At 42.6% G+C, this 122074-nt stretch overlaps 1 non-coding gene and 3 pseudogenes across 1 annotated transcript; 1 reads left to right on the top strand and 3 right to left on the bottom strand.

Annotated features, from left to right (window-relative positions):
- Positions 1 to 2404: 2404 nt before the first annotated feature.
- On the top strand, positions 2405 to 63871 carry LOC130018851 (RNA-binding motif protein, X-linked 2-like; annotated as a pseudogene).
- Positions 49883 to 49989, bottom strand: LOC130018853 (U6 spliceosomal RNA). The gene has a single exon (XR_008791655.1). It is a non-coding gene; the product is annotated as a U6 spliceosomal RNA (small nuclear RNA).
- A 1482-nt stretch (positions 63872 to 65353) lies between the features above and the next one.
- On the bottom strand, positions 65354 to 66024 carry LOC130018846 (elongation factor 1-beta-like; annotated as a pseudogene).
- Positions 66025 to 82430: 16406 nt separating this feature from the next.
- LOC130018850 (glucose-dependent insulinotropic receptor-like) lies at positions 82431 to 83416 on the bottom strand (annotated as a pseudogene).
- Between the last annotated feature and the right edge of the window lie 38658 nt (positions 83417 to 122074).

Genomic DNA, 122074 nt, shown 5'->3' with positions numbered 1-122074 from the left:
CCAGTTTGCCCCAAGGAAGGAAAGCATCTAATTTAATGTACTATTGCTCCAGCCATATAAATTTTTAAGTGTAAGTGACTAACCTCAAAAATCTGGTGGATCTAACCCAATAGATCAAACTCACAAGATGAAGCTAACTTCTTTTCTTACGAGTTGTTTTCTTGCTAGAATCTGACAGAAAAAAATATCGGGAAAATTGTATGTCCCAGGCAAAAAAATATTAGGAAAATGCAAGTTAAAACCACAAGAGTCTTATCCCTTGGTATACGCCAGTAAGGTATTAACAAAATACCAAACACTTATCACTGGGTACCTGTCAGCAAAATACCAAACATCAAATGCTGGGACAGAATACTGCGATGCCAGGGATCAAACAGATTGGCTGCATGCAAGGCAAGCAAGCATGTGGGAAATCTTTCCCACTGAAATCGTATAGAAGTCAACAATATCGAAGTCACTCCAACGAATAACCTTATAAATGTAAAGCAGGTACTAAGACTTTGGTATAAAAGTCATGTAGAATTCGGCAATATCAAATGCATATCAAATATAGTAAGAAATCCTAGGGGTGTAAAGCATGTCGGAAATCTTTTCCACTAGAATCATACGGAGTTCAACAATATGGGAGTCACCTTATAAATGTAAAGCAGGTAGGAAAACTTGCTCATGAAATTCCTGTAGAATTCATAAATATCAAATTCATAGAATAATAAATCCGAGGGGTTTAAAGCATGTAGTAAATCTTTCCCACTGAAATCATATCTAACTCAAGAATATCAAAATCGAACAGGTGAGAAACCTTTCTCACTTAAAGTGACATCTAAGTCAACAATATTAAATTCATACAGGTAACAGTCCCCATTAATCCTCACGGAGGAGGTAGGAAAATGTTCTTACAAAGGAATATGTAATTCCGTTAAAATACCCAAAGAGGGAGACACTGGGAATCCCCCAGTCCTTGAGGTAGTCTTGCAACCATGGAATAATCCTCCTGGTCTTCTTTCCACTGTCCTAGGGTGGTACTTTGTTTCCTTACACCTCACATAGGTGAGACTGACCGATGAGCCCTTTGTTCTTTCTGATTCTCTTCACTTATCAGAAGCCCATCCAATCCCATGCAATTTACAACATTTTCTCTTCTGGATTTGGATCAATTCCACCCCGGTCCAGCACACAATCTGCTCAGGGCTTACTCTTGGCTCTGCACTCAGGCAACTATACGGATGCCAGGGATCAAACCTGGTCGACCACATAGAAGGGAAGCATCTTACCTGATGCACAATTGCCCCAGCCCTAGAAGTACTTAAGTATAAGTTAGTAACCTCAAAATTCTAGTGGGTCTAACCAATCCTATGAAGCCTCTCCAGAAGAAGCTAACTTCTTGACTTCCGAGTTGTTTTCTTGCTAGAATCTGACACATATATATATCAGGTAAATAGTATATTCCAGGCAAGTGAAAATCAGGGTAATGCAAGTGAAAACTGCAAGAAGCTTATCAATTGGTATCTGCCACAAGGGTATTACCAAAATACCAAACACTTATCTCTTGGCATCTCTCAGCAAAATATGAAACATCAAATGCTGAGACAGAGTACTGGGATGCCAGGGATGAAACCAATTGGCTACATGCAAGGCAAGCAAACATATAGGAAATCTTTCCCACTGAAAAAAACATTTAACTCAACCATATTGAAGTCACTCTGAAGATAAACATTTCAAATGTAAAGCAGGTAGCAAAACGTTCACAAGCAAGTCATGCAGAATTCAGTAATATCAAATTCATATAGTATGAAATCCTAATGGTGTAAAGCTTTTAGGAAATCTCTCCCACTAGTATCATATCTAATTCAACAATATGGAAGTCACTCTGATGAAAAACCTTATCAATGTAAAGCAGGTAGTAAAACTCTCCCTCGAAAGTCATGTAGAATTCAATAATATAAATTTCATCACTGTCACTGTCTTCCCGTTGTTCGACTATTTGTTCGAGCAGGCCCAGTAACATTGTGAGATTGTTTACTGTGTTTGGCATATCGAATACGTCACGGGTAGCTTGCCATGCTTTGCTGTGAGGGCGAGATATTCTAGGTACCTTGCCGGGCTCTCCGAGAGGGGTTGAGCAATCGAACTCAAGTTGGCCATTTTTGCTGCGTGCAAGGCAAACGCTCGAACTGTTGTGCTATCGAAATCAGAGGGGATGTAAAGTATGTAGGAAATTTTTCCTATGAAACAAATCAAATTCAACATCATCGAAGTCACTCTGAAGACAAATCTTTCAAATATAAAGCAGGTAGCAAAACTTTCATGCAGAGTTCAGCAATATCAAATTCATACAGTATGAAATCCTAGGGATGTAATGTATGTCGGAAATCTTTCCCACTAGAATCATATCTAATTCAACAATATGGAAGTCACTCTGATGGAAAACCTTATAAATGTAATGCAGGTAGTAGAACTTTCTAACAACAGTCATGTAGAACTCAACAATATCACATTCATACGGTAAGAAATCTGAGGGGTGTATAGCATGTAGCAAATATTTCCCACTGAAATCATATCTAACTCACCAATATCGAAGTCGGACAGGTGAGAATCCATTCTCACTAAAGTCACATCTACGTCCACAATCAGGAACAAACCCCATGAATGTTCAAGGAGGAGGTAGGAAAATCCTCTCACAAAAATCATATCTAATTCAATTAAAATCAAAAACCAAAAAGGGAGACGTTGGAATCCCCCAGCCCTCAAGGCAGGCTTCCAAACATGGAACAACCCTCCTGGTCTTCTTTCTACTGTTCTTGTGTGGTACTTTGTTGCCTTACACCTCACATTGGTGAGATTGCCTAATGAACCCTTTGTTCTTTCTGTGTCTCTCGACTTGCCAGAACTCCATCCAATCACATCCAAGTTACAGCATTTTCTCTTTTGGACTTGGAGCAATCCTACCCCGGCCTAGCACCCCACAATGCTCTGGGCTTACTCTTGGCTCTGCACTCAGGCAACTATACGGAAGGCAGGGATCAAACCAGTCTGACCACATACAAGGTAAGCATCTTACCTGCTGCACAATCGTTCTAGCCCTAGAAATATTAAGTATAAGAGTCAAAAACCTGGTGGGTCTTACCGAATCAAATCAAGCCTCTCCAGATGAAGCCAACTCCTTGTCTTCTGAGTATTTTAATAGCTAGAATCTTACAGACATGTATATCCTAGGTAAGGAACCTATCGGGAAAATGCAGGTCAAAAGCGCAAGGAGCTTGGTATTTATCAGCAAGGTATCTGTTACCAAGAATATTGAAGTGACAGGGATCTAACCTGGTGGCCACATGCAAGGCAAGGAAACATCTTACACTGCTTTAATATGGTCCCAACCTTAACAGTATTTACGTTTACATTACTTACCTCAATACGTATAAGTGACTACCTCAATTATCTGTTGGGTCTTACCAAACACATCAAGCCTTTCCAGATGAAACTTACTCCAATTCTTTAGAGTTGGTTCCTTTCTAGAATCTGACAGACACATACATAGAAAAAATTGTATATCCCAGGCAAGGAAGATTCAAATGACAATTTCCTATATCAGGAAAATGCAAATCAAATAAATAATAAGTTTATCGGTAATCAACTCTATTAAGAAAATAACAAACAACAAATGCTAAATGAGATCTATTCCTGGGAGATGACTCAGAAAGCTGTAGGATGGCATCCTTTGAGGAAGGCCCATTGTCGATCTCTGGAACCATATCAACTTGTCTCGCACATATAATGCTCTGTCTGCCCTCATGAGGCCATTCTGAACGAAGTTCTATATTGATCCCCAGTCTCACTAAAATTGTATCCAAATCAACAATATGGAATCCATACAGGTTACAAACCCTATGAAGCAATGCAGGAAATCTAACTCACTAAAATGATATCAAATTCAGCAATACAGAATTCAAACAGGTGAGAAATCCTATGGATTGTAAAGAATGTAGGAGGACATTCTCAATCAAATATGTTCACACACGAAGAATTCATGCGGGAGAGAAATCTGTTGAAGGAAAAAATTCATTTGCAAAAAAGTTGTCCCGAGTCACTGTAAATCTCAAGCAGGAAATAAACCTTATAAATGTAAAGAATGGATGAAAACTTTTTACTGGAAATCTGACCTTCAAGGCTGCAGCAATACTACAGCGGGTAGGGCGTTTGCCTTGTACGCAGCTGACCCAGGTTTGATTACTAGTATCCCAATATGGTCCCCTGAGCACCGCCAGGGGCGATTCCTGAGTACAGAGCCAAGAGTAACCCCTGTGCATTGCCGGGTATGACCCAGAAAGAAAAAATAAAAGAATATAGGACAAGAGTTTCTGTGAAATTAAACTTCACTGAACATGAAGAGATCTGACAAAGGAGATAAAGCCTCTGAGCATGGAATGCACATAAAGATTCAACGTGAAATCAAATTTCACTGAACATGAAAAGGATTCACAAAGGAAAAAAATCCAATGACTTTACACAATATATATATATCGGAGGGATGGGGGCCTGCTTAGGGACTGCCCAAACCCTGCAAAACCTTCACCATGCCATTGGCAGGACCTCATTGCCTTGGTATTAAGCCTCTCCTGCAAATTAACTTACTGAATATTCAGGTATACTTGTCCTTGTGATTGAAATTCCAAGGATTTCTCAGAGTCAGTATGGGCTACCTGTGCTCTCCTTCCTGTACTTCTAGAAGCCCAGGTACTCAGGCCTATGATCCACCTCTGCCACATGGAAGCTCATCTACTTAGAGTACTCTACTTTATGAACCCTTGAAACAGACTCATAAATAGAACTCAAAAGAGGACAACCAGCCGCCAATAATCCTGCGGACACCCAAGCATGCCTGAGACATCAGGGTCACCTGAAGGATGGGGGGCCAGCTCGGGGAACTCCCAAACACAACCCCAGTAGCGCCTTGTTCCCATTCTGGGAGAACATCAAATAGCATTTGCAAGATCTTAAAGGGAACTTCAACACCCAGAACCTCCAGAAAAAAGAATTTTCCAGGGGAAAAAATGACCAGAGACAAGACTGCTCTGTGAGAGTTTCAATTACTGAGCCCCCTTTGCGGTGCCCACACAGACCCTGAGAGCTTCCTTCTTAAGAGGCCTCCCAGGACCGTCTGACCCTGATGGATGTTTGTCCGGTGACCATGAACAGGCAGGCAGATACTTGCGCAAAACTGGACTCATCTATAGATATCCCCAGGTTGCAGCTGCTGCCATAAGACCCTTTAATGTACAGATGTTTACCTTGAATGCTATGTAAAGTTCTTGTTGCTGACCTTACCATGTATGATTATATTGCTTTTGCTTGTGACTGGGCCGCTCCGGATCCTATATAACAGCCTGTAGCACTCAATAAAGTCTTTCCCTTTTCTTCTCTGTTTCTACACTGCACTCTGTCTCGTGTCTTCTGTTCATTCGGTCGGTCCCTCCTTGCACCTACGGACCATAGGGCCACATCCGCGGGCCGGAGGATTGGTCTGGAGGGGCCCCCCGCACATGTACTAATTTCCTTCTGCCCCTATATAATCACTGCTTACCATGAATAAAGTTGTATAATGACCACCAGACGTTAGTCTGTGTCTTTTGACCATCCGTTGATAGTCTAATTTGCCTACCAGCTCCATGCACCAGGTAACCATACAGCCTGACAGTTCACCTGTGTTCAACACAGGTCCGCCATGTGCAAGGCTCACACACTATCCACTTAACATTTGCTCCAAAGAAGCCTTGTTTTAATACTTATCATCATGATTTCCTAAGATATCTCCTGAAATATGCTGCAGTGCTTCCCAGTGCCAGAGATTAGTAAACACCATAGGCACACCGCCAGAGCATTTTGTGGAGCAGACGTCCCATTTATTCTCAGTATATTTTTACAAGTTTCTGGAAAACAATCTCTTGGGAATTTCCAGACTACCATTCTGGTCTTTAGTTTTTCAAACCTTAACAAATTGAACATGGACCAAAAACAGACGGCCGCTCCCCAGAGAACATGGAGTGGAGGGTGAGCAAAATAGGGTAAGGGGCTTAAGGGATGCACTTTCCTTTCAAACGACACCATTATAGAGAATCCCTATTAACCGTGCAGCTCAATTCTCCCCTGTAGGCACTATGATCCTCCACAAAGTATTCTACAGCTGTTCTGTAGTGTTCATTAAAACTCCATGATTCTTCAGAGACCCAGAACAAAGTTTAAGGACATCTGTTAAGGGACCTACAGAACAAATTCTGAATACACAGTAAGTGTTCTAAGGAAAGAGAACATGCAAGAACATGCAAGTGTCCATCTCCTGACACTGAACAGGACAAAACCCAGAGCAATTAAAAGAGTGTGGCCCTTAACTGTAAACATCTAGTCAGAAACAACCAATCTGGTGAAGATAGCTTTAAAAAAATTTTATTAGTGACAAACCATGAGGTACAGTTGTAGACAAAGATAGCTTTGACAGGGAGGAAAGGGTAACACCAGCTGGTTCTGTCAGAGCTCACAGGCAGTGGGGATGGCACAAAAGTGAATCGAAAGACTCACTCTCAACGTGCAAAACTCAAAATGGGGAAATAGATCAGATCCCTGCCACACCAAGGAAAGATGACAGCCTTAGAGATTCAACCACTAACAGCCAGGTATATAAACACGGACAAGTACTTGAGAGGAAATTCTGAAGATGTGCTTGTAAAGTGGCAGTCAAAAAACCCATGACTTTTGTATAAATAAATAATGAAATAAAAGAGGGAGAAATTGAAAAAATAATCCAAGTGCCCAGTAGCTTAACAAAAGAGGAGAAATCCCAATACAAGGAAAGCTATGAAACATTATTTAAATGAAGGATGCCAGGGTTAAGAAACACATTCCTTGCTTATAAATCAGGACGACAAATACTGTCAAAATGGAAATACTCTCCGAAGCACTATAAAATTTAATGCAATCCCAAAACATATCAGTTAAACATCCATGAAATTCATTTGGAAAACAACCCCCAAGTAGTCAAAGCAACCCTAGGGGAAAAACATGGGAAGCATCACATTCCAACTTCAAAGTCTACTACAAATCTGTAGTAATTAAAATCAAATGGGACTAGAATAAGGAAAAACTCTCAGATCAATTGAAAAGAATTGAAAATTCAGAGAGCTAAAAGAAAAAAAAGTAAGAGAGACCACAAATGTCCCAAAAACAATAGAAATGAGATCTGCCTATATGGCCCCAGGAGTAATTCCTGAGTGCATAAGCCAGGAGTAACCGCTGTGCAACGCTGGATGTGACCCAAAAAGTAAAAAATTTAAAAATTAAAAATAAAGGAAACTGTACAACATTTAAAAAAAGAGGAGGACGGGGATGGTGCGATCAGGCAGGGGGCGAGGGGGAGAGGAGGGTAAGAGGAGGGGGAGAGCAGAGCAAGGAGAGGCAGAGAGGAAGACCAGGTAAAGCCACGTGGACATTAAGAGCAGAGGGAGAAGAGGGGAGAGGAGAATGAGAAAGGAAACGGGGAGGGGCAAGAGAAAAAGGGAATGGGAGGGCGAAACGGAGGGGGAAAAAATCAAAACTGTCCACGTGAGACACGTCCCGGTTCTAGTGCGCATGCGTTGCCCGCGTTAAGGCCCGACGTGCCTAATCTCTTCCGGTTTGAACGATCTCTTCCGGGGGAGCTCCAGTCCAATGGGATTGCGCGCTGAAGCCAGGCGACCGTTAAACGGCTTTTTCCGGGGGTCGTTACATCGGCATCTTGCAGCGGGAACCGGTGGAAGATGAAGTAAGCTCCGGCTGTCCTCCGTGGAGTGTGGGAGTTCGGGGCTGGAGGATTGGGATGCGGGGCGGGAGGAGCTGAGGGAAGGGGCTGGGGGAGAAGCGTCCGAGGAGGCGGGGGTTGCGAAGTCCGGACAGCGCCGAGACTCTTCCAGGGGAGCCCTAGTTGGGCGCTCTCCGTCGCCTGGCCGTTTCTTTACTCTGCGGCAACTTCCGCAGCCCGTTGACGAAAGTGAAGTTAATCAACGAGGTCAAGGAGCGAGGGGTCCAGCTGGGGTGGCGGAGAAGGTGTCCTGGCACTCCGAGTACAAGGACAGCAGCGCCTGGATCTTCTTGGGTGAGTTCTGCCGTGGTGCGCCTCGGGTTCCCCGCCGCTGGGCTTTCCAGGGAGGGTTTCAGCCTTCCGGCTCTCTTCTCCCTGGCTCTCGCGCCGCCCCCCCCCACCCCCTCCTCGTTTAGGTGACACCCAGCGATGGTCAGGCGTCACTCCGGGCTCTGCATTCAGCAGTTCCTTCTGGCGGTGCCCACAGAACCAATGGGATGGTCCAGGGATGGTGCCAGGGATCGAACCTGGGTCAGCCTCATGCAAGACGATTGCCCTACCCGCTACACGAGCGCTCCAGTCCTGCCGGCATGTATTTCTGCTTCTTATCTTGGGGGCCACACCGGGCAGTTCTCCTGGGTTTCTCCTGGCTCAATGCACGGTGTCTGGGGAATATATGGTATGCCAGAGATGGGACCCATGATTTTGGCCACGGTCACGGCAAGCGCCATACCCACGGTACTATTTCTCCGGCACCCTTATTTCTGTTCTTTTTCCAGGTTTTCATTTTTTCCCTCCTTTTCACACCCCCCATTCCCTCTTTGTCTTCCCACTCCCCCTTTCCTTTCTCATCCCCCTCTCCTCTTTTCTCCCCTCCCCTTCATGTCCACTTCCCATTCCCCTGTCCTCCTCTCCGCCTCTCCTTGCTCTCCTCTCCCCCTCCCCGTGCTCTCCGCGTCTTCTTTCCACTCCCCCTGCTCTCCCCGTCCCCTTTCCTCCTCTTTTTTTAACGTTGTACAGTTTTCTTTATTTTTAATTTTTTAATTTTTTTTAATTTTTCGGTCACACTCGGCCTTGCACATGTGTCACTCCTGGCTTCTGCACTCAGGAATTACTCCTGGGGCCATATAAGTTCCTGGGAATCAAACCGGGTTGGCCACGTGCAAGGAGTTTGCACTACCTGTGCTATCGCTCAAGTCCCTGTCCTCCTCTTACCCTTCTCATCCTCTAATAATCCTCTCCCTTGTTCCTTTTTCCCTTCCCCTTCTCCCCATCATCCTCTTTCCCTCTCTTCCCCCTCTCTCCCCTCCTCCTCTTCCCCTTCCCTTCCCCGATTTTCTCTCTCCCACTTGCCTTTCCCATGCCTCTCTTCCCCCCACTTCTTCCCTCTCCCCTTATTCCTCCACCTTCCCCTTTTTTGCCTTCCTCCACCCCTCCCACCTCTCCCCCTTTTCTCTTCCCTATGCCCTCCCTCTTTTCTTTTTCCTTACTTTCCTCTTCCCTTTCCCCTTCCCCCCTTTGCCCTTCTCTGTTCCACCTCTTCCCCCTCTTTCCTTTCTCCTCCCCTACCCCTTACTCCTCTCTTCTCCTTCCCCCTGTTCCTCTTCAGTTTCCCCCTCCTCTCCTTGCTTTGTCTGGGACACATTCCTGGCTGCTTTGAACAATGTCATGAGTCGTACTAATAAACGCGTTTATAGAGGTTGGACATGTTTGCATGAGGATTTGCTTTGGTAAAATGCCTAAAAGTTTTATTATAATCCTTAGTCTGTGTGAGGTAGGTTTAGTATTTGCATATTCAAATTGATTTGGGGGGGCAAGGAGATAGTGGGTTAGGAGCGTAGATTATTAAACTAGGTCTGATGTCCCACAGCACTAAAAGCACTGCTCACTGCTTCAACAGGTGTAGCCTTGGTGGCTCCAGAGCACTGCCAGGTGGCACTGGAGGTTCCCCAATCTGCAGTGTCAGTGCAGCACCACATCCTTGGGCCCTTCCAGTGAGTTGTTTGACCCAATATCCACGGAATGGTCCCTGGGTTCTGTTTGTAAGGCCCCTTGCAGACATTTGATTTTGAAGGTAGCTATGGTAGATAATGAGCAGATGACTTGAACAATTTTTTTTTTGTATTTTGGGCACAGTGCTGCTCAGGCTTACTGCTGGTTCTATGCTCAGGGCTTCTTTCTAGTGGGGCTTGGGGAACCATCTGTGGTGCAGGAAATTGAACCTGAGCAAGCTGCATACAATACAAACGCTCTAATTGCTCTAGTATGCTCAGGTCAACTTTATTTATTTGTATATAAACACATACATATATATGTATGTGTACACACATATGTATACACACATATGTATGCAGATACAATCATATCTATACACACAAATTTTGGTTTTGGGGCCACACCCGCTGTGCTCAGGAGTTACGACTAGTTCTACATTCAGAGATCACTCTGGGCTTGGGGGAGTCATATTGGTTACTGAGGATCAATGTTGGGGTAAGGCTAGCATCTGCTATACTCTCCTTTACATGCTGATAATGTATTTTAAGAAATATTTGTCGTGTTGGAAACTAACTCCTTTGTCTACAAAGTTTTGCTTGTGAAGGCCAGCAAGAATATTAGGGTACAGCCTTGAAACTTGCTGACCTTAGTTGCATACCACTTTACCACTTGCCATTTATGGTCCCCTGAGTACCTCTAGGAGTGATCCTTTCGCATAGCTGGATCTCGCAACATAATTGAAACAAAACATTTTAAAACCTAAAAAAAGAAATTGGGGGTTTGAGGAAAGATTATTTTGCTCCATTACTGGTTTTCTTTTGTTGTTGTTGTTTTTGTATTTTTATTTTATTGAATCATCATGAGATAGTTACAAGCTTTCATGTTTGGGTTACAATCACACAATGATCAAACACCCATCCCTTCACCACTGCACATTACCAACCACCAATATCCCTGGTATACCCCACCTTTCCTACCCTCCCCCTGCCTCCATGACAGACAATATTCCCCATGGTCACGGTCACGGTCCTACCGTTGTTCACTGATTTGCTCGAGTGGGCCCAGTAACGTCTCCATGTGAGACTTGTTGTTACTGTGTTTGGCATATCGAATACATCACGGGTAGCTTGCCAGGCTCTGCTGTGCAGGCGAGATTCTCTCGGTAGCTTGCCGGGCTCTACGAGAGGGGCGGAGGAAATGAACTCGGGTCGGCCATGTTGGCTGCGTGCAAGGCAAACACCCTACCACTGTGCTATTGCTCCACATTACTGGTTTTCTTGACCTTTCCATGTTCAAACTTAAAACTTTTTCTATACTTCTGGTGTACTGCATTCTATCAGATGGTGAGTTCAGATCCTCTTTTTTGGTAACCTCAAGGCTAGGCCTAGATCTGGTCCATAGTGCATGCTAGGTCAATGTTTGAACTGAAGTGTGATTTTTCTCTTGTAGGAAGACTTCTTTGTGAACTGACTAAAGGGGATGTTATCTGTGTCTTCTACCAGTAAGTCCGCTTTCATTTTCTGCTTCATGGATTATAGGTATCATTTTCTTCCACGATGATAAAATTTGTTTCCTTACATATTGTAGACTGACTGGCATTTCTCCAGAGGGAGAGCTCAATTCAAGTTTTTGCTTTAGTTTTACCCAGGACATAGATCTAGAGCTCTCCCAGTGTGGAAAACCCAGCAACTCCTCTTGAGGCTTCTGCTCTGCTTCTTTTCCTTTTCTACTTCTTTTTTTGCACTGCGGGGAATCCTTCCTGACTCTGCTTAGGAATCACTCTTCTATTTTCTGTATGGCTGTTTCCTTGATCTTTCATTGAGACTTTTTAAACCTGGTCCTGCGGTAGAGCCGATTAAAAGACTCCTAGAAAGCTACAGTTCCCCTACAAAGTTACTTTTTGACCCCCTACAAACTAAGGATAACAGCCCTTCTCTGCCTGTGTGACACTTTTCACTTAGGGCAAAGTTTGCAGGATTTAGGAGAAAAAGCAAAATATTTAGGTAGCAGTTTGCTTTCTTTGTTTCCAGATAGGTGTCAGGTTACTGAGCCGACCAGATCTCCTCTGGCTGGACAGCTTAGGGGACAGTAGGTTCTGGTCAGGGGATGCGTACCATAGAGGTTAGAGGCCCATGGGAAAGAAACTTGGCAGTGTTTGTGAGAAGTGAACCATGGGTATAGGTTTTGGGCACCCCACTCAGGCTGAGAGCTCTGGCAGGAGTAGAGGTGTCTTCCTCCTAGCTTTTGGGTGTTGGGGAAATTCACAGTAGGTACAGCCCAGGATTATGTCATTTCGTCATGGTATCTGTTCCGGGTCTAGTCTCTCATCTAGGGCTTCATCCTTGCATATCACCTGCCTGCAGACTGGTCCATGGATCCATTGATCTAGATGTTTCTATCTTGTTTCTTTTGAGTGATGGTCAGCTAGTATGTGTATTCTAGTTCTTGCTCCACCGTGCTCTTAATAAAGACCTTTTGCCATTGTTAATAATGCCGTTGAAAAATATTTTTGATTTAGATCATTTGTCTAGGGTTTGGTTCGAACAGAGTGGTTGACTATGTGGAGTTACTGTGAGGGACTTTGGATGGTTATGGAACTGTCTTTGAAATTTCGGAAAAGTGTTTTATTTGGAGACTGAAAGCTAAGGACAACAAACAAACATTGGCAAATTCACTACAGAGTTTTGTTTTTTATTATCAGAGAATTACATTAGTAATTACAACTTGTGAAAAAAATGGTATTGAAAACAATATAGGAAGGAGGACCAGAGAGTACAGTGGTTAGGGAAGCAGGAAAACACAATGGTAGAATTGTCTTTTAATTGTTGACAATGTTTCCAGTAGTTTGCTGTTGTAAATTAAACCATAATATACGTTTTAGTATGCAGCTCTTCTTTGTGCAATTATTGGATTAATGTTGCCAGTTTTCTCTTTACTGATTTAAATTTTTTTTTTTAGTTTTGAGGCTGCACCAGTCTCTGTTTAAGTATCCTTTCTGAAGAGCTCAAGGGACCATATGAGGTGATCAAAGATGGATTGGTTTTGTGCAAGGTAAGCAGCCTGGCTGCTGTCCTCTCTCTCCAGTCCCTCTTTGCTAACTTTTAAATATTACTTTAAGATGTATTTATATTATTGTCAGATTGCTCACCATAAAGGTCTTCCAGATTTTGCCTCAATAGAATGTCCCTTTTTTCTTTATTCTAATCAGCAGAGATTTGTTATTTAAAAATATATTTGCCATTGACTTTCTTAAATTTATTTTATTAAAGACTTATGTTTTCCAAAGTCATTTGCAGTTGAGTTTTAGACATGTATTTCAAAACTTATCCTACTACTGGTGTTCTCTTATTCCCTCCCCAGCACAACCCCCAAACCCCCACACCATTGCCCCGCCTGTCAACTTGGCAAGAACATTACAAAGTTTCAGTGGTTACAGCTTAGATATAATGGGCTATTTTGGGGTCACACCCAGCAATGCTCAGGGGTTACTCCTGGCTTTGCACTCAGGTATTAGTCCTGGTGGTGCCCTGGGGACCATCTGGGATGTTGGGGATTGAACCCGGGTCGGCCGCGTGCAAGGCAAACGCCCCACACGCTGCGGTATTGCTCAGGCCCCTAGATCCCATTTTTTTTAAGTTTTTCTATGTACTTGCTTACTCTTTTACTTTGCTTTTAAGTTCACCATCAGTGACATTAAACATCTTTTTCATAGATCAACAGGTCTATGAAATTCCCTTTAGTATGTTATGTACTTTGCCTATTTTTTTCTAGTGGTGTGTTCCTCATTTTCATAGTGATTTTACAAGGCTCCTTGATAGACTATGCATATTAGTTTTGTTATATCATTTTATCATGACACTGTCACTGTCGCTGTCACGGTCACTGTCCTCCCCTTGTCATCGATTTGCTCGAGTCAGCCCAGGAACGTCTCCATTGGGACATTTGTTACTGTGTTTGGCATATCGAATATGTCCCTGGTAACTTGCCAGGCTTTGCCGGTTTTATCATGTATTTATTGATGTTTAAAATGTGATATATTAGGCTGGACAGAATACATAGATTAAGGTCCTTCCCTTGCATACTATTTTTAACTACAATAGTGGCTCAAATTTGGGCACTGGAGCGATAGCACAGTGGTAGGGCGTTTACCTTGCACGCAGCCAACATGGCTGACCCGAGTTCGATTCATCAGCACCTCTTGGAGAGCCCGGCAAGCTACCGAGAGTATCTCGCCCGCACGGCAGAGCCTGGCAAGCTCCCTGTGACGTATTCGATATGCCAAACACAGTAACAACAAAGTCTCCGATGGAGACGTTACTGGGCCCGCTCGAGCAATATGATTTCTTGAACACAGCTAGCAGTTGTCACTGAACTTCTCTGGGTTTCCTTCTCCAATTTGATGTGTGCTAGAACTGTGCCATCATTCTTTTTTGATGAGGAGTTTTCAATTTGAGACCTAGAAAGGCCTTTTTAACCGGTTCCTCTACTGTTTCTTTGATTTTTATCTTGAAATACCTCTTATATTCCATGTTCATGTATTTTATGCTTTTATTTCAAAACTAATACAGAAAAATTATAAAATGTAAGGAATGCCACTGTATCCCCTTAGCCAAGTCCCTGAATATTACTATTGTAACTAATTGTTATTACTATTTATACCTGTTTGACGGTTTCTGATTTTACTAAATTATCAGAGAGTCCTTTGCAAGACATGATTTGTGTGTTTGGACCATCCCTGGCGATGCTCAGGAATTACTCCTGGCTGTGCACTCAGGAATTACTCGTGGTGGTGCTTGGGGTAGCATATGGGATGCTGGGGATTGAACCTCAGTCACAAGGCAAGTGCCTTTGTACTGCTATCCAGCCCAGTACCAAAATCCTTCTGTTTGTTTTTCAAAAAAAATATGCCATCAGGAAATTAACTCTGATACAGAGCTATTATCAAACCTTTCTGTTTTATTCATTTTCACCCCGTCTCAAAAAGCCCTCTTTTTGTTTCTGGGCCATATCCAGTGGTGCTTAGGGGCTACTCCCAGTACATTACTTGGGTTCGTTCTCACTGGTGCTCAGGGGACCATGTGGTGCTGGTGATCAAACCTGGATCTCCAGCATGCAATGCAGTTGTATCAGCCCTTTGAGTCATCTCCCCAGCTTGCTGATAATCTATTATTGTAGGAGAAATTGCTTTCTGGTCCTTGATCTGTCATGTAAATTATAAAAATCTCTTAGTCTTTTTAATTTTGCAGAAAGTTTTAGGGTTAATATGCTTGTCTTGAATGTGGCTGACCCTTTTTTAATCCCCAGCACTACAGATGTTCCCCTGAGTGCCTAGATTGAGCCCTGAACATAGAAAAAGCCTAGGAGTAACCCTCCAAGCACCAGTAGGTATTTATTACAGGATACAACACATTTTAGGGAGTTCATTTTTTAAAAGTTTGTGTTGAGTATTGATAACAGGGTCTCACATGTACTGTAATGCTGAGCCACCTTCCTGGCCCCTATAAATTTTAGTGCATATAATTTTGTAATCATCACCTGAATTAGATTGAATATCAGTTCCATTACCCTCAAACTTCCTTCGTGTTGTACCTTTTGTAGTCTTTCCTTTGATTTTATTTCTCTATTTTTCTTTGAGTCTGGGCACTCCCAGCTGTGCTCAGGGTTTACTCCTGGCTCTGTACTCCATGATTACTCCTGGTAGGCTCCGGGGACCATATGTGGTTTTTGTTTTCTGGTTTTGCTTTTATTTTATTGGCCATAGCCAGTGGTGCTCTGGAGTTGATATTCTTGGCTCAGTAGTCTGAAGTCATTTCCGGTAGACTCGGAACGAACTCCACCTCCCTCCCACACCGTCGTTTGATTATTTTTCATGGGAAATTGTATCATTCATTCATGTTTCTGGATTTGGAATCAGTTATAAGTGTTTCTACTCACCCACTGGTCTGATTTTTTTTCTCATTTGTATGGCTTTAGTGCCATAAATTTAAATCCCTGATTGTTTTAGATTTATTTTTATGGATTTTTTAAAGATACAGATTCAATTTGTCTTTTCAAATGACTATTTTTTGTAGCACTGTTTGTTATTTTACCCTCACAAATTGAAACATTAACTGTACCACATTTGTATACTAATTCATATATGCTTAACTTTCTTGTTTTTTTTCTTTCATTTTATTGGTTTGTCTCTTCATGAGCACATACCAACTAGTTAATCATATGAGCTCTTCCAAGTTTTTCTCGTTCTTTTTTCTTCCTTTTTGGGTCACACCCGGCAATGCACAGGGGTTACTCCTGGATTTGCACTCAGGAATTACACCTGGCGGTGCTCAAGGGACCATGTGGATTGCTGGGAATTGAACCCGGGTTGGCCACATGCAAGGGTAATGCCCTATCTGCTGTGATATCACTCCAGCTCCATTCCTAGTTATTCTTTCTTTTCTTTTCTTTTTTTTTTTATTTAGTGAATCACTGTGGGAAAAGTTACAAAGCTTTCAGGTTTAAGTCTCAGTCATTCAATGATCAAACACATTCCCCTTGACCAGTACTTATTTTTCACCACCAAGAACACCAATATATGAGCCACAAGAATGTTGGAAATTGTTCACAAGAATTTAATACATTCATTATTCCAGCACCAATTCCACCACCATTACACCTTCTCACCCCCATTATTTTGGATTGTCCTACTGCAACTTAAGCCTGCCTTCAAACCAAGTCCTAGATAATACATTTTGTATTACTTGTTATGAATAATGCATTAAAATGATCCAAAAATGTTTTCTTATTGGTATATGTGTGAATATTTTTGTATCTCACCCTAGAGCCATTAAGCCGAACAAGGAATATTTTTATATTTATTTAAATCTCTGTTTCTTTGGGGAGATATAAAAAGTATTACTAAAAGTACAATTTATACTTTATTTTTCTTTTGGGGTCATACCTGATGGGGCTCATGGCTTATTCCTGGCTCTGTTAGAGGTGACCCCTTGTGTCAGATCTCAGGGCCCATATGTCATACCAAGGATTAGGCCAAGTCTGTCACATTTAAGGCAAGCGCTTTGACCCCTGTACTCTCTCTCCAGCCCTGATCAAGTCCATTTTCATTATTTACTTACTCTTTGTTTTGTTTTGGTCATAGTCTGCGTGCTCCGGGCTTATTGCTGGCTCTGCATTCAGGAATTAGACCTGGCAGTGCTTGGGGGACCTTATATAGGGAATAGAACCCAGGTGGGATATGTGTAAGGCATGTGCCCTATCCACTGTACTCTTTCTCCAAACCCTCAAGTTTATTTATTTCTTTATTTTTGTTTTTGGACCATACACGGCAGCAATGCTCAGGGTTTACTCCTGGCTCTGCCCTCAGAAATTTTTCCTGGCAGTGCTTAGAAGACCATTTGGGATACTGTGGATTGAATTCATGTCTGACACTTGCAAGGCAAGTACCTTCCCTACTGTACTATTGCTCTGACCCCTGAAGTTTTTTAATTTTATTTTTCTTGCTAATTATAAATGTGGCTCCTCCTCCATTATATATTTCTAACCAATCACTGTTTGAATTCAAGAAAGTGGTTTATTTGTAATTATATCCTAGTTTTAAGAAAAATTTTAATTAGGCATTGTGATTTTTAAGTAAATCTTGGACTCTTAATTAAGAGTATTTTGGGTTTTCTATAGTACAATCACATCTAATCTTCAAACAGATATGGTTTCACCTTTTATTTCTGATTTATATGTTTTCTCCTAATTGCATTGGCAGATAACAGTACACTGCAACACTGTCCTCCCCTTGTTCATCGATTTGCTCCAGTGGGCACCAGTAACATCTCCATTGTGGGACATGTTGTGACTGTTTTTGCCATATCAAATACGCCACAAGGAACTTGCCAGGCTCTGCCATTCGGATGGGGTACTCTTGGTAGCTTCCCGGGCTCTCCAGGAGGGATGGAGGAATCGAACCTGGGTCGGCTGTACACGCAAGGCAGACGCCCTACTCTCTATGCTATCACTTCAGCAATTAAGTAAGTAAAAAGTTCTTGGTATCACTTGAGCTGTTTTAGTACTTTCTGTTAAAGATTCTAGATTTTGGCAGAAATCTGTGTCTGATTATGTTTATAATGTATTCATCAATTTTTATTTGTTCTTTTTGTTATTTGGCACTATCCAGTGATGTCTGGGAACTTTTCCCAGCTTAGTGCTGGAGGATTACTTCTCGTGGTACCTGGGGGAGCATTTGGTACCAGGAATTGAGCCTAGGTGTCCTACTTGCAAAGCATATACTGAACTCACCACTGAGTTTTCTGCTTCCTGTTTTCTTTTTCTGACTCTATTAAAAATACTAGTTTTTGTTTTCCTGCCTCACCTGGCAATACTCATGGCTTTGGGCTCAGGAATCATTCTTGGTGGTGCTCGGGAGAATGAATGAGATGCCGGGGATTGAACCTGGGTTGGCCGTGTGCAAGACAAGCACCTTACTAGCTATACTGTTGTCCCAGTGACACCGAGCTCTACTCAGAAATTACTCCTGGGTCTGTGCTCTGGGATGTGTCCTGGCAGTGATGGGTATGTTAATTTCGGTGGGAGGCATGCATTTTGAATCTTAAATACTATCACTATGTTTAAACCTTTTACCTTTCTTTTTAATTGAATCACTGTGAGATAGACCCTTACAAAGCTGTTCAAGTTATAGTTTCAGTCAGTGTTCCAACACCCATCTCTCCACCAGTGTACATTTCCCAGCACCAGTGTCCCCAGTTTCCCCTCCCACCACGCTTCACCTCCCACTCTCTAGACTTCCTCTGTGGCAGGAACTTTTCTTCACTCACTTTTTAAATGGGACATTTCCTATTATATTAACTTTTTTTATCTTTTTTGGGGGTGTTACACCAGTGGTGCTCAGGGATCACTCCTGGTGGGTTCAAGGAATGATATGGGGTGCTAGGGATTGAACCTGGTTGACTGCATACAAGGCAAGAGCTCTACTCACTGTCCTGCTTTAGTTCGCTTGGTATACCTTTTTGTTGTTAACCTTCATTCATCATCTGGTTCTAGCTTTGTCTTTTATAGTCAATATTTAAGTTTTGTTTTTCATCCATTCTGAACATTTTACTTCAAATAGTGTGTTTTTTTGGTAAATAGACATGGTGAGATCGTTAACATAAATCTGGTACGGAATAAGAAGACTGGGAAATCCAAGGGATTCTGTTTACTTTGCTATGAAGACCACCGGAGGACAATTCTGGCTGTTGACAATTTTAATGGCTTCAAGGTGAGTAAAAGTATGAAGCAGAATTTGGCTGAATATTTCTGATGTAATGGTTTGGTTTGATTTTTCCCCTGATTCACACAGGCCTAGGGGCCACTAGTATGAGACAATAAAAGTTTCAGGGATGTGGGGAAATTGTTCTAGGAAGCAATAACATGGGCCTCTGCTCCAGTCAGCACTTTTTTCTTCCTCAGTATTAGCTATACCACCACCCACCCAGGGAGGCCTTTGTTTCTTACCTTTCCCACCTCACCACTGTATTTCTCCAGCCCAGGAGAGTTACTCTTAGAGAATTTGTCACTGATTGCACCAGTAATAAGTAGTTACGAGGACAGCATGGAATGGGGTTATAGGTTTTCATTTTATGGATCCTACATTCAAAGTCAGTCAAAGAAGGGATGGTTTTCAAAACATTTTTCCCTCTTTGGTCATACGTAGCGATGCTCAGGGTTACTCCTGACTCTGCACTCAGGAATTACTCCTGGCCTTGCTGAGGAAACCATATGGGATGCTGGGGATCGAACCTGTATCGGCCACATGCAAGGCAAATGCCTTACCCTCTGTGCTATAACTCTGGCCCCTCAAAACTGTCTTTATTTATTTATTTATTTTGGGTTTTTTATGACATCTGGGGATGCACAGGGACTCCAGGCTCTACATTCAGGAATTAATTCTGGCCTTACTGGGGGGAGCATACGGGATGCTGGAAATCGAACCCAGGTCGGCCACGTGCAAGGCAAACGCCCTATCCTCTGTGCTATCTCTCCAGCCACTCAAAAATGTTTTTAAGTTGGAAATTGGATAGATGATAAGAGGTAGATTAGACTTAAAGGTAAAACTAAAATCAGACCTTGTATTGGAACAATAAAAGCTAGACTTTGGGAATGTTGGGTGCCTAATGACTATAGAATTAAGTATCTATTAGAGAGTGAAGTGATCCTACAGTTGGTAGGGCTCATACCCTACTTGTGCCTTACCAGGGTTATGATCTGGACACCCTATATCATCTGAGCACATTCAGTATTGTTTCAATAACCCCCACCATCAAAAAAGAATTTTTAAGTCTATGCTTAAAAAAATGAAATGATGTTGATTAATGTGAGTGATGACTATTTTGTTGTTTGCCCAGAGTTTGTATTTAACAGCAAAAGTATCAGTGTGGGCTAGTCACAAAAATTCCTGGAGTTTTTTTTTTTTTATATCATGACATCAATACAGCACAAAAATATTTGTATGGCACACAGGGGTAAACTGACAGAAGATGCTAGTGCACTTGCCTCAGGGGCTCAGTAGCCCTAAGGCCTGCAGAGAAAATTGCTAGCTGGGAAAGAGTACTCAAACACAACAGTTGGGCAAAGAGTGTTGGAGATTTCCCCAGAGATAGAGTTAGCAGGAAGTTTTTGTGGGTCACTTCATTTGGTAGGAGGGCTGTCTTTGCTGATGCGTCGACTTTCTGTCTTAGTTCAAAGGACGAACTCCTCCAGTGGATCATGTGTCTAACTATAGGGCTCCTATGGACTCAGATGAATTGGATACTGTGTCCAGACTGCTTCAGAAGACGGGCTGTGGGGATTACACACCTACAAACAGTTCATCTAAGGACTCTGAAGATGACAAACCAACAAAAAAACACATAAAAGGTAAAATTTTATGACCAAAAATGATTCCAGGTGGTCTTAATTTTTTTGATGAATAAAGCTGTTTATTGAACGATAAAAAGGTAAGTTTATTTTCAAATAGGAAATAAATGTTCATATAACCAAAACTGTTAAGAAATAGTGACATAACCAAACCACAGAGACAGTCTACAGAATGGGAAAGGATATTCGCCAAATACACATCTGATAAGGGGTTAATGTCAGAGATATACAAAGTACTGGTTGAACTCCACAAAAAGAAAACATTCAACCCCATCAAAAAATGGGGAGATGAAATGAATAGAAACTTTCACAAAGAAGAAATCCGAATGGCTAAAAGGCACATGGGAAAATGCTCCACATCATTAATCATCAGGGAGATGCAGATCAAAACCACAATGAGATATCACTTCACACCACAGAGACTGGCCCATATCCACAAGAACAAAAGCAACCAGTGCTGGCGTGGATGTGGTGAGAAAGGGACACTCCTTCACTGTTGGGGGAATGCCGACTGGTTCAGCCCTTTTGGAAAACAGTATGGACGATTCTCAAAAACTTAGAAATTGAGCTCCCATTTGACCCAGCAATACCACTCCTGGGAATATATCCCAGAGAGGCAAAAAAGTATAGTCGAAGTGACATCTGCAATTGTCTGTTTATTGCAACACTCTTTACAATAGGCAGAATCTGGCAAAAACCTGAGTGCCCGAGAACAGATGACTGGTTAAAGAAACATTGGTACATATACACAATGGAGTACTATGTAGCTGTTAGAAAAGACGGAAGTAACGAAATTTGCATACAAGTGGTACTACATGGAAAGTATCATGTTAAGCAAAATGACTCAGAAAGAAAGGGATAGACATAGAAAGATTACATTCATCTGGGGAACATAAAGTAACAAAATAGGAGACTAACACCCAAGAATGGCCGAGATTAGTACCAGGAATTTTACTCCATGGCTTGGAGGCCAACCACACATACTAGGGGAAAAGGGAGCTCAGATAAAGAAGGGAACACCAAATAAAGGTGTCGGGATGATCCTCCCAGGGTGGGAGAAGCATGCGGAAGGTAGACTATAGACTAAACATGATTGTCACCCATTGACTCATTTGCAAACCACAACACCCAATAAGAGAGAGAACAAAAGGGAATACCCTGCCACAGAGGCAGGGTGGGAGGGCGGTATGGGGGGTGGGAGGGATACTGGGATCCGTGGGTATTTGAGCATTGTATAATTGAAACCCAAGCACAAAAATGTGTAAGTCTGCAACTGTACCTCATGATGTCTCACTATTAAAAATTTTTTTATTAAAAAAAATAGTGACTTAGTAAACTTAAGTTTATTTCAAGATACAAGTATAGAATCACAATGTTTTTCTTTTTGGTTCATACCCGGCAATACACAGGGGTTACTCCTGGCTCTGCTCTCAAGAATTACACCTGTTGGCGCTCATGTGACCATATGGGATGCTGGGAATCGAACCCAGTTCGGCAGTGTGCAAGGCAAACGCCCTACCTGCTGCGTTATTGCTCCACCCCGATACTGTTTTAATTTATCCGACTTCTCTAGAGAAACGTAAATTTAAGGAATATACTGATGGGCTTACGAACTTTCTAGAAAATCTTCTAAGACTTTTACAAAGCTCATCATTTTTAAATTGGAGGATGACGATTGGGATACTTTGACTCTTCATCTTATAAACCTTGCTGTTTTTGCTGTCTTGCCATGAATATTAATATACTATTAAAATTCAAATTATTAAACTGGATGATAATAGTACAGTGAGTGGGTTGGGTGTTTGATTTATACACAGCCAACCCAGTTTTGCACTCTTGCATACTATGTGGTCCTCCAAGCCCCACCACCCCAACTTCAAATTATTTTTGGGGGGTGGGAGTCACACCTGATGGTGCTTTGGCTTACAACTGGTTCTGCATTTGATCTAGTGTATTTAGAAAATAGGAAACTTTGGGGAGAGTTGTATGTTTTTTCATTTCCTATTTGTTCCTCCCGTCCATTTTTTTTCTCTCCAGACAAAAAGGAAAAAGAGAAAATCAAAAGCGGGAGGTACAGCCAGATCCACCAGTCTCCTCTTCATCACCCAGAAGCAAGATGCTAAAGGAAAACAATTCCCTTGACTGTAAAAAGTTCAACAGCAAGAACTCTGAAAAGGTTCAGAAGTAAGAGTCCAGGGAGGGGCTGAAGCAGTACCACAGCTCCTCTGAGGTCAGGACAGCCTACCACTCCGGAGCAGAGGCCCAAGACAGGGAGCCAAAGAAGAAGCCAGACAGGAACACAGGTCCTTATGTAGGAGAGTGGAAAGGGAAGAAAAGAATAGGCCTAGGGACAGAGATCAAAGGTCAGATACCCACTTTGGCTGGCAGGCACAAGGAGCGTTCTGAATGGCATGGTCGCAGGAGTAGGAGTAGGTGTAGGCTACGAGTAGGAGCGGTGATAACTCCCACAGGTATCAAAGATCCTGGCACTCCCAGGATTGGGGATCCCCTACTTCCAGAGACTACAGGCGTCACTGAGACTGCAGCCGATTGAGTTGCTTGGTAGAATTTGAGATGAAATGGTTTCTTATTGTGTGTGTGTGTGTGCGCGCGCGCGCACGCGTGCGCGTGCGTGTATGTATGTAGAGTCCCATCATGAGGTACTCATGACTTCTAGCTCTGGTTTAGGGGTCAATCATGGCAGGGCTCAGAACTATATGAGGTTCCGGGGACAGAACTTAGGGCAACTGCCTGGAAGAGAAACAATCTGTACACCGAACTGTCTCTCTGGCCCCAGATTTGAACTATTTTAAGAAGCAGTTCTTAAAAAGCAAAACCAATTATTTCTCACTTTTGAATATGTAAAATCTTCTGAAGATCAAATATTTTATTCCCTTGTATATCAATCCTTGAGAGAGATGTACTCTCTATAGTCGGATGTCCTTACTTCTTTTCGAGGGGGGGCAGGTAACACCTGGCGATACTTATGGATTTCTCCTGGCTCTGTACTCAGTACTATTGACAGTTCTTGGGAGACCATGTTGGATGCCACGGGAATTGAACGCAGGTTACCTATTTGCAATCGAACGCCTAACCTGCTTTTTTATCTCTCCGTTGCCTGATGTTCTCAATTTTTAAGCGCAGTTTGTTGTCCTTGGGAATATATTTGGTACTAATCAGATTACATGTGGTAAATTGGTTCATATATAGATCCAAGAACCTATAACCCCCCTAAGAAGGATGAGAAATATTTAAGAAATAGGAAAATATCAGTTCTTGAATTTTCGTCTGTGTTGGATGACTGTCCATTTGGCAGATAAAACCGATAGAGATGTGTGACTTAATTCGGTATAAGTAGCGTGATATAGATACAGTAATGAAGCTGTTAGTCTGTTCTGTTTATGTTGAGATGTGTCTTTTCCTGAACAATTTTGTTGATACATTTCCACATATGTTCCTTGCCACTTATTTTTATTGATAAATTGACACAACAAAATTTGCCTCATACAAAAATGCAGTTTTTCAAAATTGCCTTAAAATTGGTTTGAAATATTGTGAAGGTTCTGCTGTTAGCTTCAGACCTTTATATGTGTATAATTGTCACAACATCCACCACCAATCTTTGAGTGCTATCCCACCACGAAAAAGACCGTGCTGGTTCCTTCCACTACCAACTCCTTCTCTCTGAGAGTCACCATTGTGTTCCTTCAGTCTAGAAAGTTTGTTATTTTCTTTCCTTTTTACTGTTTTTGGTGAAGCAAGAGAGTTTTATTATTTTTTAAAACTCAAACTAATTGATTTTTTGGGGGGTCAGACCCGGTGAAGCTCAGGGGTTGCTGCTAGCTCTACCCTTAGTTAATTACTCCTCGCTGTACTCGGGAACCACATGGTTTTGTATTTTAGGCCATATCTTGCTCTGCTCAGGTCTTACTTCTGGCTTTGTACTCAGGAATCACTCCTGACAGGTTTGGGAGAAAATATGCTTTGCTGGGGACCAAACCCAGGTCTCCTGCATGCAAGGCACACACCTTACTTAAATACTCTGTCAATCCTTGAGAATTAACCATTTTGTCATAGACTCGCAGACTGTGATTCTCAGGGTTGATATCTCGGCTCTGAATTCAGGATTCCATGGTTCTGAAAGTTCCATCATTCCTTTAAGTTTCGAAGTTTATTTAAACACTGATTTACAAAGTAGCCTGTCCCAACACTGAGAAAGCCTGTAGATTTTAGTCACAAAGCCTGTAGATTTTGCACACCTGAACTTTCAGCAGGTCAATTTCTGGGTAAGGCTCTGTTCTGAGAGAGTGGAGTCTCTCCAGATGCATGACTGCGATTTTGCTGTTGGAGAGTGAGCAGCTTCTGGGGCTCAGTTTGAACAGGCCCTGGGCTGGCCCCTGAGGTCTCAGCCATGCATGGGTGATAGAAGGAGTTTTGGCTGCTGCTTCATCTCTTTCATGATTTTGAGTCTCTGGAGCAAGAAAAATAGATGAACCTACACGGAATGGTGGGTGATTCATGGGTTTTACTGCCAGAGCTTCTAGAAGTACCAGGGAGGTAAGGGGAGGGAGCCCATCCCAAGTCAAGATATCAGCCACAAAAACTTGCATACTTGAATTTTCAGCAAGGTAATTTCTCAATAAGGCTCAATCCTGAAACAACGGGGTCCACTCAGAGAGAAGGCAGTGTGGGCTGGCTTTCCCACCGTGTAGAAAGTTTTCTTGCATTCACAGGGTTTCTCTCCTTCATGAATCTTCTCAAGTTTAGTGAGGTTTCATTTCATGGATAATCTTTGCCTACGTTTCATGCTCTAAGGGTCTGTCTCCTTTGTAAGATATGTTGTGTATCGGGTGACCTTATTTGTTGTAAAAAGTTTTCATCCACACTTTACATTCATAGGGTTTCTCTCCTGCACGAATTATGTTGAGTGAGGTACAATTTTATCAAAAAGGTTTTCCTACATTCTTTGCAATAAACAGGGTTTTCACGTGTATGAATTCTATATTGTTTAATGAGATATGATTATAAGGAGAAAGTTTTCCTGTTTACTTTCCATTCACAGGTTTTCTCTCCATGAATTTCATTTCTATTCAGTGAGTTATAATTTTTTTTACTACTTGAGTCACACCTGGTGATGCACAGGGGTTACTCCTGGCTCCGCACTCAGGAATTACCCCTGGCGGTACTCAGGAGACCATATGGAATGCTGGGAATTGAACCTGGGTTGGCCGCGTGCAAGGCAAATGCCCTACCTGCTGTGCTATCGCTCCAGCCCAATGTGAGGTATGATTTAAAAGGAGAGTTTTCCTACATGTATAGGGTCTCCTCTCATGGTTAGTGAGGTTTGATTTCAATGAGAATGTTTCTCTACATTTACAGGGTTTCTCTCGTGTGAATCCTGTTATGTTCAGTCAGTAATGACTTAATGGAGAAAGATTTCTTCGTGCATTCACTGCATTGGTAGGGTTTATCACATGTGAATTCTTATGTTTAATCAGACATGACTTACAAGAGAAAGATCTTCAGCATTCAGCACATGAATTAGGTTTCTCTGTTGTTTGAGTTCTTATGTTGAATGAAAGAGGATTTCGCTGTGAATGTTTTCCAACATTTTTTTTTGTACATAGGGTTTCTCTTCTGTATGAAATCTTTCATGTTGAATTAGATCTGGCTTCCTTGAGAAAGTTTTTCTACATTGTTTTTATTTGTGTTTCTCTCCTGAGAGACTCTGTTTTGAGTTATCTCTCATCCATGACTCTACTCCTTGTATTATTTTTATTTTTTCATGGCTCTACTCTTTCTTGAACTTGATGATTGCTTCAGGTGTGATGACAGAGTGTCCCAATGATTCCAGGTCCTGTAGTTTTCCAGTGTCTCCTCACTGAACAGGGTCCTCTGTTCATCAGCCAGGAACTGCCATTCTTTCCACGTGAAGTTCATACGCTCCTCCTCAAACAGCACCGTCCCCAGAGGTGATTTCATTGGTATCTTTTAGAAATTCGGTGAGCTCTTGAAGTAGAGTTGAGGAAGATTGGGAAAACTGGCATGGTTGGCTCCTGTTTTTTAAGAGTCTTATATTTATGGTTTGATCAGAAGATTGCACAATTTCATGATCATGCCAAATTAGAATCTTTCCTTCCTATACCTGCTGTCTGTGCTCTTCTGCTGCCTTACAACCTGTGTTTGGTACCAAGGTCTTCCAAAATGAATTTTATTGAAGCAGCCCATCATGTGGAGCGAATTTTGCCCATGACGACTCTGGCAGCTGCAAGTTCTGGTGGAAAGCGTCATTGGAATTATGATGGGCTCTGCAGGAAATCTGTTGAAAACCAGAAGAACTGTGCCACCCCTTGAACACCAGGGTATTTTTCCGTGGTGACCTCTGACAGGGAAAGTGTATCGCTTGAGCTCTGCCCCTCATTATGCTTATCCCAAATTGATCCTCTCTGGGGAGAAGTAATCTATTCTTGGTTAATTTTAATTTTTCTGGGTGGAGGCTGGTGGAGATGGGTATACCACCAGGTCTCAGGGCTTATTCTTGATATTAAGCTCAGGAATCGATCCTGGGTGAGCTGTGTGCAGGGCAAGTTTATTAGTCCTAAGGCTATAGTGAACATCATTGAAATTGGTATGAGTATGTCAGGCAATCTGTTAAATAGTTTTTGTAGGATGGTCAGGATAATGGGGGTAATCTGCTCCCCCCCCTTGGTGAACACAAACTTTTCTTCCACTTCCTAGTTTCCTCTAATAAGGAAATTATATTTCTGGTACCCTTCACCTGTTTTGTTCCCCCCCCCCCCCAACAATTGATCCAGCCGTGCCTGTTGTACTGGCTCTCTAGCTCTCTTTTTTAAATTTTTTTTTTAAACTCAAAAATGTAAAGCACAAAACCCTGATGTGTGTATTCCTAAGAGATTGAGTTTTTCAGAATAGCAGCTCCTTCCATCGTTGAATGAGGTGTGGAAAGAGGAAGCTAGCCACAAGCCAGTTGTGTCATGGAAAGGCTCTGGGCTTCCCCTATAGCTCCAGGACTGAATTTGAGTCAGCCACGAGCAAGGCAAACTCCCTATGCTCTGTATTCTGAATCTAGCCCCTTCTGTAATATTTTGGACAACTCGCTCATTGTTTTATTTATTTAATCATGAGCTTCTGCAATCTCACTGAAAGTGGAAAGGGAATATATAATAATATGAAACTGAAAGGAAAGCACTAGCATCAGAGGACATGAGTATGTATGGGATGGAGGGCTCCTGAGGAACAGAAGGAATGGTGTGGTTTAGTTGTTTTGTTTTGTTTTGTTTTGGGACCACACCTAGCGATGCTCATTGGTTATTCCTGACTCTAAACTCAGGACTTAATCCTGGCAGAACTTGAGGAACCATATTAGATGCTGTGGATTGAAGGTGGATTCAAGAAGTAAAAGGCAAATGTCCTACTCACTATTTAGTGCTCTTGCCCAATGTTCTGGTAGTTCTAAGAAAAATCCTAAGCCAATTCTTGTCCACAGTCTGAGATCAGATTTTGGGTGCTCTTGCCATTTCAGGATGCAAAATGCTTCCTGGGTTCCAAAATATTCATTTCCTATTCGAGCATTCCAAAATCTTTGTTCCTGCCATCCAACCAGTCAGTTTGATGTTGCAGGGGCAAACCTGGGAGTCTTTTGTGTTGTGTCCTGCTTTTGCCATGGACAAGATGCCAGGATTGGTGTGCTCCTAGATGAAATTCTCCTTACTCAGCATCTCCTTAATTTTTTCCTTTTTAAAAAAACTTTTAATTGTAGCCTTTGACTATCCAGTGGTTTGTGATGTGCCCTCCTAGGGCCTCACTCCTATCCCTGCATTCATGACAGGAGAATGCAGGAGTCTGGCGACCAAGTGAGAGTTCATCATCGACAGGCACAGTTTTGGGGGGAGGGTGTGGCTTGCTCCCCATGAGGGAGACCCAGTGCTCCCAGTCTTTCTGAGGCAGTTTGGATGCTTTTTCAGTGATGTTGATGGCTTTTTAATTATTTTCACATCTGGATGGCAGTGGTAAATGATGCGTATAGTTTTGGGCCTTTACCACTGCAAAAAAAAAACCAGATAAATAATTTAATAAAAAATATATATACACCTGATGTCTTTAAGACTTGTTCTGAAAGAGACTAGGCTAGGGTTATTAAAAAGAAAGAGAGAAAAGATATTTACTGTAGGAAGTTTCTAGAACCTGCATATGCATACGCTGCATTGGTCCCATCAGAGATACTTTTTCTGAAGCATCTGAACTTTGGGACGGTGGGGCTGGAGGAACTTAGGAGGGGTCTGTAGTGTGGAGGGGGTCCTGGGTGCAGGGGCCTCGGGCTCAGGGTCCGGGTTCAGGTCAGCGGCATAGAAGATCAGATTTGCGGCATAGACGAGCAGGGGTTTCAGCAGGTGGACCTTATCCTGCAGCTGCGCTGTGAGGGGGTCTCCCAGGATCTGAACAAGGTGCCAGTCTGCTTCTTCACGTCCTGCACGATGATGTTGCCTTGCTGCGGTCTGGCCTTCACTGTCTTGATGATCAAATCTTTGCAATTGATCAGGGAGCTCCACAGGTGCTCTGCAAAAGCTGTAGTGGTAGGTCGGTTGAAATGTTCCGCATAACATAGCCTGTTCACTTTCTTTCTTCCTTTTGGGGTCACACTCCATGGTATGGAGGTTTTTCATCTGGCTCAGTCTCAGGAATTACTCCTGATGCTGTTTGGAGGACCCTGTGGGTCAGAATCTCCTATTGATGAGTACTAATCTGCTGGTGCTGTTATGGTGAAGGAAGACTCACCCCGGGATTATTTTGGGAAAGCAGGAACTTTTGTAACCAAAGCCTTTCTTACTGGTACTCAGCAAAAAAATTCTGCTGACTTTGAAAGTCTGCACTTCCCTGCACAACTATTGGATTTTTTTCTCCTATCCCATTCCAATCCATCTGTCAGGTTTCCTCCTGAAGGCAGATCTCATTTCTGTTGTTTTTGGGACATTTGTGGACTCTCTTCCTTTTTCCTTTTTTGAGCTCTCTGAATTTTCAATTCTTTTGAATTGATCTGAGAGTTTGTTCCTTATTCCAGCCCCACAAGATTTTAATTGCTCCAGATATGTAGTACACTTTGAAGATGGAAATAACAGGTTTATGGGGTGCTCTAAAGGTACTTTTGTGCCGTCCTTCATTGCACATCAGATTTCTTTTCTCCCACATTTGGAGATGTACATGAGGCATTGGTTGCAGTCCTGCCCTCACGTGCAGTTTTAGGAAATAGAGATGTCACTCTGAAGGTGATTGAAGTCCTTTAATTGACTACACAGTGTGGAATGTGTCAAGGTTCTCTGTAGTCTACCTGCTGCCTAGAGAGCAGGGTCATCTTACACCATGTTATCCCTCTGCTGAATAACAGGAGGAATAATGGTACTTGGTATCTTTAATAGTGGTGACCAAGAGAGATGGATGCCTTTAAATCTTAAGGATGTCTCTGCACAAATATTATATGAGAAGTCATTCATTACCAAAAAGGAATGACTAAAAATGATCACATCACTGAATAAACGGTGGGTATGTTATGTTAGTTACATAACTGACTGTGGCCTCAATAAGTTGACCAATTTTGAGAGATCAGGGTCCCCAAATAGGACTCTAAAATAGAGCAGATACTTTATGTATTCAGAAGAAACTTTATAAACGTTTTTTTATCTGCTTTACATTGATAAGATTTTTCGTCAGCGTGACTTCCATATTGTTGAATTACATATTCTAGTGGGAAGATTTCCGACATGCTTTACACCCCTAGGATTTCATACTGTATGAATTTGATGATGCTGAATTCTGCATGACTTTTGTGAGACTGTGTATGTTTCACATTTGAAATGTTTGTCTTCAGAGTGACTTCGATATTGTTGAATTAGATGTTTTTTCAGTGGGAAAGATTTCCTACATGTTTGCTTGCTTTGCATGCAGCCCATCAGTTTGATGCCTGGCATCCCAGTACTCTGTCTTAGCATTTGATGTTTGCTATTTTGCTGAGAGATATCAGGTGATACTGTGTTACTGTTACTGTATTTGGCATATCGAATACATCACAGGTAGCTTGCCAGGCTCTGCTGTGAGGGCAAGATACTCTCAGTAGCTTGCCGGGCTCTCCGAGAGGGGCAGAGGAATCGAACTCGGGTCGGCCATGTTGGCTGTGTGCAAGACAAACGCCCCACCGCTGTGCTATCACTCCAGCCCTCCAGGTGATAAGTGTTTGGTATTTTCTTAATATCTTACAGACAAATACCAATTGATAAGCCTCTTGAGGATTTGACTTGCATTACCCTGATCTTTCACTTGCCTGGAATATACTCATTTCCTGATATATGTATCTGTCAGATTCCAGCAAGTAAACAACTCTGAAGTCAAGAATGTAGCCTCTTCTGGACAGGCTTGATCTGATTGGTAAGGCCCACTAGAATTTTGAGGTTACTGACTTATACTTAAGTATTTCTAGAGCTGGGGAAATCCTGCATCAGGTAAGATGCTTCCCTTGTATGTGGTCGACCGGGTTTGATCCCTGGCATCCGTAGAGTTGCCTGAATGCAGAGCCAAAAGTAAGCCCTCAGGAGATTGTGCACTGGACCAGGATGGGATTGGTCCTAAATCCAGAAGAGAAAATGCTGTAACTTGCATTGGATTGGATGGACTTCTGGTAAAGTTAAGAGAATCAGAAAGAACAAAGGGTTCATCGGGTAGTCTCACCTATATGAGGTGTAAGGAAACAAGGTACCACCCAAGGATAGTGGAAGGAAGACCAGGAGGATTATTCCATGGTAGGAAGCCTGCTTGAATGACTGGTGGATTCCCAGTGTCTCCCTCTTTGGGTTTTTAATTGAATTAGATATTTTTTGTGAGAACATTTTCCTACCTCTTCCGTGAAAATTCATGTGAACTGTTACCTGTATGAATTTATTATTTTTGTCTTAGATGTTACTTTATTGAGAAAGGTTTCCCACCTGTCCAACTTTGATAGTGTTGAGTTAGGTATGATTTCAGTGGGAACGATTTCCTACATGCTTTATACCCCTCGGATTTCTTCCTGTATGAATTTGATATTGTTGGATTCTACATGACTTTCATGAGAAAGTTTTACTACTTGCTTTACATTGATAAGGTTTTTCTTCAGAGTGACTTCCATATTGTTGAATTAGATATTCTAGTGGGAAAGTTTTCCGACATGCTTTACACCCCTAGGATTTCATACTGCATGAATTTGATATTGCTGAATTCTGCATGAATTTCGTGAGAATGGTGCTGTTTCAAATTTGCAATGTTTATCTTCAGAGTGACTTCCATCTTGTTGAATTAGATGCGATTTCAGTGGGAATGATTTCCTACATGCTTGCTTGCCTTGCATGCAGCCCATCGGTTAGATCCCTGGCATCCCAGTACTCTGTCTCAGCATTTGATTTTTGGTATTTTTCTGACAGATGCCAAGTGATAAGTGTTTGGTATTTTGTTAATACCCTGGATGGCTGATACCAATTGATAAGCCTCTTGAAGATTTGACTTGCATTACCCTGATCTTTCACTTGCCTGGAATATTCTATTTTCATGATTCTAGCAAGTAAACAACTCGGAAGTCAAGAATGTAGCTTCTTTTGGAGAGGCTTGATCTGATTGGTAAGGGCCACTAGAATTTTGATTTTGCTCACTTATACTTAAGTATTTCTATAGCTGAGGCAACCCTGCATCAGGTAAGATACTTCCCTTGTATGTGGTCGACCGGGTTTGATCTCTGGCATCTGTATAGTTGCCTGAGTGCAAAGCCAAGAGTAAGCCCTGAGCAGATTGTGTGCTGGACCGGACTGGGATTGATCCAGATCCAGCAGAGAAAATGCTGTAACTTGCATGGGATTGGATGGACTTCTCGTAAGTAAAGAGAATCAGAAAGAACAAAGGGCTCATCAAGTAGTCTCAGCTCTATGAGTTGTAAGGAAAGAAGGTGCCACCCAAGGACAGTGGAAAGAAAACCAGGAGGATTATTCCATGGTTGGAAGCCTGCCTCAAAGGCTGGAGGATTCCCAAACTCTCCCTCTTTGGGTGTTTTAATTGAATTAGATACATTTTTGTGAGAACATTTTCCTGCCTCCTCCGTGAATATTAATGGGGACTGTTAGCTCTATGAATTTATTGCCTGTACGGAACTTTCGTGAGAACGTTTTACAACGTGCTTTACATTGATAAGGTTATTCATCAGAGTGATTTCCATATTGTTGAATTAGATATGATGCTAGTTGGAAAGATTTCCTACATGCTTTACACCCCTTGGATTTCATACCGTATGGATTTGATATTGCTGAATTCTGAATGACTTTCTTGGGAATGTTTTGCTACCTGCTTTAAATTTAGAAGGTTGCAGTAGCCGATCTGTTTGATCCCCAGCATCCCAGTACTCTGTCTCAGCATTTGATGTTTGGTATTTTCCTGATAGATACCAAGTGATATGTGTTTGTTACTGGGTCACTTGCAGGCAGATACCAGGTGATAAGCCTCTTGAAGTTTTGACTTGCATTGCCCTGATCTTTCACTTGCCTGGAATATACTATTTTCCCAATATATGTGTCTGCCATATTCTAGCAAGAGAACAACTCGGAAGTTAAGATGTTAGCTTCTTCTGGAGAGGCTTGATCTGCTTGGGTAAGCCCACCAGAATTTTGAGGTTACTCACTTATACAAGGGTAATTCTAGGGCTGGAGCAAATGTGCATGAGGTATGATGCTTCCCCTGTCTATGGTCAACCGGTTTTTGTCCGTGACATCCGTATAGTTGCCTGAGTGCAGAGTCAAGAGTAAGCCCCGAGCAGATGGTGCACTCGACCTGGCTGGGATTGTTCCGAAATCCAGAAGAGGAAATTCATGGGGTTTCTTACGTGTACCCATTTAGTGTTGATGACTTACACGTGACTTTCGTGAGAAAGATTTCTCACCTGTCCAAATTTGATATTATTGTGTTACATATTATTTCAGTGGGAAAGACTACATGCTTTAGACCCCTCCTATTTCTTACTGTATGAATTTGATATTGTTGAATTCTTCATGACTTTCGTGAGAAAGTTTTAGTACCTGCTTTACATTGATAAGGTTTTTCGTCAGAGTGACTTCCATATTGTTGAATTAGATATTCTAGTGGGAGGCTTTTCCTACGTGATTTACACCCAGAGAATATTGTACTACATGAATTTGATATTGCTGAATTCTGCATGACTTTCCTGGGAATGTTTTGCTACCTGTTTCACATTTTAAATGTTTATCTTCAGAGTGTCTTCGATATTGTTGAATTAGATGCGATTTCAGTGGGAAAGATTTCCTACATGCTTGCATGCTTTGCATGCAACCCATCAGTTTGATCCCTGGCATCCTTGTACTCTGTCTCAGCATTTGATGTTTGGTATTTTGCTGAGAGTTACCAGGTGATTAGTGTTTGATATTTTCTTAATATCTTGCAGACAGATACCAACTGATAATCCTTTTGCAATTTTGACTTGAATTTTCCTGATCTTTCACTTCCTTGGAATACACTATTTTCCCGATATATGTGTCTGTCAGATTCTAGCAAGAGAACAACTCGGAAGTTAAGATGTGAGATTCTTCTGGAGAGGCTTGATCTGATTAGGTAAAAGCCACTAGAATTTTGAGGATACTCACTTATGCATGAGTATTTCTAGGGCTAGAGCGATTATGCATCCGGTAAGATTCTTCCCCTTTATGTGATCAACCGGGTTTGGTCCAAGACATCCGTATAGTTGCCTGAGTGCATAGCCAAGAGTAAGCCCTGAGCACTGTGTGGGCTGGACTGGGGTGGGATTGGTCCAAATGCAGAGAGAAAATGCTGTACCTTACATGTGATTGGATGGAGTTCTGCTAAGTGAAGAGAATCATAGAAAAAGGGGTTCATCAGGGACTCTAACCTATTTGAGGTGTAAGGAAACAAGGTACCACCCAAGGACAGTGGGAAGAAGACCAGCAGGATTGGTCCATGTTTGGAAGCCTGCCAATTGTACTGGAGGATTCCATAATTTCCCTCTTTTTTATTTTTTAATTGAAATATATAGGATTTTTTGGGTACATTTTCCTGCCTACTCCTTTAAAATTCATGGAGTTTCTTACCTGTAACAATTTAATATTGTTGACTTAGTTGTGACTTTCGTGAGGTTTCTCACCTGTTTAAATTTGATATTGTTGAGTTAGATATAATTTTAATGGGAAAAATTTCCTACATACTTTTCACCCCTCAGATTTCTTACTGTATGAATTTGATATTGTTGAATTCTACATAACTCTAGTAAGAAATTTTTAGTACTTACTTTACATTGATAAGGTTTTTCGTCAGAGTGACTTCCATATTGTTGAATTAGGTATGATTACAGTGGGAATGATTTCCTACATGCTTTACACCCCTAGAATTTCATACTGTATGAATTTGATATTGCTGAATTCTGCATGACTTTCGTGGGAAAGTTTTCTACCTGCTTTGCATTTGAAAGGTTTGTCTTCAGAGTGACTTCGATCTTGTTGAAATAGATGCGATTTCAGTGGGAAATATTTCCTACATGCTTGCTTGCCTTGCATGCAGCCCATCAGTTTGATCCCTGGCATCCCAGGACTCTGTCTCAGCATTTGATGTCTGGTATTTTGCTGACAGATACCAAGTGATGAAGTCTTTGGTATTTTCTAGATACCTCCCTGGCAGATACCAAGTGATAGTTCTCTTGTGGGTTTGACTTGCAGTTTCCTGATCTTTTCCTTGCCTGGGACATACTATTTTCCCGATATGTTTTTCTGCCAGATTCTAGCAAAAAATCACCATGGAAGACAAGAAATTAGCTTCAGCTCGTGAGCTTGATCTGATTGGGTAAGATCCACCAGACTTTTGTGAGTAGTCACTTATACTTAAAAATTTATATGGCTGGAGCAATAGTACAGCAGATTAGATGCTTTCCTTCCTTGGGGCCCACGTGATTTGATCCCCTGCACAGAAGATCATTTCCTGAGTACAGAGCAGTTGGGATCAGAATAGGGACCATATTGACAATGATGGTTGGAAGGGATTTCTCTGGATGGAGATGTGTTTTGAAATTGTGTAACTGACCAAACATGATGGCCTCTCCGTATCGGTATTGGAAGCCATAAGCCCAAAAGGAGACAGAGAGACAAGATGAAATATGCCTGTCTACAGGCACACTTGGTGGCTCAGAGTGTGTGGAGCTGGTAGAAGGGAAACTCAGGACATTGGTGGTGGAAGTGTATTTGGTGAAATGATGGATGTTGGAACATCGTATGTCAAAAACCTGATCACGAAAAGTTTATAACTATCTCAAATATTCAGGTAAATTAAAATGAATTAAATAATATTGGTCACTGTCACTGTCCTCCATTGTTCATCGATTTGCTCGAGCGGCCCCAGTAACGTCTCCATTATGAGACTTTGTTGTTACTGTTTTGGCATATCGAATACCTCACAGGTAGCTTGCCAGGCTTTGCCCTGCAGGGAGATACTCTCTGCAGCTTGCCGGGCTCTCTGAGAAGGGCAGAGGTATCGAACTCGGGTTAGCCATGTTGGCTGCGTGCAAGGCAAATGCCCTACCCGCACAGCTATCGCTGTAGCCCCATAATATTGGTACTATCATAAAATATACATATATATTTTATACAAAAATTCAGTGGTGGAGGGTCTTTGGTACTTTGGTGCTTTCCAATGTACAATAACTTTGTACTTGAAAACCATAAATGTTAATACTTTCATAATGTATTACTTTCAGTGCAATAAAAATGAAAGAAAAATGTAAAACCTCCACTGGTGGAGGTGGGCACTTTTCATTGGGGTGTTTTAATATCAGTCAAGAGAAATGGAGACTATGGTGTGGATTGTGGTGTTTAAAGTTTGTTTTCTGAAATCTTATCATTGACAATATTATAAAATTGTAAATCCCACTGAAATTTAAGAAAAGCATTTTATAGAAACTGTGCTCTCCCTGATTACTTGATGTCAATAAACAGTCTGCTGTTCTGTGTATACAAAATACAAACCAAAAATCTTGAACACTGTACAGGTCAATACTTTTGTAAGCACGTTTCCTACACTATAATAAAAATTAAATTTTGTTTGTTTTGTTGCTTTTGGGGTCACACCCAGCAATGCTCAGGGGTTACTCTGAGTATAGAAAACCGTTTAAGTTTGAACATAGAAAGGGCAAGAAAACCAGTAATGTGAGGAATATTGTCTTTAATGGAGGCAGGGGGCAGGTGGGAAAGGGGAATATACCAGGGATATTGGTGGTTGGTAATGTGCAGTGGTGAAGGGATGGGTGTTTGATCATTGTGTGATTGTAACCCAAATATGAAAGCTTGGAACTTTCTCATGGTGATTCAATAAAATCAAAATACAACAACAACAAAAGAAAACCAGTAATGGACCAAACTAATCTATCCTCAAACCCCCATTTTTTTATGTTTTGAAATTTTTTGTTTCAATTATGTAGCGAGATATAGCTATGCGAAAGGATCACTCCTAGAGGTACTCAGGGGACCATAAATGGCAGGTGGTAAAGTGGTATGCAACTAAGGTTAGCCAAGTTCAAGGCCTTAACCGAATACTGTTTGGCCTTCAGAACCAAAACTTTGTAAGCAAAGAAGTTAGTTTCCAACACGACAAATATATCTTAAAATATATTATCAGCAGTTAGAGAGTATAGCAGATGTTCCCCTTACGTGTAGCCACCCCAACCTTGATCCACAGCACCCAATATGATTCCCCCAAGCCCAGAGTGATCTCTGAATGTAAAGCCAGGAGTAACTCTTGAGCACAGCAGGTGTGGCCCCAAAACCAAAATATATGTGTGTATAGATATGATTGTATATGCATATATATATATGTGTGTATACATATGTGTGTACACATACATATGTATGTATGTGTTTATATACAAATAAAGTGGACCAGAGTCATGCTAGAGCAGGTGGAGCGTTTGTATTCTATGCAGCTCGCTCAGGTTCAATTCTTTGGACCACAGATGGTCCACAAGCCGCGCCAGAAGGAACCCCTGAGCTCAGAACCAGGAGTAAGCCTGAGCACCACTGTGGCCCAAAAATACAAAAAAAAATTGTTGAAGTCATCCGTTCCTTATCCCCCATAGCTATCTTTAAAATTAAGTGTTTCTAACGGGGCCTTACAAACAGAACTCAGGGACCATCCCGTGGATATTGGGTCAGACAACTCACTGGAAGGGCCCAAGCATGTGGTGCTGCACTGACTCTGCAGATTGGGGAACCTCCAGTGCCACCTGGCAGTCTCTGGGGCCACCTTTTGATGCTGTGAACAGGGCTTTTAGTGCTGCGGGAATCAGACGTAGTTTAATAATCTACGCTCCTAAACCGCTATCCTGTTGCCCCCCAAAATCAGTTGAAATGTGCAAAGATTAACCCTACCTCACACAGACTAAGGATTATAAAGAAAACTTTTAGGTATTTAAGAAAAGTAAATCCTCGTTCAAATATATTCTACCTCTATAAATGCGTTTATTAGTATGACTCATGAGAGTGTTCAAAGCAGCAAGGAATGTGTCCCAGGCAAAACAAGGAGAGGAGGGGGAAAGTGAAGAGGGGCAGGGAGGAGAAGAGAGGAGTCAGGGATAGGGGAGGAGAAAGGAAAGAGGGGGAAGAGGTGAAAGAGAGAAGGGCAAATCAGGGAAGTGAAATCTGGAAGAGGAAGGGAAGGAAAAAGAAAAGAGGGTGGGCATGGGGAAGAGGAAACGGGGAGAGTTGGGAGGGTGGAGGAAGGCAAAAAAAGCGGAAGGGGAGGGATAAGGGGAGAGGGAAGAAGTGGGGGGAAGAGAGGCATGGGAAAGGCAAGGGGGAGAGAGAAAATCGGGAAGGGAGGGAAGAGGAGGAGGGGAGAGAAGGGGAAGAGGAGAGGGAAAGAGGATGATGGGGCAAAGGGGAAGGGAAGAAGGAACAAGGGAGAGGATTATAAGAGGATGAGAAGGGTAAGGGGAGAACAGGGACTGGAGCATAGCACAGCGGGTAGGGCGTAGGCCTTGCTCATTGCCAACCAGGTTCGATTCCCAGCATCCTATATGGGCTCAGGAGTAATTCCCGAGTGCATAAGCCAGGAATAACCCCTGTGCAAGGACTGTTGTGACCCAAAAAGTAAAAAAAAAATTAAAAATAAAAGAAAATGCACGACATTAAAAAATAGAGGACAGGGGATGGGGAGAGCACAGAGAGGGGGATGAGGAAGGAGAGTGGGAGAGAAAGCTAGGAGGAGGGCGAGAGCAGAGCAGGGAGAGGCGGAGAGGAGGACTCAGCCAAGTGGACATAAAGGGGAAGGGAGAAGAGGGGAGAGGGTAATGAGAAAGGAAATGGGGAGGGGGAAACGGAGGGGTGAAAAAGCTAAACTGTCCGCGTGAGACAAGTGCCGGTTCTAGTGCGCATGCGTTCCTCGCATTACGTCCCGACGTGCATAATCTCTTCCGGATTAAATGGTCTCTTCCGGGGGAGCTCTAGTCCAATGGGATTGCGCGCTGAAGCCGAGCGACCGACCGTTGAACGGCTTTTTCCAGAGGTCGTTACATCGGCATCTTGGAGCAGAAACCTGTGGAAGATGAAGTAAGGCTCCGGTTGTCCTACAAGGAGTGTGGGAGGTCGGGGCTGGGGGATTGGGATGCGGGGCGGGAGGAGCTGAGGGAAGAGGCGGGGGCCGAAGCGTCCGAGGGGGCGTGGATCGCGAATTCTGAACAGGGCCGTGACTCTTCCAGTGGAGACCTAGTTCGGCGTCTGGGTCGCTGGGACATTTCTTTACTCTGCGGCAACTTCCGCAGCCCATTGACGAAATTGAAGTTAATCAAGGAACTGAAGGAGCGAGGGGTCCAGCTGGCGGTGGCAGAGAAGGTGTCCTGGCACCCCGAGTACAAGGACAGCGCCTGGATCTTCTCGGGTGAGTTTTGCCGCGGTGCGCTTCGGGTTCCCCGCCTCCTGGCTTTCCAGGGAGGGTTTCAGCCTTCCGCCTCTCTTCTCCCGTTATTCCTCTCCTCTCCCTGGCTCTCGCGCCCCCCCTCCTCGTTTAGGTGACACCCAGAGGTGGTCAGGCGTCACTCCGGGCTCTCCATTCAGCAGTTCCTTCTGGCGGTGCTCACAGAACCTATGGGATGGTCCAGGGATGATGCCAGGGATCGAACCTCATGCAAGACGATTACCCTACCCGCTACACGAGCGCTCCAGCCCTGCCGGCATGTATTTCTGCTTCTTATTTTGGGGCCCACACCTGGTGGTGCTCCTGCGTTTCTCCTGGCTCAGTGCACCGGGATCACGACTGGCGGTGTCTGGAATTATATGGTATGCCAGAGATGGGACCCACGATTTTGGCCACGGGCACGGCAAGCGCCTTACCCATTGTACCATTTTTCCAGCACCCTTATTTCTGTTCTTTTTCCAGGCTTTCATTTTTCCCCTCCGTTTCTCACCCTCCCATCCCATCTTTTTTTTTTTCATTAATGAAACACCATGAAGTACAGTTGAAGACTTACAAGTTGTTGTGCTTGGGTTTTGGTTATAGAATTGATTGAGTACCAATCCCACCACCTGTGCCCATTCTCCACCCCCACCAATACTGGTATCCCACTCCAACCCCCATCCCCCATCTCACCCTGCCTCTGTGGTAGGGCAGTCCCTTTTGTTCTCGCTCTCCTTTTGGGTGCTGTGGTCTGCAGAAGAGACATTGGGTGGCAGTCATGTTCGGTCTATAGACTACTTTCAGCATGCATCTCCCATCCTGGGCAGATCTTCCCAGAACCCTTTATTTGGTGCTCCCTTCTCTATCTGAGCTGCCTTTACCCCTAGATTCTGCCTCTGAGCCATGGAGTGAACAACCTGGTATTTATCACAGCTGTTCTTCGGTGTTAGTCTCTTATTTTGTTACTCTATGTTACCCAGATGAATGCGATCTTTCTATGTCTGTCCCTCTCTTTCAGACTCATTTCACTTAGCATGATATTTTCCATGTAGTACCACTTGTATATATATTTCATGACTTCCTTTTTCTAACTGCTACATAGTACTCCATTGTGTAGATGTACTAAAGTTTCTTTAACCAGTCATCTGTTCTCGGGCACTAAGATTTTTTCCATATTCTAACTACTGTCAACAGTGCTGCAATGAACAAACAAGTGCAGATGTGACTTCGACTATACTTTTTTGCCTCTCTGGGGTATATTCCCAGGAGTGGTATTGCTGGGTCAAATGGGAGCTCAGTTTCTAATTTTTTGAGAATCGTCCATACTGTTTTCAAGAAGGGATGAACCGGTCAGCATTCCCACCAGCAGTGAAGGAGGGTCCCTTTCTCGCCACATCCGTGCCAACACAGGTTGCTTTTGTTCTTTTGAATGTGGGCCAGTCTCTGTGGTGTGAAATGATATCTCATTGTGGTTTTGATCTGCATCTCCCTGATGATTAATCATGTAGAGCATTTCTCGTGTGCCTTTTAGCCATTCGGTTTTCTTCTTCGAGAAAGTCTCTGCTCATTTCATTGCCCCACTTTTTAATGGGGTTGGGTGTTTTTTCTTGTGGAGTTCAACCAGTATTTTGTATATCCTTGATATCAACCCCTTGTCGGATGTGTATTTGGAGAATATCCTTTCCCATTCTGTAGATTGTCTTTGTATTTTGGTCAGTGTTTCTTTGGAGGTGCAGAAGCTTCTTGGTTTAAGATAGTCCCATTTGTCTATCTCTTTTCACTTGGTTGGCCAGTGGCGTGGCATCTTTGAAGATACCATTAGCTTCAATATCATGGAGGGTTTTGCCAACTTTGTTTTCAATGTACCTTATGGATTCCGGTCTGATGTTGAGGTATTTGATCTATTTTGATCTTACATTTTTTTCATGGTTTTAGGCAGAGGTCTAAGCCCAGTTTTTTGCATGTAGTCATCCAGTTTTGCCAGCACCATTTGTTAAAAAGGCTTTTCTTACTCCACTTCGCATTTCTTGTTCCTTTATCAAAGATTAGATGAGCATTTGTTTGAGGGGAGATGCCAGTATATTCAATCCTGTTCCATAGGTCTGCAGCTCTGCCTTTGTTTCAGTACCATGCTGTTTTAATTAATACTGCTTTGTAGTAGAATTTGAGGTTTGGGAGGTTAATTCCTCCCATTTTCTTTTTCCCAAGTGTTGCTTTAGCTATTTGTGGGGGCTTATTGTTCCATATAAATTTCAGGAATGTTTGCTCCATTTCTTTGAAGAATGTCATGGGTATCCTAATAGGGATCGCATTGAATTTGTACAGTGCTTTGGGAAGTATTGCCATTTTGACAATATTAATTCTCTCGATCATGAACAGGGGATATTTTTCCATTTCCTCGCGTCCTCTTTTTATTTCCAGAAGTAGCGTTTTGTAGTTTTCTTTGCACACGTCCTTTACTTCCTTCACTTCACTTAACTTAATCACTTAACTTCCCGTTAGTCGGCGATTTGCTCGAGCGGACGCCAGTAACGTCTCCATTTGTCCCTGTCGCGTGCTAGTGTAGCCCAATGGCATCTGTTCGCTCCGGGAACATGAAGGGCCTCAAACCGATCGTTCATGATCTTCACGAAGACGTCTGACCATCTGGTAGGTGGGCGGCTACGCTGTCTTTTGACATCCCGTGGAATCCAGTCGGTAACAGCTCTAGTCCAGCGGTCATCTTTAAATCTCATTACGTGACCAGCCCATCTGATTTTCGACACTTTGGCAAATGAGACAGCGTCCCTGATTCTTGATCGTCGACGGATGTCAGAACTCCGGATTCTTTCTCTCATTTGAGTGAAACGTGATATTCCAAGCATAGCTCTTTCTATTCTTCTTTAGGAGACCTGAATAGCGTTCTCATCTTGTTTGCGTAGGGCCCAGGTCTGTGAGGCATATGTTAATGTAGAAACAACAGTGGAATCAAAGAGACGTGCCCGGAGCCGGAGGTTCTTCGTCCTCTTAGCTATTTCTTCGACGTTCTTGAAGGCGTTCCAAGCCGCTCTCTTCCTCCTGGGCAGCTCGGGTGCCAGGTCATTTGTCATGTTGACCTCTCGACCTAGGTACACATAGCTGTTGCATTCGGAGATGGTCGTTCCATTGAGAGTGAATGGGGAGTCAGGAACGAGGCTGTTTCTCATAAACATTGTCTTCGTAAGATTCAGCTGTAGTCCTACCTTTCCACACTCACGGTCAAAGTCGGCCAGCATTTGTGTCGCTTGGCTGATGTTTGGTGTTATTAGAACAATGCCATCAGCAAAGCGGAGGTGGTGTAATTGCCGACCATCTATCTTCACTCCCATTCCTTCCCATTCCAGTCGTCGCATGATGTTCTCGAGGGTGGCATTGAAGAGTTTCGGTGAAATGGTATCACCCTGCTGCTCCCCTCTCTTGACATCAACGATCACTTCTTTGTAGAAGTACTTCCTTAGTTAAACTAATTCCTAGGTAGTTGATTTTGTGGCATACAATTGTGAACGGGATTGTTTTCTTCATGTCATTTTCTTCTCTCTCACTATTTGCGTATAGGAAAGCCATGGACTTTTGGGTATTGATTTTGTAGCCTGCCGCTTTATGATACAAGTCAATCATTTTTAGGAGTTTCTTTTTTTTTTATTTTTGTGTCACACCCAGCAATGCACAGGGGTTAGTCCTGGCTCTGCCCTCAGGAATTACCCCTGTCAGTGCTCAGGGTACCATGTCGGATGCGGGGACATTGAACCTGGGTTGGCAGCGTGCAAGGCAAACTCCCTACCCGTTGTGCTATTGCTCCAGCCCCTCTAGGAGTTTCTTGGTAGTGGTTTTAGGGTTCTCTAAGTATAGTATCATATCATCTGCGAATACTGAGAGCTTGATTTCTTCCTTTCCTATTTAGATGCCCTTAATCTCTTTTCCTTGCCGAATCGCTAATGCTAGTAATTCCAGTACTATGTTGAACAGTAGTGGAGACAGTGTACATCCTTGTCTCATCCCTGATCTTAGGGGAAAGGCTCTCAGTTATTCCCCATTGAGGATGATGCTTGCTGTATGCTTGTGGTTGATGGCTTTAACTATATTGAGGAAAGACCCCTCTCTCCCCAATTTGGCGTGAGTTTTCATCATAAACGGGTCCTAGATCTTGTCAAATGCTTTCTCTGCATCTATTGATATGATCATATGCTTTTTATCTTTTCTTTTTTTATATGATGGATTATGTAGATTGATTCCCGAATGTTAAACCATCCTTGCATCCACGGGATGATCCCACTTGCTCATGGTGTATGATCTTTTTGATGAGTTGTTGAAATCTATTTGCTAGTATTTTGTTGAGAATCTTTGCATCCGTGTTCATCAGGGATATTGGCCTGTAGTTTCCTTTTTTGTGGTGTCTTTGCTTCCTTTTGGTATTAGAGAGATATGGGCTTCATAGAAACTGTTTGGGAGAGTTTCTGTGTTTTCAATTTCCTGGAAATTGCTTGTTGTTCCCTATGAGATTTCTGTTGCTGATCTTCAAGCGCGCTGATCCTCTCTTCAGCTGCACTTATCCTATTGCTAAGGGTATTTACTTGCTTTTTAGTTTCACCTACTGAATCCTTTATTTGTGACGCTTCTTTGTGTAGCTATTTTATTTCTGCTCTCATTTCTTCCTGTATTTTCTCGACTATCTGTTCTATTGTTTCTTTCATTTCTCCTTTTAGTATTCTGGACATCTCTTCCATTGACTCTTTGAGTAGATCCTTGAAGACCCTCTGCATTTTGTCCCGGAACTCTTATTCAAAGAGAGCATGCATAATTGTGGACAATCTCGGTTGAGGATTCGCGATTCTTTTCTTCGTATTCTCCTTGTAGTGGAGATTTGCGTTGTTTCTTCATGTTGCTTTGGTTGCTAGAGGTAGAATGCTGAAATCACAGGCACTGTTCCGTCTTATCGTGGGAAAGGATTTTGGTTAAGATTGGTTGATGGTAGCCACCCTTCTCCCAGTCTAGAGTCCGACTTTCTATCGGTAGCTTGCCGGGCTCTCCGAGAGGGGCGGAGGAATCGAACTTGTGTCGGCCATGTTGGCTGTGTACAAGGCAAACGCCCTACCGCTGTGCTGTCGCTCCAGCCCTGACATTGAGTGAAGCTTTGGAGGAGGTGCTTTTTAGGATTGAGATTGTATAGCTTATTTCATACTGGCCTTTTGTTAGAAGTAGAGTAGGCCAGTGGGATGTTGTTATATTGTAGTAGAGGTGGTCAGAAATTTTTGGTCGGTATTAGGAGACAAAGTATGGGATGAAAGTCCTGAGTGCTCAGATTGGGAAATATAACTGTGGCCAGGAGAAGGACACACCCACTTCTGGGAGGCCACGCAGCCTATGTAGTGGCCACGCCCCTGGCCTGCCCCCCTCCCGTTGCCCTCTCCTTCACCCTCCCTGTGCTCTCCCCCTCTTATTCCCATTCTCCCTGCTCTCCTCATCCCCTGTCCTCCTCTATTATTTAATGCTGTACAGTTTCCTGTATTCTTCATTTTTAATTTTTTACTTTTTGGGTCACACCCGGCCTTGCACAGGGGTTACTCCTAGCTTACTCACTCGGGAATTACTCCTGGGGCCATATAGGATGCTGGGAATCGAAACCGGCTTGGTCACGTGCACGGCAAACGCCCTACCCACTGTGCTATCGCTCCAGTCCCTGTCCTTTCACCCTTCTCCTCCTCTTATAATCCTCTCCTTGTTTCCTTCTTCCCTTCTCCCCTTCATACTCTTTCCCTCTCCTCTTCCCCTTTTCTCCCCTCCTCCTCTTTCCCTCCCCTTCCTCAGTTTTCTCTCTGTCCCCCTGGACTTTCCCATGCCTCTCTTCCCCCCACTTCTTCCCTCTCCCCTTCTCTCTCCTCCTTCCTCTTTTTTTTGCCTTCCTCTACCCCTCCCACCTCTCCCGCTTTCCACTTCCCCATGCCCTCCCTCTTTTCTTTTTCCTTACCTTCCTCTTCCCATTTCCCTTCCCCCCTTTGCCCTACTCTCTTCTACCTCTTCCCCCTCTTTCCTTTTTCCTCCTCTACCCCACACTCCTCTCTTCTCCTTCCCCCTGCTCCTCTTCACTTTCCCCTTCCTCTCCTTGGTTTCCCTGGGGCACATTCCTGGCTGCTTTGAACAATCTCATGAGTCATACTAATAAACCCATTCATTGAGGTAGGTTATATTTTAATAAGGCATTACTTTTGTGAAATGCCTAAAAGTTTCCTTCTTAATCTTTAGTCTTTGAGAGGTAGGGTTGATATTTGCATATTTAAACTGATTTTTTGGGGGGGCAAGGAGATAGTGGGTTAGGGGCACAGTTTTTGTTTTGTTTTGTTTTTTATTTTTTTGCTTTTTGGGTCACACCCGGGGATGCACGTGGTTATTCCTGGCTCTGCACTCGGGAATTACCCTTTGCAGTGCTCAGGGGACTATAAGGGATACTGGGAATTGAACCTGGATCGGCCGCGTGCAAGGCAAACGCCGTATTCGCTATGCTATTGCTCCAGCCCCAGGGTTGCAGATTATTAAAGTAGGTCTAGTGTCCCCCAGCACTAAAATCCTGCTCACAGCATCAACCCATGCAGCCTTGGTGGCCCCAGCGCACTTCCAGGTGGCACTGGAGGTTCCCCAAGCTGTAGTGTCAGTGTATCACCACATCCTTGGGGCCTTAGAGTGAGTTGTCTGACCCAGTATCCAGGGAATGGTCCTTGGGCTCTGCTTGGAAGACCCCTTTGAAAACATTTTTTGAAGGTACCTATGGTGTATAAAGAGCGTATGACTTTAAATTTTTTTTTATTTTTGAGCCACAGGCAGTATTGCTCAGGATTACTGCTGTTTCTGAGCTCAGGGCTTCCTTCTGTTGGGGCTTGGGGACCATATCTGGTGCACAGGATTGAACCTAGGCCAGCTGCATATAAGACAAGCTCTCTACCTGCTGTAGTATGACTCTGGTCAACTTTATATATATATTTATATATATATATGTGTGTGTGTATGTATATACATACACATATACACAGATACATACATGCATATGTATTTATATGTATACACACATATATGTATATATAATCATATATCCATACACATATTTCGGTTAGGGGGCCACACCTGCTGTGCTATTGGTTTACTACTGCCTCTACATACAGAGATCATTTCTGGGCATGGGGGAATGATATTGGGTGCTGGGGTCAAAGTTGGGTTGGTACATGTAAGATGAGCATCTGCTATACTATCTCTTTAACTGCTGATAATGTATTTTAAGATACATTTGTGTTGTTGGAAACTTAACTCCTTTGTCTACAATTTTTTTGTTTTGAGGGACACCAATAGTACGTAGGTAAGGCCTTGAAATTGGCTTTCCTTAGTTGCTCACCACTTACCACATAGGGTCCCCTGGATATCTCTAGGAGTGATCTTTGAGCATAGTTGAATGTGGCAAGATCATTGAAACAAAACATTTTCAAAACAAAAACAAATTGGGGGTTTTGAGGAAAATTTATTTGGGTCCATTGGTGGTTTTCTTGACCTTTCCATGTTCAAACTTAAAAACTATTCTATACTACTGGTGTGGGCTGGAGCAGTAGCACAGCAGTAGGGCCTGTGCCTTGTGTGCAGCCGGCCCGGCCAAGCCGGTTTTGATTCCTCCGCCCCTCTCGGAAAGCCTGGCAAGCTACTGAGAGTATCTTGCCCGCAAGGCAAAGCTTGGAAAGCTACCCGTGACGTATTCGATATGCCAAACACAGTGACAACAAGTCTCACGATGGAGACGTTACTGGGCCCGCTCAAGCAATCGAAGAACAACAGGAGGACAGTGCTACTACTGGTGTAATGTATTCTATTAGATTGTGAGTTCAGATCCTCTTTTTTGATAACCTCAAGGCTAGGCCTAGGGCCTTGTAGATAGTACATGCTTGGTAAATGTTTGAACTGAAATGTGATTTTTCTCTTCTAGGTGGACTTCCTTATGAACTGACTGAAGGTGCTGTTTATCTGTGTTTTTGCCCAGTAAGTTCGCTTTAATTTTCTCCTTTCTAGATTATCTGTGTCATTTTCTTCCATGATGAAATTTGTTTCCATACAAATTGTAAGCTGGCTGGCATTTCTGCATAGGGAGAGCTCAATTCAAGATTTTGCTTTAGTTCTACCCAGGACGTAGATCTAGAGCTCTCCCAGTCTGGAAAATCCAACAATTTGTCTCTAGGCTTCGGCTCTGTTTCTATTGCTTTTGTTCTTCTTCTTTTTTTTTATTTTTCGTTGCAGAGTCCTTCAAGCAGTTACTCCTGACTGTGCTTAGGAATCACTCTTCATTTTTCTTTTTGGGTCACACCTGGCAATGTGCAAGGGTTACTCGTGGCTCAGGATTTACTTCTGGCATTGCTCAGGGGACAAATGGCCTGCTGGGAATTGAATCAGGAATCGGCCACATGCAAGGCAGGCACCCTACCAGCTGTGCTATCACTCCAGCCCCAGAACCGCCCATGGTGTGTGGTGCTGGGGATTGAACTCCTGTCAGCTGCATGCAAGTAAGGGCTGTACCCCCTGTATTTTCTCTATGGATATTTCCTTGATCTTTCATTGAGACTTTTTAAACTTGGATCTATAGTAGAGCAGATGAAAGGACTTTTAGATAGCTACAGTTCCCCTACAAGGTTTCTTTTTGACCCCCTACAGACTAGGGATAACAGCCCTTCTCTGCCCACACCTGTGTGACACTATCCATTTAGGCAAAGTATACAGGATGTAGGGGAAAAGAACTAATGGTTTTGGTTGTAGTTTGCTTTCTTTGTTTTCAGATAAGTGTGAGGTTAGTGAGCCGACCAGATCTCCTGTGGCTGGAGAGCTTAGGGGACAGTAGTTTCTGGTCAGGGGATGCGTACAACAGAGGTTAGAAGGCCGTGGGAAAGAAACTTGGCAATGCTTTTTATGAGAAGTGAGCCATAGGTATAGGTTTTGGCCATCCCACTCAAGCTGAGAGTTCTGGCAGGGGTTGAGGTGTCTTCCTCCTAGCTTCTGGGTGTTGGGGAGGTTCACAGTAGGTACAGCACATGATTTCCATTTCTTCATGGTATCTGTTCCTGTCTAGTCTCTCATCTAGGGCTGCATCCTTCAATATCACTGGCCTGCATACTGGTCCATGGACTTGTGTTTGAAGACCTATTAATCTAGATGATTTTGTCTTGTTTCTATTGAGTGATGGTCAGCTAGTATGTGTATTCTAGTTTTCGCTCCACAGTGCTCTTCATAAAGACCTTTTGGCATTGTTAATAATGACTTTGAAAACCATTTTTGATTTAGATCATTTGTCTAGGATTGGGTTCGAGCAGAGTGGTTTACTCTATGGGGGTAATATGAGAGATTTTGTAGGGTTATGGAACTGTCTTTGGAATTTTGGAAAAGTGTGTTTTCTGGAGACAAACCTAAGGACAACAAACAACCATTGGCAAATGCACTGCATAGTTTTTTTTTTAAATTCTTAATTGTCTTTTATTTGTGAGCAGTGTTTCCAGTAGTTTACTACTATAAGTTAAACCATAATATATATTTTAGCATGCTGCTCTTCTTTGTGAAATTATTGGATTAATGTGGCTAGTTTTCTCTTTACTGATTTTTAATTTTTTTTTCGTTGTGAGGCCATACTAGTCTCTGTTTAAGTATCATTTCTGAGGAGCTCTAGGGACCATATGTGGTTATCTAATATGGTTTGGTTTTGTGCAAGTCAAGCACCCTGCCTGCTGTACTGTCTCTCCAGTCCCTCTTTGCTAACTATTAAATGTTACTTTAAGATGTTTTTATATTATTTTCAGATTGCTCTCTATAAAGGTTTTCCGGCTTTCCGCTCAATAGTATGCCCCCTTTTTCTGAATTCTAATCAACAGTGATTTGTTATTTTAAAATTATTTGCCATTGACTTTCTTTCTGAAATTTATCTTATTAAAGAATTGTGGTTTCCAGAGTCATTGAAAGTTGAGTTTTAGACATTTATTTCATCATCAGCCCTACCACCAGTGTTCCGTTATTCCCTCCCACCTCAACCCCCACATCATCCTCCACCTGAAAACTTGGCAGGAGCATGACAAGTTTCCGTGGTTGCAGCGTAGATCCCATGTTTTCAGTTTTTGTATTTCCTTGCTTTCTCTTTTATTTTTAAAAATTTTTTTAAATATGGAATGCTTCACAAATTTGCATGTCATCCTTGTGCACTGGCCATGCTAATCATCTCTGTATTTTTCCAATTTTAATATATGTGCTGCCAAAGCGAGCACTTGCTTTATCTTTTCGTTTGCTTTTAAATTCATCATCACTGTATCATTGTAGCACAGTCATCCCATTGTTCATCGATTTCTTTGAGCAGGCACCAGTAAGGTCTCCTTTCGTCCTCAGCTGAGATTTTCACAAGTTCCACATTGGAGACTTTCTCAGGGTCAGAGGAATGAGAGCCATCATTGTTACTGGGTTTTGGCATATCGAATACGCCATGGGGAGCTTGCCAGACTCTGCCATGCTGTTGGGATACTGTTGGTAACCTGCTGGGCTCTCTGAGAGCGAGAACTAGACACCGAGAGGTCATGCGGCCGGAAATGTGGCTGCATGCTTTCAGGAGCTTGGTTCATCAGCAGAGACATTAAACATCTTTTTCATAGATCAACAGATCATTATTCTTTTTAGTATGCTATGTACTTTGCCTATTTTTTTCTAGTGTTGTGTTCCTCATTAGTGATTTTACAAGCCTCCTTGATAGAATATGGATATAGTTTTGTTATATCATTTTATCATGTATTAATGGGCTGGAGCGATAGCACAGCGGGTAGGGCATTTTCCTTGCATGCGGCCAACATGGCCGACCCGAGTTTGATTCCTCTGCTTCTCTCGGAGAGCCCGGCAAGCTACCGAGAGTATCTCACCTGTACGGCAAAGCCTGGCAAGCTACTCATGACGTATTCAATATGCCAAACACAGAAACAACAAAGTCTCAATATGGACACGTTACTGGGCCCGCTGGAGAAAATTGATGAACAATGAGAGGACAATGACAGTGACATGTATTAATTGATTTTTAAAAATGTGATATACTAGGATGGAGAGAATACATAGATTAAGGTCCTTGCCTTGCATACCATTTTTGGCTACAGTAGTGGTTCATTTTTGAGCACTTTATATGATTTCTTGAACACAGAGCCAGAAGTTGCCACAGAACTCTCCTGGGTGTCCTTCCCCCACCCCAATTTGATGTGTGATAGTACTGTGCCTTTATTCTTTCATGTTGAAAAGTTTTCAATTTGAGGTCTAAAGAGGCCTTTTTAACCGATTCCTCTACTGTTTCTTTGCTTTTTATTTTGAAATACTACTTATATTTCATGTTAATATATTTTATATGTTTATTTCAGACGTAATACAGAAAAACTATAAAATGCAAGGAATGCCACAGTATTCCCTTAGCCAAGTCCCTGAATATTAGCATTGTACCTAATTGCTACTACTATTTTTTATTAGAGAAACACCATGAGGTACAGTTACTGACTTACAAATTTTTGTGCTTGGGTTTTAGTTATACAGTGATCAAGTACCCATCCCTCCACCAGCACCCATCCTCCACCACCACGGGTCCCAGCATCCCTCCAACTCCCCATCCCCCCATCGCACCCTTTAATACATGCCTCTGTGGTAGGGCATTCCCTTTTGTTCTCTCTCTCTCCTTTTGGGTCCTATAGATTGCAAGAGATGCATTGAGTGGCAATCATGTTTGGTCTATAGTCTACTTTCAGCATGCTTCTCCCACCCTGGGAGGATCCTCCCAACACCCTTTATTTGGTGCTCTCTTCTCTATCTGAGCTTCCTTTTCCCCTAGCGCGTGTGGCTGGCCTCCAAGTCATGGAGCAAAACTCCTGGTACTAATCTCGGCCACTCCTGGGTGTTAGTCTCCGATTTTGTTGCTTTATGTTCCCTGGATGAATGCAAACTTTCTGTGTCTATCCCGCTTTTTCTCACTCATTTCGCTTAACATGATAGTTCCACTTGTATTACCACTTGTATGTGAATGTCATGACTTCATCTTTTCTAACAGCTACATAGTACTCCATTGTGTAAATATACCAAAGATTCTTCAACCAGTCATCTGTTCTCGGGCACTCAGGTTTTATCCAGATTGTGGCTATTCGAAAGAGTGCTGATCCCTATAAGGATACCCATGATATTCTTGAAAGAAATGGAGCAAACACTCCTGAAACTTATATGGAACAATAAGCCCCCACAAAGAGCTAAAGCAATTCTAGGGACAAAGATAATGGGTGGAATCAACCTCCCCAACTTGAAGCTCTACTACAAAGCAGTAATAGTTAAAACAGCATGGTACTGGAACAAAGGCAGAGCTGCAGACGAATTGAACCGATTTGAATATACTGACATCTCCTCCCAAGCATATGCTCATCTAATCTTCTGTAAGGGGGCAAAAAAGTGAAATGGAGCAGGGAAACCCTCTTTAATAAATTGTGCTGGCAAAAGTGGATGGCTACATGCAAAAAAGTGGGCTCAGATCTCTGCCTAACGCCATGCACAAAAGTATGATCAAAATGGATTTATGACCGCAACATCAGACCGAAATCCATAAAGTTCATTGAAGACAAAGTTGGCAAAACCCTCCATGATATTGAAGCTAATGGTATCTTCAAAGATGTCACGCCACTGGCCGAGCAAGTGAAAACAGAGATAGACAAATGGGACTATCTTAAACCAAGAAGCTTCTGCACCTCCAAAGAAATACTGACCAAAGTACAAAGACAGTCTACAGAATGGGAAAGGATATTTTCCAAATACACATCCGACAAGGGGTTGATATCAAGGATATACAACGTACTGGCGGAACTCCACAAGAAGAAAACACCCAACCCCATCAAAAATTGGGCGAGGAAATGAACAGAAACTTTCGCACAGAAGAAATCCGAATGGCTAAAAGGCACATGAGAAAATGCTCTACATCACTAATCATCAGGGACATGCAGATCAAAATAAGGAGATATCATTTCACACCACAGAGACTGGCCCACATCCAAAAGAACAAAAGCGACCGATGCTGGTGTGGATGTGGCGAGAAAGGGACCCTCCTTCACCGCTGGTGGGAATGCCGACTGGTCCAACCCTTTTGGAAAACAGTATGGACGATTCTCCAAAAATTAGAAATAGAGCTCCCATTTTTCCCAGCAATACCATCCTGGGAATATATCCCAGAGAGGCAAAAAACGTATAGTCAGAGTGACATCTGCACTTGTTATTGCTATTTTTACCTGTTTCACAGTTTCTGATTTTACTAAGTTATCAGAGAGTCCATTGCAAGACATGATTTGTGGGTTTGGACCATGCCTGGCGATGATCAGGGATTACTCCTGGCTGTGCACTCAGGAATTACTCGTGGTGGTGCTTGGGGTAGCACATGGGATGCTGGGGATTGAACCCCAGTCACAAGGCAAGTGCCTTTGTGCTGCCCTCCAGGTCAGTACCAAGATCTTTCAGTTTGTGTTTCCAAAAACTAAGGCCATCAGGAAATCAACACTGATACAGAACTATGATGAACCTTTTGGTTTTCTTCCGTTTCACCCTCTGTCTCATAAAACCCTTTTTTGTCTCTGGCCCATACCCAGTGGTTCTTAGGGGCTACTCCCAGTCCATTGCTCAGGGTCGTTCTCACTGGTGCTCAGGGGACCATGTGGTGCTGGTGATCAAATCTGGATCTCCAGCATGCAATGCAGTTGTACCAGCCCTTTGAGCCATCTCCCCAACTTGCTGATAATCTCTTTATTGTAGGAGAAAAATTGCTTTGTGGTCCTTGATCTGTCATGTGCCCCTCTCGGAGAGCCTGGCAAGCTACCGAGAGTATTCGATATGCCAGACACAGTAACAACAAAGTCTCCAATGGAGACGTTACTGGGCCCGCTCGAGCAAATCTGTCATGTAAATTATAAAAATTTTAGTCTTTTTTATTTTGCCAGAGAGAAAGTACCAGGATAAAGGTGCTTGTCTTGCATGTGGGTAACCCTGGTTTTTATTTTTTTTTGGGGGGGGTAATATAATTTTTCTTTTATTTATGGGATTGCTATTATTTTTTTTTTACATTTAAATTTTTTTTTTAGATTTTTAGTAGTGAAACACCATGAGGTACAATTGTGGATTTACAAATTTTTTTGCTTTGGATTCATTTATACAATGATTGTATACCCATCTCTCCACCAGTGGCCATTCTCCACCACCACTGATCCCAGTATCCCTCACACCCCCCGTCTCCCCCCATCACAGCCTGCTTTTGTAAATTTTATTGAATCGCCGTGAGAAAGTTATAAGCTTTTATGTTTGGGTTACAGTCACACAATGATCAAACACCCATCCCTCCACCAGTGCACATTCCCCACTACCAATATTCCCGGTATACTCCCCCCTTTTCCCACCCTCCCCCTGCCTCCATGGCAGACATGATTCCCCATATTCTCTCTCTACTTTTGGGCATTATGGTTTGCAATACAGACCCTGAGAGGTTACCATGTTTGATCCTTTATCCACTTTCTGCACACATCTCCCATCCCAACCGATTCCTCCAGCCACCTTTTTCTTAGCGATCCCTTCTATATTCCAGCTGCCTTCTCACCTTTGCTCATGAGGCAGGCTTCCAGCTATGGAGTAATCTATCTGTCCTGTGTATCTACTATCTTTAGGTGTCAGCCTCGTGTTATGTTGTTTTATACTCCACAAGGGCTGGAGTGATAGCACAGCAGTAGGGCGCTTGCCTTGCACGCAGCCAACATGGCCGACCCGAGTTCGATTCCTCAGCCCATCTCAGAGAGCCTGGCAAGCTCCCCGTGATGGATTCGATATGCCAAACATAGTAACAACAAAGTCTCCAATGAAGACGTTACTGGGCCCGCTCGAGCAAATCGATGATCAACGGGAGGGCCTTTACCTTTTACCTTTTATTTATTTTATACTCCACAAATGAGTGGAGTCCTTCTGCGTCTGTCCCTTTCTTTCTGACTCATTTCACTTAGCATGATACTTTCCATGTTTATCCATTTATAAGCAAAGTTTATGACTTCATCTCTCCTGAGAGCTGCATAGTATTCCATTGTATAGATGCCCCAAAGTTTCTAGGGCACTTGGGCACTTGGCCCAGATTTTGGCTATTGTGAACAGTGCTGCAATGAACATAGAGGTACAGATGTCATTACTACTGTGCTTTTTTGCATCCTTGGGATATAGTCCCAGAAGTGTTATTGTGGGGTCATATGGAAGCTCACTTTCTAGTTTTCGAAGAATTGTCCATATTGTTTTCCAGAAAGACTGGACTAGTGGGCATTCCCACCAACAGTGAAAGAGTGTCCCTTTACCCCCACATCCATGCCAGCACTGGTTGCTTTTGTTCTTTTGAATGTGTGCCAGTCTCTGTGGTGTGAGATGATATCTCATTGTTGTCTTGATTTGCATCTCCCTGATGGCTAGCAATGTGGAGAATTTTTTCATGTGCCTTTTGGCCATTTGTATTTCTTTTTTGAGGAAACTTCTGTTCATTTCTTCCCCCCATTTTTTTCATGGGGTTGGAGGTTTTTTTCTTGTACAATTCTACTTGTGTCTTGTATATCCTGCATATTAATCCCGTATCAGATGGGTATTTATTAGGTAAATATTCGTTCACATTCTGTGGGCTCTTTTTGTATTTTTGCCACGGTTTCTTTTGAAGTGCAGAAGCTTCTTAGTTTGATGTAGTCCCATTTGTGTATGTTTGCTTCCACTTGCATGGGGCTGACCCTGTGTTAATGTCCAGCATTGGTCCCCTGAGTGCCTAGAATGACCCCTGAGTATAGAGCTAGGATTAACCCCCGAGCACCTCTGGGTATTTATTATAGGATAAAACTCATTTTTAGGGTGTTCATTTTTTAAAAGTTTTTGTTGAGTATTGATAACAGTGTCTCACATGTGCTGTAATGCTGAGCCATCTTCCTAGCCCCTGTAAGTTTTAGTGCAATTATTTTGTAATCATCGCCTGAATCAGAATGAAGCTCAGTTTCATTACCCTCAAACTTTCTTCACGTGGTACCTTTTATAGTCTTCTCTTTGATTTTATTTCTGTATGTTTTTCCTTTGAGGTTGGGCACTCCCAGCTGTGCTCAGGGTTTACTCCTGGCTCTGTACTCCATGATTCTTATTCCTGGTAGGCTCGAGCGACCATATGTGGTTTTTGTTTTCTGGTTTTGCTTTTTTTTTGTTTTTTTGGCCACAGCCTGTGGTGCTTTGATATTCCTGGCTCAGTACTCTGAAATCATTTCTGGTGGACTCTGAACCAACTCCCCCTCCCCCGCCGCCGTTTGATAATTTTATGTGGCAAAGTGTATCATTATTTCATGTTTCTGGATTTGTAATCAATTATAGGTGTTTCTACTCACCCACTGCTCTTTTTTTTCTCATGTGTAAGATTTTAGTGCCATAAATTGAAATCCCTGATCCATTTATAGTTATTTTTATGAATATTTGTGGGACATGGATTCAGTTTGTCTTTTCAAATGGCTAATTTTTGTAAATTGAAACATTAACCGTACCATATTTGTATACTAATTCATATACGCTTGACTTTCTTGGTGTTTTTCTTCCTTTTTATTGGTTTATTTATTCATGACACATACCAAGTAGCTAATCTTATGAGCTATTCAGAGTTTTTCTAGTTCTTATTTTTTTTCCCTTTTTGGGTCACACCCGGCAATGCACAGGGGTTACTCCTGGCTTTGCATTCAGGAATTACTCCTGGCTGTGCTCGGGGCACCATGTAGAATGCTGGGAATCAGACCCGCGTCAGCCACGTGCAAGGCAAACTCCCTACCTGCTGTGCTATCATTCCAGCCCCATTCCTAGTTATTCTTATGTTCATTTTTCCACAAGAATGTTGGAAACAATTTACTCTGCTCCAGGGGAAAAAATGTGTGCACTTTAAAAGTGGAATTGCGTGAAATTTATATATTATTTTTTGAAGGACTTTTATTTTTGCTTTTTTTAAAATTTTTTATTAGTGAATCACCATGAGGTACAATTACAGACTTGCAAACTTTCATGCTTGCATTTCAGTCATACAATGATCGAGTACCCATCCCTCCACCAGTGCCCATTTTCCACCACCAATGGTCCCAGCATCCCTCCCACCACCCCGCCCCGTCCCTTCCACCCCACCCCGCCTCTGTGGCAGGGCATTCCCTGTTGGCTCTCTCTCTCTTCTTTTGGGTGTTGTGGTTTGCAGTAGAGCTATTACGTGGCCATTATGTTCAGTCTATACTCTACATTCACCCTGCATCTCCCCTCCCAATTGGGCCCTCCTAGCACCCTTCTCTATCTGAGCTGCCTTTTCCCCCAGCATGTGAGGCCGGCTTCCTAGCTGTGGAGTAATCCTCCTGGTACTTATTTCTACTAATCTTGGGTGTTGGTCTCCCATTCTGTTACTTTATATTCTAGAAATAAGTGCAACCTGAGAAGGATTTTTAGTGCCTTTGTTATGTTGGGTTATCCTAACCAACAACAAACGATATTTTCCCCTCAATTTTATTTTTATAATGTTGTTCACAAGAATTTATTACATTCAGTATCCCAACACCAATTCTACCTTCATTACACCTTCTCACCCCCATTGTTTCAGGTTGTCCGTCCACCAGTTAAGCCTGCCCCCAAAGAAAGCCATAGGTAATTTATTTTGTATTGTTTGCTATGAATAATATGTTACAAATGATTCAGAAATGTTTTCTTTGAGAAAATTGTGTGAAGATTTTTGTATCTCACCCTAGAGCCATTAAACCCAACAAGGGATATTTTTATATTTATTTAATTCTATGTTTCTTTGAGGAGTTTTAAAAGTTTTACTTAAGATACAATTTGTAGTTTATTTTTCTTTTGGGGTCATACCTGATGGTGCTCATGGCTTATTCCTGGCTCTGTTGTCAGTGACCCCTTGTTTCAGGGCTCAGGGCCCATTTGTCATACCAAAGATTAAGCCAGGTCTGCCACATTTAAGGCAAGCACTTTGACCCCTGTACTGTCTGTCCAGCCCTGTTCAAGTCTTTTCATTATTTATATGTTTACTTATTATTTTGGCCAGACTCTGCAGGGCTCAGGGTTGATTCCTGGCTCTGCATTCAGGAATTAGACCTGGTGGTGCTAGGTGGATCTTTTACTGGGAATAGAACCCAGGTTGGATATGTGTAAGGCATGTGCCCTACCCAATGTACTCTTCATCGGGTCCCTCAAGTTTATGTATTTATTTATATTTGTTTTTGGACCATACACGGCAATACTCAGGGGTTACTCCTGGCTCTGTACTCAGAAAGATTCCCTGGTGCTTCTTAGGGGATCATTTGGGATACCGTGGATCAAATCCGGGTCTGACACTTGCAAGGCAACTGCCCACACTACTGTACTTTTACTCTGACCCCTCAAGTTTATTTATTTATTTATTTATTTATTTTGGTTTTTGGGTCTCACCCAGCGATTCTCAGAGGTTATTCCTGGTTCTGCACTCAGGAATAACTCCTGGCGGTGCTTGGGGAACATATGGGATGCCGGGTATTGAACCCAGGTCACCCACGTGCAAGGCAAATGCCCTACCCAATGTGCTATTGCTCCAGCCATTAAATAGGTAAATAGTTCATGAAATCACTTTAGCTGTTTTTAGTCGTTTCTGTTATAAGATGCTAGATTTTGGCAGAAATTTTGTGTCTATGATTATGTTTATAATGTATTCATCAATTTTTTTTGTTCTTTTTGTTATTTGTCCCACTCCAGTGATGCCTGGGAACTTTCCCTAGCTCGGTGCTGGGGGATTACTTCTGGTGGTGCCTGGGGGACCATTTGATACCAGGGATTGAGCCTAGGTGGCCTACCTACAAAGCATATGCTGAAACGCACTAAGATTTCTGTTTGATATTTTCTTTTTGTGACTCTAGTAAAAATATTATTTTGTTTTTGTTTTTGTTCCTCACTTGGCAATAGTCATGGCTTTGCGCTCAGGAATCGTTCCTGGTGGTGCTCGGGAGAATGTATGGGATGCCCGGGATTGAACGTCATTCGGCCGTGTGCAGGGCAAGCACTTTACCAGATTTACTGTTGTCCTGGTGACACCATGCTCTACTCAGGAATTACTCCTGGCTCTGTGCTCTGGGATCTCTCCTGGGAATGATTGGATATATTAATTGGTGGGGGGAATTTTGAGTCTTAATTTTTATCACTATTTTTAAACTTTTTATTTCTACTTTTAATTGAGTCACTGTAAGCTAGACCCTTACAAAGCTGTTCAAGATTAGGTTTCAGTCAGTGTTCCAACACCCATCTCTCCCAAGTTTACATTTCCCAGCACCAGTGTCCCCAGTTTCCCCTCCCATCACCTTCCCCCCACCCCCCAGCCTGCCTCTATGGCAGGCACTACTCATCTCTTCATTCACTTTTTAAATGGGACATTTCCTATTATATCCTTGAGTAACTTTTTTTGTCTTGTTTAGGGGTGCCACACCAGTGGTGCTCAGGGATCACTCCTGGTCGGGCTCAAGAGACCATATGGGGTGCTAGGGATTGAACCGGGTTGACTGCATGCAAGGCAAGAGCTCTACCCACTGTCCTGCTCTAGTTCCCTCCGTATACCTTTTTATAGTTAATCTTCATTCGTCATCTGGTTCTAGCTTCGTCTTTTATACTCAGTATTTAAGTTTTGTTTGTCAAGCATTCTGAACATTTTATTTCTAATAGTGTGTCTTTTTTGTAAATAAATAGATACGGTGAGATTGTTACCATAAATCTGGTACAGGATAAGAAGCCTGGGAAATCCAAGTGATTTCTGCTTCCTTTGCTATGAAGTCCAGCAGAGCACAATACTGGAGGTTGACAATTTTAATGGCATCAAGGTGGGTATAAGTAATAAACAGGATTTCGCTGAAGGTTTCTGATGTAGTAGTTTAGTTTTATTTTTCCCCTGGTTCAGAAAGTCCCAGGGGCCACCAGGATGAGACATAAAGAGTTTCAGGGGTGTGGAAAAATGGTTCTAGGAAGCAATTACATGGGCCTCTGCCCCAGTCAGCACTTTTTTCTTCCTCAGTATTAGCTATTTCTCCACCCACCCAGGGAGGCCTTTGTTTCTTACCTTTCCCTCCTCAACACTGTAGTTCTCCAGCCCAGGAGAGTGACTCGTGGAGAATGTATCAATGATTGCACCAATAATCAGGAGTTTCAAGGATAGCATGGAATGGGGATATAGGTTTCCATTTTATGGAGCCTATATTCAAATTGCCTCAAAGAAGGAATGGTTTTCAAAACATATTTTTTCTTTTCGGGTTGTATGCAGCAATGCTCAGGGGTTACTCCTCGCTCTGCACTCAGGAATTACTTCTGGCCTTGCTGGGGATGGAATGCTGGGGATCAAACCTGGATCCGTCAGCTACAAGGCAAATGCCCTACCCTCTGTGCTATCGCTCCGGCCCCTCAAAAATATTTATTTATTTATTTATTGCTTTTTGGGTCACACCTGGCAATGCACAGGGGTTACTCCCGGCTCATGCACTCAGGAATTACTGCTGGCGGTGCTCAGGGGACCATATGGGATGCTGGGAATCGAACCCGGGTCAGCCGCGTGCAAGGCAAATGCCCTACCCGCTGTGCTATCGCATCAACCCCTCAAAAGTGTTTTAAATGGGAAATAGGATAGATGAAAAGAGGTAGATTAGACTTAAAGATAAGACTAAAATCAGACCTTGTATTGGAACAATAAAAGCTAGACTTTGGGAATGTAGAGTGCCTGATGCCTATAGAATTAAGTATGTATCGGGGACTGAAGTGATCCTACAGTGGGTAAGGCTCATACCTTACCTGTGGCTGACCAGGGTTATGATCTGGACACCCTATATGACCTTCTGAGCACATTCAGTAGTGGCTCAACTCCCCCCACCATCAAAAAAGAATTTTTAAGTCTATGCTTGAAAAATGAAATGGTTTTGTTTGATGTGAGTAATTACTATTTTGTTCCTTGCACAGAGTTTGTGTTTCACAGCAAAGTATAAGTGTGAACTAGTCACAAAATTTCCCAGAGTTTTTTTTTATGTCATGACATAAATAGAGCACAAAAATATTTGTATGGCACACAGGGGTAAACTGACCGATGATGCTAGTGCACTTGCCTCAGGGGCTCAGTAGCCCTCAGGCCCCATGTGGTTGCCCTGAGAGCAGAGAAAATTGCTAGCTGGGAAAAAGTGCTCAAACACACCAGTTGGGCAAACAGTGTTGGAGATTTTCCCAGAGATTGAAATATCAGGAAGTTGGTGTGGATCACTTAGTTTGGAAGGAGGGCTGTCTTTGATGATGCGTTGGCTTTTTGTCTTAGATCAAAGGACAAACTATTCGAGTGGATCATGTGTCTAACTATAGGGCTCCTAAGGACTCAGATGAACTGGATGATGTGACCAGACTGCTTCAGGAGAAGGGCTGTTGGGCTCACATGCCTTCAAACAGTTCAGCTGAGGACTCTGAAGATGACAAACCCACCAAAAAAAAAACACACACAAAAGAAGGTAAAATGTTATGACCAAAAAAGATTCTAGGTGGTCTTAATTGTTTTTTTTCTTATGAATAAAGCTGTTTATGTAACCATAGAAAGGTATGTTTACTTTCTAATAGGAAATGTTCATATACAAAGCTCTCTAGAAATCATGACTTAGTAAACTTGTTTATGTCAAGATACAAATGTAGATACTCAATTTTTTTTCTTTTTGGGTCGTACCCGGCAATACACAGGGGTTACTCCTAGCTTTGCACTCAGGAATTACTCCTGGTGTTGCTCGGGGTACTATATGAGATTCTGGGAATCGAACTTGGGTTGGCAGTGTGCAAGGCAAACACCCTACCTGCGATGTTATTGCTCCAGCCCTGATACTCATTTTATTTTATCTCGACTTCCCTAGAGAAAAGTAAATTTAAAGAATATACTGATGTGCATACACACTTTCTAGAAAATCATTGAAGACATTTTCACCGCTCATCATTTTTAAATTGGAGGATGATAATTTGAATCTTTTGACTCTGCATCTTATAGACTTTGCTCTTTTTTGCTGTCTTGCCATGAATATACTATTAAAATTCAAGTTATTAGACTGGATGATAATAGTACAGCGAGTGGGTAGGGCGTTTGATTTATACACAGAACCAGAGTTTGATCTCTTGCATACCATGTGGTCCTCCAAGCACCACCACCCCAACTTCAAGTTAATTTTTGGGGGGTGGGAGGTCACACCCGTTGGTGCTTTGGCTTACTCCTGGTTCTGCATTTGATGCAGTGTATTTAGAAAATAAGTACGTTGGGGGAGAGCTTTTTATTTTTTCATTTCCTTTTTGTGGCTCCCTTCCATTTTTTTTAATCTCCAGACAAAAAGGGGGAAAAAGAAAATGAAGACAGAAAAGTGGGAGGTACAGCCAGAACCAGAGGTCTCCTGTTCATCACCCAGAAGCAAGATGCTAAAGGAAAACGATTCCCCCGAATGTAAAAAGTTCATCAGCAAGAACTCTGAAAAGGTTCTGAAGTCAGAGTCCGGAGAGGGGATGAAGCAGTACCACAGCTCCCCTGAGGTCAGGACTGTTGGAGTACACGGAGCTTAGGTTTATCAGATTGTACCCATCACAGTGCTCCCGAGTCACTCCCATTACTTTGTCTGTCTGTAACCTCTTCTATGCTCTCTTCCCCAACCAATTTGTAAGGTCTCATCCTGCTTAGACACTGAAGCTGTACTGTAAGTTAATATTGTCTTTCTCCTCTCCTTATGTCTTTTGAGCAGTTAACCTTAATGCAATGTCCTTTTGTATAGATACAGGAAGACAATTAATTACTATGCTCCGTAACTTAGGAATTGATTGGCTTTGAATGTTATTCACTCCTGGGCATCTGCCTTCTCAACTTAAGCCTCAGTTGCCCTACTTCCTAGCACCCCAAGGGCAGGGTCCCGACGTGGGACTGGATGGAACCAGGGCAAGCCGGTAAGTTATGTGCTACCCTGGCATCGTGATGGGCCAGGCCAAGGTGCCACGATTCTTAACTATAAGTTAAGAGTTTGATCATAGGCAAATGATGTCATGATCCAAAAGTAACGACGAGACTAGGGCCCTGCTGCTAGGAATAGGAAAGATATCTGGCCTGAGCACTGCAGTCTGAGATCGAGATGGTCCTAGGAGAGCAATTCTATAAGCTCAAAGTATTTCTTACTGTGTCCATACAAAATGATTAATATTATGTATGCTTATATATTGGTTGGACAAGGAGAGGAGAAACACGTCCTAGAAGCAGTTTCCTGTGTGTCCTGACTAGAGTGGATGAGACTGCTTTTATGGAGATGTAGATTCCAAGCTCTAGCAGACTGGTCTTTGTTGTGCTAATCTATGTGCTTGTAGCTTGTGAAAAGGTGAGGCCAGGATTACTGGCCTGGGGATGTAAGGAAACAATGTATGTTTGCTGCCTCAATGTTCTTTCTGTAACTCCTTTTGATGACATCATTATATTGCGCCCTTCAGAGGTACTATGATCTAGATAAGGGAGATTTCAGGGCTCTCTGGGGGACACGTGCATCAGAGAACCTGGGAAGATGGGGCTGAGGACAGAAGCGGAGAGAACAAAGGCGCACGTGCTCGAGGATTCCTGAGGCCTCCATGACATACATCTCTTCCATGTAATAAACGGCTACTAAGACCAACTAGCTTGGCCTCGTTCCTTCCTTCACCTGACCATCGCCATCGACCTCCCTGGAGTGGGGAAGTGGCCAGACCGCCGGCCGTTTTATTTTTTGTGTGTTTACACAAGGACAGACTCCCACTCCAGAGCAGAGGCCATAGACAGGGAGCCAAAGAAGGAGAAGCCCAAACAGGAACACAGGTCTTTAAGTAGGAGGGAGGAAAGGGAAGAAAAGAACAGGGATAGGAACAGAAATCAAAGATCAGATATGCAAGTTCGCTGGCAGGCACAAGGAGCGTTCTGAATGGCATGGTCGAAGGAGTAGGAGTAGGAGCAGTGATAAATCCCACAGGTATCAAAGATCCTGGCACTCCCGGGATTGGCGATCCCCCACTTCCAGAGACTACAGGCATCACTGAGACTGCAGCCAATTGAGTTGCTTCGTAGAATAGGACATGGAATGGTGTGTTCTTGTGTGCGTGTGTGTGTGTGTGTGCGTGTGTGTGTGTGTGTTGGGTCCCACTAGGAGCTACTCATGACTTACTCCTAGCTCTGTGCTCAGGGGTCAATCCTGGCAGGGCTCAGGACCATATGAGGTTCTGGGGACTCAACTTAGGGCAGCTGCATGGAAGAGGAACACCCTGTCCACCGAACTGTCTCTCTGGCCCCAGATTTGAACTGTTCTAAGAAGCAGTTTTTAGAAAGCAAAACCAATTATTTCTCTCTTTTGATATGTAAAATCTTTTGAAGCTCAATTATTTTATTCGCTTGTGTATCAATCCTTGAGAGAGATATACTTCCTAAAGTCTGATATCCTTACTTTTTTTGGGCGGGGAAGGCAGGTAACACCTGGCGATGCTTAGTGATTCCTCCTGGCTCTGCACTCAGATATTACTCTTGGTAGTGCTTGGGAGACCATATTGGATGCCATGGAGACTGAACGCAGGTTAGCTATGTGCAGTTCCTATGCCTGACCTGCTTTTTTATCTCTCCATTTCCTGATATTCTTAATTTTTTATGCACAGTTTGTTGTCCTTGGGAATATATTTGCCATTAATCAGATTACATGTGCTAAAAATGGTTCATATATAGATCCAAGAACCTATACCCCCCCAAGTAGGGTGAAAAATATTTAAGAAATGGGAAAATAGGTGTTCTTGATTTTTCATCTGTGTTTGATGACTTTCCATCTGGCAGATAAAACCATAGAGATGTGTGACTTAATTCGGGTTAAGTAGCATGACATAGATACAATAATGAAGCTGTTAGTCTCTTCTGTGCATATTGAGATGTGCCTTTTCCTGAATCATTTTGTTGTTGATACATTCCCACATATTTTCCTTGCAGTTTATTTTTATTGAGAAATTGACACAACAAAATTCACCTCGTACAAAAATGTAGTTTTTCAAAATTGCCTTAAAATTGGTTTGAAATACTGTGAAGGTTCTCCTGTTAGCTTCAGACCTTTGTATGTATATAATTGTCACAACATCCACCACCAAGTTTTGGGTGCTATCCCACCACCAAAAAGACCCCAGCTGGTTCCTTCCACTACCTACTCCTTCTCTCAGAGAGTCACCATTGTATTCCTTCAGTCTAGCAAGTTTGTTATTTTCTTTCCTTTTTACTTTTTTGGTGAAGCAAGAGCGTTTTATTATTTTTTAAAACTTAAAATAATTGTTTTTTTTTTTTTTTTGGTAAGACCCGGTGAAGCTCAAGGGTTGCTGCTAGCTCTACCCTCAGTAATTATTCCTTGCTGTACTCGGGAACCACATGGGATTCTGGGGGTAGAATGCAGGTTGGTCCTGTGCAAGGCAAATGCTTCACTCACCGTTCTGCTGTCCCGGCCCTGAAGCAATTTAGTTTTGTTGTTTTTGTTGTTCCTGCAAGCCTTTATTGAAGAGCCGTGATCCATAATGGATTTAAATCTCATTGAAAGCAGCCACATCCATGGACTGCACCTAGTACTCAAAAGCAGTGATCTGCTCCTCCAGCATATCTGTTCCAACTTTATCATCTTCAACCACACACTGTATTTGAAGTTTGCTAATTACGTATCCTACTGGTACTAGTTTGGTAGAGCCCCAAACCAAGCCATCTGCTTGAATGCTTCTGATGCACTCCTCTAATTTTGCCATCTCCGTTTCATCTTCCCAAGGCTTCACATCTAGTAAGATGGAAGACTTGGCAACAAGTTCAGTTTTTTTGGCTTTCTTTGATTCATACTGTGCAAGGCGTTCTTCTCTTAGATTCTTTGCTTCTTCGCTCCCCTCATCCTCATCAGATCCAAAGAGATTAATGTCGTCATCATCTTTACTGTCCCCAGCTCCACTTCCCGTGGTGTCTTCCACATTAGCAGGGCCACATTTGCCCAGAGCTTTCTTCACCCCTAGCAGACTGGCCTTCTCCTTCTCGAAGGACTTGATGTGGTTGTACCAGCGAAGGGCATGATACAAGGGGGTGGGCCTGTGACCTCCTCAAACACCGCCACGTTGGTCTGTGACGACACGTACCCCTCGATGTAGCTTTTGTCCGCCAGGTAATCTTTGAGCACCTGGAGGCCTGCGGGAGTCTTCTGAACTCCAAATCCCATGGCGCTTGGCTGCTGCTGCTGGGGCGAGTCTGCCGAGGGAAAGGGTGACGCGGAGCGAGGAGGCAAGAAACGCTCGCCTCTAAGAGGCAGGAAAAAAAGGGCAAAGGAATTTAGTTCTAATTAAAACTTGAAAATCTGTGAGGACAGAGAAAGGAAGAAATGTGTGTTCGGGAGAGAACACAGGATTCTCCAGAGTAGAAAAAGGCAAGTAAAGAACACAGAAGCAAGTGGTATGCATGTTTAAGTGAGTACACGGGCTTAAAGAGCAAGCCAATTTTGTTATTTCTTCGGGGTGTACTTTCTTTAGTAATGCATACTCCAAATGAGTAAATAGTGATGATTGTCTTTAACTTCCAGACTTGGTCTATTCCATTTTGTCCAGAATGACATTTTATCTTTTAAAATGACAGAATAGTATTCCAGTGTCAGTATGCTCTTGCTTCTTTGGCTAGTCATATGTGGATGGGCATTTAGGTGAATTCCTATCTTTTCCCTATTTTGAATATGATATAATCAAAAAGGGGTGTAAATGTCTCTAGATAAGTGTTTTTTATGTCAGATGACTGCCCAGGAGTTTTTTTTTTTCCAGAAGTGATTTTGTTGTGTCAAAGAATTTCTTTTCTTGTTTTGTATTTTAGGCCATATCTAGCTCTGTTCAGGGCTTACTTTTGGCTTTCTACTCAGGAATCACTCCTGGCAGGTTTGGGGTAACATATGCTTTTCAGGGGACCAAACCCGGTTCGGCTGCGTGCAAGGCACAGCAGCTACTTGAATACTCTTTCCAATCATTGAGTGTTAACCATTATTTTGCGTCACACCTGCGGATCAAAGGGGTTACTCCTGGATTTGCACTAGGGAATTCCACCTGGCGGTGCACAGGGGATTATATGGGATGCTGGGAATCTTACCCGGGTTGACTGATTGCAAGGAGAATGCCCTCCCCGCTGTGCTATAATGCTCCAGCACCGAGAATTAACCATTTTATTGGTAACATTAGTGGCATTTGGTCAATTCATAGTGTTGTGAAAGCACCACTTCTGTCTAGTTCAAAGTATTTTAATCTGCCCTTAATAAAACCCTGTACCCATTAAGCTATGTCTCCTCATGCCTTCCTTGCTCTTCCAAATTCACCCATCTGTTTTCCATTTCTATGAGTTTGTCCATTCTAAGTGACATCCTATAACCATTAACCTTTTGTGTCATTTTTTATTTCAGTTAGGATAATGTTTTTGAGGTATATGGTATGAAAGAAGGATGTGGTGTCATTTTGGGTTAAGTGGAGCATAGTTATCTTAGCGGCATTTGCTGAGGAGCCTTTCTTTGGCCTAACTTCATGAATTCCTCTCCTTTGTAATAGACTCAGACAGAGCCTCTGACTCTGAGGGTTGATATCTGGGCTCTGAATTCAGAATTCCATGGGTCTGAAAGTTCCATCATTTATTTAAGTTTGGAATTGTATTTAAACACTGATTTATAATGTAGCCCATCCCAACACTGAGAAAGCCTGTTGATTTTGGTCACAAAGACCTGCACACCTGAACTTTCAGCAGGTTTATTTCTGGGTAAGTCTCGGTTCTGAGATAGTGGAGTCTGACCAGATGCATGACTGCGACTTTGCAGTTGGGGAGTGAGCAGCAGCCAGGGCTCAGTTTGGGCGGGCCCTGGGCTGGCCCCTGAGGCCTCAGCTATGCATGGATGATAGAAGGAGTTTGGGCAGCTGCTTGGTCTCTTTCAAGATTTTGAGTCTCTGGAGCAAGAACAATAGATGAGCCTACATGGTACGGTGCGTGGTTCCTGGGTGTGACTGCCAGAGCTTCCAGAAGTACAGGGAGGTAAGGGAGGTAGCCCATTCCGAGTCAAGATTTCAGTCACAAAAACTTGCATACTTGAATTTTCAGCAAGTTGGTTTCTGACTAAGTCTCAATCCTGAAACAGTGGGGTCCACCCAGAGAGAAAGCAGTGTGGGAGTAAGAACCTTCTGGGACTCTGTTTGGGCCTTTCCTGGCCTGGCTTGCCGACCTTGGAGAAAGTTCTCTTGCATTCATAGGGTTTCTCTCCTTTGTGAATCTTCTCAAGTTCAGTGAGGTTTGATTTCATGAATCAGCTTTTCCTACATTTCATACTCTAAGGGTTTGTTCTCTTTGTGCAATATGTTGTGTATAGGGAGACCTGATTTGTTGTAAAAAGGTTTTATCCATTCTTGATATTCATAGGCTTTCTCCCCTGCATGAATTATGTCGAGTGAGGAACAATTTTATCGAAAAATTTTCTTACTTTCTTTACAATTCATAGGGTTTCTCACGTGTGTGAATTCCATATTGTTTAATGAGATATGATTATAATGAGAAAGTTTTCCCGTTTCCTTTCCATTCACAGGTTTTCTCTGTGAATTTCGTTCCTATTCAGTTAGGTATGATTTGAAAGGAAAGTTTTCCTACATTCATAGGGTCTCCTGTGTAAATCCTCTCATGGTTAGTGAGGTTTGATTTCAATGAGAATTTTTTCCTACATTTACAGGGTTTCTCTCGTGTGAATCCTGTTATGTTCAATCAGTAATGACTTAATGGAGACAGATTTCTTCCTGCATTCACTGCATTCGTAGGGTTTATCTCATGTGAATTCCTTATGTTCAATCAGACATCACTTCTACGAGAAAGATCTTCTACATTCAATACATGAACAAGGTGTCTCTCTTGTTTGAGTCCTCTCATGTTGAATGAGAGATGATTTCACTATGAATGTTTTCCTACATTGTTTATGTACATAGGGTTTCTCTCCTGTGTGCGTTCTTTCATGTTGAATTAGGTCTGGCTTCCTTGAGAAATTTTTTCTACATTGTTTTTATTTGTAGTGTTTCTTTCCAGAGAGTCTCTGTTTTGAGTTATCTATCATCCATGGCTCTACTCCTTATTTCATTTTTACTTTTTCATGGCTCTACTCTTTGCTTCAACTTGTTGATTGCTTCAGGTGTGATGACAGAAAGTCCCAATGACTCCAGGTCCTGTAGTTTTCCAGCATCACGTCACCGAACAGGGTCCTCTGCTCATCAGCCAGGCAGGAACTGCCAGTCTTTGCACGTAACGTTCACAGGCTCCTCCACAAAGAGCACCGTCCCCAAAGGTGTTTTCATAGGTATCTCTTAGAAATTCCGTGAGCTCTTGAAGTAAAGTTGAGGAAGATTGGGAAAACTGGCATGGCTGGCTCCTGTATCTTAAGTCTTATGTTTATGGTTTGGACAGAAGTCTGCATAATTTCATGAGCATGCCAAGTTAGAATCTTTCCTTCCTGTACCTGCTGTCTGTGCTCTTCTGCAGCTTTACAACCTGTGTTTGATACTAAGATCCTCCTTCACGTCACAATGAATTTAAGTGAAGCAGCAATTTTGGCCCAGGATGATCCTGGAAGCAGCAAGTTCTGGTGGATAGCGTCATTTGGAATTTTGAAGGGCTCTGCAGGAAATCTTTTGAATGCTTTGGACAGACTAGAAGAATTGTGCCACTCCTTGAACACCAGGGTTTTCTTCCCTAGTGATCCTGATAGGGAAAATGTATCCCTTGAGCTCTGCCCCTCATTTTTGTTTCATTTTAAATCTTAATGATTTTACCCGAGATCTCGTGCTGGGGGTTAGGTCAATTGTCAAAACTCTTGGAAAAACACCACTTTTGACTACATTGGTTGAGGTCACTGCAGTATATCTGGACTTAGTGGTGCCCTGTTCCAGAAAGCAGCTGCAATCTGTAAACAGTGAGATCCGAATTTCAAAAGGAGTGTTAGAGAGATCAGGTCTTTTGGTGTATGTATATTCCTAGGTTTGTAGATAAGACTTCTTTAGAGGAGGACCGTGGCCTAGGCAATAAAGTAGCAGGGTTCAGGGTATTACATGAATTTAAGGTGAAAACTGGATATTCTGAAAGAGGACATAACATTGAAGAAGCAACAATCTATCATGCAAAAAATGTGTGTCTTGGTTTTAAAGAGTAGTGTTAATTGATGAGAGATGTGGATTATTCATGCCTGTCCCCAACCTCAGTTATTCGCCTATGTAAAAAAGCTGTGGCAGCTACTGCTCTTAAAGCACTTGGCCATCCTGCTGCACCTGGCTCTAGATTCTTGCTTGAATATCCCGTTGGTCTTTTTCTGGGACCTAATGACTGGGTTAAATCTCCAGATGCTATGCCTAACTTTTGGAGCCAAACATTAAAGCGCTTGTGCAGCTGTGGCAAAGGTAAAGCTGGGGCTCACGTTTAAGCCCACATTGGGGCCAGAAAGGCAGTTCTCCGTTCTGATCTACAAAAGAAGAGGAATGTCCTTGGCATCCCTCAGACTTTCACGTAGGGCTTTATTGCACTGTAGAATCAATGGTTCAGTCCACACTGTGAGGCTTGAAGGTGCTTCTAGGTTGTAGGCATCGAAGCGTCAATATAGCATGGAAAGTCTGGTTCTAAGGTTCTCGTCGAGGGGACCCGAACAACTCCCAGGCGTTTCACCTGTTACTGGTTGAGCTAGGCCTTGTTTCTTAGGATTTCATATCCCCAAAGCTAAAAAATTAGAGGAGTTTGCACAGTTTTTGTTATCCTTATTGTGTAGGGGAACAGATGAACAGATTATGCACACACTGAACAGGTTTTACCTTTGTAAGAGTACATCCTCTGGATCATGACCCAGAGCACGTGCACATAGAAGAGCATGGTTCCAAAAACCCTGAGGAAATAGACCTAAAAAAATGAGGTTGTTTCCCCACATCCCACTTTAAAGGTAATACGTGTTGCGAGTCTTCTATTCTCTGAATGTGCAAAGAAGGATTTTTTTGATCTACTTCTGTCAACCAGAATGTGGACGGAGAAATGTTTCCCAATATACAGTAGGGATTTGGGAGTGTAGGGTAAATTGGAATAAGAGGTTCCTAGGGTGCTCTTAAGTTACTTTTGTACCATCCTTCGTTGCGCATCAGATTTGCTTTCTGCCACGTTTGGAGAAGTACATAGGGGCTCAGGTGTTTTAAAAGACCAACCAGCAGCTCAGATTTTGTCTCTAATTGTTTACAATCCTGCCCTCACTTGCAGTTTTAGGAAATAGTGGTGTCAGTCTGAAGGTGATTGAGGTCCTTTAATTGACTACACAGTGTGGAATGTGTCAAGGTTCTCTGTGGGCTACCTGCTGCCTAAAGAGCAGGGTCATCTTGCATCATGTGATCCTTCTGCTGAATGAACACGACTTCTAATAGTACTTGGTACCATTAATAGTGGTAAGCAAGAGGGACTGATGCCTTTAAATCTTGAGGATGTCTCTGCACAAATATTATATGGGAAGACATTCATTACCAAAGAAGGAATGTCTAAAAATGATCACACCACAGAGAGCGTAGAGGGTGGGTATGGTATGTTAGTTACATAACTGACTGTGGCCACAAGAAGTTGACCAATTTTGAGAGATAAGGGTCCCCAAATAGGACTCTAAAATAGAGCAGATCCTTTTTGTACTCAGAAGAAACTTGATAATCTTACCTGCTACTTCCAATATTACCGTAGGTTCTTCTGTAATATATTTTAAAATTTGGGGGAGGTTGGGAGGTAGTCCCAGCGGTGCTCAGGGCTGACTTAAAAATTTTTTTATAAAGTTCACAATTTATTACACTCAATGTTCAAACACCAATCCCACCACTATTACACCTTTCCAGCACCACCCAATCTGGCCCCCAAAGCAGGTCTTATATTTCATTTTCATTTTATTTCATTTCATCATCCTGTTATTCGTCGATTGCCTCGAGCAGGCCCCAGTAACGTCTCTTTCATCCTAGCCCTGAGACTATATTCAAAGCTATTTAGGAGAATGAGACCCATCATTGTTACTGGTATTTGGCATACTTGGTGCGCCACGGGGAGTTTGCCAGACTCTGCCCTGTGGGCAGGCTACATTCGATAGCCTGCAAGTTTGTCCAAAGTAGGAATAAGACAATAAGATGTCATAAAAAAAAGACCTTAACAGGTCTTATATTATTTTGCATTATTTCTTATGAAAAAGCCTCTAAAATGATCCAAAAAGTTTCCTTAGAGGAAAGTGTGTGAAGCTTGTTGAACCTCACAATAGAGTTGTTAAGCCCTTGTGTAACAACAGGTAATTAACACGTTGTTACAGGCCAAGCCTTGTGTGATTTAATTGGTTGTCTTCTACTTTACACCCCATCTGATGTGGTGTGCTATTCCTGGTACATCAGTGGTGTAGAGTATGGGTTGTTGCTCCAGGAATTTTACAATTTTAAATAGGGTGATACAGCTGGAGTTAAATGTTTAACCTTATGGTGGCTTTGAGGTCTGGAGCATCTCTGCAGCTTGTTGCTCTCTTCTAAGATTTGTGAGTCTCTGGCTCATGGACTTCAGTGAACTTTTATGGCCCCAGAGGCAGTTCATGGGCATGACTGCCAGGGATATGGGGAAAGTCACCCAGTGTCAGTGCTGACTCTTGAGTTTCAGCTCAGGAAGCAAACTTGAGTCAACTGCGTGCAGGCCAAGTGGCTCATTTCGGGGCCCGAAAGGCAGTTTCCTATTCGAAACTCCAAAAGAGGAATGTCTTTTGCATCCCTCAGACTTTCACATGGGGCTCTAGCTAATGAGTTCCAATGTAGAATCCATAGTGAACTCTACACGGCAGGCTTGAAGTTGCTTCTGGTTTGTAGGCATTGCAGTGTCAATATAGCATGGAAACTGTGGCCCTAAGGTTCTAGTCCTGGGAATCAGAATTACACCTAGGTGTTTCACCTGTTATTGGTTGAGCCTGGCCTTCTAATGATTTCCTGGCTCTGCACTCAGGGACCACTCCTGGAAGGGCTCTGGGGATCAGCTATAGCACCAGGACTGAACTTGTGTCAGCCACGTGCAAGGAAAACTCCCTATGCTCTTTATTCTCAACCTAGCCCCTTCTGTAATATTTTGGGCAACTCGCTCATTGTTTTATTTATTTAATCATGAGCAACTGCAGCCTCACTAAAAGTGGAAAGGGAATATATAAAATAATGTGAAACTGAAAGAACTGCAGGGAAAGCCCAAGCATCAGAGGACATGAGTATGTATGGGATGGAGGGCTCCTGAGGTACAGAAGGAATGGTCTTGTGGTTTATTTGTTTTGTTTTGTTTTGTTTTGGGACCACACCTAGTGGTGCTCATTGGTTACTCCTGGCTCTAAACTCAGGATTTCCTCCTGCCAGAACTTGAGGAACCATATTAGATGCTGGGAATTGAAGCTGGATTCAGGAAGTAAAAGGCAAATGTCCTACTCACTATTTAGTGTTCTTGCCCAAAATAGTTTAGTGTTCTGGGCGTTTTTTGGTTTTTTTTTTTTTTGCTTTTTGGGTAACACCTAGTGATACACAGGGGTTACTCCTGTCTCTACACTCAGGAGTTACTCCTGTTGCTGCTCAGGGGATCATATGGGATTCTGGGACTTGAACCCGGCTAGGCCACGTGCAAGGCAAACGCCTTACCCGCTGTGCTACCTCTGCAGCCCCTGTGCTGGTAGTTTTAAGAGTAAACATAAGCCATTAGTATTGTGCACAGTCTGAAATCATTTTTTGGGTGGTCTTGCGATTCCTGGATGCAAAATGCTCCCTGGCTTCCATGATATTCATGTCCCTTTCACCATGCCAAGATCTTAGTGCTTGCCATCCAACCAGTCTGTACGATGGTGCAGGGAAAGAACTGCGAGTCTTTTGTGTTGGTTCCTGCTTTTGCCATGGACAAGATGCCAGGATTCGTGTGCTTTAAGATGAAATTCTCATTATTCAGCATCTCCTATTGTGTTTTTAATTTTTAACCCTAGCCTTTGAAGGTCCAGCGGTTTGTAATGTGCCCGCCTAGGGCCTCACTCCAATCCCTGCATTCATAATAGAGAATGCAGGAGTCTGGCCAGTGAGTCAGAGTTCTTCAGCAACAGACACAGTTGTAGGGGGCAGAGAGTGTCTTGCTCCCCCAGAGGGAGACCAGTGCTCCCCGTCTTTCCAAGGCAGCATTCCCGTCGTTCACTGGCAGTGCTCAGGGAACCAAATGGGGTACTGGGAATCGATCCCAGGTCAGCTGCATGCAGGAAAATGCCCCACCCGCTGTAGTATCGCTCCAGGCCTGAAGGTCTGATTTCTTGTAATAAGTTTTCATCTGTTCTTTACATTCATAAGGTTTATTTCCTGTATGAGATTTACAGTGACTCTGGAGAACTGTTAGACAGAAGAATTTTTTTCCTTCAAAAGATTTCTCTCCTGCATGAATTCTTTGTTTTGACTGAGAGAGGATTTGCATGAGAAAGCCCTACTATGTTTTTTACAATTCATAGGTTTTCTCACCTGTATCAATTCAGTATTGCTGAATTCGATATTATTTTAGTGAGAAAGATTTCCTACATTCCTTCATAGGGTTTCTAACCTGTATGAATACGATAGTGTTGTATTAGGCATGATTTTATTGAGACTGGGTGTCAACATACAACTTCATTCAGAATGATTATATGTGGGCAGAAGGAACCTTATATATGCGAGCCAAGTCGATATGGTTTCAGAGATTGACACTGGCCCTTCCTCAAAGTATGCCCTCCTAGAGCATTCTAAGTCATCTTCCAGGAATCGGTCTCTTTCACCATTTGCTGTTATTTGTTAGTAGAGTTGATTACAGATAAGCTCATTGTTGATTTGATTTGCATTTTCCTGGTATAGGAAATTGTCAATTAAATCTTCCTTGGCTGGGATATACAACTTTTCCATATATGTGTCTGTCAGATTCTAGAAAGAAAACAACTCTAAAGACAGGGAGTAAGTTTCATCTGGAAAGGCTTGATGTATTTGGTAGGACCCAACAGATAATGGGGGTAGTAACTTATACGTATTGAGGTAAGTAGTCTCTATTTCAATACTACTGTGTTTGAGGTCATCGTATAGAAGTTTAAGATGTTTGCTTGCCTTGAATGCAGCCCGCCAATTAGATCCCTGGCACTTCAATATTCTTGGTAATAGCCCTGGTAACAGATATCAAGTGATATGCTCCTTGTGGTTTTGCATTCTATTATCCTGAAAGATTCCTTACCTGGGATATACTATTTTCCCAATATATGTGTCTGTCATATTCTAGACAGAAAACTACTCAGAAGTCAAGAAGTTCGCTTCTTCTGCACGGGCTTGATCTCTTTGGGTAAGACCCACCAGAATTTTGAGGTTACTCACTTATACAAGAGTATTTCTAAGGGTAGAGCGATTGTGCTGTTTCTTACTAGGGCACAAAAAATTGAGGCTGGGCAGGGTGCATGCAGAGCAGATATCCTCAGGTCTGGTCTCAGGTGGTCCCCCTCCCACAATGCCGTGTTTCAGGGTCTACCAACCAGATGACCTTGGCTTTGATATAGCAGAACCACAATGTGTTGAATATGTAGCATTTCATCTCAGAGTTCTGTCGCTCTATTTGCACTACTCTGATGGTTTTGTGTCCATTTCTCCACTCTTGGAAATGAGATCCAATTTGTATGCTCTGCAGAAATGCTCTCTTAGTCTTTTTCTACCCCTGAACTGTCATCCATTCTGAACTGTCATCCATTTGCCATCACGCTAATACCGAGCTTTAGTGGAACAATCACTGTCTTTGTAGGCCTTATTGCTCCCATAGTTTTTCAAAGTGAAATTAGCTCAACTGTAGGGCCAGCCTCTCTTTTCCCAGGTCATCTCCAAAGAAATACTGAACAAGCTATCTTGGGCCTCTTGATTCCTACCCCAATATGTGCTGTCTTAAAAAAAATAGTTTAAGTATGGACGTTTCTCAAAAAATTAGAATTTGATCTCCCATTTGACCCACTAACACCACTCCTGGGAATATATTCCAGAGAGGCAAAAAAGTATAGTCGAAGTGACATCTGCACTTGTTTGTTCATTGCAGCACTCTTTACAATAGCCAGAATCTGGAAAAAACTGAGTGACCGAGAACAGATGACTGGTTAAAGAAACTTTGGTACATTTACACAGTGGAGTACTGTGTGGCTGTTAGAAAAGATGAAGTCATGAAATTCACATACAAGTGGTAATACAAGTGGTACTATCATGTTAAGCGAAATGAGTCAGAAAGAGCAGGATAGACACAGAAAGTTTGCATTCATCTGAGGAACAAAAAGCAACAAAATGGGAGACGAGCACCCAGGAGTGGCAAAGATCAGTACCAGGAATTTTGTTCCATGACTTGGAGGCAGACCACACGTACTAGGGGGAAAGAAAGCTCAGATAGAGAAAGGATCACCAAATAAAGGGTGTTGGGAGGATCCTCCCTGGGTGGGAGAAGCATGCTGAAAGTAGACTATAGACCAAACATGATTGCCACTCAATGCTCTCTTGCAAACCACAACACCCAACAGGAGAGAGAGAGAACAAGGGGGAATGCCCTGCCACAGAGGCAGGGTGGGAAGGGGGAGATGGGGGGTGGGAGGGATGCTGGGACCCGTGGTGGTGGAGGATGGGTGCTGGTGGAGGGATCAGTACTTGATCATTGTGTGACTGAAACCCAAGCACAAAAATTTGTAAGTCTATAACTGTACCTCATGATGTTTCACTAATAAAAAAAAATAAAAGAAAAACAAGAAATACAAAAAGGCAAAAAATAAATAAATATATTTAAAAAAAGAAAAGAGAAAAAATAAAATACAGGGATGGGGACACCATTCCAATGGCAAAGGTTAAAAAAATGCAGCTCAGATATAGAACGGACCCCCAAGTAAAGGGTGCTTGGAGAGCCTACTGGGGTGGGAGATGTGAGCTGAAAGTAGATTGTAGACCGAACATGATGGCCACAAAATATATGCATTGCAAACCACAACACCCTAAGTGAGAGACAGAGTAAAAGGGAATGTGCCTTCCAGAGGGAGGGGAATGAGAGGAGGGATACTGGGAACATTGGAGGTGCAGAATGTGTACTGGTGGAGGGATGTGTACTCAATCATTGTATGACTGAAACATAAGCACGAAAGTTTATAAGTCTGTAACTGATGGTATTTCATTAAAAATTTTTTAAAAAATTTTAAGCCTCTTCACTCCTCACGCTGCGCTCATCTCGTCCCAAACCCAGGTCAGTTCAGCTGCCGCCTCTTGAACCCGGGACTTGCATCTCTCCCTTCAAGACCCCAGGCGACCCCCAGACGCCTGGAGTAAAGCAGTTATGAGCGTCTGCCCTCCCCTCTTCATACCTCACACTGCACCCATCTCGTCCCAAACCCAGGTCAGTTCAGCCGCTGGTTCTTGAACTCGGGACTTGCATCTCTCCCTTCAAGACCCCGGGCGCCCCCCAGACGCCTGGAGAAAAGCAGTTCTGAGCAGCTGCCCTCCCCTTTTAACTCCTCACGCTGCGTCCATCTTGTCCCAAACCCAGGTCAGTTCAGCTGCCGGCTCTTGAACCCGGGACTTGCATCTCTCCCTTCAAGACCCCAGGCGTCCCCCCAGACGCCTGGAGAAAAGCAGTTCTGAGTGTCTGCCCTCCCCTCTTCACTCCTCACTCTGAGCCCATGTCGTCCCAAACCCAGGTTTCTGTAGAGGCTTGGCCTCTACACAAGTGGGCGTGGCTTCTGCAGAAGTGGGCGTTGGCAATTTTTCGGCGGGCCAACGCTGATGCGGCCGCAAGAGGTTACCCATACTAAGGTATGGAGCGATAGCACAGCAGTAGGGCGTTTGCCTTGCACGCAGCCAACATGGCCGACCCGAGTTCGATTCCTCCGCCCTGTGGCGTATGCGATATGCCAAAAGCAGGAACAATAATGGGCCTCATTCCCCGTACCCTGAAAGAGCCCCAATATGCCATTGGGCTATGCTAGCACGTGACAGGGATTAATTGGAGCCATTACTGGTGCCCGCTCAAGCCAATCAATGATCAGCAGGATTACGAGACAAATGACTGATATAAAATATGCAATTCAAAGGAGTTTAGCTTGATTCATCTGTGTGTGTTGGTGTCACTGTCTTCACAATAAAAAAGATTTTGTAAGTTATAAAGAAACAGGGAACAACAAGTGGCCAAAGTCATTGAAATTGGAGGTTTTGTTTCCCTAAAAAGTGTAACCAGTATTCTCATAAATCCTTCTCTCAAAATGGTTTATAAAACAGAGAATCCTGCATGCTGAGAAAGTGCCACAGTCTATGAATTCTTATTTTTCTGTTCCTGAAAGAGGTCTTTTGATTCTGGGGAGAAAAGCACCTCCAGCATCTTCCGCAATGGGGCAAGTGCTGTTTCTTACTAGGACACAACAAATTGAGGCTGGGCAGGGTGCATGCAGAGCAGACATCCTCAGGTCTGGTCTCAGGTGGCCCCCCTCCCACAATGTCGTGTTTCAGGGTTTACCAACCAGATAACCTTGGCTTTGATATAGCAGAACCACAATGTGTTGAATATGTAGCATTTCACCTCGGAGCTCTGTCGCTCTATTTGCACTACTCTGATGGTTTTGTGTCCATTTCTCCACTCTTGGAAATGAGATCCAATTTGTATGCTCTGCAGAAATGCTCTCTTAGTCTTTTTCTACCCCTGAACTGCCATCCATTTTCCATCACGCTAATAGAGAGCATTAGTGGAACCATCACCACCTTGGTAGGCCTTATTCCTCCCATAGTTTTTCAAAGTGGAAACAGCTCAACTGCAGGGCCAGCCTCTCTTTTCCCAGGTCATCCCCAAAGAAATACTGAACAAGCTATCTTGGGCTTCTTGATTCCCACCCCAAAATGTGCTGTCTTAAAAAAATAGTTTATTTGTTTTGGGGTGGGGTTGGTTTGGGGGTCACACTCTGCTCTGCTCTGCTCTGCTCAGTTCTTAATTTTGGTTCTATGTTTAGGGTGTTCACAGTGCCAAGAAGACCATATGCAGTGCCAGGAATGAGTGTAGGGTTGTCGTTGTGCAAGGAAAGTGACTGTTTTTTTTTCATTATATATATCATTTTTACAAACATAGTTCACAATAGTTCATTACAGAAAGAGTTCATTACAGATAATATTCAAACACAAATCCCACCACCGAGCACCTTCCCACCACAGTATAGAGGTAAGTGTGTGAGGGTTGTTGTCTTTTATTCTGAATCATTTAAGCCCAAATATAAGAGAATACACGCAAGTATATTAGAAACCGAACGAATGTGTGATAATTTTGATAAGTAAGTGAGATAGAGTATATGAGGTTGCATGCCGAAAATGCGGCCGCACACTCCAGGAAGGCAATTTTACCCCTATTTTATCTCTATGGCCCCTGAGCATAGTGCCTTTTTTGTCCAATGGACATTGAATGAAGCCTGCCAGAACCTCATCACCACCTGTTTTCTTGGTCTCTCCTAGTATTTACCTTTAAAGGAAGATGTGAAACAGAGCATTTCCTGTAAGACAAGGTAGACTTTTGTGTTAGTAAGTCCTGAGAACAACCAGGTATGGCCTGTAAACAAACAATAACAAAACCCAAACCCCCACAATATTGCATTACTTTTCACTCTATAATGAACATGAGTCAAAATGTTGTGTTTTCCGTTTAGAGTGGAGAACAGAACTTTGTGAATGATTGAAGACATGTAGGTTCTTTAAAGAAACCGTTCAGTCTCAACTAATGCTTTGCTGTCATGCTTTTGAGAAACAGATAATTCCATCCCATCTAATTATCCTTAGGTCAGGGTTAGAATTGGCTTTTGAAGAGATGTTAGTAATGACTCTGATGATGGTTTTATTTAATTAATTAATTTTGCCTTTTGAGTCACAGCCGGGATACGCAGGGGTTACTCATGGCTCTGCTTTCAGGATTACTCCTGGTGGTGCTCAAGGGATCATATGGCATGGTAGGGATTAAACGTGGGTTGGCCTCATGCAACGCAAACGCCTTACTTGCAGTACTATCGCTCCAGCCTCATGATGCTTTTCTATGAGAAAGGCGTTAGCAGCAAAAAAATTTCTTCACGAATATTACTTTGATTCTCCAGTTTATTTGGATTGTTATAAGTATATCATGGGCTATAAGTCAATTATTTGTTTTAAAATGTCATCAGTTTCAGGATTAGAGAGATAGTACTTTTAGTAAGGTGCTGCCTTGCACCTCCCAGAATGATTCCTGAGCACAAAGCGAGGAGCAAGCCCTGATTACAGATGGTTGTGGCCCCCTATTTGTATCTTTTATTAAATATGCAGTTAATTTACCGTTTCTGAGTACAAAGTTGTAATATTTTAATTTGTAAAAAGGCTCACTTGGCTTACTTTGATTTTAGGGCCACACCTGCCAGTGCTCAGAGGTTATTCCTAGCTCTGTACTCGAGAGAGTATATAAAATGCCAAGGATTGAACTCAGGACAGCTGCATGCACGCAAAATGCCCTATGAGCCGTTCTATCTCTCCGGTCATCCCTTGCCTTATTTTTTTAAATCATGTTTAATAATCATGTGAATATTTTATTGTCCTTTTAAATTTTGCCTTTTTAATGATTTCCTTAGACTACAATCCCCAAAATGGAAGCAGAAGATGCAAAAATAACAGGTTGATAGAACCACTAACTTGTCTTATTAAATTGCTTTTCTGAAAGACCAAGTATGTGGAACCATCAGCACTATGAAGCTATGTCTAATCATTTCTTACATTCTGACAACACTGGGCTGTATTTTTTTCCTCTGCAAGGTATACTTTGTTATCTTCAGGCTACTCTAATTTGCATTTTTCATTGCAAGTTGGCCATGTGTTTTCACTTTTAGTCCTTTGGTATATTAACTTTATTTTTAAATAATTCCTTCTTCAAAAAATATTTGATGTACACAGTTGTGTTGTTGGGGGGTGGGGATTGAAAGGGAGACATGTTAGGATCCTTGAGGAGCTACACTGGTGGTAGGTGTTGTGTTGATAATATGTGCATTAGAAACCACTATTTATAGTATTGTAGACCAAGTGATCAAGTGATGTGAAGTAAACCACAAAGTATAAATTATAAATTAATAATTTTTTAAAATGTGATCATTTTCAGGGTTAGAGACATAGTACATCAAGTAAGGTGCTTGCTTTGCACCTCCAGGAATGGTTCCTCACAAAGCTAGGAGGAAGCCCTAGCATGGATGGGAGTCGCCCGCCAGAAGTGAACAATTTATAAACAAATGGACTATCTTAAAATAAGAAAAAGTGAGCAGAATACAAAGACAATCTACACAATGGGAAAGGTTATTCACCCAATACCCATCTGATAATGGGTTGATATCAAGGATATACAAATCACTCGTTGAACTCTACAAGAAGAAAACCGATTCAGAAAATGATTTAAAAAGGAGATTATCCATGACTTCTACTCGGATCTCTTCAATAGCCACGTCCACCTGCCCACCTACCAAATTCCGCAGGATGTATATGTCATTCCCAATGTTCCTTTTCTGAAATACGACATACCATTTCTTTGGTAAAGAAGCGTACAGCTATGGTAAAGAAGCATTCATGCTACCTTGTCCAGACAAGGTAAGACCTTAGCAACTGAAGAACTTGCCGCCAGTACTCGTCAATACAGTGGCTTGGCTCGCCAGTACTCGTCAATACAGTAGCTCAGCACTTCACATGCAACCTGTCTGAATGCAAGGTTCTGTCCCAATGGAAAACCAGAAGGACCATTCTGTTGTACAAGAAGGGAGACATCCACGACACCGGCAAATATTGCCCAATCTGCCTATTGTCCGTTGTCTACAAGTTGTTCACTCAAGTCATCCTGAAAAGAATAGACAGAACACTAGACAAAGAACAACCATGTGAGCAAGTCGGGTTCCGAAAAGGATTCAGCACGATCGACCATATCCACACGGTGACCAAGCTCATTGAGGTTTCTCTGGAGTTCAAGATGCCACTCTGTCTAACGTTCATTGATTTTAGGAAGGCATTTGATTCAGTTGAGACTGAAGCAGTCATCACAGCCCTAGCCAAACAGGGTGTTCAAACCCAGTACAACAGGATCCTCCAAGAGCTGTATTACGGATACACCACCAGGATCTCACCATTCTACAAGGAAGTGATCATCGACATAAGGAGAGTGGTTCAACAGGAGGTCATATGGCCCCTAGTTGAGAAATAGTACTTTAAGAGAGTATACCAGTATAGGAGAATCAGACCCATTGCATAATAAGGACAGAGGAGAGAGAGAGAGAGAGAGAGAGAGAGAGAGAGAGAGAGAGAGAGAGAGAGAGAGAGAGAGAGAGAGATTTTCAAATGGGAAAAAAGATTCAAGGAGAAAGTCAGCATCTAACCCCATTACCTGGTGAGACAAACAATGACATTGGTTGGGTTTAATAGTCTGACATAAGTGTTCTTATTCCACAAGTTCCATATGCTCTCCTGGTTCAGAGTGGGGCTAGGAGAGCAGGTAAGGGAGGGAGAGTTCTTTTGAAACTCTCTGCCCTTATCATATTTCTCAACCATGAAACTAGAAGATAGTGGTAATATGACAGGAGCTTCCTCTGGATCCCTCTGGGCCACAATTCCTGGCTGAAAGGAAGAGAAACAGTGAGGCAAGCCCCTTCTTTATTCCTACAGCCATCTGGTATAGCTGCTGCCACACCTCATTCTGACATTAGGCAAATACCAGTGGATTGAGTAGAGGGTTGCCCACACTGAGCAGCCACAGGTACCCCTTCCAACACTATGTAGAGGTGGTGCTCCTGGCAGTATCTCTAGCACAATGCCCGTGATAGGGAATGGAGTCCAGGACAGAATGAAGGTTCCAATGAGAACAGTCACAGTGCAGATGGTCTTGAAGTCCTTGGGAGTTCTTGAGGGCCTGTAAGCTCCAGCCATGACTCCTGCATGCTCCATCTTTCGGACCTGTTGACTGTTCTCAGAGACAATCTTGAGCATGTCACAGTAGAGGAAGACAAAGATGGGCAGGACTAGGAATAAGCCAGCAAGAAGAGGGTCAGTACATAGACCCGGTGAAACACAGAGAAGCTGCAGGGTCCTTGGTAGGTGGTCTGCTGGAATACAGGGACTACAAATGGGAGGAAACCAAACAGATAAGAGAACAACCAAAGCCCGGCAATGCAGGCCCCAGCCACAAACCCATTCATGATCTGGAAGTAGCAGAGGGGCTACTGGATGTCAAGGTACCCGTCAAAAGCAACAGCATGACTGTAAGGACTGAGGCAATTGCCGAGGAAGTGATAAATGCCATCCGAAGGCTGCGGAGGGTCTTCTGTGTGGGCCGGGTGGGGCTAGTGAGCTGATCTGTCACCAGGCCAGAGATGGCTACACCAAGCACAGCATCAGTCATAGCTAGGTTCGAGGTGAAGCAGAGACTCACTCCATCATTCTTGTGGATCAAAAACAGCAGAGCCACACCACTAGTGAATTAGCTGCATTGATGAGCGAGGACAGGACAGCGAGGGTCACTCCAAATGGGGACGATAACTCCATGTCTTGAAGAAGCATGATACCCAATTACTCAGCTCAAATTCCCAAGGGCTAAAGGAGCTGTGGGCTTAGGGCTGTGGCACAGTTCTGTTCTTCTTTGGTCATTTAGGCTGGCAGCTTGCCATCTTTGGAATCCCGCTAGTCTTCTAGAGTTATTCCCAGTCTCCTTTTCACTCCTCATCCTCTTGCCTCTCCAGCTCTCTGAAGGTAGCAATCAAAGGGCATATATCCTATCCCCTGAGCCTGAGTTAGTCCCTACCCTTTGAACAACCAAGTTACCAGACAACTCCTAAGTAACTGGTGCACATCATCTTGCCAGGCTCTCTGCCTTTATGATGATTTGAGGGCTCTGTTTGGACAGACTGGGATATTAGTCAGGTGTCCTGTCTGGCAGAAGACATAATTAACATAAATCACATTTTGTCTTCAGAGTTTGATAATAAGTTTCCACCCTCCACCCAACCCCTGCTAAAGTACTACCTGAAAAACGAATTTCCGCTTAATTAAGCAATTACTTAGTAACTTATTCTCAGTTAATTTTATGGTTGCCTTCAGTCAAGCAAGGTGATAATAATCAGTTGATGTGGGAAGTCAGGGCAAGCAAGTTACTTCAGGGTCCAGGATACTTTAAGGCAAGTGAATTGGAATGTTAAGCTGTTTCTTAAGTTGTATTCCTAGAGTCTCATTTCAAGGGTTGGGGGTTCTTTTTCTCATTCGTTGAAACTGTGTTTTAGAAATTCAGAAAAGTAGGACTCTTAATATCTGCATTCAGTTTAGAATAGAGCCCTTTCCCTATGTGAGGCTGTTGTGAAGTGTTGAGTCCATTGAAACGGTTTTCTACACCATGCTGGATGTCTCTGCTCATGAGTAGTGGCACCAAGCCTTGCTTCTTTTGATCCTGTGTGTCGCTGGAGCAGATGTGGAGGTAAGGCGTGCTCTAGGGTTGAGTTAGGAAAGTTTTCATTTCACAGGAAAAAAACTTGTTAGGGTTCTGCCAGAGGGTGGTGGTGCTGGGATGGGTGAGCTGGACTCTGCTTTGGAGGGCAGCAGCACAAGGTCACTCCAATTTTAGATTGCGCACATTAGAAATAACTTTTGCCAGCTACTCTCATCTTGGATACCAGCAATAGAGGTGAGGGGAAAAGAGCTTTTAGAAGCTTATTTACTCAGTTCCTGTGACAGCACAAATGGGCAACATTAGTGTGTTAAGTGAAGGAGTGGAGAGCAAGGCACAGGGTGCAAGATAAATAATCTACTCCAGGATATTTTGGCGGTCGGTGTAGGCCATTGGCAGATATGCCTCTTGCAGACTCAAAAGGGCTATAAAGTGGAAACTTGTTCTTCTAGTCGTCAACTTGACAGCAGTTACTATTTGGTACATGCAGCAGGAGGCCCGTTTCAGGTGCATGACACTGTGCTTAATTTTGTATCTAGATCTAGAGTTAGAAGACTTTTTTAAAAGCCCTTCCTCAGGATCAAAAGTATCGGAGTCACATGGAGACTTTGTTAGAAATCAGATTCTTGGGTCCCACTCCCAGAGCTTCAGATCCATTCAGCCTGGGATGGGCCCAAAACCTGCATCTCTGAAAATTCCGAGGTGGTAGAATACTGCTGGCTGTACGACTGGAATATGAAAATTAATGCTTTTGGGAATGGAGAGAGAGAGTACAGTGAATAGGGCCTTGCATGCAGCTGACCCAGCACCCTAAATGCCTCCCCCAGAGACCTGTTAGGAGTAGTAACTAAGTGAAGAGCCAAGAGTAAGCCCTGATCATCACTGAATGTGGCCCAAATCATCCCCTCCAAACAATAAAAGCAAATCACTGCTTTTGTTGCAGGGGTTCTTTAGCCTTTTGTGTGCATTGGAACCACTCTGTGATTTCCTCGAACTATTGATATTTCAGTATCTACAAGAGATTCTGGAATTGTTATATTTCAGTATCTACAAGAGATTCTGGAATTGTTAGTGTTGTGTGTGACCTCTGTAGCTAGAGTTTTAAATGTTTCACAGGGAGGTGGTGAGAGTGACACTTTGACATCTGGGATAGTTGGTGGCATATCGAACATATCGTGGCATATGTTCTAGAGAATCAGCTTAGATGCTGGCTTAGTGGAGCAAGGCAAAATAGGCAGATACCAAACCTGATCCAGAACTTTACTGTTAATCTAATGGGAAGGCTGCATTGACTTCACAAATGAGCTCAAACCTCAGTTAGCCTTCTTTAAAAAGGGTACATGTGGGGCAGCATGATAGTTCAGTGGCTAGCACACTTGCTTTGCACACAGCACACCTGGGTTCAATCCTCGCCATGCCCTGGAGTCAACCTGAGCACTGCCTATGTGGCCCCCATATAAGAAACAATAAATTAATAAATAAAAGCGCACATGGTAATTTCTGTTCCATCTAAGAAGACTGAGTAAAAGCTCTGCGCCAAAGTTCTGCACAAGTGTGGCTGTGTCTTGGTATAGAAGTATAAACACAGGAACATAAGTATTTCCAACTCAGGTCATGACTGCAGTGAGGAATGTTTGCATTTCTAGATAAAAATGTACACAAGAATTCGCCCTACATTTATTTCCTTAAATTCTCCTGTGGCCGGGACAGTAGTAGTTTGAGCAGGGCATGTGCCTTGCACACAGCTGACCTGAGTTCACCCTTGCCACCCCATTTGGTCCCCAAACCCGCCATCAGTGATCCCTGAGCACAGAGAAGGAGTAGGTCCTGAGCACCACTGCATGTGTCCCCATACAAATAATTAAAATAAACTCTTTAGTAAAAATTTAAGTTTAAAAACTATTCCTTAGGCTATGTATAGAAAGGTCTGGAATACTTGCTTTGCATCTGAAGGCCCTGAGTTCAGTCCCCAGTCTGGTATGGTCCCCCAATCACCACTAGAAAACAATCCTGAACAACTGTCAAGGAGTAGTACTGCGAGGTGTGGCCCATACCCCAAACCCCAAAGGAAGATCCTCAAATCACTATAATAATTCTGCCATCTGTCACTGTCATTGTCCTCCCGTTGTTCATCGATTTGCTTGAGCGGGCCCAGTAACGTCTCCATTATGACAATTGTTACTGTGTTTGGCATATCGAATATACCACGGGTAGCTTGCCAAGCTTTACCGTGCGGGCGAGATACTCTCAGTAGCTTGCCAGACTCTCTGAGAGGGGCGGAGGAATCGAACTCAGGTTGGCTGCCATGTTGGCTACTTGCGGAGCAAACGTCGTACCCGCTGTGCTATCGCTCCAGCCCAATTCTGCCATAGGTGAGAACAAAATTTTGCCATTTTTCCAGTGGCAAAAGCATGTGCTCTGTAGTTAAAACATGTGGGGGCTGGCCCAACATTATTTTTGATTTTGTACACATGGGATACCTCACTGGATTTCTTCAGGTGTGTCATGGGTACAATCATACCTACTTCACACAGTTGTGGGGAATGACAAAATGATGCCTGATGGTTCTGAAGCAGCTTTCATGAATTAATTGTGAAATGTTACACGGGTATAATTGAGTGTCTTCCACTTCCTTGTTAAACATAGTATATATCAGATCTGAAGCACTGGTATTATCTGAGATCTTTGTAGATATTCAAATACTCAGGCCCTGCCCAAGACCTATTGAAGCAGTCTTCATTTGAACAAGATATCTAGGTAATATATATGTACATTAAAATTGTCTTTTCCTCTCTCACAGTCTCAGATATCTGACTGTATTCATCTAATTTTGCTGCTGTGATATAGTGGCTTGAAACAATGAAAATGCACTGTCTTAGACTTCTCCATCTCAGATGTCTGAAGTGAGTGTTTCTTTTTTTTAAAATTTTTTTATTAGTGAAACATGATGGGCTGGAGCGATAGCACAGCGGGTAGGGCATTTGCCTTGCACGCAGCCAACATGGCCAACCCGAGTTCGATTCCTCTGCCCCTCTCAGAGAGCCTGGCAAGCTACAGAGAGTATCTCGCCCGCACGGCAAAGCCTGGAAAGCTACCCATGACGTATTCGATATGCCAAACACAGTAACAACGAAATCTCAAAATGGAGACGTTACTGAGCCCGCTCGAGAAAATCGATGAACAACGGAAGGACAGTGACAGTGACAGTGACACACCATGAGGTACAGTTATAGACTTACAAATTTTTGTGCTTGGGTTTCAGTTATACAATGATCAAGTTGAAGTGAGTCTTATAGTGCAAAATCAAAGTGTTGGTAGGGCAGTTTCCTCCAGAGTCTAAAGGGGGAAGTAATTTGTTTGATTTTTGTTTCTTTGGGGGCCGAATCTGGAAATGCCCAGGGTGTACACCTGAATCTGCGCTCAGAAGTCATTTCTAGTGGTGCTTGGGGGATCATTTAGGGTGCTGGGATTGAAACCTGGTTGGCCACATGCTGGGCAAATGCACTACCCCTCTATTATTGCCTTGCCCCCTTCCACACTTGTTTAATTTTAGAGAATGCGTGCACTCCTTATCTCATCGCTATAACCATTGCTTCCATATTTCATACCTTTATCTTACTCTGTTTCTTGTCTCCCTCTTTCAAGAACTCCTGTGATATCAGTGGGACTTCCTGTGTAATCCATGAAATCCCCCGTCTTAAAATGTTTTAACTTAATCATATCTTCATATCTCTTTTTGTGTAAGATCAAATATTTGGGTGTGAGGCAAGTGTGTGTGGGCCTTGCACTGATCCATTATAATTCTGCTTTAGTGCTAGGTGCTATGATGCCTGAGGCAGAATTTGAACCAGGTGACTGATTGGAATTCTGGTGGCATATTAGCCCACTCAGATATTGGGGGAATTCTCTTTTGTAGAGAAATAAGAGAAAGTTGGCTCTTTTCCAAAGCTTCTTTCCCTACAAGCATTCAAGCAGTCATGGGTTCAGGTGTTTAACGTTCCACTGTTTTGCCTCAAAGCATTCATTCCCATCTTAGGCTCCCAAACATGCCATCAGGCACATCGCCTCTTTTAGGCCAAAGGGCTAAGCTGTGCTCAGTGTGTGCAGTGGGAGAAAATTTTATACACTTATCAAAGCCTTACACCTGCTCTGTGATGCTTACTGCACTACAAAGAACGTTCGAGGTTCAAGTCACACCATCCGAGCTAGGAGTTTCTGTTTTCCACAGATTCCACGTGAAGAAAATGATCCTTCAAGATAGGCGATTTTTTGTGGCTATCTCTCTCTTGGTGTTCCTCGCACATTCATGGAGGTGCTGAACCAGTCGATCATATTCCTCGTCAATGTTGTCAACAATGGCATCTTCCCATGTTGCCGCAATAGTACCAAAGAGTTCCCAGTTGGTGGTCATTCTGGGAGTTCTCTTTTTGAACTTTGCAGCCCTTTCTCCCCGCTCTGATCCGATCCCGTTCGAAATTTTGGGACAACAGTGACATCAGTCAGGCAAAACCGTCGATTGAATATGATGTGGTCTATTTTGTTGTGGAATCGTCCACCGGGAGACTCCCATGTCCATCGTTTAGATTCTGCCTTCTGGAACTGTGAGTTACCATGAATGGTCTTGGTCGACATGATGAACTCAGACAGTCTCTCACCCTATTCATTCCATTCTAGGCCATGGGTCCCGATGTGAAGTTCTTCAGCTGATCTTCTCGGTCCTATCTTGGCATTAAAATCACCCACAATGATCTTGTAGAAGGTGTGGTCTTCTTTATAGAACTTCTCTAGCTCCATGTAGAACTTCTCGATTTCTCTTTCATCATAATGAGATGTTGGTGCGTAGACAACAAAGATAGAAACTGCAGGCAGTGAGCCACATCTATTCAAATGTAAACGTCCGATTCCGTTGTTAGGCATTCGAATGAATCAATGCTCTTGGCCAAGTTTGTGTTGACAAGGACACCGACGCCTCCACCACCTCTTTTATCGCATGTTCCGAGGAAAAATTCTTCTCCAGTGTCGAAAACGGCATGGTGAGATTCGTGCCTTCTTGTCTCGGTCAGACCAATGATGTCGTACTTGATCATTCGCGCTTGTACCATCAGGTCCTCGATGGATGCATCTGATGCTAGCGTACGCGCATTGAAAGTACAGATGATCATTTTGGTCTTCCTTCATTGTGGCAGCCTAGGTCGGCCTTGAGATTTTGTCGGCCTCTCCTTTCTCATCCTTCTGAGTGCTGCCATGTCGGTGAAGCCTTCAGGGTCAGGTGAATGAGACCAGTTGTAGTTACTGGTTTTGGCATATCGAATACACAATGGATAGCTTGCCAGGCTCTTCCATGCAGGTGGAATACTCTCGGTAGCTTGCCAGTCTTTCCGAGAGGGATAGAGGCTTTTGGGGCGACCTCTAATCATCCTTGTAGGTGTTACCATATTTGAACCCTATCAAATACGGTACGACAATTCCGGAAGATGGGTATTTAGTGTCTTATGATGTGTCGCGTGGCCGCTTCGTGCGGGTCCGGAAAGCGTCCTGGAGTGTGGCGACGGCTGGGTAGTGGAAGTAGTGTTGAGAGTGGAAGTCTGCCAGTGGGGTATTTATCTGGGTAGGATGGGTCTCCTGTGCGCAATTCGATCCCTGAGTGGTTGATGGAAGCAGACAGGGCAGGGTAGGGTGGGGCTCCTGATTAGAATCCCTTTGTCGCCTGTGGTTGGTGGGAGCAAGCAGAGAAGCTCTGTCCCTGGGTCCACCGAGCCTGGAGTCCAAGGTCTCAGAGAGTTCTGCTTATCTTGTTCTGTGGGTCTTCAGTCGTGCGTGAGTCTCGGCCGGAGCTGCCACGCGGATCCGGAAAGCATCCTGGAGTGTGGCGACGGCTGGGTAGTGGAAGTAACGTCGATCAATAGATCAATCGGAGTATGAAAAAAGAACAGTGATAAAAGTCTCAAATTCCCTAGTGACAATAACACAAGTTAGCTACAAAAAGTAGGAATGAGTAGAGTGCTCTCCCTAAAATGGTGTCAGGATGAAACTGACATAAATTATGTACATGTGTCAAAGACCACTTGATCACTTCTTGATCACTTGACATTCCATTACTCATTGATTTGCTCAAGTGGGCGCCAATCAAAGAATGTAGAAGACACATATTTAGGTGTTAATAGTGAAAATGCTGTTTTAAAATGAATTCATATTTTCAAAAATAAAACTAAGATATAAATAGACCAGTGGAGCACCAGATATGGCCCCAAACCCTTCACATTTGACAGAAGTAGCTTGGCAAGTGTTGCAAGACAGATTTAATAAATATTGCTATTTTATATGTACACATCATACACCTATAATTATATGTATGGAGAGATAAATGCAAATAGAATTGTTTTTACTTCATAATAAAATTTTTGTTTTGTTTTCTGGCCACAACAAGCAGTAGTCAGGACTTACTCCTGGCAGACCGGGGGATGTGGTGTGCCAGGGATGAAACCCGTGTTGAACAAATGTAATATAAGTACCCTACCCACTATACTATTTCTAAGGTCCCCATAATAACGCTTTAATCCACAATGGAATACTTTGCAGCTGCAAGAAACGATGAAATCATGCAACTTCTGCAACTTGGTTAGAGCTGGAAGACACCTTGCTGAACGAAGTAAGCCAGAAGAAGAAAAACAAATACACTGTGAACTCACTTGTCTGTGGTATATAGAATACTGGATGAGGAAATGTATTGTTGTAAAAGGGGGTTGCCTAGGTGACCCTTGCCCCAGTGTTTAGAGAGGAGAAGTACAGAGGAGGAAAGAAATGAAGAGTGGGAGGGAGAAGTAATGGATGAAAAGGCATCAGGGCTTCAGTTATACCAGTGATATGAGTGAGGGATACAGCCTTATCTCCAAAACATAGATTCAATATAACTGAAAACATGAGATCTAAGTGACAACCACTGAAACTTTTGTAATGTGCCTATCAAGTTGACAATCAGGGATGGAGTGGGGGTTGGGCTGGGGAGGGAATCTAGGAACACTGGTGGAGAGAAGTGACACTGATGCAGTAATTGGTGTAGAATTATTCTATGCCTAAAACTCAACTATCAGTAACTTTGTAAATCCTAGCTCTTTAATAAAATTTTTAAAAATTAAAAAAAATTAAACCTCCATTTTTACATCAATACTTATTTTTCACACTAAATTGTCAATCCCCCTAGCCTGACAGCTCAATTGGAAAACCCAATAAATGACCTTAGTTCTCTTTCGGTTTGCTCACAGATGCTGAAATAAAGAACACTTTGAAACGTGGATCTAAGATGATGAAATTTAGTTTCATCAGCTTTTTCCAAAGTGATTTCACAAACTGATGCCACTGTCACCAAATCTCGCGAACCCTCTAGCAAGGACAAAAATTAAAGCTTCCTTACCTGACATCAATAAACATGGTGGCCTTCCTCAAAAATAGTTGTCTTCCTTCATGTTAGAAGTACTAAAAATATGAACAAAGAGGGGTTGGAATGATCAAGATCATGATCACGATGATCCTGTTGTTTGTCGATTGCCTCGAGCAGGTACCAGTAACGTCTCCTTCATCCTAGCCGTGAGATCCTAAAAAGTGCCGCATTCAAGGCTCTTTCAGGGTTAGGAGAATGAGACCCATTGTTGTTACTGGTATTTTGCATATTGGGTAAGCCACGGGGTGTTAGCCAAACTCTGCTGTGTGGGCAGGTTACATTCGGTAGCCTGCCAAGTTGTCCAGAGCAAGAATGAGATAGTAAGATGTCATGCGGCCACATTTGCTTCCAGGAGCTGGGTTTTATAGTCTCTGGATCTTGACCATTGATGGGATTACACGACGCCCGGGGAGGCAGTTTATGGGTGTGACCCCTGCCTACTGGAAGATGTAGGATATGGGTGGAGGATGATCAGCCCCGATCTGAGCAGGCTTGGAGATCTCAGCCCTGGGACCCACATGCCTTTGTTCCTCTGCCGTTCCCTTCATGCATGTGGAGAGTGGTCACAGCATGGTTGTGGCTAGTTCCAGAGGTCTTTGGCTGCCGTGGTTCTGCTCGCGGCGTGTAGGGAACTCAACCCGCCCCCTCCAAGGGGCTCCGATGAGGACAGCCTGGCGCGGAGACAGGAGACTGTACAGCGAATCGGATGCTTGTCTCGCACACCCCAGACCCAGGTTTTTTCTCCGACATCCTATATGGTCCCCCAAGCACCACCAGGAGTAACCCCTGACCATCACTGGGTGTGGCCCCCAAACAAACAAAAAATAGCAAAGAAGACCAGAGAGATAGCTCAGCAGGATAAGTGTATGCTTTGCATAAAAGCGGCTGGAGTTTGATCCTCAGTATCACATGGTCCCAGAGAACTGCCAGGTATAGCCCCCAAACCAAAACTAACAGCAAAAAAGAACAAAGTACCAAAAGGTAGTTGAAATAAAGGAAGGTTTGAAAAACGCTTTTGATAGGCATTCTGGTTCATGCACTCTGTCTCACATACTGATACATCTAGTAGGCCAGTGTGGGGTTAAAGTTCTGCAATCGAGAGATCTCTAGTCTTAGGGGGAAGCTAGGATTAATTTCAATGCAAAGTATGCTGCCTTTATGGTTATGTATGGTCAGGTATTCCAGTGCTTTAGAGGTTCCATAAAGGGGGTCATGGATGCGAGCGGGAGTGGTCAGATATTTCCGGAGGAAGTGGAATTAAGGCAATGTGAAAAGGACATGTAGGATGAGGTAGTTAGGGTAAACATCAGGGAGACTTTCACTCTGTTCTCTCTCCTAGCTCAACATTCTGGTTAACACGGGCCTACAATAAGCCTTGTGAGGGTGGAAATTTTCATAAAAGTTCATAAAACCTACAGCATAAACTAACACCAACCACATGGCAACTGAAACACCAGCATGAGTATTTGTTTGAATTTAACCACATGTGGCTAGTGACTTATTGAAAACAAGACTATTTCTCATGGACCTCCCAGACACCAGCCAATTCAATCAGGATTGAAACATGTGAGCGTGTATCCAAAGTCTACCCCAAACATATCGGAAAGCAGTGCAAGATCTCATTCCTCAGAGGGGTTTGGAAGCTTCCAAGTGTCCTCAGGGACTCTTTCAATATTTACGAACCTCTTATATGGCCATTGAACGAGCTTATATTTTCCAGTCATACTATGGTCCTGCACTGATGCTAACTCAAAGGGTGGGAAAGCACAGGCCGCATCTAGAAAAAAAAGTCAAGAAACCACAGAGCAAATGAGAGCCTTTCCTACAAGTAGTATTTGTAGGAAACTGCTTTCAGTGACAGGAACCACTTTACAACTAAAAACACCGTTCTAGTCTCTCTCTTCCCCACCCACTCTCTCTCTTATCTCCTCCTCCTTCTCCCGCTGACCACCTCTCCCTTAAGTCACAAGAAGATTCTCACTCAACTACTCTTATCCCCCAGATTTATCTAAGAAGTTAAGGCAGAGATAGGTCCTAAATTATCAGAATCTCTAAGGAGATATTTCAAAACAAATTTTCCTCTATGCTCTACCTATATTCCAGAAATTGTAACAGAGTTAGGAAGGAGAATGGTAAGCCATTCTGCCCCATATTGTTGCCTTCATGTACACACTCATCCTTGCCCTAACTTATTTATCACATACAGAACATAACTTGTAGACTTTTTGTGTTATATCTTTTGCAGTACTAAAAATCTGACCTAGAGCTTCACACATGCAAGTCAAGTGCTTTCTCACTGAGCTTTGTGCCTGGTCCTGTAGTTTGCTCATCTAGCTTAAGTAACATTTATTTGCATATCGCATTTTGATATACAAATTAATATACTACAAGCATATGCTTATAACATGGTAAATTAAAATGTACATTTGAAAAAGATACAGGTTTATCACTTTTGGGGAAGCCATACCCATCCATGCTCAGGGCTTCCTCCTAGCTTTGTGCTGAGGAATCACTCCTGGAGGTACAAGGCAAGCACCTTGCTCAATGTACTAACTCTCTAACTTGGAAAATGATCACATTTAAAAATATACTGATTTATATTCTGTGGTTTACAATACTAATAATGTTTTCTCATGCACATAACTTCAACACGACACCCACCACCAGTGTAGCTCCGCAAGGACCCTAACACCCTTTCAACACCCCCCCAACAACTCAATTGTGTGGATCAATTATTTTTTGGAGAAGGAACTACTTAAATACAAAGAAACACACAAAAGCACTAAAAATGAAAACAAATGACCCACTTGCAATTAAAAAATGCAAATTAGAGTAGCCTGAAGTTAATACAATATACCTTGCAGAGAAAAAAAAAAAGAATACAGCCCAGTGTTGTCAGACTGTAGGGAAATAATTAGACATAAGCTTCATAGTGCTGATGGTTCCACATACTTGATCTTTCAGAAAAGCAATTTAATAAGACAAATTATGGTTCTATGAGCCTGTTATTTTTACATCTTCTGCTTCTATTTTGGGGACTGTGGTCTAAAGAAATCATTAAAAAGGCAAAATTTAAAAGAAAAAAATATTCACATGATTATTAAACATAATATTAAAAAGTAAGTCAAGGTGGGCCGGAGCGATATCAGGGCTGATAGGGCATTTGCCTTGCATACAGCTATCCCAAGTTCAATCCCCGGCATTTCATATGCTCCTCCGAGTACGACCAGGAGTGATCCCTGAATACAGAGCTTGGAATAACCTTTGAGCACTGGTAGGTGTGGCCCCCAAACCAAAGTAAGCCAGTGAGCCTTTTTAAAAATTAAAATATTACAACTATATGCTCAAAATATGGTAAACTAAATGCATATTTAACAAAAGATGCAAATAGCGGGACCATACCCATCTGTGCCCAGGAATTGTTCCTTGCTATGCGCTCAGGTATCACGCATGGAAGTGCAAGGCAAGCACCTTATTCAATGTACAATCTCTCCAATCCTGAAACTGATGACATTTGAAAACAAATAATTGACTGATACCCCATGGTATACTGTTGGAGTACAAGGAGCTTAGGTTTATCAGGTTGCACTCATCACAGTGCTCCCAAGTCATTCCCATTACTTTGTTTGTCTGTAACCACTTCTATGCTCTCTTCCCCAACCAATTTGTAAGTGTAAGGTCCCTAGGGACCCTGAGGGAAATTCCAGAGTTAAAACTCTACAAATTAGTAACTCTCCGTTTCCTGCCCCCTCCCTAGCAGAGCTTTAGAGTGAAACCATTCCTTATTGAAATGTAAATTCTGAAACCATTTGTTGGCCCTTCCTTATCTATTACCTCTGTTAGGAACTTTTCCCTTATCCACCTCCACTGGAATGCAGGGCTGAGAATCAAAGGAAGCCAGGTGATAACCAAATGTCCGAGTTACCAGATGCCCACTAGCCACAATGCCTATGTATGTAAATGCTGATCTTTGAATCTATAGGCTAAGGAGTGATGTACTTTCAAATGGATTGGTTAAGAAAGTATATGTTGTTACAAATCTATTGGCTATGAAATGCGCGGGTTTTGCTGTAACGGCCAGTGAAGGCCTATATAAGATCCCCTTTGAAGAAGTTCGGGGTCTTGCCTCACCTAACTGACCTGCGCGTCTGTGTAGGTGGCTTGACCCTGGCTAGCCATTCTTACAATAAACCTTGCTTGCTGTTTGCAGTCTCTGGAGTCTCTTTGTCGTTAAACGGAGATCACAATCCGCGCCCTAACAGTAAGGTCTCATCCTTCTAGGACACTGAACTTATACTGTAAGTTAATATTGCCTTTCTCCTCTCCTTATGTCTTTTGAATTGTTTGATGCAATGTCCTTTTTGTATAGCTACAGGAAGACAATATTATGCTTTATAACTTAGGATTTAATTGGCCTTGAATATTATTCACTTCTGGGCATCTGCCTTCTCAACTTAAGCCTCAGTTGCCCTCACTTCCTAGCACTCAAAGAGCAGGGTCCCGACGTGGGACTGGATTGAACCAGGGCAAGCTGGTAAGTCATGTGCTACCCTGGCATCACGATGGGCCAGGCCAAGGTGCCACGATTCTTAACTGTAGGTTAAGAGTTTGATCATAGGCAAATGATGTCATGATCCAAAAGTAACGACGAGACTAGGACCCTGCTGCTAAGAATAGGAAGGATATCTGGCCTGAGCACTGTAGTCTGAGATGGAGATAGCCCTCGGAGAGCAATTCTATGAACTTAAAGTATTTCTTACTGTGTCCATACAAAATGATTTATATTATGTATGCTTACATGTTTGTTGGACAAGGAAAGGAGAAACACATCCAGGGAAATCTGTCCTAGGGTGGGTTGATCTGCTAAATGAGAATCTGTCCTAGAAGCAGTTTTCCTGGGTGTCCTGACTAGCTTGGCTGAGACAGAACCTTTTACCCCTTCAAACTGCCTTCAGTAAATGATTTCAGTATTTTGAGGCAGTTTCCCTTATCTCACAGGAACCTAGCTGGTCTTAGGCATGCAGATCCCAGGTGCTAAGGCAGGCCTGATCTTTGAGATGTAGATGCCTGGCTCTAGGCAGGCTGATCTTTGAGACTCCAAGCTCTAGCAGACTGGTCTTTGATGTGCTAATCCAAGTGCTTGTAGCTTGTAAAAGGTGAGGCCAGGATTACTGGCCTGCAGATGTAAAGAAACAATGTGGATGTAAAGAAACAATGTATGGTTTGCTGCCTCAATGTTCTTTCTGTAACTCCTTTGATGACATCACTATATTGCACCCTTTAGAGGTACTATGATCTATATGATCTATATAAGGGAGATTTCAGGGCTCTCTGGGGGGACACGCGCATCAGAGAACCTGGGAAGATGGGGCAGAAGCTGAGAGAACAAGTGTGCACTTGCTTGAGGCCTCCTGAGGCCTCCATGACATACATTTCTTCCATGTAATAAACTGCTGCTAAGACCAACCAGCCTGGCCCTCGTTTCTGTCCTTCACCTGACTATCGCCATTGACCTTCCTGGAGTGGGGAAATGGCCTGAGACCACTGAACGCGGGCGGTGGGAGAGATAGGCTGCTGCCACGCTTTTGCCCCTCCTTTTTTGTGTGATTACACAGTATACTTATAACAATCCAAAGATACTGGACAGTCATATTAATAAAAAATAAAGGACTTTTTTGCTGTTAACTAGTTAACACCTTTCTCATTAAAAAGCATCATCAGGGGGTGGAGCTATAGTACAGAAAGTAAGGTGTCTGCATTGCATGCAGCCGACCCATGTTCGATCCCAAGCATCCCATATGGTCCCCTGAACACCACCAGGAGTAATTCCAGAGTGTAGAGCCATGAGGAACCCCTGTGCATCCTGGCTGTGACTCAAAAAGCAAAATTAAATAAATAAATAAATAAATAAATAAATAAAAGCATCATCAGTGTCATTACTAACATCTCTTCAAAAGTCAATTCTCCCCTGATCTGCGTGGGACGGGCACAGAGGCCCAGCTCTGGGCAACAAAGCTGAACGGCTCCAATTCCAACAGGTACAGCCCGCCCCCAAGGGCTCGGGTCCCTCTCTGGGCACACGCAGCTAGAAACAGCCCCTAGACAGCCGGTTTTCAACCCCTGATCTGCGTGGGACGGGCACAGAGGCCCAGCTCTGGGCAACAAAGCTGAACCGCTCCAACTCCAAACAGGAGACTTTCCCAACTCCTCGCCAGTGCCAGGGACTCCTTCCGGAGCCGCGGCCGCTAATGCGGCCGCGAAATATTTTCCCACTACATATGCCATAGGAACCATAAGCTAACTTCTTAGATGGAAACTTCTCTATTTTAGCTCAGCCACTAGAAACACAGTAGCCAATAACTCATAAGCCTATCTTAACTCACACTGCATATCAAAGCAGAATAGTAACAGTGAACGTGAAGGACTAAACCACACCTCTCACAATGGTAAAGCAACGCAAAAGCCCACCAAACTTTCATATTGAAGAGTCTAGCCCAGATGACACCAACAGTACTGTAGTGTTAGACAACCTCTCTGACAAGGAATTCAGAAGGGAGCTACTTAGGATGCTTAGGGAATTAAAAGAAACAATGGAAAGCAATGCCAATAGAAGACAAGAGGATCTGAAGGCAGAAATGAGGAAAATGCAATCAGAAATGTCAGACCTGAAAAATCTCGTAGGCGAATTGAAAAGCTCAGTGGAAGGCCTCAGCAGCAGAGTAACAGCTGCTGAGAACAGAATCAGTGAGCTCGAAGATGAAGTTCAGAGACTCTCCAGAAAAGAGCAGAGAATGGAAAAGAGACTCACAATTCGGGAACAGATGGCAAGAGAAGATCGTGATGAAGCCAAGAGGGGTAACATAAGAATTATTGGAGTCCCAGAGGGACAGGAAGAAAACCTCGATGAAGAAGAAACTGTCAAAGAAATCATTGCTATAACATTTCCAGAGCTGAAGAAAACTTGTGACCACATTCAGGAGGCCCGAAGGGTACCAGCTAGAAGAAATCCGAATAAAAATACCCCAAGACACATTCTGATCAAAATGACCAAAACCTTAGACAGAGACAAAATTCTGAAAGCAGCAAGATCGAAGAAAGAAATCTCTTACAAAGGAGCATCCTTAAAATTCACAGCTGATTTTTCTGATGAAACCCTCATGGCCCGAAAACAGTGGTGGGACATAGTAAAAAAACTCAATGAAATAAATGCCTCCCCCAAAATACTTTTCCCAGCAAGACTCTCATTCATAATAGAAGGAACAACACACAGTTTCACAGACAAACAACAGCTCAGGAACTTCATAGACTCAAAACCATGGTTGCAAGAACAACTAAATGGGCTACTTTAAGGCAAGAAAGGCCCCTCAAATACACCAAATTTTAACAGAACAATGGGACAAAATCCCATAACAATAATCTCTCTCAATGTCAATGGGCTAAACGCACCAATTAAAAGACATAGAGTGGCAGGATGGATTAGAAAATTGAACCCAACATTCTGTTGCCTGCAAGAAACGCATCTCAATAGTCAAAGCAAACACAGACTCAGAGTCAAAGGCTGGAAAACAATCCTACAGGCAAACAGCTCCCATAAAAAAGCTGGGGTAGCCATCCTTATATCAGACCACATCGATTTCAGAGTGAGGAAGGTCATAAGAGACAGTGAAGGCCATTTCTTATTGATCAAAGGATCTGTACAACAGGAAGAACTTACAATAATAAATGTATATGCACCTAATGAGAGACCAGCAAAGTACTTAAAACAACTACTCATAGATTTGGAAAAAGACATCAATAGCAACACAATACTAGTGGGAGACTTCAACACTGCTTTGTCACCTCTTGATAGATCAACCAGACTCAAGCTTAGCAAGGACATACTTCATTTGAGGGAAACAATGGAAGAAAGGGACTTAGTAGATATATACAGGACACTTCATCCACAAAAAGCTGAATACACATTCTTCTCAAGCGTACATGGAACATTCTCCAAGATAGACCACATGCTGAGCCACAAAACATGCCTCCATAAAATTAAGAAGGTAGAGATTGTATCAACAATCTTCTCAGACCATAATGCGCTGAAATTAGAAGTAAATCACACACAAAAACAGAAAACTAAATCAAACACCTGGAAATTAAACAGTGCACTATTGAACAACGAGTGGATTAGACAGGAAATCAAAGAGGAAATCAAAAGATTCCTAGAAACGAATGAAAATGAGAACACGAGTTACCAAAACTTATGGGACACAGCAAAGGCTGTGTTAAGAGGAAAGTTTATAACTCTACAAGAGGAGCGAGCACACAAAAGTAACCTAACCTCACAGCTTAAGAGCTTGGAGAAGGACCAAAAAAAGGAGCACAACCCGAACAGGAGAAAGGAAATAATAAAACTCAGAGCAGAGATTAACGAGATGGAAACCCAAAAAACAATCCGAAAGATCAATGCAACCAAAAGCTGGTTCTTCGAGAAAATTAACAAGATCGATAAGCCTCCAGCAAAACTCACAAAGAAAGGGAGAGAGAAAACCCTAATAAACCGAATCAGAAATGAAAAGGGGGTCATTACAACAGAAACCACAGAAATTCAGAGGATCCTCAGGGAGTACTTTGAGAAGCTTTATGCCACGGAACATCAAAACCTCGAGGAAATGGATAAATTCCTAGACTCCTACAGACTCCCAAGGCTGAACCAAGAAGACCTGGAATACCTGAACAGACCTATCACCATCAAGGAAATTGAAATGGTAATAAAAATCTCCCCAAGCACAAAACTCCTGGCCCGGATGGATTCACGAGTGAATTCTTCCAAATCTTTAAAGAGGACTTACTCCCGATGCTCTTTAAGCTTTTCCACGAAATTGAAATATCAAAAACACCTCCGAACAGTTTCTACGAAGCCAATATCACACTGATACCAAAAGCAGACAGAGATACCACAAAGAAAGAGAATTACAGGCCGATACCCCTGATGAACACAGATGCAAATATCCTCAACAAACTACTAGCAAATAGAATCCAACTACTCATCAAAAAGATCATACACCATGACCAAGTAGGATTCATCCCAGGGATGCAAGGATGGTTTAACATTCGGAAATCAATCAACATAATCCACCATATCAACAAAAGAAAAGATAAAAAGCATATGATCATATCAATAGATGCAGAGAAAGCATTTGATAAGATCCAGCACCCCTTTATGATGAAAACCCTAGCCAAAATGGGTATAGAGGGGACCTTCCTCAACATAATTAAAGCCATCTACCACAAGCCTACAGCAAGCATCATCCTCAATGGGGAAAAACTGAGAGCCTTCCCTCTAAGATCAGGGACGAGACAGGGATGCCCACTCTCTCCACTGCTGTTCAATATAGTACTGGAAGTACTTACAATAGCGATTAGGTAGGAAAAAGATATTAAGGGCATTCAGGTAGGAAAGGAAGAAATCAAGCTCTCACTATTCGCAGATGATATGATACTCTACTTAGAGAACCCAATAACGTCCACCAAAAAACTCCTAGAAACAATAGACTCGTATAGTAAAGTTGTAGGTTATAAAATCAATACCCAAAAGTCCATGGCTTTCCTATACGCAAACAGTGAGAGAGAAGAAAGCAACATGAAAAAAACAATCCCGTTCACAATTGTGCCCCAGAAAATCAAGTACCTAGGAATCAGCTTAACTAAGGAAGTAAAGGACCTGTACAAAGAAAACTACAAAACGCTACTTCAGGAAATAAAAGAGGACATGAGGAAATGGAAAGATATCCCCTGCTCATGGGTCGGGAGACTTAACATTGTCAAAATGGCAATACTACCAAAAGCATTGTATAAATTCAATGCAATGCCTATAAGGATACCCATGACATTCTTCAAAGAAATGGAGCAAACACTCCTGAAATTTATATGGAACAATAAGCCCCCACGAATAGCTAAAGCAATTCTTGGGAAAAAGAAAATGGGAGGAATCAACCTCCCGAACTTCAAACTGTACTACAAAGCAGTAATAATTAAAACAGCATGGTACTGGAACAAAGGCAGAACTGCAGACCAATGGAACAGGGTTGAATACACTGACATCTCTCCTCAAGCATATGCTCATCTAATCTTTGATAAAGGTGCAAGTAATGTGAAGTGGAGTAAGGAAAGCCTCTTTAATAAATTGTGTTGGCATCACTGGACGGCTACATGCAAAAAAATAGGCTCAGAACTCTGCCTAACACCATGTACAAAAGTAAGATCAAAATGGATTAAAGACCTCAACATCAGACCAGAAACCATAAGGTACATTGAAGATAAAGTTGGCAAAACCCTCCATGACATTGAAGCTAATGGTATCTTCAAAGATGCCACGCCACTGGCCGAGCAAGTGAAAACAGAGATAGATAAATGGGACTATCTTAAACTAAGAAGCTTCTGCACCTCCAAAGAAACAGTGACCAAAATACAAAGACAGTCTACAGAATGGGAAAGGATATTCGCTGAATACACATCTGACAAGGGGTTGATATCCAGGATATACAAAATACTGGTTAAACTCCACAAGAAGAAAACATCCAACCCCATCCAAAAATGGGGCAATGAAATGAACAGAAACTTTCTCAAAGAAGAAATCCGAATGGCAAAAAAGCACATGAGAAAATGCTCTACATCATTAATCATCAGGGAGATGCAGATCAAAACCACAATGAGATACCATCTCACACCTCAGAGACTAGCCCACATTCAAAAGAACAAAAGCAACCGATGCTGGCGTGGATGTGGCGAGAAAGGGACACTCCTTCACTGTTGGTGGGAATGTCCACTGGTTCAGCCCTTCTGGAAAACAGTATGGACGATTCTCAAAAAATTAGAAATTGAGCTCCCATTTGACCCAGCAATACCACTCCTGGGAATATATCCCAGAGAGGCAAAAATGTATAGTCGAAGTGACATCTGCACTTGTTTGTTCATTGCAGCACTCTTTACAATAGCCAGAAACTGGAAGAAACCTGAGTGCCCAAGAACAGATGACTGGTTAAAGAAACTTTGGTACATCTACACAATGGAGTACTATGTAGCTCTTAGAAAAGATGAAGTCATGAAATTTACATACAAGTGGTACAATATGGAAAGTATCATGCTAAGCGAAATGAGTCAGAAAGAGAGGGATAGACATAGAAAGATTGCATTCATCTGGGGGATATAAAGTAACAAAGTAAGAGATTAATACCCAAGAATAGCTGAGATCAGCACCAGGAGGATTACTCCATAACTTAGAGGCCAGCCGGGTATCCTAGAGGAAAGGGCAGTTCAGATAGAGAAGAGAGCACCAAATAAAGGATGTTTGGAGGATCCTCCCAGGAGGGGAGATGCATGTCGAAAGTAGACTATGGACTGAACATGTTTGCCACTCAATGCCTCTTTTGCAGACCACAACACCCAAAAGGAGAGAGAGAACACAGGGGATTGCCCTGCCACAGAGACAGGGGGGATGGGGGGATGGGGGTGGGAGGGATATTATCCATGGTGGTGGAAAATGGGCACTGGTGGAGGGATGGGTATCTGATCATTGTATAATTGAAACCAAAGCACAAAAAATTGTAAATCTACAACTTTAAAAAAAAATAAAATACAATAAAGGGAAAAAAAAAGTCAATTCTAACCCTAACGGAAGGGGAATGGGATGGGATGGTATTATCTATTTCTCACAAGCATGAGAGAAAAGCATTAGTTGAGACTGATTGGTTTCTTTAAAGAACCTACATGTCTTCAATCATTCCCAAAGTTCTGTTCTCAATTCTAAACGGAAAACACATTTTGACTCATGTTCATTATAGAGTGAAAAGTAATGCAATATTGTGGGGGGTTGAGTTTTGTTATTGATTGTTTTCAGGCCATACCTAGTTTCCTCAGGACTTATTAACACAAAATGCTACCTTATCTTACGGAAATGCAATGTATCACATCTTCCTTTAAAGGTCCATACCAGGGTCACAGCAAGTAGCGCATTTGCCTTGCACGTGGTCAATCCAGGTTCGATTTGCAGCATCCCATATGGTCCCCCAAGCACTGCCAGGAGGGATTCCTAAGTGCAGAAACAGAAGAAACCTCCGAGCATCCCTGGTGTGATCCAAAAAGCAATAAATAAATAAATGAATAAAGATCCATACCAGGAACGTGCAATGGAATGCTCGGGGGCCACGGTGGATTGCCTCTCCTGACACATTTGCTTTGCCAATGCTTAGCACCTCACTGCAGTCTGGCTTTTCCTCCCTGCAACCCCATCAGCTCTCCCCTCATTTTGCCACAAGTGTGAAACCTGTGTCCGGTCTGAAAGCTCTACCTTACAGCTCTAGCTCCTCACCCCCACGGTCCTCTCCAAGAGGTTTTCCTAAATCCAGCATGCCTAATCCCATTTTGGAATCCCCTTGTCACAGAACCCTGGACTAGCACAAATGGTGGCAGGAGAGACCAAGACAACAGCTGGTGATAAGATGAAGTTCTGGCATGTTTCAGTCAATGCCCATTGGACAAAAAATGTACTATGCTCAGGGGCCAGAGAGATAAGTTCGGGGTTAAGTTGCCTTCCTGGAGCGTGCAGCCACATTTGCGGCCATGCAACCTCATATACTCTACCTCACTTATGAAAAGTATCATACATTTGTTTGGTTTCTAATATACTTGCTTGTATTCTCTTATATTCGGGCTTAAATGACTCCAGAATAAAAGACAACAACCCTCACACACTTACCTCTTTATTGTGGTGGGAAGGTGCTTGGTGGTGGGATTGGTTTTTGAATATTATCTGTAATGAACTATTGTGAACTACGTTTGTAAAAATAATATACATAATGAAAAAAAAACAGTCGCTTTCCTTGCAGAACGCCAACCCTACATTCAATCCTGGCACTGCATATCGTCTTCTTGGCACTGTGAATACCCTAAACATAGAATCAAAATTAAGAACTGAGCAGAGCAGAGCGGAGTGTGACCCCCAAACCAACCCCACCCCAAACCAAATAAACTATTTTTTAAAATTTTTTTCATTGTGAGGAGTGATAGACTTATTAAGAACCTTAAGCTTTGAAAATAATCTTTAATATGAACATCACTTTGAAATAGGATATATCGTCATTGACAGAGAAGAATAAGATATTTGTATAGTAATATTTTTCTTGACTTCTAATTTATACATTAAAATAAAATAAAAAATAAGATGTGGCCATCATATTTAATAACTGTGTCTCAAGAAAAACTGCTAGTAGAAATAATAACAAATAATGCAGTGTGGTAATCTTTTGCATATATTGATAAACTAAAAATATTTTATTTAAATATACATTAGCAAATGTATTAGCAAGAAACATTTATATATTTATGTTTCATGATTTACAAATGAGTACACATTTCCAGACTTGCTTATTAATATTGAATTTAAGTAAAAATCGTTTCTCTTTGAGTTTTATTGTTCATTTTTTATTTCCAAATTTTATATTAAATGATCTGAGAACTATATGTAGTATAATAGAAATGGACTGAAAATTTCTGTTAAACGTTTACTTAAATTATATATACTTATGTATATGTACATCCATGTATAATCTACACTTCAGTATTTGTCAGCTATTCATCTGGAACCATCTCTTTTTTTTCTGAAAATATTTCTCGCTCTGCTCCATCCACACAGTTTTGTCTTATGTTTTTCTCTGAACCCTATACACCATTTTTCTGAATGTAGCAGCATAAAGGTTACTCAGGGTGGGATAATTGGATATATTTTCTAAGATTTCTGAAATTTAGACCAAGTATCTGTCATCCCCCTGCTCGAAGAAACTGAGTGGTGAAATTCAGAGACTTCTAAGATGGAAATTGTCTCCATGGGAAGAGGGTAAGTTTGCAGTGTGAGAAAATAAAGCTAAATATACATAGAAAAATATAGTCAAGAGGGAGAGAATATTTTATAGGACTCAATTTCTGATTTCATCTCTTCGCGAGGCCCCAGTGAATCATTGCCCTTCTTTCCTGTGGCTTGAATGTTCAAAGCTGCTTTGGAATCAATTGCCAAATTCATAAACCCCCTTTTTTTAAACTCCCGTGATTGGACGTGAATCATGTTGGATCATGGTCTAGTAAGAAACAACCCCCAGCTGTGATTTTTTGGGGGGGTGGTGAATTGATTTTTTTAAAATTTTTTTTATTAGTGAAACACCATGAGGTACAGTTATAGACTTATAAATTTTTGTGGTTGGGCTTCAGTTATACAATGATAAAGTACCCATCCGTCCACCAGTGCCCATCCTCCACCACCACGGGACCCAGCATCCCTCCCACCATCCAGCGCCCCCATCCCACCCTGCCTCTGTGGCAGGGCATTCCCCCTTGTTCTCTCTCTCTTCTTTTGGGTACTGTGTTTTGCAAGAGAGACATTGAGTGGCAATCATGTTTCGTCTATAGTCTACTTTCAGCATGCTTCTCCTACCCTGAGAGGATCCTCACAACACCCTTTATTTGGTGCTCTCTTATCTATATGAGCTTCCTTTTCCCCTAGCACGTGTGGCTGGCCTCCAAGTCATGGAGCAAAATTCCGGATACTAATCTCAGCCATTCTTGGGTTTTAGTCTCCAATTTTGTTGCTTTATGTTCCCCAGATGAATGCAATCTTTCTGTGTCTATCCTGCTCTTTCCAACTCATTTCGCTTAACATGATACTTTCCATGTAGTACCACTTGTATGTAAATTTCATAACTTCATCTTTTCTAACAGCTACATAGTACTCCATTGTGTAAATATACCAAAGTATCTTTAACCAGTCATCTGTTCTCGGGCACTCAGGTTTTTTCCAGATTCTGGCTATTGTAAAGAGTGCTGCAATGAACAAAAATTGCAGATGTCACTTCGACTATACTTTTTTGCCTCTCTGGGATATATTCCCAGGAGTACTATAGCTGAGTCAAATGGGAGATCAAATTCTAATTTTTTGAGAATCGTCCATACTGTTTTCCAAAAGGGTTGGACCAGCCGGGATTCCCACCAGCAGTGAAGGAGGGTCCCTTTCTCGCCACATCCGCAGCAGCATCAGTTGCTTTTGTTCGTGTGAATGTGGCCAGTCTCCGTGGTGTGAAATGATATCTCATTGTTGTTTTGATCTGCATCTCTCTGATGATTAGTGATGATTAGTGATGTAGAGCATTTTCTCATGTGCTTTTTACCATGCGGATTTCTTCTTTGCGAGTTTTTGTTCATTTCCTTGCCCCATTTTTTGATGGGGTTAGGTGATTTCTTCTTGTGGAGTTCAACCAGTACCTTGTATATCCTTGATATCAACCCCTTGTCGGATGTGTATTTGGTGAATATCCTTTCCCATTCTGTAGGCTGTCTTTGTATTTTGGTCACTGTTTCTTTTGAGATGCAGAAGCTTCTTAGTTTAAGATAGTCCCATTTGTCTATCTCTGTTTTCACTTGCTTGGCCAGTGGCGTGACATCTTCGAGGATACCATTAGCTTCAATATCATGGAGGGTTTTGTCAACTTTGTCTTCAATAAACATTATGGATTCCGGTCTGATGTGGAGGACATAAATCCATTTTGATCTTACTTTTGTGCATGGTGTTAGGCAGAGATCTGAGCCCATTTTTTTGCATGTAGTAGTCCACTTTTGCCAGCACAATTTATTAAAGAGGGTTTCCCTGCTCCATTTCACTTTTCTTGCCCCCTTATCGAAGATTAGATGATCATATGCTTGGGAGGAAATGTCAGTATATTCAACTCTGCTCCATTGGTCTACAGCTCTGCCTTTGTTCCAGTACCATGCTGTTTTAACTATTACTGCTTTGTAGTAGAGCTTGAATTTAGGTAGGCTGATTCCTTCCATTTTCTTTTTCCCAAGAATTGCGTTAACTATTCGTGGGGGCTTATTGTTTCATATAAATTTCAGGAGTGTTTGCTCCATTTCTTTGAAGAATGTCATGGGTATCGTTATAGGGATCACATTGAATTTGTACACTGCTTTGGGATGTATTGCCATTTTGACAATGTTGATTCTCCCCATCCATGAGCAGGGGATATTTTTCCATTTCCTCGTGTCCTCTTTTTTTTTCCTGGAGTAGCGTTTTGTAGTTTTTTTGTATATGTCCTTTACTTTCTTATTTAAGCTGATTCCCAGGTACTTGATTTTCTGGGGCACAACTGTGAATGGGATTGTTTTCTTCATGTCACTTTCTTCTCATTCACTATTTGCGTATAGGAAAGTCATGGATTTTTGGGTATTGATTTTATAGCCTGCCACTTTACTATACAAACCTATTGTTTCTAGGAGTTTCTTGGTAGAGTTTTAGGGTTCTCTAAGTATAGTATCATATCATCCGTGAATAGTGAGAGCTTAATTTCTTCCTTCCCTACCCGGATGCCCTTAATATCTTTTTCTTGCCTAATCACTACTGCAAGTACTTCCAGTAGTATATTGAAGAGTAGTGGAGAGAGTGTGCATCCTTGTCTCGTCCCTGATCTTAGGGGGAAGGTTCTCAGTTTTTCCCCATTGAGGATGATGTTTGCTGTAGGTTTGTGGTAGATGGCTTTAACCATATTGAAGAAAGTCCCCTCTATCCCCATTTTGGCAAGGGTTTTCATCATGAATGGGTGCTGGATCTTGTCAAATTATTTCTCTGCATCTATTGATATTTTCATATGATTTTTATCTTTTCTTTTATTAATATGATGAATTATGTTGATTAATTTACGAATGTTGAAACATCCTTGCATCCCTGGGATGAATCCCACTTGGTCATGATGTATGATCTTTTTGATGAGTTGTTGAATTCTATTGGCTAGTATTTTGTTGAGAATCTTCGCATCCGTGTTCATCAGGGATATTGGCCTGTAGTTTTCTTTTCTTGTGGTGTCTTTGTTTCCTTTTGGTATTAGAGAAATATGGGTTTCATAGAAACAGTTTGGGAGAGTTTCTGTGTTTTCAATTTCCTGTAAAAGCTTGAGAAGGACTGGCAGTAGGTCCTATTTAAATGTTTGGAAAAATTCGCTAGTGAATCCATCTGGACCTGGGCTTTTGTTTTTGGGAAGATTTTGATTACAGTTTCAATTTCCTTGATGTGAACAGGTCTATTCAGGTACTCTATATCTTCTTGATTCACCTTTAGGAGATGATAGGAATTCAGGAATTTATCCGTTTCTTCTAAGTTCTCTTGTTTTGTGACATACAGACTTTCAAAGTAGTCTCTGATGATCTCTTGAATTTCTTTAGTTTCTGTTGTGATATCCCCATTCTTATTTCTGATTCGATTTATTAGGGCTCTCTCTCTGTTTCTTTGTGTGTGTTGCTAGTTGTTTATCTATCTTATTTATTTTCTCGAAGAACCAGCTCTTGGTTTCATTGATCTTTCGGATTGTTCATTGTTTTTCATGTCGTTGATTTCTGCTCTAAGTTTTATGATCTCTTTCCTTCTGCCCAATTTGGGCTCTTTCTGTTGATCCTTTTCTAAGATCTTGAGCTGTGAAGTCAAGGTGTTTGTGTGCATCCTTTCTTCTGTCCTGAGATATGCTTGCAGAGCTATAAATTTTCCCCTAAAAACGGCTTTCGCTGCATCCCATAAGTTCTGGTAGCTCATGTCTTCATTCTCATTTGTTTCCAAGTATCTTTTGATTTCATTCTTGACTTCATTCCTGATCCACTCGTTGTTATGCATTGAGTTGTTTAATTTCCAGGTGTTTGATTTGGTTCTCCGTGTCTGTGTGTGATTCACTTCTATTCTCGGTGCGTCATGATCTGGAAAGACTGTTGATACTTTTTCTATCTTCCTGATTCTATTTAGGTATGTTTTGTGGCCTAGGACATGGTCTATTTTGGAAAATGTTCCGTGCGCACTGGAGAAGAATGTGTATTCTTTCTTTTTGGGGTGTAAAGCGCTGTATAGGTCTATAAGTCCTTTCTCTTCTATTTCATCTTTCAAAGCCAATGTTTCCTTGCTGAGTTTTGTTCTTGTTGATCTATCCAGGGGTGATAAGGCGATGTTGAAATCTCCAGCTACTATTGTGTTGCTAGCAATGTCTTCCTTAAAATCTCTTAGCAGTTGTTTTAAATATTTAGCTGTTCCCTCATTAGGTGCGTATACATTTAAGAGTGTGATTTCTTCCTGTTGTCCGTATCCCTTGATGAAGAGAAAATAGCTTTCGCTGTCCCTTCTAATCTTTTTCCATGCGAAATTAATGCTGTCGGATACTAGTATGGCCACTCCAGCTTTTTTGAGGGAGCTGTATGCTTGCAGGATTGTTTTCCATCCTTCGACTTTGAGTCTATGTTTGCTCTGACCATTGAGATGAGTTTCTTGTAGGCAGCAGAATGTTTGGTTCTGTCTCTGAATCCATTTTGCCACTCTATGTCTCTTAATTGGTGAATTTAGACCATTGACATTGAGAGAGATTATTGTTATGGGGTTTTGTGTCATCTTTCTATGAGGGTGTGTTATGGTTGTAGGGTTTGTCTTGTCTTATAGTAGCCCCTTTAGCCCTTGTTTTAGGTTTGGTTTTGAGTCTATGAATTTCCTGAGCTGCTGTTTGTCTAGAAAATAGTGTACTGTTCCTTCAATTTTGAGTGAGAGTTTAGCCGGATAGAGTATTCTTGGTGAAGCATTCATTTCAGTGAGTTTTTTCACTGTATCTCGCCACTGCCTTCGGTCTTGGAGGGTTTCCTCTGATAGATCTGTTGTGAATCTAAGGGGTCCTCCTTTGTATGTGTATTCCTTCTTTGACCTTGCTGCTTTGAGTATTGTATCTCTATCGGCAGCATCAATCATTCTAACTATGATATGTCTTGGAGTGTTTTTGTTAGGGTCTCTTTTAGCTGACACCCTTTGGGCTCCTTTAACCTGGATTGCTGCATTGTGAAGCTCTGGGAATTTTTCAGCAATGACTTGTTTGACGGTGTTTTTTTTTCATTGGAATTGTTTCCCTGAGCTTCTGGAAGTCCAAGGATTCTAATGTTGTTCCTCTTGGAATCATCTGCTAGAACTCTGATTCCCTGTAGAGCTATTTTGAGGCCCCTTGCCACTGTTTGTTGTTGCCTTTTGGCTTGGTGCAGCTGATCTTCCAGGTCACTGATTCTCTCTTCAGCTGCGGTTATTCTATTGTTAAGAGAAGAGACTGAGTTTCTCATTTCATCTATGGAATCTTTTAATCTTGACATTTCTGCTATTATTTTTTTGCGTAATTTGTCAATTTTTTCTGTGGTGTTACTGGATGTCTGTCTGAGTGTTTCATTGAGTTGATTGAACATCTTCATGACTTTGTATCTGAATTCTGTGTCAGAGAGGTCCCTTAGGTGAGGAGTACCGACAGAATCTTCTAGATTGTTTTCGTTGTCCTCCCCTTGTGGTGGGGATTTGCATTGTTTCTTCATATTGCTGTGTAGGCTGGGGACTAGATTCCATGGGGATTAGGTTCCTTAAGGTAAGGTAAAGGCACTCCCGTTGTTCATCAATTTGCTTGAGCGGGCCCAGTAACATCTCCATTGGAGATTTTGTTGTTACTGTGTTTGGCATATTGAATACATCACGGGTGGCTTGCCAAGCTCTGCCGTGTGGGCGAGATAGTCTCGGTAGCTTGCCAGGCTCTCCGAGAGGGGCGGAGGAATCGAACTCGGGTCGGCCATGTTGGCTGCGTGCAAGGCAAACGCCCTACTGCTGTGCTATCGCTCCATACCTTAGTATGGGTAACCTCTTGCGGCCGCATCAGCGTTGGCCCGCCGAAAAATTGCCCACGCCCACTTCTGCAGAAGCCACGCCCACTTGTGTAGAGGCCAAGCCTCTACAGAAACCTGGGTTTGGGACGACATGGGCTCAGAGTGAGGAGTGAAGAGGGGAGGGCAGACGCTCAGAACTGCTTTTCTCCAGGCGTCTGGGGGGACGCCTGGGGTCTTGAAGGGAGAGATGCAAGTCCCGGGTTCAAGAGCCGGCAGCTGAACTGACCTGGGTTTGGGACAAGATGGACGCAGCGTGAGGAGTTAAAAGGGGAGGGCAGCTGCTCAGAACTGCTTTTCTCCAGGCGTCTGGGGGGCGCCCGGGGTCTTGAAGGGAGAGATGCAAGTCCCGAGTTCAAGAACCAGCGGCTGAACTGACCTGGGTTTGGGACGAGATGGGTGCAGTGTGAGGTGTGAAGAGGGGAGGGCAGACGCTCATAACTGCTTTACTCCAGGCGTCTGGGGGTCGCCTGGGGTCTTGAAGGGAGAGATGCAAGTCCCGGGTTCAAGAGGCGGCAGCTGAACTGACCTGGGTTTGGGACGAGATGAGCGCAGCGTGAGGAGTGAAGAGGCTTAAAATTTTTTAAAAATTTTTTAATGAAATACCATCAGTTACAGACTTAAAAACTTTCGTGCTTATGTTTCAGTCATACAATGATTGAGTACACATCCCTCCACCAGTACACATTCTGCACCTCCAATGTTCCCAGTATCCCTCCTCTCATTCCCCTCCCTCTGGAAGGCACATTCCCTTTTACTCTGTCTCTCACTTAGGGTGTTGTGGTTTGCAATGCATATATTTTGTGGCCATCATGTTCGGTCTACAATCTACTTTCAGCTCACATCTCCCACCCCAGTAGGCTCTCCAAGCACCCTTTACTTGGGGGTCCGTTCTATATCTGAGCTGCATTTTTTTAAGCTTTGCCATTGGAATGGTGTCCCCATCCCTGTATTTTATTTTTTCTCTTTTCTTTTTTTAAATATATTTATTTTTTGCCTTTTTGTATTTCTTGTTTTTCTTTTATTTTTTTTTATTAGTGAAACATCATGAGGTACAGTTATAGACTTACAAATTTTTGTGCTTGGGTTTCAGTCACACAATGATCAAGTACTGATCCCTCCACCAGCACCCATCCTCCACCACCACGGGTCCCAGCATCCCTCCCACCCCCCATCTCCCCCTTCCCACCCTGCCTCTGTGGCAGGGCATTCCCCCTTGTTCTCTCTCTCTCCTGTTGGGTGTTGTGGTTTGCAAGAGAGCATTGAGTGGCAATCATGTTTGGTCTATAGTCTACTTTCAGCATGCTTCTCCCACCCAGGGAGGATCCTCCCAACACCCTTTATTTGGTGATCCTTTCTCTATCTGAGCTTTCTTTCCCCCTAGTACGTGTGGTCTGCCTCCAAGTCATGGAACAAAATTCCTGGTACTGATCTTTGCCACTCCTGGGTGCTCGTCTCCCATTTTGTTGCTTTTTGTTCCTCAGATGAATGCAAACTTTCTGTGTCTATCCTGCTCTTTCTGACTCATTTCGCTTAACATGATAGTACCACTTGTATTACCACTTGTATGTGAATTTCATGACTTCATCTTTTCTAACAGCCACACAGTACTCCACTGTGTAAATGTACCAAAGTTTCTTTAACCAGTCATCTGTTCTCGGTCACTCAGTTTTTTCCAGATTCTGGCTATTGTAAAGAGTGCTGCAATGAACAAACAAGTGCAGATGTCACTTCGACTATACTTTTTTGCCTCTCTGGAATATATTCCCAGGAGTGGTGTTAGTGGGTCAAATGGGAGATCAAATTCTAATTTTTTGAGAAACGTCCATACTTAAACTATTTTTTTTAAGACAGCACATATTGGGGTAGGAATCAAGAGGCCCAAGATAGCTTGTTCAGTATTTCTTTGGAGATGACCTGGGAAAAGAGAGGCTGGCCCTACAGTTGAGCTAATTTCACTTTGAAAAACTATGGGAGCAATAAGGCCTACAAAGACAGTGATTGTTCCACTAAAGCTCGGTATTAGCGTGATGGCAAATGGATGACAGTTCAGAATGGATGACAGTTCAGGGGTAGAAAAAGACTAAGAGAGCATTTCTGCAGAGCATACAAATTGGATCTCATTTCCAAGAGTGGAGAAATGGACACAAAACCATCAGAGTAGTGCAAATAGAGCGACAGAACTCTGAGATGAAATGCTACATATTCAACACATTGTGGTTCTGCTATATCAAAGCCAAGGTCATCTGGTTGGTAGACCCTGAAACACGGCATTGTGGGAGGGGGACCACCTGAGACCAGACCTGAGGATATCTGCTCTGCATGCACCCTGCCCAGCCTCAATTTTTTGTGCCCTAGTAAGAAACAGCACAATCGCTCTACCCTTAGAAATACTCTTGTATAAGTGAGTAACCTCAAAATTCTGGTGGGTCTTACCCAAAGAGATCAAGCCCGTGCAGAAGAAGCGAACTTCTTGACTTCTGAGTAGTTTTCTGTCTAGAATATGACAGACACATATATTGGGAAAATAGTATATCCCAGGTAAGGAATCTTTCAGGATAATAGAATGCAAAACCACAAGGAGCATATCACTTGATATCTGTTACCAGGGCTATTACCAAGAATATTGAAGTGCCAGGGATCTAATTGGCGGGCTGCATTCAAGGCAAGCAAACATCTTAAACTTCTATACGATGACCTCAAACACAGTAGTATTGAAATAGAGACTACTTACCTCAATACGTATAAGTTACTACCCCCATTATCTGTTGGGTCCTACCAAATACATCAAGCCTTTCCAGATGAAACTTACTCCCTGTCTTTAGAGTTGTTTTCTTTCTAGAATCTGACAGACACATATATGGAAAAGTTGTATATCCCAGCCAAGGAAGATTTAATTGACAATTTCCTATACCAGGAAAATGCAAATCAAATCAACAATGAGCTTATCTGTAATCAACTCTACTAACAAATAACAGCAAATGGTGAAAGAGACCGATTCCTGGAAGATGACTTAGAATGCTCTAGGAGGGCATACTTTGAGGAAGGGCCAGTGTCAATCTCTGAAACCATATCGACTTGGCTCGCATATATAAGGTTCCTTCTGCCCACATATAATCATTCTGAATGAAGTTGTATGTTGACACCCAGTCTCAATAAAATCATGCCTAATACAACACTATCGTATTCATACAGGTTAGAAACCCTATGAAGGAATGTAGGAAATCTTTCTCACTAAAATAATATCGAATTCAGCAATACTGAATTGATACAGGTGAGAAAACCTATGAATTGTAAAAAACATAGTAGGGCTTTCTCATGCAAATCCTCTCTCAGTCAAAACAAAGAATTCATGCAGGAGAGAAATCTTTTGAAGGAAAAAAATTCTTCTGTCTAACAGTTCTCCAGAGTCACTGTAAATCTCATACAGGAAATAAACCTTATGAATGTAAAGAACAGATGAAAACTTATTACAAGAAATCAGACCTTCAGGCCTGGAGCGATACTACAGCGGGTGGGGCATTTTCCTGCATGCAGCTGACCTGGGATCGATTCCCAGTACCCCATTTGGTTCCCTGAGCACTGCCAGTGAACGACGGGAATGCTGCCTTGGAAAGACGGGGAGCACTGGTCTCCCTCTGGGGGAGCAAGACACTCTCTGCCCCCTACAACTGTGTCTGTTGCTGAAGAACTCTGACTCACTGGCCAGACTCCTGCATTCTCTATTATGAATGCAGGGATTGGAGTGAGGCCCTAGGCGGGCACATTACAAACCGCTGGACCTTCAAAGGCTAGGGTTAAAAATTAAAAACACAATAGGAGATGCTGAATAATGAGAATTTCATCTTAAAGCACACGAATCCTGGCATCTTGTCCATGGCAAAAGCAGGAACCAACACAAAAGACTCGCAGTTCTTTCCCTGCACCATCGTACAGACTGGTTGGATGGCAAGCACTAAGATCTTGGCATGGTGAAAGGGACATGAATATCATGGAAGCCAGGGAGCATTTTGCATCCAGGAATCGCAAGACCACCCAAAAAATGATTTCAGACTGTGCACAATACTAATGGCTTATGTTTACTCTTAAAACTACCAGCACAGGGGCTGCAGAGGTAGCACAGCGGGTAAGGCGTTTGCCTTGCACGTGGCCTAGCCGGGTTCAAGTCCCAGAATCCCATATGATCCCCTGAGCAGCAACAGGAGTAACTCCTGAGTGTAGAGACAGGAGTAACCCCTGTGTATCACTAGGTGTTACCCAAAAAGCAAAAAAAAAAAAAACCAAAAAACGCCCAGAACACTAAACTATTTTGGGCAAGAACACTAAATAGTGAGTAGGACATTTGCCTTTTACTTCCTGAATCCAGCTTCAATTCCCAGCATCTAATATGGTTCCTCAAGTTCTGGCAGGAGGAAATCCTGAGTTTAGAGCCAGGAGTAACCAATGAGCACCACTAGGTGTGGTCCCAAAACAAAACAAAACAAAACAAATAAACCACAAGACCATTCCTTCTGTACCTCAGGAGCCCTCCATCCCATACATACTCATGTCCTCTGATGCTTGGGCTTTCCCTGCAGTTCTTTCAGTTTCACATTATTTTATATATTCCCTTTCCACTTTTAGTGAGGCTGCAGTTGCTCATGATTAAATAAATAAAACAATGAGCGAGTTGCCCAAAATATTACAGAAGGGGCTAGGTTGAGAATAAAGAGCATAGGGAGTTTTCCTTGCACGTGGCTGACACAAGTTCAGTCCTGGTGCTATAGCTGATCCCCAGAGCCCTTCCAGGAGTGGTCCCTGAGTGCAGAGCCAGGAAATCATTAGAAGGCCAGGCTCAACCAATAACAGGTGAAACACCTAGGTGTAATTCTGATTCCCAGGACTAGAACCTTAGGGCCACAGTTTCCATGCTATATTGACACTGCAATGCCTACAAACCAGAAGCAACTTCAAGCCTGCCGTGTAGAGTTCACTATGGATTCTACATTGGAACTCATTAGCTAGAGCCCCATGTGAAAGTCTGAGGGATGCAAAAGACATTCCTCTTTTGGAGTTTCGAATAGGAAACTGCCTTTCGGGCCCCGAAATGAGCCACTTGGCCTGCACGCAGTTGACTCAAGTTTGCTTCCTGAGCTGAAACTCAAGAGTCAGCACTGACACTGGGTGACTTTCCCCATATCCCTGGCAGTCATGCCCATGAACTGCCTCTGGGGCCATAAAAGTTCACTGAAGTCCATGAGCCAGAGACTCACAAATCTTAGAAGAGAGCAACAAGCTGCAGAGATGCTCCAGACCTCAAAGCCACCATAAGGTTAAACATTTAACTCCAGCTGTATCACCCTATTTAAAATTGTAAAATTCCTGGAGCAACAACCCATACTCTACACCACTGATGTACCAGGAATAGCACACCACATCAGATGGGGTGTAAAGTAGAAGACAACCAATTAAATCACACAAGGCTTGGCCTGTAACAACGTGTTAATTACCTGTTGTTACACAAGGGCTTAACAACTCTATTGTGAGGTTCAACAAGCTTCACACACTTTCCTCTAAGGAAACTTTTTGGATCATTTTAGAGGCTTTTTCATAAGAAATAATGCAAAATAATATAAGACCTGTTAAGGTCTTTTTTTTATGACATCTTATTGTCTTATTCCTACTTTGGACAAACTTGCAGGCTATCGAATGTAGCCTGCCCACAGGGCAGAGTCTGGCAAACTCCCCGTGGCGCACCAAGTATGCCAAATACCAGTAACAATGATGGGTCTCATTCTCCTAAATAGCTTTGAATATAGTCTCAGGGCTAGGATGAAAGAGACGTTACTGGGGCCTGCTCGAGGCAATCGACGAATAACAGGATGATGAAATGAAATAAAATGAAAATGAAATATAAGACCTGCTTTGGGGGCCAGATTGGGTGGTGCTGGAAAGGTGTAATAGTGGTGGGATTGGTGTTTGAACATTGAGTGTAATAAATTGTGAACTTTATAAAAAAATTTTTAAGTCAGCCCTGAGCACCGCTGGGACTACCTCCCAACCTCCCCCAAATTTTAAAATATATTACAGAAGAACCTACGGTAATATTGGAAGTAGCAGGTAAGATTATCAAGTTTCTTCTGAGTACAAAAAGGATCTGCTCTATTTTAGAGTCCTATTTGGGGACCCTTATCTCTCAAAATTGGTCAACTTCTTGTGGCCACAGTCAGTTATGTAACTAACATACCATACCCACCCTCTACGCTCTCTGTGGTGTGATCATTTTTAGACATTCCTTCTTTGGTAATGAATGTCTTCCCATATAATATTTGTGCAGAGACATCCTCAAGATTTAAAGGCATCAGTCCCTCTTGCTTACCACTATTAATGGTACCAAGTACTATTAGAAGTCGTGTTCATTCAGCAGAAGGATCACATGATGCAAGATGACCCTGCTCTTTAGGCAGCAGGTAGCCCACAGAGAACCTTGACACATTCCACACTGTGTAGTCAATTAAAGGACCTCAATCACCTTCAGACTGACACCACTATTTCCTAAAACTGCAAGTGAGGGCAGGATTGTAAACAATTAGAGACAAAATCTGAGCTGCTGGTTGGTCTTTTAAAACACCTGAGCCCCTATGTACTTCTCCAAACGTGGCAGAAAGCAAATCTGATGCGCAACGAAGGATGGTACAAAAGTAACTTAAGAGCACCCTAGGAACCTCTTATTCCAATTTACCCTACACTCCCAAATCCCTACTGTATATTGGGAAACATTTCTCCGTCCACATTCTGGTTGACAGAAGTAGATCAAAAAAATCCTTCTTTGCACATTCAGAGAATAGAAGACTCGCAACACGTATTACCTTTAAAGTGGGATGTGGGGAAACAACCTCATTTTTTTAGGTCTATTTCCTCAGGGTTTTTGGAACCATGCTCTTCTATGTGCACGTGCTCTGGGTCATGATACAGAGGATGTACTCTTACAAAGGTAAAACCTGTTCAGTGTGTGCATAATCTGTTCATCTGTTCCCCTACACAATAAGGATAACAAAAACTGTGCAAACTCCTCTAATTTTTTAGCTTTGGGGATATGAAATCCTAAGAAACAAGGCCTAGCTCAACCAGTAACAGGTGAAACGCCTGGGAGTTGTTCGGGTCCCCTCGACGAGAACCTTAGAACCAGACTTTCCATGCTATATTGACGCTTCGATGCCTACAACCTAGAAGCACCTTCAAGCCTCACAGTGTGGACTGAACCATTGATTCTACAGTGCAATAAAGCCCTACGTGAAAGTCTGAGGGATGCCAAGGACATTCCTCTTCTTTTGTAGATCAGAACGGAGAACTGCCTTTCTGGCCCCAATGTGGGCTTAAACGTGAGCCCCAGCTTTACCTTTGCCACAGCTGCACAAGCGCTTTAATGTTTGGCTCCAAAAGTTAGGCATAGCATCTGGAGATTTAACCCAGTCATTAGGTCCCAGAAAAAGACCAACGGGATATTCAAGCAAGAATCTAGAGCCAGGTGCAGCAGGATGGCCAAGTGCTTTAAGAGCAGTAGCTGCCACAGCTTTTTTACATAGGCGAATAACTGAGGTTGGGGACAGGCATGAATAATCCACATCTCTCATCAATTAACACTACTCTTTAAAACCAAGACACACATTTTTTGCATGATAGATTGTTGCTTCTTCAATGTTATGTCCTCTTTCAGAATATCCAGTTTTCACCTTAAATTCATGTAATACCCTGAACCCTGCTACTTTATTGCCTAGGCCACGGTCCTCCTCTAAAGAAGTCTTATCTACAAACCTAGGAATATACATACACCAAAAGACCTGATCTCTCTAACACTCCTTTTGAAATTCGGATCTCACTGTTTACAGATTGCAGCTGCTTTCTGGAACAGGGCACCACTAAGTCCAGATATACTGCAGTGACCTCAACCAATGTAGTCAAAAGTGGTGTTTTTCCAAGAGTTTTGACAATTGACCTAACCCCCAGCACGAGATCTCGGGTAAAATCATTAAGATTTAAAATGAAACAAAAATGAGGGGCAGAGCTCAAGGGATACATTTTCCCTATCAGGATCACTAGGGAAGAAAACCCTGGTGTTCAAGGAGTGGCACAATTCTTCTAGTCTGTCCAAAGCATTCAAAAGATTTCCTGCAGAGCCCTTCAAAATTCCAAATGACGCTATCCACCAGAACTTGCTGCTTCCAGGATCATCCTGGGCCAAAATTGCTGCTTCACTTAAATTCATTGTGACGTGAAGGAGGATCTTAGTATCAAACACAGGTTGTAAAGCTGCAGAAGAGCACAGACAGCAGGTACAGGAAGGAAAGATTCTAACTTGGCATGCTCATGAAATTATGCAGACTTCTGTCCAAACCATAAACATAAGACTTAAGATACAGGAGCCAGCCATGCCAGTTTTCCCAATCTTCCTCAACTTTACTTCAAGAGCTCACGGAATTTCTAAGAGATACCTATGAAAACACCTTTGGGGACGGTGCTCTTTGTGGAGGAGCCTGTGAACGTTACGTGCAAAGACTGGCAGTTCCTGCCTGGCTGATGAGCAGAGGACCCTGTTCGGTGACGTGATGCTGGAAAACTACAGGACCTGGAGTCATTGGGACTTTCTGTCATCACACCTGAAGCAATCAACAAGTTGAAGCAAAGAGTAGAGCCATGAAAAAGTAAAAATGAAATAAGGAGTAGAGCCATGGATGATAGATAACTCAAAACAGAGACTCTCTGGAAAGAAACACTACAAATAAAAACAATGTAGAAAAAATTTCTCAAGGAAGCCAGACCTAATTCAACATGAAAGAACGCACACAGGAGAGAAACCCTATGTACATAAACAATGTAGGAAAACATTCATAGTGAAATCATCTCTCATTCAACATGAGAGGACTCAAACAAGAGAGACACCTTGTTCATGTATTGAATGTAGAAGATCTTTCTCGTAGAAGTGATGTCTGATTGAACATAAGGAATTCACATGAGATAAACCCTACGAATGCAGTGAATGCAGGAAGAAATCTGTCTCCATTAAGTCATTACTGATTGAACATAACAGGATTCACACGAGAGAAACCCTGTAAATGTAGGAAAAAATTCTCATTGAAATCAAACCTCACTAACCATGAGAGGATTTACACAGGAGACCCTATGAATGTAGGAAAACTTTCCTTTCAAATCATACCTAACTGAATAGGAACGAAATTCACAGAGAAAACCTGTGAATGGAAAGGAAACGGGAAAACTTTCTCATTATAATCATATCTCATTAAACAATATGGAATTCACACACGTGAGAAACCCTATGAATTGTAAAGAAAGTAAGAAAATTTTTCGATAAAATTGTTCCTCACTCGACATAATTCATGCAGGGGAGAAAGCCTATGAATATCAAGAATGGATAAAACCTTTTTACAACAAATCAGGTCTCCCTATACACAACATATTGCACAAAGAGAACAAACCCTTAGAGTATGAAATGTAGGAAAAGCTGATTCATGAAATCAAACCTCACTGAACTTGAGAAGATTCACAAAGGAGAGAAACCCTATGAATGCAAGAGAACTTTCTCCAAGGTCGGCAAGCCAGGCCAGGAAAGGCCCAAACAGAGTCCCAGAAGGTTCTTACTCCCACACTGCTTTCTCTCTGGGTGGACCCCACTGTTTCAGGATTGAGACTTAGTCAGAAACCAACTTGCTGAAAATTCAAGTATGCAAGTTTTTGTGACTGAAATCTTGACTCGGAATGGGCTACCTCCCTTACCTCCCTGTACTTCTGGAAGCTCTGGCAGTCACACCCAGGAACCACGCACCGTACCATGTAGGCTCATCTATTGTTCTTGCTCCAGAGACTCAAAATCTTGAAAGAGACCAAGCAGCTGCCCAAACTCCTTCTATCATCCATGCATAGCTGAGGCCTCAGGGGCCAGCCCAGGGCCCGCCCAAACTGAGCCCTGGCTGCTGCTCACTCCCCAACTGCAAAGTCGCAGTCATGCATCTGGTCAGACTCCACTATCTCAGAACCGAGACTTACCCAGAAATAAACCTGCTGAAAGTTCAGGTGTGCAGGTCTTTGTGACCAAAATCAACAGGCTTTCTCAGTGTTGGGATGGGCTACATTATAAATCAGTGTTTAAATACAATTCCAAACTTAAATAAATGATGGAACTTTCAGACCCATGGAATTCTGAATTCAGAGCCCAGATATCAACCCTCAGAGTCAGAGGCTCTGTCTGAGTCTATTACAAAGGAGAGGAATTCATGAAGTTAGGCCAAAGAAAGGCTCCTCAGCAAATGCCGCTAAGATAACTATGCTCCACTTAACCCAAAATGACACCACATCCTTCTTTCATACCATATACCTCAAAAACATTATCCTAACTGAAATAAAAAATGACACAAAAGGTTAATGGTTATAGGATGTCACTTAGAATGGACAAACTCATAGAAATGGAAAACAGATGGGTGAATTTGGAAGAGCAAGGAAGGCATGAGGAGACATAGCTTAATGGGTACAGGGTTTTATTAAGGGCAGATTAAAATACTTTGAACTAGACAGAAGTGGTGCTTTCACAACACTATGAATTGAC

Source organism: Sorex fumeus, unplaced genomic scaffold (assembly GCF_029834395.1).
Source record: "Sorex fumeus unplaced genomic scaffold, SorFum_2.1 ptg000293c, whole genome shotgun sequence".
NCBI lineage: Eukaryota > Metazoa > Chordata > Mammalia > Eulipotyphla > Soricidae > Sorex > Sorex fumeus.
This window is presented reverse-complemented; position numbering and strand designations above follow the sequence as displayed.